We start from the raw sequence: 108,716 nt of genomic DNA on the forward strand, positions 1-108,716 counted from the left end.
CAGGGCAGAGAAGCTGCAATACTTCCAAAGGCTGCATTTAACTTCTCACCATCAGCAGAATCAGAAATGCTTTTTTCCCTGATATTAGGCTAAAAAGTCACCCGTGACTTCCAACAAAAAAAGCCACCTGTTTTATTGGGCTCAGGTTTTTTTAGCCTTGCTGCTTGTAAAACTAGAATTTAAGAGATCAGACAACACTTTGTTCTACAGTATTTTCAAACATCAAAAGATGACAAAACTTACTGAGCACTGCTCTGAAGTTAGGTATGAGCACAGTGGTGTTCACTGTGCCTCCAGTAGCATTCTGGCAAGTTCTTGCAATGCTTTGTGTTCACCTTCAAATCAGAAATTCTGGATTTTTGTTTCGTTTATTTCAAACCCAACAAAAAATGTCAACTGCTTTTGGAATAGGGACACTTAGGAGATTTATCTTGGAAATTATTTTTCCAAACATGCCTTTTTGTGTGTGTTTTTCTCTGTTTACTGGGTCTTCAGGGTATGCAATGTGGCTGTGCACAGCTGATGGAGCACAGGGGAGTGTGGGGAGATATCAGGAATGTAACTACAAAACCCGAATTTGTCCCCCAGGATGATTTCATGCACAGTCATGATATCTGGATCTCTTAATTCTCCTCTCAAGTTGATGTATCTAACAGCCTTTTTGCTAAAATGTCAGTGCTGGGAGTTTCCCTGGGAGAGCCTGTCTCCACATCATGACCTGGCACAAACTCCCTTAGCTTTTACAACTGTGTGGTGTTAAAGGGTTCTGTGGAAGGAAAAGAGATGCAGTGAGAGCTCTTATTGCATGGCTGGCTTCTGGCACTGCAGCAAAAGCCGACTGATTCAGCCGGTTTCAAAAAACGGGTTGAAGTCTGATTTTTATTTTTTTTTTTAATTTAAATTTTTTCTCCTTTTAAATCTGCTGAGGAAAGTATTAGATTGGCAGCCTTTCAGTTAAAAGTCTGCAGGTTTGCCATCCCCGCAGCCTCACGTGTGGAGGTATCGAACTGCAGAAACAGCAAGTGCCCGGGTTGCCGGCTGAGTCCTGCGGGTTCAGCCCCGGCTGGGGGCAAACTCCGGCTCAGCGGGGCAGAATTTTGCCCATGGGAGGCTGCACAAGGTCCGAGCGGAGCCGGGACCTGCGAGCCTCTCCCTCCTTCCCCGTGCACTTTGAAACCCCGAGGGAGGGACGGAGGGAGAGCGGCATGAGCAAGGCGCTGGCAGCAGATGTTGCACAGTAGCGGCGAAACAAATATTTTGTGTTTGTGCTTCCATTCGAGGGTAATGATAACACCGACGTGTCTGTGTTCACTTGCCCTTTTCTCGGCAGAATGTCTCTCGGCACACCATCGGGATTGGTTGCTAATAAAAGTCTGCTTGGAGCAGGGTGAGTGCTGGCTCCCTGAATATGTGCCTTTGGTTCCTAATTCTGCAAAGTGTGCTGCTTATTCCCTTGCTATGTGTCACTTCTTCCCCTGCCTGTCCTGTTTGCTCTCCCCCTGCTGCCAGTGGCAGTTTGCTTTGCATAAGGAGGGAAAGCACCACCCAGAAGAACTCCAATTTTTTCCCCCCCAGCTTTTATTTATTTATTTTTCCCAATGGAGTTTCTGAGTAAGAAGCAGATACCCTGGGGGTTTTGTTTCTCTTCTTTTTTATTTTTTTTCCCTGAAGAGACCTGCCTATTCCTCTCGAGGCTTTTTCATGTAGAAATGATGGGCTTGGGGTGCACAGCTGCCCCACCATCCCCTTGTTCTCAGCTCAGAAGGCTGGGAAGTGCCTGGCTCCCCAGCCCTGGAGGATATTATCCCTGTGGCAGCATCTGGCTCTTGGCAGACTCTGTGGGCAGCCACACTGGCAGGGTTTGGAGTTCCCTTTTAGTTTTGTCGTGTGGTAATCTGTCAGTTGGCTCTTCAGGCTCCCTTGTTCTCTTGTGTGCCTTTTCTTTTTGACAAACCTCTTAATTCAGAGTTTGTCAATGAGAGTTCTGAGAATGCTCCCTGGAATCTCTATCCACAAGGCATTTCTTTTATTTTGCTGCAAAGAGGGTCTTTTGGCAAATCTTTGTTTTATTATAACAATAGGGAGAGGGAAAAAAAGGTGATCAAGTTCCTGGTAGCTCGTGGAATCTCTTAGTGTCAGTGGACAGGGTAATTTGCTCAGCTGACTGATTATTTACAGTAACCCTAAAAGCATTGACTCCCTCCCCAGGAAGGAAGCACTGATGGTTTTAAACAGAAAGAAAAGCCTTTAAACAAAACAAGAGTTAAAGACAAAATGCCAGTTCTGCTGCTGCTCTTGAAAATGAGTGGTTTTGGGGGCAGACCTCAGCTGAAGTACATCCCACCTGTCCCTTGGGTTGTGTCACTGTGCACTGTTTCAAAACCGTCCCCCAAGGATATTGCTATTATTTTCTCCATGTATGAATAAGCCACTTACAAGGCATAGCTGCTATATTACAATTTCCTCAGAGGTGCTGGCATCTGGAGGGATTACATTCCACTGGCCCTTGGGATGGAAAGAATGAGTTCAAGAACAAAGAATGAAACTCTCACTTCTGCACTCAGAAACCCAATATCCACCGAAGGGCAGGGCCCAGCCAGCAGCCAGACCTCGCCATCGCCGCCGCTTGGTGCAACCTTCCCCTTCCCTGCCAAAAACTGGTCTGCACTGAAGTATTAAGCTTAAACTTAAGCTTAATACTACTCAGGCTGAACTTGTTGGTGTGGGGAGAGGAGGAATAAAAAAAAAAAGCCTCCTCTGTGTTGAACTTTGCAATGCTGCAGCGTGTAGGATTAGCAGCTCCGCGCTGCCGCGTCTATTTGCAGGACTGGCACGGTTGGCGCCGTGGAATTGGCAGGCGCAGCCCCGGCACCTTGCTCTGCACAGACACCTGGGGGGGTGGGAGGAGGAGGAGGAGGATGGCGAGCGCCTGGCTGCCCGCCAGCCCAGCCCAGCCCAAGGCACGCTGCAGCACAGGAGCTGCACAGGAACGGAGATCGCCCACTCCGCAGTCTGTGCCATCGGCTGTCTGGCAGGATTGATGGTTGTCACTACCGAACGCTGCTGAGCCAGAGCCAAAATCAAATGAGTGGATGTCCTTGTGAGCCTGCTTGGGGGAGAGAGAGAGAAAAAAAAAAAGGCAACTTAAACTAAGAACTTCTTTTCAGTTTAGAAAATGAGCTAAAGAGGGTTGTTCCACTTTGTGATAGCTTAGCTGAGAAGAAGGGCTGGGAAATGCTCCTGCTGCATGAAGAATTGGAAGGCCACAGGTTTTTGTCTTCCTTGGTACTGGTTTGTAGCAGAAGAGACTGTCAGGAAGGAGGGAGCATCTCATGTTAAACTGTCCATGGGGCACAGAGCAATGTTTAACCATGGCCAGCCCTGATCTTGACAGGTGTGGTGTAACACCTGATGGTGGCAACAGAGGATGGGCTGATGTCCTTTAATGGTTTTCCCTCTTCCCACATGGACAACCAGCCCTGGGCATGATCACAGCCATGGCTGATGCACCATGATAGTGAAGCCACTGGAAAATCATGGAACAGTTTGTGTTGGAAGGTAACTTTAAAGATTATTCAGTCCAACCCTCCAGCAATGAGCAGGGACATTGTCATAGACTGAGAGAATGGTTGGGGTTGGAAGGGACATTAAAGATCATCGAGTTCCAACCCCACTGCCATGGGCAGGGACACCTTCTGCCAGACCAGGTTATTCAGAACCCATCTAACCTGCCCTTGAACACTCCCAGGGATGGGGCAGCCTCAGCTTCTCTGGGCAGCCTGTGCCAGTGCCTCACTGCCCTCACAGTAAAGAATTTCTTCCCAATATCTAATCTAAACCTGTCCTCTGTCAGCTTAAAACCACACCTCCTGTTTTTCCTATTGCTATGTGCCTTTTTATCTGATCTTCAACTAGGTAAGATTGATCAGAGCCCCATCCCAAATGACCTTCAATGTTTCCCAGACAAAAAGAGGGGACTTGGTTTGCTGGATCTGACTGAGAGGTGTTACCAAAAGAATTTTACAAAATCACAGTAGAAACACAGTGTTAGAGCCTGGTTTGTCTGTAATGGCTGAATTGGGCCAGATTTACACCAGCAAAGCAGAGATGAGGCCCTTACCCCTGGCATGGGGCTGGCTCACCTTTCAGTCTCCAAATTGTTCACAAAATGGACAAGAATTATCTGGACCAACATATCCTGAGGGACAAGAACAACTTGGAAAATGGAATGCATTTATCTGTGCTCCTTCACCTCTTGAGAGAGGGACAAAAGGAAGGAAAGCAAGCCAGAAAGGAAAGAGGTGTACTTCCTTTTCTCCTCTATGTTGGGGAAAAAAAAGCTTACTCATCTGCCTGCCTCCACTTTCCTTCCCTCATGTCCTTAGTGTGGTAAGGTACACAAAATAAAGTGTTTTTCTCGACCATGTGTATCAAGTCCCTCTCCTGGCATGGAGGTGCTGTGGTGCTGCTGCTCACTGGGCTGAGGAGTGCTGGCTCTGGTCCTGCCTCTCCCATTGTTCCTACTGACACTGGTAATCTATTTTTTGGGGGTAGATCTGAACTACCCAAATTAAATCCACGGGCCTTGCTAGAAAAATGGTGCCATGCATTCTTGAATTACATCAAGAGATGTGATGCCAAAGGTATCTTTGAGCCTGCCTGAGCTGAGGGAAAGCCTCCTGCCTGGTGATGTGACCTCTCCAGGATGCATCCTTTTGTTTTCTTCTGGTGTGACTTGAAGGGACTGATTCTGGCAGGGAGTTACTGCTGCGGGGACATGCCTGTGCCTGAGGTGGGGAGCGGGCAGAGGACAGGGCACGCTTTGTTTGTGGCATTAGCAGTGCCTACATTGCTCATTCCTAGAGGGATCCAAGCTGTAGAGCTAAAGTGCATGGTAAACACTGGCTTGGCACATGGCAAGGCTGTGGCTACAGTGAGGTAAGGACCATGGCCCCTGCCCTGCAGCCCAGCGCTTCTTTGAGGTTGTATCCTTTGAGAGATGATCCCTCCTTGTTGTCCAGGCACTGAGGTGAACCTCTTCTTTTCCTCAGAGCTCCTGCCCTGATGGCCAGGAAACTCCACTCTTCCCATGGGTTATAAATATTTAAAGGAGGAAGTACAGGAGCCTGGCCATGCCAGGCCATCACTTCTGTGACTTACAAACCTAAACTACTCCTGTAAGCTGAATTTTTGCTTTGGAGGGTACCTAAACAGCATGTTCAAACACTTCTCAGCTCCCTGAGCAGGCACTCCCTCTCTCTGTTGGCTTCAGGAAGGATGCTCACCCCAAGACACCTCCTTCCCGACTCTGGTCCAGCCTGGCTTTACAACCCACAGACACCTTCAGCCTGAGGGATCCTTCCACCACTTCCCTGCTTCAGAGAAAACCATGTCCAAGTGCTGTGTCTATCCCTAGGCAGGCCTGTGGAGGATAAACTGGTTGCCTGTTAGAGTCTGGTCAAAGGTGTTACTTGGTTTGGTTCCTTCTCCCTCCCTTTTCCCTGTTAGCCCAACGGTATCTTTACATTAAGCAGCACAAGAGAAGAATAAAGATTTAAGCTCATTTAACCTTGAACACAGCCATTAGTTAAGCAATTAAAATTAAAGGGTGAGTTAATGGGCAGTGTCAAACATTCGGAGAAACATCTGTTGTAATAGAAGTCTGCCTTTTAGTTGATGAATAATTGATCCTCTGTTTGTCAGCACCTAAGCCCAGGCAGGGCAGGAGCGCTGGCACTGCCAGAGCATCTCCAGTGCCCCTCCCAGCCACAGGCTCCAGGAGAGCAGGAGGACCCAGCCACCACCACCTGGAGGTGCATTAGGAAACCACCTGCACTGCACCCCCTGGCTGAGGTGGCCCCTGCTGGGTGTCTTGCTTAGCTGGGGCCAGACGTGTTACTCCAGGTCTGGAGGAATCCGTGGTCTAGTTTTAAGTCTTTATTGATGCATGTGTGGCTGGGTGTCTGGACACCCATAGCCAGGGATGAAGATGATTCAAACTGCTTTGAATTGAATCACGGAGTTAAATTTACTTGCTTTTTGGCAAGCAGTGGATGTGAGGGAACGTCTTTGCTAGTGCATTGAGGGCAGCACTGTAAATATTATCCAGAGTTCGAGGGGTAAAGAGCACAAAGGGTTTGTCTCTTGGCTGTGGTAGAGCTAGTATTGCTGGAGTCACTTCTGCAGCATTGCCATCTCTCCCTAGAGAAATCCCTCTCTCCCTAGAGCAGAGAACAAAAGATATTTGGGTGAAATCTTGTGTCCTGTGAGATGGAGGAGAGCTCTGCTATTGCCAGCAGCAGGGTGCCCTTGGAAAGCACTTCCCAGCCCAGCCATGTGGGGCTGGAGAGCCTTTGCAGGGTGGGTGATGGAGCAGGGTCTGGTTCCTGCTGAGCTCCTCGTGGTTGGGGCTGGGAGAGGCGCCAGAGCGACCCAGAAAGCGAATCGAGGATATGAAACATTTGCAGCGTGGGATGTGGGAGAGGAAACCTGGGTCACAGAGGATTCTTGACGTGTTGTTTCCCATATTACCTCTCAATCCCTTAAAAAAAAAATCAAACTCAGCCTGTTGTGCAATTTTCCATCATTTGAGCATGCTAAACTGTGCAACAAACTGCACTAAATCAAAGTCACTGTCGCAGTCCAGCACAGAAGGCACAGAGGGTTTTTAGCAAGCCCAGGTGAGCCCCTCCACCCCCATAAGGGGGATGCCATGAGTACAGACCCCTTTATAGAAGGCAGTTGGGAAAAAGCAGTGGGAAGACAACAGAAAAAAGCAGAAGGAAATGATTTTGAAGGTACCTCAGAGATGAATGTTGTCAGAATGTGGGTTCTACCCCTGCCTCAAGCTTTGCCAAGCCAAGCTTTTGTCCTTCGAGGTAAAATATAATATCCATCTGGCTCTTTGTTAGAGAGAAACACAACAAAATCACCTCCACCCTCCTAAAGAAACCAATTGTATAAATATTTTGGTTTCATACCCTTGTCTTTATTTTTCCCCTCCAAACTATCTGTAGAAGTTGAATTTATGCAAGAGTTCAGGATTTGTTTAAAATGGTGTTAATCAGTATGTGCATCATAAATATAAAGAAAGGGAAATAAACTGGGATGTGAAAATTATCTGTGTGTCTTCTGCTGGTTTTAGCTGACAACAAACAGAACCTGTAGCTCAGTTTCTTCCCCCATCTCCCCCTCTGCACACAGAGGCTGCCTTAGCATTTCTCTGCACTTTTGCTGCTCCTTCCACTTCCTTCTCTGCTTCTTTGGAGTAGAGCAGCTCCTTTTCAATTTTAAATTGAAACTTCTATTTCAACGTAAAATTGTCCCTGCATCATTGTCAAGTGTTTGAAGCTTTTTTCCACTTGTACCTTTCATTAATTTGTCAATATTGCCTTTAATGACATGTGAATGCAAACAGACCTAGCTCTGAGGCCTGGGTACAGCAGGCAACAAATGTGGCTGTTCCAGAGTTCTGTAGACAAATTGTTTTTAAGCAAAATGTTAACTGCTGAGGTGATGAACACACAAACTAGCCCATCCAACTGTGTAGGATGTGCACAGAAGAGATGTTCATGCTGAACTTAGTGTGGAAGCTTTTTTAAAGCAGAGATGACTGTGAGGATGGATAAAGCAAATGGTGGGGGTTTTTTTATCCTAGATGAATTTTGTTTGAAGAAATCAGACCAGTTATTAAGGAGATTGTATTCAAAACTGTAATTCAACAATTTTCAAACAGGAATAGCAAAAAACCCCTCCAAAACTTAAAAAAACCCTCAGAACTTTGACTTTTCAAATTTACTTATTCCTATGTTTGGCTATATTGTAGAGCCAAATGTGTATTTTCTAGCTTTTCCCCAAAATTGCATATTCATATCTCTGCCTCAACCCCAACTTTGAGATTGTCCCCTTGGTGATACAAGTGACACTATTTCCACTCTAATAACCTGGTTGCATTTCTTGGCCACAAAACTACAAAAATAATCATAACCATACTTTCTTTCACTCAAATATTTTGAAAGAAGGATCTATGAAGAAATCTCTCCTAAGTAGTTTAGCTGAAATTCACGTTTATTGATTTAAATGGAAGAAGATTTGAGCCTTAGGCAGGCTGCTGCCCTTCAGAAAACATCCCCAAACACCACTTTTTCGTGTGTTTTCTGAGTCAGATATTTTCTGAGATGACTTCTCTCCAGCCCTCTGTCTACATCTACAGACAATAAAAAAGGGATTTACCCCAGAGCTTTCTTGCCTCTGATGAGCATTTGCCCCCTGCACACCACATCTTCTCAGAGAAGGGAGCAAAGCAGTGCTGATTTATCTGAGGATGCAGGAACAGCTGTTTTTTAAAAGTGGAGTTTATGCACATGGATAGGGGACAGCTGAGAGCTGCCAACTAACCTGCTGTAAGCTTGCCCTATACATTGTTACAGCAAAGGATTTGGGTGGTAATGCTTAATTTTTAATTGCAACTTCATTAGGATTATCAGCTAGTTATTTCATCCCTGTTGGGAGTGGCTGGGCTGCAAGGGAGGTACAAGGGCATCCTCAGCCTGGTCCAGCCAAACCTGTGTCCTCTCCCAGCAGGGCCAAATTCAGTGCCTCTGAATACAGAACCCCTCATGCAAAGGCAGGAAACTTTCCAGGAGCCCTGCAGATGCTCTGGAGGACAAAGTGAAGTTGGGGATGAAGGAGGAAACCTCTTGATGTCACCAAGACATCCCAGAGCCATAGAACCATCAAGGGTGGAAAAGACCTCCAGGGTCGTGGAGTCCAGCCTTTGAGCCAGCACCACCTTGTAGCCAAACCATGGCACTGAGGCATTTCAGGGATGGTGACTTCCCCACCTCCCTGGGCAGCCCACTGCAATGCTTAACCACCCCTCCAGTGAAAAGCTTCTTCCTGATGCCCAACCTGAGCCTCCCCTGGCTCAGCCTCAGGCCAATTCTTCTCATCCTGTCACTGTCTGCCTGGGAGAAAAGGCTGACCCTCACCTGAGTCCTTTCAGAAAGTTGTAGAGAGTGGTAAGTTCTCCCCTGAGCATCTTTTCATCCAGGCTAAACACTCCCAGCTCTCTCAGCAGCTCTTCATAAAACTTACTCTGAAACGAGCATCTCCCTCCCCAGAGATGCTGCTCAGGCAAGCCACAATAACTACTACTTTGTTTCAAAGTAATAGAGGATTGATTTGGCATTTTCTTCCAAAAAGCTGCTTGCAATGTTAGCAACTACCCAGGCAAAACAGAGGAGAAAGGTACAACTTCCCAAGCCCTGGATGTTCTCCCCCTGCCTGTGACTGACAGCTCTGCTCTGCTTGTCATCTGCAAATGAGCTGAATTCCTCACCATAACAACAGTTGGAAGAATCTGTTTTTCTAGCCTAGAAATAGGGATTTGGCCTTGGCCTTTTTGGGTAATCTGTTTGGAATTTGGTGGTGGTGGTGATGATCAGCAGTTGTTCAAAGCTGCTGGCAGCCCACTGGCCTTCACGCATCGACTCGGTGGTCTTGGGCTCTTTCCAGCCCTGTGCATTAAACATTGCTTTCCCATGATGCAAGAAAAAGGGTGCAGTCGATGCTAAAAGGCAGAAAATTTAAATCTGATGAAAGGAAATGCTTTTCCACACAATTAGCCTTTGGGATTTGTTACCACATGGAGCTGCTTAGGCCAAACATTTCACATGTCTTTGGGGGGAGGAAAGGGTGTCTGGGGATTTATATGGAAAGCAGATTTTCCAAGGAAAAAGGTTCAAATTTGAATGAGGGGTCTGAAGTTCAGAGCAGGAATTTTAGCTTCAATTTGAATGATTTAGATGCTCTCTGGACTGCAGCAAGGTCTCGAATTGCAACCTGCAGTCAGTCCCAAGTGAGCATCACAACTACCAGTTACACTGCTAACCTGCTTTCGTAATTGTTTCTCCCACCCACCACCAGTTCACCCAGCAGCACAAACTTCCCCACCAGAGGAGTTTCAGCAGTGGTACAGGTTGTTACCTTCCTCCTTGGGGCCACACCAGCACTCTGGGTCTGGATGATTTCATATGTGGGCAGCAAATACATCAGTGGCTTTCCTCATCACTCCAGCTGATGGGTGACTTTGTGCTGTGGGAGAGGTCAAAATGTGCCTTCCCTTCAGACAGGAGCAAACCACAGGCAGTTTTGTGTATGAAATAAACTCTGCTGGATGGGCTGGCAAGGCTGAAGGCTGGAGGAAGCCTTCTTCCTGGGAAAGGTTTCTCCTGGCTGAAGCCTTGCAGGTGCTGGGCCCCTGAAGAGCCACCTGAGCTGGAGTTTCAGTATAGTTTTGATGGGCACAGCCTCCTGTAGTCACACTGTGTTGAAATTAATGTGCTTTTTAATGGTTGGGTTTTCTCTCACTTTTGTTTTGAGAATGCCAGGACCATTTCTAGAAACCAAAAAAATCCCCCCTGGGTTTTCCAACTTCCCCTGAAATATCAAGCTTTTCATTTAAAATCCATTTTTATTATTAGTTTGGATCTCACTGGACAGTCTCAACATGCATCCAGGTGTTTTGTTAGACTAGATCTGTTCCCGTGTGCCACAATGAGTTTCAATCTGAAAAATGAGGCAGTTTGCAGAAAAGGGGGATTTTAGAGGAAGTCTATCAAACCAGAAAATAAAACCATGGCAAAGCAAGAGACTATTGCCATTATAAACAAGTGTTTGGTACAAACACAAACATCTGCAGAAGTTCCCTTGTTCCAGTGGGAGGGGCTGAAATTCAGAATATTCACTGAGCCTTGGGAACTCCTGCCTGTTGGGAGATGGGTGCTGTGGTGGGGTGGGTGCACCTGCACAGTGCTGGGGAAATGCACAACAACCCCAAATTTCCTCATTTCCTTCTTTGTTGTCCACAATAAAGGGACACAAGGATTTATAAGTGTCCTTTAATTTGCCCCTTATTTGCTGTAAAAATCATAGAAGCACAGAATGGTTTGGGTTGGAAGGGACTTTAAACATCATCCAGTTCCAACTCCCTCCATGGGCAGGGACACTTTCCACTATCCCAGCTTGCTCAGAGCCCCATCCAGTCTGGCCTGGGGTGCTCCCAGGGATGGGGCAGCCACAGCTGCTCTGGGCAACCTGTCCCAGTGTCTCACCACTCCCACAGTGACAATTTTCTTCCTAATATCTCATCTACACCTGCTGTCTTTCAGTCTAAAGCCATTCCCCTTGTCCAGTCACTACTTGCCCATGGGAAAAGCCCCTCTCCAGCTCCCCTGTATTCCCCTTTTAGGTGCTGGAGGGTCTCCCTGGAGCCTTCTCTTATGTCCCACATAATGTATCACAAATAGGTGACTGAAAAAAAAAACAAACCCAGCAAACAACTATTGGCCTTATCAAAGTCCCTGCCGGCCTCCGTGCTGGTTTTAAATTGAGCAGTAATAGCATTACAAAAGCAAGGTAAGTAGTTATTGTCACTCCTTTGTCACTTGCATTACACTTCTGTACGTATGAACGTTTTCTTCTTATCTTTTTAAGCCTTGAAACGCCGTCTAAGCCCTGGCTGAGCCTTGGAATACTCCGAGAGCCTCGAAGCTGTGCGGATCGAGAAGGGAATGAGGCGTTCGCCTCTCACCGCTGACCCAAGAGCATCCTCTAGTGTGGATGGAAGGGAATACTCACACCTCGCCTCCAAAAACTGCGCTGCACCGGCGGAGCAGAGCAGCAAAACCGCAGCTCCAAGCTGGTGGTGAGAGGCAGCAGGAGGGAGGGAATGCAAACACAGGCAGGGGGTGCTTGGTCCCCCTGCAGCAGGAGGCGACAGCACCGAAACCCCATGGGCTGAGCCTGTGAGGTGGTTGGGCAGCTCTCATCTGGTAATCCTGAGAGAAACCAAGTGCCAACCATTTCATCCTGTTAAATGTGGCCAGGTATATCAAAAATGAAAAACTTGCTGTAGGCAGACACCTTAAAATAATTTAGAATGTGTATTATGCACTTATAGATTACAGTAGTTTCTGTAAGGGCGTGTTTTGAGTATAAATGTATTTTTCTTAAAAAGGTAAGTGAAACCACCTTTGAGGCTCTGGGTTTTTTTTTCTTTTTCTGTGAAAACCTACTTTATATTTTTGGTAACAGTAAGCAATTTTTGTGCACTGAGCAACCAAAACCACATTTTGATTTTCCCTGCACTGTAAAAAGTGTGCTTCCATTGACAGCAGGAGGACTGAGATCCAGCAGCTGCCCTGGTCCACTCCTAGGGTGTAAGGGGATGCATCTCCAGTAGATAGAAGGCTGGATAAATAATGAAGGGTGTGAGTAAAGATTTTAAAATAATCATTACATGGCTATTATGTGGATTTATGCTATTATGGTATTATATGACACAGATCTAGTCCCCTGGTGCCTTATTTTTTGTTCTGTAAAATGGAAAAAACAAGTTTAATTTCACTGCCTCAGGAGGGGATAAACTAATTACGCTGAGAGTGCATCTAAAAGATGATGGGGAGCTGTATAATTACTGCAGGTGGGTGGACACATGGCCAATGACAGAGTGTTACCTTCCAAAGCCTGAACAGGAGAAATGAGGCCATGCTTGCCTTCCCCACCTTGCTGCACCTCAGAATCACAGGATCACAGATTGGTTTGGGTTGGAAGGGACCTTAAAGATCATCCAGTTCCAAACCCCTTGCCATGGGCAGGGACCCTTCCACCAGACCAAGTTGTCCAGTCTGGCTTTGAACAGTCCCAGGGATGGGGCACTCACAACCTTTCTGAGCAACCTGTGCCAGGGCCTCAGCACCCTCACAGTAAAGAATTTCTTCCTGATATCGAATCTAAATCTCCCTTTCCTTCAGTTTAAAAGTGCTAGCCCTTGTGGTGTCCCTACACTCCCTGATCCCTCATCTTTCCTCTCCTTCTTGAAGTGCTGGAATCATCCTGCTATAGGATGTTTGGGTTGTTTCTGGTTGTTGCTGTTTGCTAAAAGCTTGCAGTGAAACATTCTGCAGGAAGGAAGACAGCACACATGCTCTGACCTGGAGAAGCTCACACAGTAGGGCAAGTAACACACTCCATCTGTGCACAAATTTGGAAATAGAGAGGAAGGGTGAGATCAGGACAGACACAGGTTGGAGTAATCTCACCTCAGTGGGATGAAAGGCTTTGGAAGAAGCTTTGAAGGGATAAGTACTTATCCAACATGGGAGCAAACAGAAAATGAGATAAGATCCAAGAGAGCTTACCCAAAGTCCACCATGCCAGCCTAACCTGTTAGCTTCCTTTGATAAGAGAACTGATCTTCCAGATAAGATCTACTACATCCATACACTCACTACTTGCCTGGCCCTGCAGAGCAATTGATAAAGTACCATTTGGGAAATTATGCCCTCAGATGGGAAGTGGTAGAAATGTTGTGGTGAGGCAAGAAACTGGCCAGGGCAATGTGAGTAGCAGGGAAAGCCTTGGGGGAAGCTGCTGGAGACATTCCACAAGAAGACTGGAAAATCACTGCCAGTACAGGGGAGATAGGGTGTCCCAGTAGAGCACACATGGAAAAAGTAGGAGAAAGGGAGGAAATTCAGTTGCTGTGAGCATGAGCTCATGAAGAGCTTCTGCCATCAAACAGGTGCTCAAGACTGGGGAATGACTGGGAAGGAGAACACATCAGTGCCTCCACTGAGAGCAGCAGGACTGAGATCCAGCAGCTGCCATGGCCTTGACAGGGGTGTGTCTACTCCTAGGGTGGAACAGGTGGGCATGGATTTCCAGCAGACAGAAGGCAGGACAAAGGGCATAGAACAGAGGTGAGTGAGACTTCACCTGGGAAGTTCTGCTCAGTCTGGTCCTCTGTGGGAGGTACTGGGCATATCTACCAGACAGGGCAGGTGGCTTTGGGGAGAACAGGCACAGATTTTCACAGGTAAATATTGATGCTGGACAGGGTGATCACTGCAGATCCCTTCCAACTGGAACTATCCTATTCTATTCTAACACCTTAAAGAGAACTGCTTGGCACACCCCAAAATTTTGAGCTTACTTCTTTTGCTGACTTGTGATTTAATCAGATCATAGAACTAAACACAAGATAAACAAGTTCAAGCAACACAGATCTTGAAAATCAAACCAGCAATGTTAATGCCACCAAGGATTTTACCCATTCAAGGGGCTGAATTGCAGGTTGACAAGTTTTGCTGAGTGACGCCCTCCCTTCTGCAGCTGGGGTGGTTGGAATGTCTGTGTGGACATCTGCCCATGGGCTCGCAGGGCTGATTGCTCACTTCCTGCCCTGCCTTGCTCCTGTGTCCTCTGAGTAACCCACTGCAATCCCACCTTGAGAGCACACCAGCAACATCCAGTCTATGCTGGCAGTGCCTTCAGAGGATTGGTATGGACAGTACAAGCACTGCAACAAAAGACAGCATGAACAGACACAGGTGGGGCCAAATGGTGTGTCATTTGGTGCATAAAAACCCTCTTAATAATGCTCTGGATAGTGGAACTGCTGCATAGCAGTGGTGAGGGGAGGTGTTGCTGAAATGATGCAAAGCCTTGCACCCCCTTTCCCTGTTCCACCATGCCCTGCTGAAAAGAGCAGCAGCTTAGCTCCTGATTGGAATGAGCATTGGATTGGGTGCTGAGGAATTCTGAGCATTCTTCCACTCTCTGTTTTGTGTGGCAATGCCAGCTGGAGCACTGACTGCCAGGTTCTCCCCTAGACCCCAGTGATGGTGCCTCTGGTGTCTAATGGTATCTCTCTGCCTTCTCTTCTGTCTTTCTAACCAGGCTTTTACTCATTCACCCAGCCTATACTATTTGCCCCATGCCTGCTGCAGGAAGATAGGCTCTGGAGTCAATTCTGTGTTGCTTTTTGGCTCTTTGGCTTCTGTCAGTTTTAGGACATCCATCCTACCCTCCCAACACCCAGTCCTGTTTCCCAAAACCAGCCTTCTAGCCATGCCAGCTCCCTTCAAGCCCAGAAGCTGCTTTTCTCCAGCAACTGAGCCAAGATCGATTGGTAAAGTCTATGGTTCTGATCAGTGCAGGCAATTACTTAATCTCTTTTAAGTCTCCCCCCTACCCTAGAAGGCTTAGCAGTTGCAAGATCCCTTGTATTCAGCTGATGGACTTGCTGAGCACACCAGTTGTGGTGGGAAGCCCTCCAGAGCCACACTGCCTTGTGCCTCCACTCAGGTGAATGACTAAAGCTCAGTGCCAAGAAATCACAGTAATTGCAGAGGGGCCTGAAGAAAAACCCTGTGCAAGCTGATCTCTAACTCGGTGCAGCTTCCAAATGCACTGAGCCCTTCCAATACAATGTCCCAAATCCCCTCTGCCTCTGCCAGTGTCAGGGAGCCTGCTGTGCCCTGGTGAAGGAAGGCAGGACATGACCCCATGTGCCTTATATCCCTTTGGTGCAATTGATATTGCAGTGATAAAAACGACTGTGAGTTTAAGGAGAGGCTGGGCAGATTCACAAAAGGCTGTTTAGAAGAGGGAAACCACACACACTTCAGGGAGGCTCTGGCAGCCAGGCTGCACCCAGGGCAAGTAGGGATTTTTGCATTTTCCTCCAGGAATTCACTATGACTGTGGCCAGGGAGGCACAGGATACAGCCATTAACAGGAAAGCCATCACTTTCCAGAGCACCTGTGAGCTCCTGGGTCTCATCACACCAAGGCTCTGCCTGCCCATGGCTGCCCTCAGTGGGAACAGGTCCCTGAGCTTCTGTGGTCTGGACCTTCCTGCTTCACATCTGGAGCAAAGTGAAAGTGCTGCCTGAACTGCAGTTGGCAGTGCTTACTCTGGGTCAAGAACTTTCCGTTTTTCTTCAAATAAGAGAAACTGCAGTTTAAACCTTTCCCTGAGTAGAGAGTGATGTGTGTTCCTGACAGACAAGGACACAGCCTGTGAAAGCTTTTCTTGCTGAACTCATCAGGAATTTGCCCCTGCAGATGGATGAGGGGCTTTTCTGGCCATCCCCCACCTTCCCATTGCAAAGGAATAGAGAGATGTGGTCCCACCCAGCAGTCTCCAGTCAGCAAATCCTCCCATTGGGAGCAGTGAGTTTATGAATTTTCATGATATCCATTAGTAGTAAGCAAAAGTTGCCTTGAGACAGACTTTTTATTAATTAACTTTCTGAACACGCACTTTTGTTTCTAGCTGGTGAATGAATTTGGTGTTCAAAGTCTCTCTCACATGCCCAGGCTTTTGTCTTTTTCTCTTCCAGGTTAATGACTTTATAATTCTTCATGGATAGTAAAATAATCACCAAAAGGCAAGAGCAATAATTACACAGAGCTGAATAAATGGACGTGGTCACAGCCTCAGCTAACGTACAGAGATTTTGAGGGATCTGCTCCTACTAGATGAGGGTGTTCAGAGATTTTCCTGCCCTTCTTCCTCCTCAGAAGAGGAATTTGGAGTGTGTGTTCTCAAGGATGTGAAATTGTGTTGTGTAAAGCTGTCAGCATCTTCAGGTTTACTTCTCAGCTTTTTAATTTTACGCTGTCTAAGAAAAGCATTCAGAGCACAGATGAAACACTCATATTGTAAATGCACGGCCACTGATGAAGGAAGGAATGATGAGGAAGACTCCATGCTATCAGAAGGCTTATTTATTACTTTATTATACTATATTATACTAAAGAATACTATACCATACTATACTAAAGAATACAGAAAAGATACTGAATGCTAAAAAGATAATAATGAGAACTCATGACTCTTTCCAGAGTCTTGACACAGCTTGGCCCAATTGGGCAGTGAGTCAAAACAACTCACACTGGAGTCCAATCAAACAATCACCTGTGAGTGAATAATCTCCAAACACATTCCACATGAGCACAACACAGGAGAAGCAAATGAGATAAGAATTATTTTTCTTTTCTCTGAGGCCTCTCACTGCCTTTCAGCTTCCCAGGAGAAAAACCCGGGGCAAAGGAATGATGTTCAGAGAATGTGAATGCCACACACTCAGATGTGCTAAATAACTGAAAACCAGAATCCCAGGTGCTGAGCCTCTTGCACTCTGGTGGGTCCATGAAGAGGCACGGTGGCACAGGGGGCTGGGAAGTTTCCAGGAGCAATGCACAGGAGGACATGGCCCAAATCCAGCCAGAGAGGGATTTCCTGAGCTGAGAGGGTTGGAGGGATATCTGGGGGCTCTGCATGGGGACAAGAGTGGAGCAGTTCAGATCAGCTTGCTTCTCTGTCTGGCCAGCTCTCATCCCTTCTGCCACAGCCCAGAGAGAGGCCCCAGGGTGGAGCTCCTGTCCTGCATCACTCTGGATTTCCTAAACCCTGAGGGACCAGCTGCAGCCCAGCTATACAATGATTTTTTTTTAATAGCCAGTAGCAGGGAAGGCAGTGGTACAAAACTGGCTTCAGCTGGCACCCCTACAAACCAAGACATCCCCATGTTTTTAGCAGGAGTCAGTTTTACACAAACCACACACCTTAGAAGAAGCAGCAGAGTGATGCTGGCTGCAGTATCCAAACCTGGTTCATTCTGCTTCTTGCCAAGTCTTTACCAAGGCCTGTATTTCACTTAAGACTTGCCAATTTGTCACTTCTTAATTCACCTGCCTTAATGCTATTACTTGCTGTGATAATTATTGCAAACAATAAAGCAGTCTGCAGAGGCAACTATCTTATATCAGTTTAGAAGCTGTTATCAACCAGGCAAATAATTTATGGAAAAGACAAAATCAAGCTTCTTTCACAAGTATTTTTTCCTGTAAATTGTGTTGAGCCCTGTTATATCCACTGACATTCTTTATTGCTGACTTCTATACTAATATTTCATTACTTTGCCCAGAATGGCTGGCTGGATGACTTAGAATTACTTACATTGCCCTAGTGATTTTTTTAATAATTTACCCAAAATGCAGCATTCCACCAGTCCTCCAAAGCATTTGCAGTCCTCCAAGATTAAGTGGGAGTGGGTCAAAGATCCTTTGAGCCAAATTCATTTCAGTTCTGAAGATGACAGTTGTCTGGATCTGTTAAGGTAATAATGTTTATCTCTAGCAATGCTGTTTAATAGCTTCCTTGGTTACTAATGGGATGGAAAGTGCATTGTCCTCATGACGCTTGTGCATGATTCTTCTTGTTTCCAAATTCAGAACAAAAATATTTATTGAACACCTCAGTCCTTTTCACATCATCATCAAAATTTTACCATTTCCACCACGTGGTTCAAGTGTTTTTGAAGTGAGCATCATCTTAAATGTAAACCAGAGCCAAATGCCAGCTTATTGCCCTGTTCTATTTAATGCACTTGTGACCGATTTAGGACTTGATTATTCAAGACTGCACAATATGAAAATCCCACTAAAATCCTAGAGGATCTTCAGGGGTGAACTCAACCCCCCAGGTGCTATTGGCTGCCAAAATTACTTAAAAGATTAAAATAGGCAATGACTGACACAGCATACCAATTGGCCTTATTGATTTTGTTAAAGCTAAAAATGGCTACAATTCAAGTTTTAAATTAGTCTGAAAGGCAGCACAGTACTTTTATTAAGCCAATGGCATTCTTAAATTTATTTTCCCACATCAAGCATCTTTCATATAATGTTTTTAAAAGCTGGTCTCTATGCATAATCCTTTCTAAGTGTTTCTAATGTTAAAAAAAATTAACCAGCTGTAGCTCAGAGAGGAAAGAAGATTGCTTAACTGTGATAGCACAGCACAGAAATGGCAGAGAGCTCCAAAAGTGCACTGTAAGAAGTGCTCAATGGCCAGTGACATCACTGCTGCCACTGTTGTAACCCACAGTCTGTGACCTAACCTGTGGCTAAGGGCTGTGCAGGGACTGAAACACCTTCCTGTGGGTAATGTTACATCAGGGAGACTTCTCTCCTCCTGGGCACTCCTGGGCTCAAGCTCCTGCTGCTGTGGGAGCTCCCCACCAGCACAAAACCTCTCCTGCTATTCCCTGTGCAAAGGGTTCAGTGGGCACTAGGACTGATACAGTCCCTCTGGTCCTCCAACTGCATCCCCCTTTTCTGTAAGGAAATATAAAATGTTTTAAACTATAGCTATTTGGGAGGGTTGGTTGGGGTTTGGGTATTTTGGTAGGGTTTGTTTTTTTGGTTGGATGGTTGGTTGGTTTGAAGAGTTGTTTTTTGGTTTTTTTGTTTGTTTTTTTTTTTTTATTTAAAGCAGGAAATGCCATCTCTTGTGCCCATTTCTGTTTGCAAAGGCAGATCTGTAGGGGCAAGGAAGTCTAAGCCACACTTCTGCATGATCCTTTATGCTGCAGGGTGGAACAAAGTAAGCTGGCAAATTATTGGCCAACACTCTAGGCAGAGTTCAAAATGCTTTCAAGTATTAACTGGAAGTTTCGAAAGTCCTTTTGTGTCACAGTACAGTATTGTATTGCTTATTTTCCTCCCTTGAAAGACTTGCAAAAGACATTTGCATAGGGTTTGCTGAGCTCACTGTCAGAGGGCACTGTCAGAGCTCTCTGCAGAGTGTGTTAACCTCAGCTCCTCTCCTTGTCCAGACGTGTCCCCAGCAATCAGCTTATGGCTCAACAACAGATCACAGGACCAGTCAAACCACACACTGGAGGATTTCCTTTTCATCTTCTTGCACTAATAAGATGACTTGTTATAAACGTGATCATTTTTCTCAGCTATTACCAGTCCAACAAAGAAAGAAATTATAGACCATGTCATGAACCTTAATGAAATTATAGACTATGTCATTAACCTTAACTATTTTCACCAATTCTCTCCCCTCCTCAGTTCATTGTCTTAGATAAATTCCTGTAAGACATTATCTCTGGTTTACCTTGGCTCTTAACAGGATCTGATTTACAGCCTTGCCAGGTATACATCAGATTCCGTTGAATGATTATTTGTACTAGAGGAGTGCTGAGAAGCTCAATGCATAGCACAAAAACATTATTTAAGACAGTGCCTGATTAAAAATGGTTGCAGTCTACTTGGCAAAGAAGCAAAGCTGTAAAGAGGGACAATTCTTATTTGTCCCACCCATTCTTGCTGCCTCTCAATCTCATACAAGACCTGTGTGTACTGTCCTCAGGATTTTTCTTGCTCTCCTTGCATTTTTTTTTGCACTTGAGTTTTGCTGACCACTCTGTCTCAACCACACCACTTGGAGAACCTCTTCATGGCATCTCTCTGCCATGCTGGCTCCTCTGTTCTCCATCATGTGTTTGACCTCATGCATATGCAGACCCAGCTACTGAGAAATGTCCCTTGTAGAGTGGGGAAAGTAACCCTTGGGAATGAATGAGAAATTAAGATAAAATACAGTGCTAATGAATGTTTCTGCATTCAAAGTTAACTCATGGTGTGGGGGGGAAAGCTCTAGGATGTTTCCTCAAGATCCCAAGAGCAGAAATTCGACCTGTAGCCGCGAGTGGCAAAGGCAGGATGAGGGTAGGCATGACTGAGATGGGGATGTGCTGTGTTGAGCCCACTGATGTGATGAAGAACCTATTTTGCATGTCCCAGGACCAAAAAAAAAAAAAAAAAAGGCTAAAATCCTTTAGTGAGATTTAGTAGTATAATCTGTTCTTATCTCTAAGCATCCAGCCTGTGGGCAGGTGTGACCAGCATTGGCTGGTGTGGCAGTCACTGTTTTTTCCTGGAGAAAAACCTTGCTTGCTGGTGTTATCTACCTCCTTTTCTCTCTGGAACCACTGCCAGGGTCTTTGAAAAAAGGAGAAACCTGCACAAATCTGCTCTGCCATGGGGAAAGGAGAGGCATCAGTCAAAGCTGGTGACTGGACCCTCCTGTGAGAGCTCCTGCAGCCCCTGATATTAGATCTGGCCAGAAAGCTACAACATGGTCCTTCTGCCTGCAGTGGCCAGATGAGGCCAGTTCAGAGGTGTTTCTGCTAAAGCTTTTCCTGCAGAAAATGCAATTCAACCCCCAACACTGAAGCTGATTATTAACAAAGGGAGTTGTATGGTGCCATTATCCCCCAGCAAGCACCATCCTATAGGCAGAGGTATTGAAAGGGCCCAGAATATTATTAATCTCGAAAAAATTGTGCAAGGTGATGAAACTGAGTAGAGGTGAGAGGCATTCTGAGTCTCTTCTGGACAATTTAAACAAAGCAGCCCGTGTGTGTAGGAAGCGAACAGTTGCTTCATGCTTGGCAGATAATCAAGACCGTGGTACCTCTCTTTTTTGTTCAAATGAAACTTAGCCTTCCTCAATCAACTCTCTCAACCTCCCACAACTCATTTTTGGGAATTAATTTCACCAGCATGGAAATACCCAGGAACCTGAGTCTTGCCAGGAGCGTTGCAATGACACAGAGATCTGCGCCCAGCTTACCTGCAAGCTTGTTTCAGTCATGATCACTCTGTTCACCTGAAATGAATGGAGCCTCTACTCACAAGCTCTGCAGTGAGGACAGCCACGAGCTATGTGTATGCAGTCAGAAAAGTGCATTTTTTTCAGGGTTTTGAGACGGTTTAATGAATGTGGAACATATGGCAGTTCATGCACCTGCTGACTAAAGAAGATTATTCTAAAGTATCCTGAAGCTTTTAAGAACCAGCATGTAGTGAAGCCACTACTACATCTCAAAAATGCTGCTCTGTTTGTCTCCTGCTCGTGGCTTTTATTCTCCAGTGGTGCTGGTAATACAACTGGTTTCCCCAAAGAAATAAATATTATTCTGATGAGCTCTCATACAATGCCTAACAAGCATATAAATCTCCAGCTGATGGTTTGTATGCTATAAATTACTACAGCTGCCCCTACAGTTGACCCCATCAAAGTGGGCTGGCTCCTCCTGACACTGCTGACCTTTTCTTCCACATTCACAGCATTCTTCCGCCATTCTCAAGTGAAGAAAGAGCATCACTAAAGATCAACACAGTGGAGTATGGTTTTAACTTCAGAGGGCAGAAAACATGTGAATCTCCAAGTGATCCAATAAATTATTCCCTGCAGGGCAGCAAATTATGAACCTTCTCTTCCTGAAAGGCCTTTGCCACTACACTGGATATTCTTCAGACATATTCTTCAATTTAAAGGGAACTATATTTTTTTTACATATACCTATTAAATATTTCATCAAAGCTTTTCATCTTGCAGGCAAAAATGATAATGCAAGAAACCAAGAAGATAGTTTCAAGCAGAACTGACATTTTCATTAAACCAGATGATCTAGTGTCAGCCAGCAGAGCAAGCACTTGTTTACAGAGGCAATAATAATGATTGCTTTAGAGATGAAACTTTACTGTTACCTAAAATGTTCTTTATAACATCAGCAAAATAAATTTATTGGTCTTGGATTTCCAGTAAAATGCATGAATTTGCTCAAATCATACAGGGATGACTTCTTTTCCAGAAATTCTCATTTACCCATTGCTGAGTCTCTAAGTCTTGTCTTAACAAGTCTCTTAGGCAAGGAGCAACCTTGAATAGTTCATAAATCAGGGAGATCCTGTTGAATGACAATGTTGGTTTTCTTTGGTGTAAACTGATGTTTCATTTTGAACTAGGATTTTTATAATCCTCATGAATTTTAATCAAACAGCTCCACTGAACTAAATATGAAGAGGATTTTCCTAAAAATGCAGAAAATTGAACCAATGGGAGAAATTTTATTAAGAATCTCCTGACTAAGTGGACCCTTGGGAAAGGGTAGCAAAGGATCCCCGGCATAGAACAGAGTCTGCAATGAATGTACTTGCAAAATAAAGCTTGAGCCAGGCCTGAAAATGTGCAAGTGCATGACTGGAGTACTAGGGAAGAGGAAGGAAAATAAATAGAGGAGGTTACTGTAGCAAAACTGCTCAAGGAAATCCTGCATTTCTGGCATTCAACCAAATATTCCTGCTTAGCATTATAACAACAACCACAGAGGAAGAGAAGAAAGAATTTGTTCATGGTTGGGAGGGCAAAGTACAGCCCTCTGGCCATGTGTGTTGTGTTGGGCTCTCCAGGCCATGCAAAATCATTTTTCTGTTCAAGTAGGCTTGCAACCTTTCTCTTAAGAAATACACACATATATGAAAATTAATTGAACGAATAAGAGGGAAAAAAACCCTGAAATAGAGACAATCTCAAGCTGCCTGTTGTTCCCATTCTCCCACACAGGAGGCCTCAAAACCCTGCTGCTTCTCTTATGAAACCAATCAACTTTCCCTGAGAAGCTATTTCTTTAAATGTGATATTGAAATGGCTCTGACTTGCCATAAGGTGATTCCCATTTCAGATGCCACACCACACAACTATGTATAATCTGACCTAATCTCATCAGACAGCACGACATCATCATTGCCAAGCTTTTACTAATTAAACCCCCCTAAAACGAGCTCACTTAAGCGTATGTTTTAATTCTTTCAGCAAAGTTTTATACCACACAGATCCTAGATGAGACATTGTGACAATGTTCACACTAAACCAGCTCCATTCTTTTATTGCACTGATAATTCTTCCTGCTCCCCTGCCACAAGTTATGAGGGTCATAAATTAAAAATAGTTGTATAAATTCCTCTCCGTAATAAAAATAAGATATTTTTTGTGGGTTAGCTGGGGAATAAAAGAGGATCACTGGAGAAGGCCATACTGCACATTCTGAAAAGAAGTGTTAACACAAATGGGGTTTTATTTTAGTAAATTCCATAGTAGTAAAATTAAATTTCATGTTGGTATGTAGGACTATGCTGTGGGTAAAAAAAAACTACAAGTAAAATTCTCCAGTTGGTGTAAAACAAAGATGCCAAACTAAAGCTGTTTTGGGCAATGCTACCACCTTCCAGCTAAGAATCTGTCCCTATAGCTGGTTAATAAACAGGTTAAAACCACAAGTATTGCAAAAAAACATCTTGTAGAACCATCCAAATGACAGGAGCCTGCCCCAGTCAGACTGTATCTCTGCAAACATTTATGCCAGGGAATAACCATGCACATGAATGGTCTTATTGTTTTCCAGTTGACTGGGCAGGGTTGGGGCCTGTTCCTGGCTACACAGGAGAGGAGAATGTTGGCAACCAGCACAACTGAGGTACTGGGCAGAGCGAAGGATTGGTGCTTAGACAGAGAGGAGGGGCAGATTGCTTTTGTTGGTCCAAACTCAGTTCAGCAAGGTTCCTACACCAAGCTAACTAAAATTAAGATAAACATCCATTTAAAAATAATTCTTTTTAGTCATTTAAAAATCATCAATCAGCAAGAAACGAACAAAAAAAAAATCAAGGGGAATATTTTCGAAATGACACTTAGAAGGTGTATATTCAGAAGGGGGATTATTTGCATTTTATGCTGATCCAGCTCATGCTGATCCTCAGAACCAGTGATGAAAAGCTTTGGTCTCAGGCTCCATAGGAAAGGGCTCAGTGCTGCCCTTTCTGCTGGCAGCCAACAGCACCATTAGCTGCGTGAAGTACACAGGTCCAGACCTGCAGCATTCTCTTGTGAGAGCCCACAGATCTTTCCTGGTTACAGTAAAAATCCAGGTAGAAATCCTGACCTGAAGTGAGAATGCTGCAGGCACACATATCCCTGCAGCAGGGCTCAAAGAGCTGGCATGTGTCCAATTTTGGTCTTCTGGGAAAGAAAGTAATCACTGAGGAGTGGAAACCATTTGAATGAAGAAGTGGTTAAGAAACCCTGCGTGACCTACTTGTGAACCTCTCCTGATGCTTCTCAAAGTGAGTTAACAAAGAACAAATGAAATAATCTCGGGAAACAGTGACTGACAACTACTTCTACAGCCCTTGGATGCAAAGCAGTCAGGAATTCACGAGCTGCACTTGTACTCATGAATGTGTGTGCATACAGCTGTGCACAGTGGATTTCAGCCAGCCTGCAAAGAGTTAATCAGGCCATGTTCACTTAGCAGTCCTGCACACCTTCATTTATAAGGTACCCAGCATGATGATATCTAGCTCATGGAGAGGGAAAACTGTTCTTTAGAAGGGAGGCCAAACAGGACATCTGGATCAGGCTGGGATCGCTCTGGAACAGAAGCCTCCTCTGCAGCAAGATGCAGCTCTTGTTTGGCAACTCTGTCAAAAATCTCCTTCACATCAGAGCCTGCCAGCGAGAATTTGATTTAGCTCAGCTCCTTTGGGGATGGTGGGATCTTTGTTTTGAAGCAGGGATCTGAGGTGGTTCTGCTCCAAGCTGTGGGTTCAGGATGTCAGACAAAGTATTTCAGTGGAGCAGAGGACCTGATTCAACAGCTCTGGATACAGATTGCCCTGTGACCTGTTATTCTTTTGCCTGGACATTTCACCTTGCCCTTAATGTCCTTGTTTAGTGGGAATATGAGTGCTCTGGGACAGGGACTGGTCATTACTCTGCATCTGCACAACATACAGAGCAGTGAACCTCCTGCCACCTGGGCCATGCAGCTGTGAGCATGTTCCCCTGTAGCTGAAGGTGACAACGCTGTAGACAAATGTAGAGATATTTACATGATAAACACATGCCCCAAATTTAGTGTGAGCCACATTGTGCTGCTGCTACACCCAAGTTTGTGAGGTCTTTCCCTGGCCTTTGCTCCTCCCAGCAGGAAGAAGTGCTTTTATGTCATTTTTATGGGGTTGTATTTTCCAAGACAGTTGTGTGTTTGGCTAGCCTGGGGGGTTGAGCAGCCCAAGGGCCACACTGCCTGCCAAAAGGGATTGTTTCAATATGAAAAAAAAAATGTAAAACTCAAAGTACTGCAGTGCAACAGCTTGTTTTCCCCACAGACACATGCTCTGAGTGTGATTTAAAGATGACAGTGTAGCACCAGGATATGCTGCCCACACACGCTTTTTGGAGGGGTGAGGAGTGAGGAGAGAGGACAAGGAAAGACACCACTTATTATCTTTTTTATTCCTCTTAGATCACTGGAGTAAAATAAAGAGGTTGCAATGCAGCATTCAGCCAGGCCCAGGGTATTGGCCCAAACTTCATCTTCAGCCAGGTCAGAAGACATGTGGTGGGAACAGGGACTTTTTTTCTTCCCTATAAACACTGAAGTACTGACTGACTGCTCAAATAAATACTCATGGATAAATGCATGGTAAAACTGGGCTTAAAGAGAGACTAAAGCAAACACTAACCTTTTTATAGCAACTTGTAACAAAGATTTGCCTAGATGGCAGGCTTGTATAAAGAAGTAAATTATCCTACTTCCTTTGAGGAGTTTAGAGATGCTCTACAGATCAGTTCATAGAGCAGCCTCTCCAGTAAATAGACGTAGTTCAGAAACAAGCGAATAATATATATAAAAGCTTAAGCTATAGGTCAGTTAAATCAATAATAAAAAATGATTCAATGACAGGATGAGCCGGCAAAATAGGGCAGAAACCCATTTTTATTTATAAAGGATTTCTATAACTTCATGGCAGCACTCGATATAAAAGCCTTCAAAGTGCCCTGGAAGTGGCAGCTGCTCCCTCCATCCTCCTGCCTGGTGTCTGAGGGACATGGCATGCTGCAAGGGTGTGGTGCTCTGCTCCAAGCAGAGACCAAGAGCACTTCAATAAAACACAGATGCTGCAGCTCAGCCAGCTTCCAAGACTTTGAAGATAATGATACCCTGAAATCACTCTGGGGCATGATGTATCTGCCAAGAGAGAAGTCAAATGTTGATTTAAAGAAGGCAATAATACCATTAATTAAATAATAACAAAGTCCTACTGCTCTTCAGAAAGAGGAGGAAAAGGAAGAAATGCTGTTTTCCTTCCCTCCCTACAGTCCTGCTCCAGGTCACTTTGCCCTTCCTGGCTCCTCATCCTTTCAGCAAAAGTATAAATCAGGAGTAAGCCCACAAAGTGATGTGGCTAAAGGGTCACCCCCTGTAAGTGGTGTGCCAGACCTGTGGTTTCCATGCCATCAGACTTTATTAAGATTACATCCTGAGCCAAAATTCCAATGTACACAACACTGAATAGACCAAGAAAAGTTCTTGCAGGTGACTGAGAAACAATACTCAAACCCAACTGTACAGTGTATAAAAGCAAAGCTGTCTTTCCAGCTGGAATATGAGCCTGGGGAAACATCACTATGAACTTGGGGTCTTCCTATAGTCTTCCCTTAGCAGCCTGTGTCAGCTGGAGCCAGAGAACCAGTGTTCAGCTGCTGCTCTTTGCAGCTCCACTGACATCTGCAGGAGCTGGGGCTCTCTTGAAAAAGCTTTGCCATGATATTCAATGCTTCCCACAAAGGGAGAAAAAGTTGTCATCGCTTGCTGCACTTACTGTTCTTCAGAATTTTCAAGTTACCTACAACTGAAAAGAACTCATAAAACGGCATGTCCTTTCACAGCACCCATTTTAGGCTCTTATTCCCTGGTTAGATGCTCAAGATTAACTCAGTCCTGCCAACTGCATTTAGGTACTGCCCTGCAAGAGGACAAGGAGGATATGTGGAGATGGATGCCAACCTGCAGCCTGCTGGAGAGCGGGAGAGACTGGTGCTGAGGCTCACTTGGGTGGCTGGAGAGGCTGTGCTGGGATTTGGGCTGGAGAAGCAGCTGGTGCTGGGACTTGAATGGGAGAAGAGGCTGGTGTTGGTCCCGGTGTCTCGCAGAGGCAGCATCTCCAGTCCCATGGCATCAAGCTTGCATGTTGGACCTTCCCAGGTCAAGGATGGCTGCCCTGGTTAGAGAGGCGCCAGAGGCTCTGCTGGCATTCACTGAGCCCCTCTGAGAGTGAGGGATGCTGAAGCAGGGCACGGCACTGCCACAGGCTTCCTGGAGAAGCTGTGGATGCCCCATCCCTGGCGGTGCTCAACACCAGGCTGGATACACCTTTGGGTCGGCATCCCTGCCCATGGTGGCAGGGTAATGACCTTTAAAGTAGATGACCTTTAAGGTAGGTGACCTTTAGGGCCCCTTCCAACCCAACCCACGCCACGGTTGTGTCCCTGCAGCGATGACACGACCCAAAGTCAGGCCAGCACCTGCCGCCCAGGTGCCTCTCGAGCCGGGTGCGGGACCCGCCACGGCACCGCCGCCTCCCCCGGCCGGGCCCGGCAGGGCTGGAGCCGCCTCCTGACGTCGGGAACCTGCGGCGCGGGGGCGGAGCGGGGCGGGCGCCGGGAGCGGCCCGCGGGGCAGGCAGAGCCGGCTGGCGGGGCGCGGTGCCCGGCTGCCACCGCGCCGAGGGCCGCAGCAGGTAGGACGGGCGGGCGGGGGGCCGGGGGCCGCGGGGCCGGCACACAAAGGGCTGTGCCGGCGGCTCCCGGCTCCCCTTCCCGGGCGCTTTGTCGGGGCCGCGGTGTGTGGGGCCGCTCGTATGTCGTGACACGGGCGCGGCAGCGCGGAGCGGCGGCTCCCGGGGCGGCGGGGAGGCGGCGGGGAGGCGGCGGGGGCCGTGCGGGCTGTGCCCGGCCCCCACGGAGGGCACTCATCCCCACCTGCGCGCCCGAGGCCGCTGAGGCGGCGGTCGGGCCGGGGAGCGCCGTGCAGCCCGGGGAAAATGGAGATCTCCTTCCCCCGGTGCGCTTAGGAATGCAGCTGGGAGCCCGGGAGGTGGGTGAGGGGAAGGCGAGAGCCTGGTGTGTGCCGTGAATCCTCCTTCCTTCAGCCAGGCAGGCGAAAATGGGATGTTGTGGGAGAGGCCGCAGAAGCAGGCTGCCCGCAGCCGGGCTGTAGCAGCGACAACAAACAGGTGTGGCCGGGAGAGCGCCCGGTGAGTGCCGCACGCCGGGCACCGCTGCCGCCCCTCCGCCCGCTGGGCACCGAGCCCCGCTGGGAATCAATCGCAGCCTGGGCTTCCTGACCTGGGGTCGCAGACAGGTTCGGTGTTCGGACCGGCCGTGCAGCGGGGGAGGAAGGAAGGAAGGAAGGATTTGTGGGCTCCCAACTTACATCAGTGTGGAAGTGGGATGAGCAATGGGGAGGTTGGTCTCCTCCCTCCTAGCGCTGGTGTAAGCGCTCCTGGGAATGCAGTGGGAAAGGTTAGAGGAGCCACGTTATGTCATCTCACTGATGTGCTGGTCCACATCTCTGGTGATGGGGGAGGCTCAAGCCGTGTAGCGCTGTGGTAGTGGTTCTGGAAAATGTTCTGGAAATATTCTGGAAAGGAGATCTTTGTGGTTTTCTCTTTTTTCCCCTCCACCGTATTTCATAATTTCATTCATTGGATTCAGTTGGATGCTTCAATTTTTTAAACAATCCTTTCTGCAGATCCTTAGTCTTACTTTGCCATGGGAATATTTCCAGGGCTGCAGAGCTCGTACACATGGGCAGCAGGTCCTGGCAGACACTTCACAACTGCTTGTTGTCACCAGAGATTTAAGATAAGAACACAAGTGCATGAGGCAACATTGGGTCCCATGGTAGAGGGAAATTTGGGAACGGTGGCTACATGCTCTTGTACTTGCACACTTCATTAATAGCTAACTGTGTCTTGTGGGTTTTTTTGTGTTTAGGATGTATAAAGGTTAAGTGCCAAGCGCCAAAATGAGCGTGACTTCGTGGTTCTTGGTGAGCAGCACTGGCATTCGCCATCGGCTCCCTCGGGAGATGATATTTGTTGGGAGAGATGACTGTGAACTGATGCTCCAGGTAACATGGCTTTTTTTTTTTTGTAATTATTTCTTCTGAAGATGCAGTAGATGTGTATGTAATGCTGAGGATCTGTAGAGATGTTTGATGCTTTCAAGTGACACCTTTTAAAAGGAACTTCCTGTTTTTATCCTGAATCTGTGTTTCCCCTGAAGACTTCATGTTTGTGACAGCACAAGTGAGGTTTTCAAATTGCCATGTCATCAGATGGATAGGATCTGTAGTGGTGGGAGATTAATCAAATAGATTAACTGTCTTGATGCTACTAGAAGCAGTAAACAAAGACATTCCATTCTGTCCTGATCTGTGATTATGCTGCTGGTTTTTTTTAGCTTTTAACACATGTGCTGTTTACATGTGATTTGAATGCAGGCAGAGTTTTTTGTTTACCTGTTTTTCCCTTTAGGTTTGATTAAATTATTTATGCTGGTATTTCTCAGGTGTTTTTATCATGGTAGAAAATGCTGATGTTTAGCAGAGGAAGTCTATTTTGGTAGGCTGAGTAGGCTGGTGACCTCTTCCCAAAGTAATTGTGTTACTTGGGCAAACTTTCAGCTTCTGTTAGTACTTTCCATACCAGCATGTGTCTCTGCTGGACCTAATCCAGCATGTCTGAAGTGTTGACTGTGGTCTGATGTTTGACAGCATAATGTAGTAGATGTCACTCCAGACAAATGGGGCTGGAATCTTGCAAAGAGCTTTTGACAGGAGCAGTTTAGCTCAGGAATTTGTAGAAGCTCAGAACTAAATTAGTGATTCTGCTAAATCCATGCTATGAGTACTTAAGTGCACAAAAAATGTTCTATTGCACCTGCCCATCCCCCTTTTGCCCCTTTGTGAAGGTGGCAAATGTTCCTGTTGGTGGCAAAATTAGGAAGCTGCCTGCACAATAGAGACTCCCTCCTCATAATTTCCACTGCTGACCTGATCACAGGTATGTCCTAAATGCTGTGCTGATGTAGGAGGCTGTGTTTGTAGTTGCTGCAGGGATTTTGTATGATATGTTAGTAGGAGGCCTGTTTAGAGAGGTAGAAGTTCTTGTACAAGGTGTAGTTGAAGGACAAGGTGCTGTCTAGCTGTAATAAAATGTCAGTGTCCACAAGAGGAGAGCTTGCAGTGTTTGTCCTGCTCTGCATGCTGGCAGCGGGTGGCACAGCTGTGTTGCAGTGGTAGAGTTGGGACTCCTGTTCCACAGCAGATCATTTGTTTGGGTTCCCCCATGAATCACACTATCTCTTATTTCATGTTTCTACATGTCTGGCTGCTGAGGCATGTAAAGGTGAGACATTAAAAATGTCCTAATATTTGCTGTACATCTGCATTTGGCTGCTCAGAAACCTGATTGGCATCTTCTCTCATGACTTGGAGGGAGAAAACACATAGTGAAATAGTGGCCCCGGTTTCCAGAAATGGTCTGAGTTTTAGGCTGCCCATCTTAGTATCTTATGAAGAAACTTGAGGGTTGTTGTGCATTTTTCTTACTGTCAGCTTTCAGTACTCTGACAGTCATGTCTCAAGCTGTGCACCCTAAAATAAAAGTACCCAAATACCTGTTATGCTTAAAATGCCCAGCTTGTTTCTCTGGTTGTTTATGGGGTTAACTGGATGTCATGGATTGTGAGCCACTCCATACCAACCAGAGTATTTCATGCTTCTTTGCAAGCCTGTGCTGGCTTGTCAGTGTTGCTTGTGGAGTACCCAGCCTTGTGAAGGGTCTTCATTTGCCGTGCACTTTCCTACAAGGTAAATGAATTGAGATTCTTGGAGGAGCCAGGAATATCTATGAAATGGTTGTATTTGGAGGCTCATAGGTGGTGGGTGGTATTAAAAGAGGTTTCAATTATTTCAATCCAGAGTGAAGGCTCTGGATTGTCTATAAAAGCCAGCAGCTTGTGTTCATGGGGTGAGCTACATGTGATATTCTTTATAAACATACTGGTCTGCTATCTCCAGTAATAAAGCTTTTTCTAGGCTCACATGTAAGGTCTTGTTTTGAACAGCACAGCACATTCTTTTCCTAGCCATTTGCTTATGAAGATGTTTTCCAGAGCTACCTGAGGCTCCAAATGAGATGTTTATAGTGAGACTGAGTGCAGAAGAGAAACTGTGAGCAGAGAGATTTCAAATCCAAGCAGAATTGTATGTGAGCAGATGGAGGATGAGATCTAAAAATAGACTTTTTCCCTACTGTGACTGTCCATGTCACAAAATCATTGTGCAGACTGGCACAATCATTTGTCTTGAGGGAAGCTTAAGAAGCAGGGCAGTTATCAGAGCAGATGGACAGAGCTCTTGTGGCAGTTGTTTGCACCTTGTAGTATTTCTGTGGTACTGACACTGAAACTGTATATTCACTGCATGGATATTTTCCATATATATTTCAAGATATTGGCATTTAATCCTTTGAAGTGCACAGCTGGGAGCAGACTGGCAGTGACTGGGTGACATGGTCAGTGTTTTTTCATCTCTAAGGCTGTTACTGCTTATTGATTTCATTGTGATATGGTTTGTGGTTTCCTGTTGAGACCACATGTAACACGGTGCTCAAACATACAACACAGAGATAATTCTTGTCCTGGACACCTGCAGTCTTGCCTTTCTCATTTTACTGTTTTAGGAGAGTATTGTCTATTGATATTTTCTTGGAATGTGCTGTTTCAAGGTATCAGATCTCTGAACAGCAAAAAAGGATGGATTTGTCACCAAGCAATTAAGCTTTAGTTTTGTCTGGTTTTCTTATTTCATAATACAAGTAGTGGATTTACTTTCTGATTAACAAAGAGGTGAAGAAACCCAAAGTCTTTAATCTTAAAGTAGGTCTGATAGTGGAGAAACATAATCTACCTTGATATCTTCTATACCTACTAAGAGGATTAGAAATATTTTAAATGTTTTTGCAGCTCTCTAAAGCTTCTAGTACAAGTAAACGCGAGATTTACACTGGGTTTGAATATTAATGCATGGGTGAAAATGCTGTGAAGTGGAGCTGTAGCTTGGCATCCAGTGTTGCTGCCAGAGCCAAGAACTCAATTCTGCCCTTTTTCTAAGAAAAATGCTTGATTTCTTCAACAGCCCTGCTGCTTCCTTCAGGTAACAGTCAACAAACTGCAGGAGTGTGGAAATCTGGGCCTTCACTAACTTGCACTGGTGTGGGTTTTTCATGTGAAACTTGGGGGTGGTAGGAAGTAATGCTCTGAAAAGATCTACTTTTTAAAAATCAAAAATAAAAGAATTTGGGGACCATCCTGAAGAAAATAATTTTTCCCTCCCCCTAACATCCTTCTTTTGGGAAATGCAGCTGCCATTTTTATCAGCTTTGATAACTTGCTTAATGTGATGGGTACTCAGGGGACAAACATTTTGCAAACTCAAAAATTTCACTTAACCATTAAAACATTCCCCGCTGCACGTAAACAAAACAGTTTTTTGCATTTTTGCTAAATGTAAATATTTACAGAATGGAAAACAGTGTCATGATTTCCCTGTTTTTGTTTGAGAGTGGTGTTTAGTGGAAAATTTGGGGAATAGAAATGTTTAACCAATGCTCCTGTGATTATTTCCCTTCAGAGTGATGCTCTGGGCTCGTGAGTTTGTACACGAGTGTGAGTTACAGCAGGAGTAGGTGCAGGCAGCATGGTGCTTTCTGTTTTATGCCTTTATCCTGTATGTCTTTGAGACAGCCTGACATTTCCTATCAGGAGACACTGTTTGCAATTGCTTATAACTCTGCTAAACTTTGTAGCTGTTTGGGATAAGAGTTTATTTTCCAGGCATCTGTTTTATGCAGTGTGTTCTGGATGCAGTAATTTATCTCCCTTCTTTGGTCTTTGCTGTGAGCAACTCTGAGAAAAATGCTGTTTTCTTCAGGTCAATTATTTAAAAGTATATTTAGCCTGTTCTTTGAAGTTCTGGCATTGTAGTAGAGCTGGGTCAGTGAAGATTTTCAAGAGTGAATGACTAGGTTGGAAGTGGTGGGTTTTGGTTTTTTTGCCCACACCGAGCGGCTTTGACTAAGTTCCAAACCTTTAAATAAAATCTGGAGTTTGAATGTGGTCAGCAGGGACTTATTTGATAGTATTGCCTTAAGTAATTCCATCTGGGAGTGAGGTTGGCCAGGGGATGGAGTGGAGAAGTGTCACAGGTTGGGTAAAGAGGAACTGGGTGCAGGTATCCACTGGGCTGGGGTGTGGATGTAACAGCAGCTGTGCTGGATTAGATCAGGGTACACCTAACCTGGCATCCCGACTCAGTGGTCAAAGCAGCTGTCAAGGAAAGGGCAAGAAGAAGCCAAGAGTGCAATGATACTTCTAGAATGCTTGTTCAACCTCTTCACCTGTGTTTCAGGAAGCTACAGGTCAGATCTTTGCATGTAGTGGTTGGATTTCTACTCTATAGAGCTTCACCAAGTGATGAAGATTTGGCCAAGTGAGGAAGTACAACAAGTACAAGTGAGGATTCTGTTTGTGCAGAGTGAGAGGAGGAGCAGCAGGACCTGGAGAAGTGGAGAGGGTGGTGCACATAGGGCAGAAGCCTCTCAGTGTGGGCAAAACGGGCATTACAGGATGTGGCTGCTGAGCAGCATCGCCCTTAGGCCTGACATGGGTCAAGACTTGCTATTTATTATTCTGGTGTCAGAAGAGAGCTGTGAAAGCTCCTAGCCAAGCATCTGTCACTGGTCCAGATGGGACCAGTGCTGCTTATGATACCAATTAGTCAGTTCAAGTGGTAGGGCCTTGTGAGCTGGACACACAAGTTCATTGTGGTGAATCACACAAAGGTAACAATACTGCGTTTCCATCTTTTTAGCTTGCTTTGTTAAAAAGACAGGGAATTACAAGCATTCTGGGCACTGAAGGAGTATTCTTAAGGCTGCTAAGTCAAGTGTTTATAACTGCAGAGCAGTTAGAACACACTAGTGTGAAGGCTGTCTGTGTAATCGTGCCTCTGCCCCTGTGTACACAGGCATGAAGATGCAATCTGTTATTGTGCCGTTCCCGGGTATTTTTCCCCGCAGGATCTGTTCTGTGTCTGGTATGCAGGGTGCACGGCGTGCTCCACAAATAATAGAGTGCAAAGATGAACCCTGCCTGTGTGTGACATCTGGTCAAATTAAGGTTTCATTGACCTGATGTATCCTGCCTTCCCTGGGCCGTACTTGATAATACCATGTCTCTCCTGTGTAGTTTAGTAAGTGCATACATAAATAAGTGTGAATAGGTGTGGTTGTCTACAGTGTTATGCTGGGAAGAAGCAGATGGTGAGAACTTGGTAGATGATCTTTTTCCTGGTCCTTCTAGGTGGATTCACTACAATGCAGAAGTTGTATCCCTCCATTGCTCATGTATTTCCAGCACTGGGAGCTCCCAGAAGAAGCCATGAGGAGTCTCTGCTGGTTGTTGTGTCTGGACCTCCTTCCCCATGGCAGTGTAGGGTGGGAGGCTGTAGTCAGGATGGGGAGATGCCCCACCTGTGCTATTTGACTGCAGTTATCCAGAGGGTATGAACAAGCACCTGAGTTAGTCCCTGGGTGTTGGGAATTGCCAAGAGTAATTCATTAGGTGTTACAAAGGAAGTGTATTACAGAAGGGAATGGGTCTAGCCTTGGGAAGGTGCTGCTTTTTGACAGGTAGTGTTTCCAGGTGCTGGGACAGCAGTTGTGGGAGGAAGGATGCACATCCTGTATTTCCAGGCCTAGAGTTGTTGTTTTGGCTCTTCCTTGTCCCATTGTGTTCTGTTAATGTGCCGTTGATGGGAGGAGGTTGTGATGCCTGATGGCACTTGGGTGTAGGAGGCTGGAGGCATATCAAGACTGGCAGACCTGGGAGGGGAGTTCATCGCTGGAGGCAGGGTAGGGAGAGAGGTGATGGTGGCACTGAGGGCAGGTGTTTATTAGGGTTGAGAGGGCTTCATGCACCTGGCAAGGTGCTGGAAGCCTGGATTGCCAAGAGAGGGTTTGTCCCTCTCTGGAGTGGGCAGAGAAAAAAGGGAGATATATCTTCCTTGTATGAGATCCTGATCCAGGCCGTAGCAGCTCAGCTGCACTATAAAAATTCAGGCTTGTGTCCCACCTAAAATGATGCTTTTCCATTCCTCCTGGGTGGCCATGTAAAACAAAGGAAAAGCCAGTGCATCTGTGGGCAGTGTGCTCCCTACCTGAGGTCAGGATCTGACCCTGGGTCACTTGAACCACTTTACTTTGGGAATGGGGAGCCAGTGAGCAAAAACCCATTTTACCCCAAAATAACGGGTTAAGTTTTTATGGGAACCGTGCCAGCCTCCAAATCCCTTTGCCAAGCTGTGGGGATTACAGTTTCATTTTCCTGGGGGATTTCTCTCTTTTGTTCAGTGCCTTATTTTTCGCTTGAATACTCAGGCCCTGGTTCAGCCACAGGCCTGCAAAGCCCATGATCTTGGCTGCAGCAGAGCTGAGGGCAGGAGCCTCTGCAGCCTGGGAGCTGTAAAGAGAGTCCAGCCCCAGGATGAGGTGGCTGCACTTGCTGAAGAGATTTGTCTGCTTAGGCAGAGTCATTAGAAGCTGGCAGCACCTGCCCCTGGGAGCCATCAGGCTGCCACAGGGGTGACACACTTGCAACCAGCCTGGGGCAGGATGGAGCATTCACTGATATTCTGGAAAAGTACTGGAGGGGCCAATGCACACAACGCTGTGAGATGCTTTGTGGTGAAAGAGGAGGACCCATCTGTGACCCAGTACCCCTCCTGAAAGAGGTGTTCACATCTGTCATTAAATGTTATCCAGCATATGTTTACTTTTGAGGAGCAAAATTCACATTTTAGGCCAGAATGCCTGGAAACGGGTTTTTGTTGTTATTGTTGTTGTTTTGTTGGGAGTTTTTTTGTTGTTGTTGTTGGGGGTTTTTGTTTTGTTTTTTGTTTGTTTGCTTGTTTGTTTTGGGGTTTTGTTTTGTTTTGTTTTTAATTTGGTTTTGTCTGTCTCCATTCTAAAGTGGGACACCAGCAGAGGTTTGTATTTCCTTACTGGGACGCTTGTGCAGAGCACAGTATTGGCAGAAATGTAACCTGTTCACTATGGAAAGTATTTGAGTAACTGTTTTATTGCATGCTGCCACCAGAACGCTGCAGTTATTTTGTGCCAGAAGTGCACAGCAGACTGCAGTGAGGAACAGGGAAACTGCTCATGTTTGTTTATTTTATCTCCAGTGCCACGATGCCTCGCGGCACTGGCAGGGCTGAGGTCCAAATCTCAGCCCCAACCGGTAGGTTTTCACCCATGGTAATTCTCCTGAGAAAAAAAGTAGCATCTGTATCTGCACAGACAGCTGAGCTGTGTCTGCTCCCTGGCCCTGTGGGGAAACACAGGCTGTCTGGCTGTATTTCTCCTCCTGCCTTCCTAAGCAGGTCTTTTTGCCTTGTGGATTTTGCTTGGCATCTCTGCAGCTGATGCTTCCATCCCAAGATCCCTGTTCTCTGGATCAGACCCCTCCCCAAACACAAAGCTGTAGGGTGTGTGCAGCACACGTAGCCACAGTGTGATTTGTGCCTCTGTGGAGATTCCTGCAAGCTTTTGAAGCTGATTTTGCTGTTTTGATGATGTATGCAGTTTTGAGAATCAAAGTGAGCTGCCTGGTTGCATGGCTGATTGGAAACTGGTGATCCAAGGTGTTGGTACCACTGTGAGACTGGCAGACCCCCAGGTACCATTCCTGTGTTTTGTACCATCTGCTTAACATGACTGTGGAAGAAAGAAGAGCTATGTATAAAGTACCTCCATCCTCAGTTATATGCTGTGTGTGCATTTTGTCTACTAGGTATTTAAAACATGATGCATGGTAGGTAGTATGACAGAAAAGCAACACAACCTTATATTAGGAAGTGATTTGAATGTCTGGAAATTCCAGCCCTGGATGAGGGCTGAGTGTAGTAACAAATCAGTGCCCATGTTTTCCCTGCAGAGAAGTGTAAATATTCTTAATCAGAAAAGCACACGTGTTTTCCTGAGAGTTGTTTTCATTTGATAACAGGTCCAGTGTTGGGACATGGTGAGAATGCTATGTGCTTCCTTCATTTCCAGTCTCTTGGACTGTAGCCTTGTTTCTTGCCTGAAGATCACCACTGCTTACCTCCCTTCCTTCTTTTCCCCTTCTCAACCTCCCCTGAGGTGCTCCAGCTCTGGTTTGGTTGTTTGGATCTCTTACCCATAGCTCAGGACTGCTGCTCTCCCCATCACAAGTGCTTTTCTGGTGAAACAGATTAACTGCAAGGATGTACTGGTTATTTTTTGCTTTTGACATCTGGATATAGGTAATTGAGGTTTCTTAGTAGCACTTTATTGGAAATTCTGTTGTTTTTGGTTTTTTTTTTTGGACCCCTGTGTCTACTCCTGACGGACCAGTCTTGCCTTTGGTTGTGGAGGTCGTGGCTGATCATTAAGCAAGACTCAGTATTTGGTACATGTGTGCATTTAGGCTAGAAGTCCTCTTATGTTAGTGATTCAGTCAACTTAATTGCAGGTTTTCAATTTATAGATGCCTAAAATCTTTCCAGTGAAGTTGCAGATGGCTGGGAGCTCTGCACCCATGGGCAGCTCTGTAATGTGTTGACTCAGGCTTCTTAAATCACTTTCTGTGATTCAGCAGGTCACTCCTTAGAAACCACTGGCCTGCTGGGCTGAAGTGACTGTCCCTGGGCTCTCAGCTGTTGCCAGCATGGAAACTGGTTTGTCTCCTCTTGGGCAGTGGGATTGAGGGAGCCTGCTCCTCTCTGCAAGAGACAAAAGCACCGTCAGCCGCTGGGTTGCTGCTGGCACTGCGCACAAGAGCAGTTTATGTTAAATGTGACTGATGTTGAAATAAACCACACCTCAGTTCTCAAGTAAGAGTGACCTTTGGCAAGTCTGCATCAAAATAAATAAGGTGTGATTTTAGTTACTTTAAGTTGAGTTTCCTTGGAGACAGGCCCCTAGGAACTCCTGCCGCCAGTTCCTGTGATGTTTGCTGGCTTAACGTAAACAAAACTAAGAAAATTCCTCTCTTCTCCACAAAAGCATGAAATTTCACAGAAGTGCAGTCTGCATAACAGTTTGCCTTGTTCCTGATGTGCTCTTAAAGAGATGCTGAGAGGTTGGATGAAGACGGTGGGTCAGATTTTGCATGTTGTTTTGACTCTTTTTGCCATGGGCTTTCTTGGACGCAGCTGAAACTTCCTTGGAAAACAGGGTGGCATAAATTGGTTCCTTTGGTGACCTCTTTCTCCATTTATGGAGGGGAATATCATGTTGCAGGAAGACATGTCTGTTTCCCTGAGATGACCCCCATCTGACTGGGGACCCCTGAGTGGCTGAAGTCAGCTGTTGTAGAACACAGCAGACCAAGGGCTGTGCTCAGTTACATCAGGGTCAGATGCAGGGCAAATTGAATTTTTCTGAGACAGCTGGTTCCCAGAAATAAACTTCTTTTTAAGTGACCTGTGATCCATTTAAAATCAGATACCAGATCTGCCCCAATTTTTTGTCTGGGTTAACTTTTTGGGCTGGAAACCTTTCTGCTGTTGGAAAGGAGCTAAATGCTTTGCTCTGCCTCTAGAATCTGTTAATCTTTAAATGAGCCTCCATGATGTGCTGTAAAAAGCTAAAGCAAACACTGCTGCAGCAGTTTATCAGCATTCCCTTGTATCTCATTGGGAACAGTGGCATCCACAATTTTGAGTAGCAGGGGGAATCACAGGGATGACAGATCACGTCTGTGCTGGGCAGGCTTTGCATGGTTGCCTGTGCGTGGTTGTCTTTGACTCCAGTGCCATGAAGCACAGCACATAAATTCCCATGGACAGGGAGAGGGATGGTCATTCCCCTCTGCTGTGTAGGTGAGGTGTGGTGATCCCTCCAGGAGCCCTGTCCAGAGCAGTGCTCAAACATCCAGATTGTTGTGGGGACAGGCTCTGGGCTCACATCCCTCCAAAGGTTGTGAGGCACCATGTGGCAGATCAGGAACAACCCCAGCTTGTGGATCAGCTGCTGTGGTACCTGAGGCTGGAGACACTCCTGTCCTCAGGGCCATATGCTGAGGTGCAGGGCATGGGCAGTGTCCCTCAGCTGTGCTTACCTGGACCATCCTCACCTTGCACTGCTCACACCTGCCACAGCCACTTGGGTCACTGAAAATGGACTCAGGAGCTGCACCTGGTGTGGATAGTAGGAGAGAGAAGCAGTAACTTCACTGCAAATGTTTGCCCTGCCTTGAGGTCAGGGGTCAAACACCAAGTGTGGGGATGGCATGGGGGTGAGGGGTTTGTGTGTGCCCCCCCAGGAGGGCTTTGCTCTGTGTTGCTTCTCCTGTTTAGTGCTCAGCATAGCAGGAGGCACAGGTGGGGTGTCCCCAGCCACATTGTCTCTGCCTGTCCCACCTGTGTTTGCATCTTTGGGGGGTGATTGCTGTCCAAGCAGCATCAGTTGGGCAGCAAAGCCAGAAGTGCTTCCTTGGAAGTCCTGCAGCATGTGGAAAACTGTATTAGTGAGGAAGCTGGAGGCAGGGGATCACTTGCCCCTGTCCTCACTGCCTCTGCTTGGGGTGACATGTCATGAATAGTGTGAGGGACATTGCAAGGTGGAGGGGTAATCTTGTTGTCATCTTATTGCAGGGGTTCCATACTGTTGTCTCCTTATCACAAAAGTTTCATACCTTCTTGGTACTTCTCATGGGCAACTCCTCAGAGCACTGACTCTTCTTCTTCACAAAGTACCAAACTGGCTCCAGTTCCCTTCTCAACCAACCAGCCATTCCACTCTTTTGTAGCACTCTTCTTCTCATTGGTTACAGCTGTGGCCTGTTAAAAGTCAGGCCTGTTCATAATCTTTGATAATTGGCCCAGCTGCAACTCCTTAGGGGTGAGATTACTTTCTACACTATCTTTATTTTTTTATATTCTGTCCCCCTGCATATTCTGGCCAAGTATGTGCTTGCTTCATATTGGTACTTCAGGGTTATTCTGGAGGATGTGTGTCCTGGGCTGATGGGTGCTCTGCAGGGGAAGGAGATGCATTTCTCAGGTGTTGTGATACTTCCCATGTGCTTGACATTGGCAGGGCAGAAGAAATTCCTGCAAATAGTAGCAGTTTGTGTGAAAAAAGCCTCTTTTGTTTTCACCAAGGAATTGCCTGAAACAATCCTTGCCTCTGCATGCTTGCAAGAAGCCAGATAATGGCTTGCTGAGAGCGGTGCTGTGGAAACCAGTGTGTCTATGTGTCTGTACTTGGCAAAAGGAAAAGACTTGCAGCAAGAACTTGTTGGTTGGTGCCCAGGAGGATGAGGATTAGCTGATTTGGAGCCTGGCTGGTCTCCCTGCTCTCCCCTCCCCTGGCCTGAGGTACCAGGGAGGTCTCAGTGCTGTGTGTACGTGCTGATGGGGTGACTGCTTCCAGTGTCTGCCTGAGGTCAACTGCAGCAAGCATTCAAGTTATGAGAGGCAGCAGGTCTAAAAACAGACAGTCTGGTGTCTTTATAGCTGTAACACACCATATTTCAAAATTATTCATAGATCTTGTCCTAGCACTTCTTTCAGAAGTCTGACATGATGCCTGCTCAAGTGTCACTCTGTTTTGAAGATAAGGTGCATTACTTGTGCATTGTGACAAAGCCAGTGGCAACAGAGCACTGTTAAGTTCAGTGTACACAAATCCAGTTTATAATTTAAACTTTCTTGGAGTTGCTTTCTTTCTCATTCCAGGTTTACTAACGTCTCTCTAGCTTGGAACACATCCTAAAATCTAAATCCATTCCAGGACATAATCCTGGGAACAGTATAAAATTTTGGGAACAAATTTGGTTTGTAACTCAAGAAAATGATTTTTTTTCTCTTTGAAAAATAGGAAGAAATGATTCCAAATAGGAGCATCCCTAGTGTTGAGGCCATTGGCCTCAGCAGTTGAAAAATGGAGATCTTCTAGCTCATGCTGGCTCAAATCCTGGCCCCCAGGCTTTCAATTTGACTGATTTTGTTCAGTGTGTATTGATATAATTTATTGAAATTGTGGCATAGTCTTGACAGCCTTCAACGATTTTTTAAAAACTTTTTCTTTTCCCTTCTCCATGAAAACAGCATATTGTCTTCAAACTCTGCAAACAACCATGGAAGCATTTACTGCTTATCCTTCCATTATTTATAGCAGTAAATAGTTATTTAATCCTCCCTGCTGTCCCCCTACCCCCATGAAGGCAGTTTAATGTCTCAGTGTTGCTCTGGTGACCAGTGTCCCTGTGCCTGATGCTCATTTTGTGCTTCCATTGCCAGTCCCGCAGTGTGGATAAGCAGCACGCCGTCATCAACTATGACAAGGACAAGGACGAGCACTGGGTGAAGGATCTCGGCAGCTTAAACGGGGTAAGTACCAAACCTCCCAGCTGGCAGGGGTGGCCTGGTGCTGTGCTGAGTCTGCAAGCACTCATGTGCTGGCTGAATCCTGCTCTCAGACCCTTTTGGGTCACTGCAGCTGTTGGCACGAGTTAAGCCAAACATGCATCATTATTTGCAAGGCCTGAGGTGGAGGTCGTGTAGCATCTCATCTTGGGAGGAGAAAGCTTTGGTGAATATTGTATTGCTTTTTCCCTCTCTGCTGGTGTCCTTGCAGAATGCTTCAGGGCTCACAAAATTATAAAGCCTCTTGCAAAAGGGGAGGAAATAAATTCAGTTTTATGTTGGGGATGTTAACTGTAAACTGGTAGAAATTCTGGAGCAGCTGTTCAGCATGAGCAGGGTGATCTTTTGGTGGTTTCATTGTCAGTGCATGGAGTGATTTATGAGGTGGTGAGACATTTAATTTCATTGGGGAGAAACTACTTAAAACCACCTGTTTTTTTTTTTAATAATAAAAATTGCTTTTTTGCCTGCCTTGAGCCTGGTTTGCATGAAGACCGAGGAATACTGTGAGCACAGAAGAAGGAAGTGAGCCTGACTGATTTTAACCCTTGCTCTGGTTCAACTGATGCAGTGGTGTTAGACACCTGAATTCTGTGATATTTAAATACACCATTGTTAAAAATGTCCAAATGTCATAGCATGCCTCTGTTTTGGTAGTTTCTTCATACAAGTGGAGCTGTTCCTCTGCTGGAGCAGGCCTAAGCTAGATTCACATAATTGTCTTCCCAGTGGGGGTTTTACTGCAGCCATTGTTTCATTGTTTTGGACATAGAAGCCCTCCACCATCACAGCCACAAAACCACAAGATGAGCCCAGAAACTTGTACAAAAACAGTGGCTAAAGCAGCCCTCAACCATTCTGCCTCCTCTGGCATCTGAACACAGCAAGAATGAGTGCTAATCCTTCTCAGCCTAATAGCTGAAGGCACAGAGCCCTGCTGAAATGGGAATATTTCCAGTAACTGGTCTGGACTCTAGCTGGATCCCTGGTTCAAAAGCGATGGTATTTAACTCATGATGGCAAAATAGCAGCTAAAGATTCTGCTAGCAAGGGAGGGAAGACTTGCACCACTAATTATTTTCTATCTTCACATGCTAAAGCATAAGTACTTACATCATTTTAATAGTAGACTTATACGTAGAGAGGCAGTGGAGTAAAAAAGAGTTACAGCAGTGCCTGTTTCTGCAGCTGATCAAACACTTCTGTTGAAAAAGACTGTTGTGGCCAAACAAAATTTTGCATGCAAGAAACATACCTTTATTTGAAAATTGTCAAAAAAAATTGTTTTCCCCCCTGAAACTAAAGAAATCACTTTTGAGCACCTTGATTTCAAATCCGTTTTCAGAATTTCTTTTTATTTTGTATTTGAGTAGTCAGGAATGCATTTATGGCTTTGCTGGATAATCTGGTTCATATTAATTGTCAAAGTGTTTTATATTGTTTTATTATAGTGTTCAGGTAATTCTGCTGTCTCTATTCAGAGGTTTTTGTTTTTAAGTGTAGCATTTCTATCCAGATTAAGAATTTTAGTGAAGTTACTTTATCTCAGTAAACATGGACAAATAGGTAACTATCAAAAGGGGTTCTTTCAGACTTTTTTGGAGAAAATTCAGCAAACAATTATTCCTGTTCCAGATGCAACTGTTGTGGGTTTTTTAAATATTAAAAACTTCAATGCAAATTGGAATTCTTTGCCTTTTAACTAGCTTCACTGTTTTTATTCTGAAATTACAGGCCTGTTTCCCAGCTCTTCTGTAAATTGCCAAGAAACTGGGGGCTGTTGTCTGCTGAGATTCTAGTTTCCTGCTCTACCATGTATTTTTCCTCTGTGGTTAATACTAGGTCTTATCATGCATGTTTTGCTTGGCTGAGGTGAGAAGACAGAAGGAAAAGACTGTGCTGCAGTCATGAAAACATGTAAATTCATTTTCTAGTTCAATTTTGTTTCCTCAGCTGCATTTGCATTAATGGCACAATGCCCCAGCAGCAGGTTCCTGGTCTGAGAGGCTGGGTGAATCCCACCTTGCCAAGTAGGGTAACTCCTGGTGTCTGGCTGCCTCAAATCCAGCTGTGGGAGAGGCTAATCCCCATCAGCACTCTGGGGTTTCTTCAGCCCCTTCTTATTTTTGTTTGGCCCAGGTCATTGCAAAGGCACATGAGTTTTATTTATGAAAGATGTCCATGCACGCTTGATTTGATCCTCGGTTGGTCTGGGAGAATTTTTTCATAGTGGGTCCCCTCAGGAAGCACAGAGATCAAAGACATTTATTCACAGCTGTGAAATACATGTCTTGCACCTTTAGAAGGATGTTAGTTCTTTCAGCCTCAGTTAACTGCCTGGAGCATGGGAAAAAGGGGTGGGTGAAGTTTTAGCACAAGGGGTTTGGTTATCTCGGACAGTGTGGCCTCAGGTGTCATGGTGATGCTGCTTCAAATTTTTTTCCCATTTCTCTGTGCATTTTCATTTCCCCTTCCTCTGTGATAGGCTTTGCTTGTTAAATTATCAGGCCTTGGGGCTGACACCAGTCTTGTTTGGCATCCAGCAGAAAGCTGATTCCTAGCTCAGTAATTAAGGGCATGAGTTGCAACCGTTTGCTGGTTGAGATGGGTGTAGGAGAACCAAGAGCATTTGAAGTTCCTAACTTCAGGCGCCTCATTTACCTGCTCAAGTCAGGGACTAAAATTGCATTTGCAGCTGGTGCAAAGGAAATCTCCCTACAGGTCCCTTCACAGCACCTTGCTTTGAAGCATAATTGGGGTGCTCTGACTTGCCCATGGGAGCTACTTGCTGGTGTTGGTTTTTCCAGGGAACTTAGCTCCTAGCTCCTGCCTTGGTGCTGGCACACTCTGAGTACGTGCAGTGCCATCAGCAGATGGCCATGGGTGCCCTCCAGGAGCACCATCCCTCTGAGATCCATCACCCTGGTACCCTCAGTCCAAACCCATTCCTGTGCTTGTGTCCTGCAGACGTTTGTCAATGATGTGAGGATTCCTGACCAGAAGTACATCACCCTGAAACTGAACGATGTCATTCGCTTCGGCTACGATATCCTTTGTGGAGAGGATGGGGACTCAGGCTCTGTTGGGGTTTTTTGCTGCTGGCTGCATGGAGAGGAACCAGGGCAAATTGTGTCTACTGAGTAAGGTGTTTGTTTTACCTCTTGGAGCTTTTGGATGGCTCATGAGCTTGTGTTTCTCCACCATCAACCTGATTCAGAGCACATTAATCATGATGCCTGCTTTTTCAGATGCCTGGGCTTTAGATCAGGCTCTGCACTGGCAGTACTGTGGAAGTGCCTCTTCAGTCTCCTCCGAAGGAAGGGTTGTGGTTTTTTCTTTTTATTTGGGTGGCAACTGTAGCTGGTACCAGCTGGGAGCAAACATAGTTCATATATTTTTGTATGAACTAACATCTTCCTATTTTTTTTCATTCAATTTGCCTTGTTTTATTAGTTATTTCACCCAGATGCTTTCTTTCAGACAATCTTCAGCCTTCAACATTTAGCTGTGGAGCTTGTGGCCAGACCTTGACTCTGTACTGATTAAAGTTTGCCTGGGCAAATTGGTTCTGCCATAAAATGCAAGAGTAAATCTTTAGCAATAGCACATTTCACCTCTAGCAAGGGAAGATAGGTTGCAGTTATTGCTTTATTTACAGACCACAAATCCTGCCAGTGTCTGCTAAAACACCTTTGCTTTCATCCATTTGCTTTTTTACCCTGATGTGACAGTATGGCTGGCTATAAGAATAGATGCTGACATGCCTTTCTGAGCCTGAAGAGCAATAGTGATAAATAGAGGCTCCTATTGCTGTCTTTTCATGTAATCTGATATTTTTTTCACTTTTTTTTTCACTTTCTTCTATCTGCCAAACTTTGCCCACTCAAGCTGAATTTAGAAGTAGCAAGTGTCTTCTCCAGTTTTGTTTTTTTTTCTTTTCTGGGGAGATGTCAATTAAAACAGTCCAGACATTTCTGAGAATAGGGGCAGAGACTAAGTTTTACCATTTGGTGGGGGAAAATGTTTGGCTGGAAAACTCTTGTGCATCCTTGACCCCAAGGCCACATTCTTCCGCCTTTTGCTGTCCCCATGATAATCCATTTGTGCTTGGCCATGCTTTAGCCCTTGAAATACTCCAAACCTTTAGCCTTGCTGGTCTCCCAGGGATCTGGTACTTCAGCTCTCAGCAGTGACAGTGCAAGAGCACTCACTTGCCACCAGGATTGCTTAAACTTGCGTGTGCCATCCTGGATCTGCAGGAAAAGAGTTTTCTGGGCCATGGATCATAATTTGGGTCTTGGTCACTCTCCTCTGGGATCCTGTCATTAAAGGTGGTGTCTTGCTGTGCATGTGAAATCTGTTGAAATCTGTTACAAGCAACGTCAGCTGAAACTTTTCTTGACTTTGCAAGTGTTTTGGGGTTTGTTTTTTGTTTGTTTGTTTGTTTGTTTTTTAATGTAGCTCCTTGTGTTTGTTCTGGTCTCTTGCTGTGTGAGGAAGTGCACAAAAGACTTGCTGTGAACTCCAGTCCTGGAAAGGCAAAAATCAGTGCCTGGAGCATGGGTGGGTTTTAATGGCTGCAATACCAGTTTAAACTTCTTACAGAAAACAATTCTCAGCAATGAGCAGCTGAGTTTAAGTATTTGGTCCTGCAGCCCTTTCATGGATATTCAAGTGAAATGAATGATTATACTTATGACTTGTAGAATTTAATGCCCTCAACAGGAAAATTTTAAAGAATGTAGGTTTTAGAGTAATCTTTTTAAGATGTACGGTACCTATGGCAGCTATAAGGTCTTTCTCTGCTTTGCTGTTTTGGTGCCACTCTGTTTAGCAGAGCTTTCTGTGCACACTGCAGTCAGCCTGGTGTGGATGGCAGCATCTCCTGAGGTCTTGGAGTCACTGTGTCCCATTGCACGAGAGCATTTCTCTTTTCCATTTACAGTTTCACTTACTGGCTGTGCAGAGTTTCCCTGCTAGGCCAGTATCACTGGGTTTATTTTTAGTCTAACATTTTCCATCTTTCCTTTTTCCTCCACTTTGCTTTCTGCTGTGCTGATTGGGTTGTTCATGATGACATTCCAGATGCCAGCTTTTTTCTTTTTTTTTTTTTTTTTTTAATACAGCATTGCTGAGGATTATTGCCTGGGCTCAACCATGTGAATGCCTCCCTCCCTAAGAGGTCACAGCAGCTCATGACCTGATTTACTTTTCATCTAGAAAACTGCAGTGACTGAAAGGCCTTGCCAGGGCAAGAGAGCACCATAGTCCCAAGGATTTGGGCAAGGAGCTGAACTCTGCTGCTCCCTTATCCAGCATGTGAGACTGGCCCATCTTGGCTAGGATGCTCAGTGATCTGTCTGAAGCCACCAGCCAGGTGGAGAGGATCAGGGTGTGAGCTGAGCTGGGGCTCTGGGTGCTCCCCCAGGTCCTGCACAGAGTTGTTGGTGCTCCTTCAGGCTTCTCCTGCTCGGATCCCCATGTCTGCTGCCCCTCAGCTCTCCTGGATCTGCCCAGCAAATGTTATTGTGCACAGCAAAGACCGTGCTGGACTGCAGCACAATCAACTTTTACTACCCTGTGTATTTTCAGACTTTCTGGTTTTATGATCCTGTTTTCTTTCTGAGACAAAATGTTGAATTTCTTTGTCTGTTCAATTCCTTTGCATTTTCCTTAATGAATTTTCTGTACATTCGAATATGTATGTCCTGGAACAAATTCAACACAAAGTCCCAGAAGAAGCATTAAAGGTAAGAGTGGCTGGATGCAGTGCACTTAAAAAAAAAACAACTTTTAAGTACTCTAGTGATGGTCAAGCAGACTGAAATATTGTAATACTCTTGATGGCAGTGAAATGTTTCAAAATGTGCGGCTCTCCTTGGATTTGGACTTAATGAAACCCTCCTTTGAGGAGAGAGACACATTTCCCAGTTATCTCAACTCTGATCTCCTATCCCTGTGCTAGCATGTAGATCAAGTTCTATATGTTCATGACTGCCAAGAAAAAAAAGGTTACTTAAAGCTGCAACATGTTAAAGAATAACCAGCACATGAACTTGTGGGTGAAGCACAGCAGAACTTTTTTCTTCCCAGAAGTGGAGCACAGATGTCTTTTTCTGAGCATGGTGACTTATGCCAGCTCCACCACACCTCCTCAATCAGGCTGAAGTTTGCTTAATTTATTCATGGGTATCATCTCATTTTTGCCTTCAAGCTCCCAATTTTTACTTACTGAGCAATCAGTCCTCTTAGGAGTGAGGTGTTTTTTAAACATTGTTCAGTAGCAGGTAAGAAATATTCAAGCATCCCCTTATCTAAGGCAGAAAAGCAACCCCCTCTGGGCAAGAAAGCTGTAATGTTCAGCTGTGGGACTGGGCTCTCAGTGCCATACATCAGCTCTTGGCTAGCAGATACTGCCTTCCTAGCCCTGGTTCCATGTTTAGGACTTGGCAAGAATAGGAAATTTAACAGCTAGAATGGGGCAAATGATTCATTGAACTTACTCAGGGATGATCTGGATGGGTTCACCCTTTTATTAATTTACTTGTAATAAACCAGCTTCTAAATAGCCCATTTACTGTGTTATTATGGGACCTGTTTTAAGGTAGAATCACTTTCCTAGCTGGGGAGGGGGTTTGGAGAATATAATTAAAATAGATTCCAATTGCCTTTGCTGAAAAACAGAGATAATGCAGATGGGAGCCCTGAAATAATTTATAATGTTCCTTTAAGAACAAAGGGGATTTCAGGATTTGAATCCTGAGTGGAGAATGGCCTAAGCTCTGATTCTTCTCAGTCTATTTTTTAAAGGATTTTCTAATTAGTTGTTTTGCAGAGCTAAGTCACAGTGACCTTCTTGTGTGCTAGAATTGTCACTTAATGGCTTCCAAATGGGGTACTTCTGTTCTGTAGCTTCTTCTCAGGTGTGCATGCTTTTTGTTGAAGGAGTTTTGGGTGATCTGTTGGTGGGGAAGAGGGGTTCACTGCTGTTGGTGTCTCTGCAGCATGAGAAGTACACCAGCCAACTGCAGATGAACTACAAAGGCCCGGCCATGAAGAGGGTGGAGCAGCCCATGGAGCACAGCGTCTACACAGAGTCCCCACAAGCAAAGCTGGAGAAAGGAGAGAGGAAAGCAATTACAGGTACCTGCTTGGGAACCAGTTCATCTGGATTCTGAGCAAAGTGCAGCTTGAGCCCTGTGCTGGGTTATGATTCTGACAGTAGAGCCATGTGGGTTGCATTTGGGAGCAGTTCTGGAAGGATCATCTTCCTGAACTCCTGGATTATTCCAGGCTCTGGGTTTTTGGAGATTCAGTCTCAAAAAAAAATTCAGCTGGTGTGATGGCTCCTACATGCCTTGTCGCTGTGTGTGTTCTGGAAAACCTGTGGGCAGAGCAGGTTTGGTAAGTTCTCTGGCAACTGTCTGGTTTATTTTTAATTTCCTAATCATGAGCTGGTGTTTGAACAGAGGGTGACTCAGAGTAGAAAATGTATAGCTGCTGTGGCATGGTGCTGGCAGGCAAAGAAGCAGCAAGCCATTTCTTTCACAAAGCCCTGGATGGTTTTAAATGGCTGTATTTCCTAATGTGTCAACATGTGGGATTGAAGCTGACTGCCAAACCGGAGATGTTTGCTTCAGGTTTGCTGTTCCCCAACTTCAAACCTTTTCTATTTAAGAAATTCCTTCTCTTCTCCATTTTGTTAACAACTGCTGCCTGCCTTTAAAGATCCTTTGTCAAACTTGGTTCTTCTGTGTTCCCCATTATGGTTTGCCAGGACCTTGCCTTCTCTCACCCATTTCACCCAAATTCCTGCCTCCTGTGTGTGCTGTCCTGACAGGTCTCTCCCCAGTTCTGGTCAGGTATCAGTTCATGGCTTTCTGGAGCTTGCTGGTGTATGGGAGGAACAAAAGTGGTTTTAAAGCCTACTGGTGACATGACTGCCAGTGGTGGTCTTGTGGCTTCAGGATGGCAGAGCAATTGGAAAGCTTTAGGGCTTAGCAGGGGGAGTTGCCCACTCTGTTGGATGAAGAATCAGGCAGGAGGGGGATGAGCAAGTAAAAGAGTGAGGTAAACATCTTGGGTGAGTTTGCCTAGAGACAGGTATGGCAGCTTTCTAGAAACGAGTACAACTTTGGGTAAATCTGTAAGGCTTCATGATAACTAATTGGAGTGGGTTGATTGACCATAATCTCCCATGTATTGTCCTTATGAAAATCCCCCTAAGCTGGCACAGTGCACTAAAACAGGGATATGTTCCTCCCTGGTCTCCTTGCTGTCTCCAGCTGTGTGGGAAGCACTCCCATTTTCTGCACCAGAAAACCTTTCTTTGTGTTGCTTTGGCTGTGTCTGTGTGGCTGTGTTTGGGACTGAGCTTTAAAAGTGTGAATGTAAAGGGATGGAATTGTGGATGAGTAAGTGTGACACTGGTGAGGGTGAGAAGAGGTGAATCCCACCAGAGGAAGAGCTCTCCACTGCTTTTCAAGGGGCAGGAGGCTCTTGGAAAGCTTTGCCAGTAACTGGAACCACTTTGTGTTTGCTACTGCCTGGTTCCATGACAACTCAGTTTTTTATTCTTGCCACCTTCCAAAATACACTCTCATTGATTTTAACCTACATAGCATAAGCAGTGGATATTTGGAACACCTTCAAAGCCAGGACGTTGAGTGACTCTTCAGCAAGGTGACCCGTTTCTCTGGCCTGTGATTTGCAGACCTGCATTTTGTTTCTGTCATCTTCAGTGGGCACAGACCAGAGGTCTGAGGCAAAACGGGCTCTGTGTTCTTGCTGGGGACCAGCACTGAAGTATGTCACATGCAGTGGGACTGATGGGCAGAGCTAAAAAAATCTGTAGAGTGCTGCTAACCCCACTGAACTATAGAGGAAATCAGGACTTTTTGTTTGAAGTATTTTGCTGGATTGGACTGAAGCCTGTGGAAACAAGAGCCTGAGCATTAAATCAGTCCCTGGCTCTCCCAAAAGCATCTCCATCACGTGAGCAGAATGATCAGTGGATCCCTTTCTCATCTGCGAGGTGGCTAATTCACCTTGTCCTCAGCTGCACACATGCACTGTTTCTGCTCGGCTGCTGGGAGCAGTGGCAGCAATTTGAAATGATTAGTGAAAAGAAGAGTGTAGTGTTCTTAAGGGGAGTGGGCTTGCTTAGTGGCAGCAGAAAGAGGCTTTAGGGAAAGAGCTGTTTTGCTAAGCCTGTAGGTATTTAGCAATTTGCATTGACTAATTAAAGCAAGGTCTGGGCTGACAAAAGCCTTTAGAAGGATCGGTTCCCAGGGCCCGGGTGGAAAAGAGGCAGAGGGAATGCAAGCTTTCAGGGAAGAGGTTTAACAAAACAATGTGAACAATTAGAGCTGCTTAGAAATGGGAGGAGGTGAGGGGCTGAGGATAAAGAGATCCAGGGGAGTGAATGGGAAACAGTCAGTTTAGTCTTTATGCTGTTGAATTTGCAGTTTCTGGGTGTATGTTGCCTGTAAGCAGAAAATCGTCAGTCTGTGAAATGTTTGAAGCAAGGACCTTGGTTAATTCTATAGCTTGGAGATGGATATGAATAAAAGTGTCCACAGCTCAGCTAGTTAATGCTAAAAATAGCTATTAGCTCTCACGTCTAAAGCCTTAAGTTATCAGGAAGCCAGGTAGAGCCTTGAACTGAGTAGATTTCAAGACAGTCACAATCCTTATTCCCATCTGTTGCTACCTGAGTTGAGGTACTTGATGAGATAAGCTGCTTTGTGGTCTTCTGTTCTAGGCACCTGGTTAAATCCTCAGGCTGAACTTAATTTTTTGTTTTTTCAAAGCTGCCACAGCCTGATGGGACTGGGTAATCCTGAGTCTGATGACTAACCTCTGAAAAACTGCTGCAGGCCTGAGTTTCCAGGGGTGGAGGCTGCTTGCAGGGAAATGGGCATCATCTCTTGCAGGAGTAGGACCAATTGCAGGAGCTTCTCCCGGGATCTGTGAAATAGGTTTGCTCACCAGGTCAGCGTCCATGTCATTAGCTAAGTCCTCTCAGCAGAGTGGACAACTTGAAAGTCTTGCTGATGTCCAGGGCTGAGGTCAGCCGGCAGCATGGATGGAGGCAGTGGGAGCTGTGCCCAGCTGTGAAGTGGTTTCCATGGTCTTTGGCTGCTTTCCCCATGAGATCATGGCAATAGCTATTTAGACACACAGCTCTGCCCTAGCCTTTAATTTAAGGGAGTGGTGTTATATCTGCTTTTTTGCCTGAACTAGAGTGGTGGTAACTGCAGCATGTTTAAGGTTTGACCATGTGATTGATACACGTACATTTGTGATCATCAGCCTGATTTGAAAGTCCCTGGCATCTGTGTATGTTCACAGCAGGTACAAAAGACCAGGGCCCAGATTAACCATGCACATAGGAAATAAATTGTGTAGCAAAGAGTCAGAGAACTGCTTTATGATTATTCCTGCTAGGTCTGAATCCTCTATTTTGGAGAGTGAAAAAGCAGAGATGTAAGGAATTAATTTTAAAATGCTGTAGCTAGATCATCTTTTTTTTTCCCCAAGGCCTCTGCTGTAAGAAACCTACTCTGCATCTTCTAGAGATGGACATTATTGTTATTAATAATGAATCAAAAACAGTTTGACTTAAAGGAAGCTGGATTTCTCATGCTTTTGTTATGACTTGCAGTAGCGAGCTTCAAAGCTGTGTGTGCTTCTGTGAGCAAAGAAATTTGCTGTTGCTGACTGTCTCTCCCTCATGATTGTGTGAAGCTTTGTGAAGATTCAGGCACAGCACAGTGGTCAGTCCTGTCCTGACCACAGGGGACACCTTCAAGGGAAATCAGACCCCTCTGTTTAGTGGGAGCTGTGTGCTTGTCTTGAAAGCTCTTCCTCCTGCTTGATGATGGAAAGCAGCTTTAACACAGTCTTTCTTCTTTGCCTTTCATCACCTGGAGTGCATTTCTGGTTGTGGCCTTGTGTTCTTCGTGATTCACTTCTCCATAAATACACCCTTTGTATTGGCATGTCTCTCTCTTTTGGTGCCTCTCCTTCAGATGATCAATAGTTCTGTTTTAATTTAACAGGCCACATTTTTTCAGACTGTTAAGCAAATGAACTTCCCTTGTTCTGTGCTAAAACAGCCTTCATTTTTCCTTTTGAGTGACTGCCCCAAGGACTGAAATCCAGGAGCAGAACACGTGTATGTCAGTGGTCTTCCCTGTATTACAGCATCACTGGTAGCTCAGTATTTATCTGGCTGAATGCTTGTGCTGACCTCAATTCAGTTATCTAAAAGGATGGTTTTCGGGCTGCCTGCCTGAATTGATGAGCCAAGAAATATGTCTAAATGAATTGGCACCATCTGGGCAGCCTGGCACAGAGTGGAGAGAGGTGGTAACGAGCTGCCATCAATTGGAGGAAGTCTCATGTCATTAAAATGAGTGAGCAGTTCATTTTCATTGGTGTTCCTCCCTTCACTGCTGACTTGAGCAAGCCCCGAGTTTCTCTGCTCTGGCAAGAGCATCCATCTTACACTAAAACAGAGCAGACAGGAGGTGGCTTCAGGGTGCTTTGCACGTCTCAGGACACAGGCAAACATGCTGCTCTGGATGCTGCAGGTCCAGGTTGAGGTTGCTACCTAAAATGGATCCCAGCTGGTGAAGAGCAAAGCCCGCTGGCACAACTGCATGTGTAGCTGCTCCCTGGCCCACTTCTGTCACAGCCATCTGTTTATCTGCCTGCCTCTCGTGCTCTTCCCCCTTCCCCTCCCCTTTTTCTACAATATTGTTGTGTTAGAGCTGGAGCTGGGAGAGGTGTCAGTTGTGCTGGCAAATTAGAAGGGACAGAAGCTTCTGACATGAGCAGGGCAGCAAATTCATGCAGCTCTTTGTGCTGGTTTTGGCTGGGGTAGAGTTAATTTTCTTCCCAGTGCCTGGTATGGAGCTGTGTTTTGGATTTTTGCAGAACACAGAGTTGTTAATACAGAGATGTTTTTGTTATTGCTGAGCAGGGCTTACACAGAGCCAAGGCCTTTTCTGCTCTCTGTACTGCCACACTGGTGAGGAGATTGGGGCTGCCTGGGAGGGGACACAGCCAGGACAGGTGACCCAAAGGGACCACAGGAATATTCCAGACCATATCACATGCTCAGTATATAATGTATAGAAGAAAGAGGAAGTGGGAGAGGATGTTTGGAGTGATGATGTTTGTCTTCCCAAGTCACTGTTATCTGTAAGGGAGTCCTGATTTCCTGGAGATGGCTGAACTACCTGCCTGCCTGTGGGAAGTGCTGAATGAGTTTCTTGTTTGGCTTTGTTTCTGTGCATGGCTTTTGCTTTCCTTAGTAAACTCTCTATATCTCAACCAATGACTATTCTACCTTTTACCCTTCTGATTCTTTCCCTGATCCCACTGGTGGGGGAGTGAGTGAGTGGCTGTGTGGGGCTTGGCTGCTGGCTGGGGTTAAACCTCAACACTCTTCTGAAGTCAGAGAAATTTTACTCTGGTTCAGGATCTGTCTGCTTTCAGCAACAGCCAGGAATGACACTGACTGTGTCATTTGACAGTATTACTCAAAATGCAAATTAATATGAATGCTCAGGGGAAATATTAATTGCTCTTAAAATATCAAAACTGTCCCTGAATAGCAAGATACTGACTCCTCAGCTTTCCACCTGTACTTTTTGCAGTTTTAAAATGAAGTTCCTGTTCATTGTGCAGGTTGGGAGAGGAAAGGAGTGAAATGCCACACACACACAAATGTGCAGTTTTGTCACAGATGCTGTGACAGGCGTTGCAGGTGGGGCCATGTGAGCTCTGTGTCATTGGGCATGAGGAACCTTCTGCTGCTGTGCAGTGAGTGCAGTGCAGTGTCTTCCACCTGAGGGCCCCAGATCTGTGCACTCTGGCCACCTGGTGCACTCTTTTTAGGTGCTCCTGGACCTGCCCTGGGGTTTTGACTTTGTGCTAGCTTTTGTCAGAGGGGCAGTTAGGGTAATTCCCAAGTACCTAGGGGCCAGGGGAATTTGAGACAGCAGAGCTGAATCATCATTCTTTATAAATCCTTTCTTTTCTCCCTTCAGCTTCAGTTGTAATCCCAAAGTTCCTCATCAACAGAAGAGGTCTGACCAAAAGTCTGACTTACTCCCCTGGCTGCCTTTTCCTTGGAGTAGAAAAGCTCCTGGCCAACAAAGGCAGAAGCTCCTGTGTTTGTACTCAGATAGGACACAGATCTTAGGGCAGTTTCTGGGAAGACTTCTGTCCTGCAGGATGGGTGTGAGCTCTCTTAGCTCTCTTCTGCCCCTCTGGACACAGAATTGTCTTGGAATAGATCACTGGGATCTTCTAGACCAGGGGGCCTTTGGGATCCCTTTGGGGCTGGGGTGTGCTGGAGACATGAGTTGTTAATGAGCTGCAGCTCCTTGCAAGATGCAAGCAGTAACAGCACCGTCCTTGGGCAAGGTACTGCCTGTGCAACAGTGGAGTGCAGGTGGTCTTTGCATTTCATCTATAGGGTAGTTGATCCCTTTAGGCACAAATTACCTCAGACATCAGCGGCTTTTGCTAATGGATTTGTGTTAAAGTGCTGATCTCCCTCCCCTGGCTTCCCCCAGATAGCTGCCTCTTGGCCATCAACCCTAACGTCTGTACTACAAGCCAGAGGGTAATAATCCATGGTGTGCCCAAGGTGCCTGACACTGGTGGAGCAGATCCTGCATGGGTGGGGTGGGGTCTAGTGGGCAAGTTACAGCATGAAAAGAGGATGGTAGGTTTCTGCTAGGCTGTGGGACGGAAGCTCTCAGTCTAGGAGAAACCAAACCCTGCACTGGAGTAGGGTTCACTGACAACCTTGTGAATAGGTTTTTTATTATTTTCCCCCCCTCTCCCATGAGTGGTTTACCCATCAGTTATGAAACATATTGCTTGGCAATTCCAATTTATCATGGTGAGAAATGCTTCCTCCTTTGAACTTTCAAAGGCCGCCCACATAATAGGAACATGGTTTATCTTCCATGCACTCCAGGCAGGGAGGAGAGCAATACTTTCAGCCTCTTTTGATCCTCAGTGAGAAGGGAGGCTGTGTGGTTATCTTTGAAACACGAAGAAGATCTCTAGAAAAGGGCCTGTGGGCTGCATCCGTAAAGCAAAATTTTTGCCTGTGGACTGTCAGTGTATGAGCTTATATGTCTGGAATGATCCTAGGACAAAAATATCTGAAGTGGCCACTGGGTCTGTGTAGCTTTAGAAACAGCAGCATAAAATCAGGCTGCTTCTTTAATTTGAGTTATTTAATTCCCCTTCCTTTCCTGACTTCCTTTATGCAAACAACTGCTTTCTGTCATGTCCCTACTAAAGCAGGGAATGCAAAATTGCAGGGCTGTTTGAGAGCTGCTTTGCACAGAGCAGTGTGTGGCTTGAAAACCACGAGCTGAGCAGCAGCTGGCAGTAGAAGCCCAGCTATGGCTCTGGAGCTGGAGCCAGGGTTTCAAGACGTGGCCAGCTACAGCTGCTGTGAGCAGAGGCAGAAACAGCCTAACCAAGCTGGATCTTAACCTCAGCCCCTGACCTATCCTGGTGTTTCTATCACCTCTACATGAAAGAACAAAAACGACCTTTATTTGCTTCTCTTGAACTATCAAAAAACTGTAGTATTAACTCTGCCACAGGCAAATTGGGTGTATTCTGTTTGTTTGTTGCATAAACAGCAGCAGCCCAAGGCACTGCCATAGCACAGCCTTGTTTTGTGGGATACAAAACGAGGAGCAGTGGATCAGCTCCGCTGAGTGGGTGTCAGTTGTTGCAGTGAAGCCCTGATCTTGCAGTGAGTGCTCACTGAACAGAGAAATAATGTAAGCCTGGCTCTTCTAGAGGAAATTCTCCATGAGAAAAACCTCTGTCCTGTAATGACTATGCAAATCATTTGGTTTACTATAAATAAGCTTTAGAGGACAAGAGTTTACTGCTTCTTTATGAAAGTGTTAGGAGATGGTTTTACTATTTTTCCTAAGTTTGTAATGCTTCAAGAATTTCCTGTTGGGGAATGTGTGTCACTTACAGTGGGAGTGGTAAATAGTGCAAAAAATCCCTAGCCTGGACACATCCAAGGACATGATGGATCAAAAAAGGGTAGAGCTAAAGTCTTCCCAGTTAAGGTGAGGAAAAAAGATTTTCACCTGAATTGCAGGTGAGATGAAGACAGTTTTGTGGTTAATGTTTTGTAGTCTGTCCTGCCAAAAATCTTCTACTTTTTGTGTATAATAAGGCAAGAAAGGGACAGAAGCCAGTATCTGGGAAACACAGCTGTGAAAGACAATGAAAGGAGGTGAAGTTAGTATCTTGCAATAGAATGTAAAAAGGAAAAAAATGGGTGAAACAAAGAAAAGCCTGAACATATTATTATGTATAATTTGCTGTTGTTATAGCTGTGGTGTAGCAGGTTCATGGTCTCCTCTGGACCTGCTGTTTTTCCCCTTTTGCTATGCAGTTGAACCTGGTAAATTAGTATTTTCTGTGTTAAAGTATTTGCTTATCCTCTTCCTAGAAACGAATACTTACCGCACCCCTCTGTATGGGCAGCCCTCCTGGTGGGGGGAAGATGATGCAAATAACAAGGAAGAGAGAAGGCAAGAGGAACATTACTCAGGTAATGGAGGGGACATGGGGTGGGAGAAGATACAGGACACAAAATTTTGGCACACTTTTGATATTTACTGTTTGAAGCTATCCTGTTTCAAGACTTGTAATTACTACTTCTTTTTTGTGCTTGTATTTGCATGTTCCTGTGTATAGGTTGCTGCTGCTGAAACTGGAATAAGGGGGAATTAAAATGTTTTCCCTAAAACATTTGACCATTAGAAACAGCAGTTGTGGAGTAAATCACTAAGTTTGTTTTAGAGTTAGTTGTGTACATGTATCTATTTCTCACCTCATCATCTTTGGGAGCCATTTGGTCTTAACACTCATGTTGTCAATCTGTGTGTATGGAAGAGGCATCTTGTTTTCACTTGTGCAGTAAATGTGATGTTTCCATCAAGCATGTGCTCTACTGCACAAAGAAGTGTTTTATTTCAGTTCCCACACAGTGTATCTATTCTCTAGCAGAGAGGGGTTGTGATTAGTAGCCCTTCCAAGAAGTTGAAACAAGTGAATTAAGTAGTACTGAAAAAATGTTATTTTATCCTTTTTTTCCCACTTTTGTAGAGAGATCAAAAGAGATAACCCAACATGAAGAGGAACTGAATGGGAATATTTCTACTTATAGAGATGCCCAAGAACAATCTGTGTTTGCCTTCCGGAGAGAGCCAAGTTATTTTGAGATTCCAACTAAAGAATTTCAGCAGCCATCAAAATCTCTGGAAACACAGGTCCATGAGATCCCAACAAAAGATGTTGATGCTGTGGTAGCCCCTGTGGTACAGAGTCATGCCTCTTTCACCATTGAATTTGATGATGGTACCCCTGGTAAAATAAAGATAAAAGACCATGTAACAAAATTTTCACTCAGACAGAGAAGACCCTACAGTAAGGAACCAGCTCATACAGAAGTGATGTCAGCAGAGAGCAAAGTGGCTGACTGGCTTGTCCAGAATGACCCAAGCCTAATGAGAAGGCAGTCTGCAGGAGATGATGTTTACAGTACCAAGAGTGACCTGCCAGTTCATGTAAGGACGCTCAAAGGTGAGTGAATGTCTTGTCATGTGGACATAGCTCTCTGTTGGCCATGCAAAATGCAGCCTTTCATAATAAAATATGAAAACCCTTCTCCTATCAAGGAGAACTGGACTTAATTATCTCTGCTCTAAATTTGCAAGATGAAGAATATTACTTTAATGACTGTTGATATTTTGAATGCATCCAGCATGCTCTTCACGTGGCCCTGAATTCATGTGTGATGTTGGCTTGGGGACACTAATGTGACTCCTCTGCATCTATAATGCCAGCTTAGCAGTAATTGGTTGAAAAAAATATTTTGGTTTTTAAATGTCTGAAATAATTTCCATATGGTCAGGCAGACTGATAAACACAGATATTTCAATGAATTTGGTTCTCTTGGCTTCTCCTAGCTGATGGAATGGCTTTTCTTTTTACCTGTAGTCCATGGGAGTCTAAGCATGATCATCCTGCTGCCTTAAGTGTGATCATCTGGTAATGACCAGAGCCAGTTGGTTGGATGACAGAAAGTGCTGACAGAGACAATACTGGCAGAGTTGAGATACACATGATCCCTAGTAGAGGAGATTGTTGTGCTTGTAGGAAAAGGTTTCTTCTAATCCAGAGCTTCTCTGAAATCCTGCTCTGTTCAAAAACGTCAGGTTTAGTGAATCTGTGTCTTGTTAAGTGTGTCTCTTGTGAGGAATTCTTTGGGGATTTTCAAAGGTCTGAAGTGAAGTTTGGAGCCCAGTTCTTAGAGCAGCTTGTGGGACTTAAATGATTCTGATGCAACTTGGAATACGTTCTGCAAGATTTATGGTTGCTTGGGTGTCTCTCTTGGGCCATCTACTGAACAGCTTGGAGGAGACCAGTGATTCCTGCATTCTCACTGCCTTGCTTCTGGAAAAGCTATTGTTTTGAACTGCAGCTTGAGCTGATGAAGTCAAATTGAAGGCTACCACGCCTGCTTGTGCTTGAGGTCCTACTTAAATAAGAGCTATGCCTTGTTTTCTCTTAAGGAATATTTGCTTTGACCTTCTTGTGAAAAAAACCCCAAAACTCGTCATAATGTGAAGAGTTTTATGTATTACACCTCCAAATTACTGGTTTGGGTGCATATTTTTGGGAACCCTTTAGGATCATAAAGGATCATATATTCAGCCATAGAGTTTCACATGGCATGGAAATTGAACTACTTTGTTGGCCATTGCTTGGTTCTAGTTCTTCCCAATAAGGGACAGCATTGAGGTACCCTGTTTTATTATTTAGGGTCTTATTTTCAGTGTACTGTGACTGTGTGATGAAAGGGTTTGTGCTGGGATTTTTTATGTTATTGTCATACTGGATTTTGTTAACTTACTGGAGAACATTTTCAGGGATAGAAATGTGCTTCAGTGGTTTTGCTCTTTCCTCTTGGAGAAAACTAGAGAGCTGGGCAGCTGTTGCTGTTGTGATGCTTAGGCAAATACTGCCTGTATTTGCCTCTCTACAGTCCATAAGGCATGGAAAGAAGCTGAGGTAATTCAGGGTGCAATTTGCATATCAAGAAATCAACACTGGACATTTGATTAAAACATAGAGTGTTGATGGCCTGAGGAATTGATCCTCCTCTGCTTTGGCAGGTGTCATTTATCTACGATAGCTGTGCAACGTGTTCTTCTGGCAGGGCTAATGTTGAAGATGTCTTGGAGGCTGCTGCTGGCTGCCTACCAGGTTTGGGTCTCCAGGATCAGAAATGCCCTCCACTGGGGCTACCTAAGTAACATTTATTCACTTCCAGCAGCAATGTGGTGAATATAAAGCCCAGTATCAAGACTACAGGGTGTTCAGGTCTTAGCAGCTTGAAGGGATGTGCATGATGTTCTGCTGGGGCATCCGTGAGCATGGTGCATGTTTTCCTTGTGTCCTCACCATTTTGCATTCATCAGAGCTCTTAGTCAAGACCTTTAATTTAAGAACTTTCCCTTCCAAGGGTGAAGCTTATCAGCCCTCAGGGCACAATGCAAAGTTTGCTGGCTTTCTTCATCAGTGTATTAGCAAACTCTTCACAGAATTGACTCCTGGGTTGAATGGACCTTGCATTAAATTCTAATCTTTTGCAGTTAACTTGATGTAATAAATGGTCTTCACCCATGAGTCTGGAGAACTTGCCAAGTTGGTTTGAGCAGTTTTCCTTCAAACACGTGGTGTTTTAGCCAGTATATCTTGCTACATATTACAGTCTAGAGCGCAGAGACCTCTTTCCCCGTTCTCCCGATGACAGGTTCCTGGTCGTTGACTGAATCGTGTTGTGTGCCTTCACACCTGTTTCCTTCTCCAAAAAAAGGTTTGTTTTTTGTTTTACTTTTAACTTTTTGTTTTAATTTTGACTTTTTGTTTTATTTCAGCTTACTTTCTGAGAGTCCTGAGCTAAGGTGCTGAGAGGCAGGCAGTCACTGATCCATAGAGAGAGACAGTTGTAAAGACGGTTGTTGCTAACATAAGTGAAAATAATGATAAACTTAGTTTAAGCTTAGTGAACTCTTAAGTAATGATTTAACCTTTGCTTGGCTGGTGATAGGATGGTGATAGGATCACTCATGGGGGTGTCATGGTGTGATTCTTTAATCTCCAGGAAGAGTAAAGAATCCTGCAAATCCACTTTCCTGTTAGCCTCTGGTTTATTTCCCCTTGTAGAGAAGGGTGACATGGGTGCTCAGAGATGCATGTACTTGTAATGCAGTGATCTGTCTGGTCTTTCATCGTGGGGATTTGGTTTCATGGTATGCAGTGTGAGGGTTTTATTTCCTGATCCTGCAGAGATATTTCTGCTCTGTAAAAGGGAAAACCCAGTGAGGTGGTCTTGGACTACAGTAATTGGATAGAAAGGCAAAATAATCTCATAATTTTTATTTGAATTGAAAAAGTATAGGAACAAAATATTAGGTATGTAAACCAATCACTGCCAGAATCAGAAAAAATCAGAAATCCATGAGGTTGAAAGTACTTCTTGAATTCTTTTTAAATAAATAATTAACTTGGTAGCCAACTAGTGGTGAAAAGTGGGATCAGGAGAGAGCTGCCTTCTCTTTATTTCTTGTGCTGGGGTATAATCCCTGTACCACACAGATGTCTTTGGAGTTTTTTAATCTTACAGAATGCTTTTCTTGTAACTGGAATTATAAATTTCATCTGGGAGGTAATGACAAGCCCACAACAACTGAGAGTATGAAGGTCAAATCCACGTACCTTGTTTCCAGGCAACAGGCACGAGGACGGGACGCAGAGCGACACCGAAGACCCCAAGGCGGAGAAGGAGACGCCGACGGCGGGCGGGGAACGTCCCACGGAGCAGACGAGGCTGCAGCGCCAGATGAGGCGCGACCCCCACGAGATGCTGCACAACAAGCAGGCCTTCGTCATCGAGTTCTTCGAGGACACGCCGCGCAAGAAGCGGTCCCAGTCCTTCACGCACAGCGCTCACTCATCCCAGAGCGACACGGATCCAGGGATGAAGAGCAAGGTGGAAAAGCGCAAGAACGCGCTGCCGGCGGAGAAGCCGGGAAATTCAGTGCCGCCGTCCCACCTCACAGCCCAGGCAGGCAAAGCCAGCAACAGCTCCTGCGGGACCCAAAGAACCAGCTCCTTCAAGAGGGACAAGACGGAGGATCGGATCAACTCTTCGTCCTCCTCTGCTCCCAGAGCCAAAAGTTATGGGAGTGTTGGGAGGAAGTCAAAAATGGCTCAGGATTTTATGGCTGAGTACTTGCGTGAGACTGCTCAGTCTGGGAAGCCAAACGCCGAGAAAGCAGCCCCCGTGCCCATGCCCGCAGCTCCACGCGTGGTTATATCCTCAGAACCGGAGCCTGCCTCTGCTCCATCTCCAGAGATGAAGTCTGCCCAGGGCAGGAGGAATGATGAGGAGGACAGCGTGAGTGAGACGGGCACGTACACCATTGAGACAGAGTCACAGGACAAAGAGGTGGAGGAAGCCCGAAAAATGATAGATCAGGTAAAATGCTGCTTTTCTGGGCTTGGCCGGTGAGTTGAGGCCTGAAGGCTTGGAGGGCTTAAATTAACTGTTGCCATGAAGGGATGCAGTTGGGTGCAGCAGAGCATAATAGTTGGGGGTGGAAAATCATCCTGGGTGACGTGTGCTAAGGACAGGCCCCAACAAACTGTGATGCTTGTCTTTTAAAAATCCCATCAAAACAACAAAATTACAAAGAAACAAAAAACCACAAAGTCAAAGAAGGCAAAATATGCCCATGGCAAAGAGCTGCTTGCTTAAAAAATGGAATTTGGAAGCAAAAGGGAAAGACTGTATTTGCCATCTGTTTAGAGGAAAGGCAACACCTGAATAAAGATCAGGCTGATCCTGCTGACAGCTGTGGCTGGGAGCAGCTCTGCTCTCTAGGACTGCTCCCAAGCCTCTGCTTTGGCATTGCATCACCTCCTGCCCACTGTTACGGAGATGGGAGCTGCAGCCCATCACAGATGCATCATCCCATGGTAGGCCACAGGAAATGCCAAGGGCTGGTGCTTACAAGCCTTAGTGGCAGATGTTTCTGTATTTGGCTGTGCCTGATTAGAAAGGCAGTGCTTGCTGTCAGGGCAAGCGGCAGCTGGCTGCAATAGCAAAGGGTCTGATCTAGGGCAGAGGCAATCCCAAATGGATCTGTACTTGTTTGGATTTTGCAGTGAATGATTGCATAAAAAATAAACTCCAGAGATGAGGAAGGCTTAAGAAGAACCCACCCAACTAACCAACCGCAGGGCAAACGAAAGTTTGGCTGATTTTCAGGTTTAACTCTCATCTGTGGTCTATTATGAAAACAAAACTGGCAAGTTGTTATGAAGATTTAGTGAAATATAGTCAGGAGGATGGCAAGGTTTAAAGGAAGCCTTAATTGAACCTGGCTTTAGAGCTTTGTATACAGTGTTTACAAGCCTGGATCTAGCTTCTCTCTTTAGTTTTTGATTACATTTGTTCCTTCCATCTTGTTTGAAATGTGATTGGAAGCTTTCAGGGCATGGCATTTAGGTCACAGCAAGGTCCTAGTCTTGACAATAGCTGACTAATTGTTCTGGTGGGGAAATATGAGGGAAAATGCCACAAAAATGCAAATATTTCTGGGGAGTAGTCTTGGCAGCCATGTGACTGGCAGACAAACTGGCCAGCTTCTGGCCCAGCTGTGCCATAGACTTGGTGCAGTGCAGACCAGCCACTTGTGAAACAGCTGATAACTGAACCTCAGTGCTTCTGTCCAGGAAGAAAGAAAATGAATTCTAGACTAGGTTCTAAAGCGTTTCTGTTCTTTATTCCTCCACCATTGCAAGCACATTTTTTCAACAGTAGTGAGAGTGTAGATCTTTATGGCTGTCTCTGCACAGCCAAAGCACCCTCTGTGGTGTATCTTCCTCTGAACTTCTTGCAGTCAAATGAGAGGGACAAGCCCTTTTGAGGCATGAGTCTTGGTCACCCCCATAGAAGGCCTGTTTATCTTCAGGGGGAATCTGTGCAGCAAGCTCAAACACTCACCCATCTCAGAGGTGCATCCTGTCCCAGTTCTCTGTGCTAGTGCAAGGCTGCTTTGCTCAGCCCACTCACAGCTACAGTCTATGAAAGGCACTGGGGATGGAGCTTTCCCATTTTCTCTGTCTAAATCTTCATGAATGGGCTGGTAAATAGCTTTCCCAACATTCATCCTAAATTTCTCTGGGCTGAAAAGGGACTCCTTTTCAGTGAAAGTCACTGCTGTTAAAGGCAACACCCCTAAATAATGAGGGAGAGAGGAAAGGTGGGTGTGAGTGCAATTCTATGATTATGTATATTTAAAGCTGCTACTGTGGAGAAGAAAATCATTTACATAGTTTGCATGGAAGCATTGGCAAGTGTTTCTGGCCCCTTGGGATCATAGTTTATGTGTGACTAATGTTTCACAGATTTTTCACAGATTTTGGCTAATGTTTTTCTGTTTCTTTGCATTTTTATATTCCCATGCAAACATCTTTTCAGGTTTTTGGCGTTCTCGAATCACCTGAATTTTCCAGAATCTCTTCAACCTTTAGACCAGTAATTAAAGGTGAAAAAGATGACTCCAGTTCTCAGCATCTAATCAGTGAAAACGGCACTAGTCAGAAGTCACCCTTGCTCCAGGCTTTTTCCTCAAAAGCTGTAAATGGGTCTCAGGCTGAAGCACAGGTAAGGGCAGTCCAGGTGGATTTCCTGGGTTGGTGGAGGTGTAGATGGGTTTTCTGTCTGCACGTAAATGTGATGTGTAGCTTGATTTCTATTTTAAACACACTGAGTGATGTCAGTGAGAGAGGAGAGATTTTGTGTCCAAACCCTCTTTCTGACCTCATCTTCCCCACCTTGTTGTAGATGTCTGCAGCATCTCAAGGGAGTCAGAAGTGGGTGTCAAGGTGGGCGAGCCTTGCGGACAGTTACTCTGACTCTGGATCTGCCTCTGGGCAGGGTGATGGAAATGCAGGTAAGTCTCATCCAGCACTGTGGTTTGAGGATATCTGAATCTAAACCAGGATGATAGGAAAAGCAGAAATTAAGGACATTTCTGCATCTGGCTGTAGCTTATTTTCTGTTTTAGCTGCAGTAGTTGGGAAGCACAGAGTGAATAGTTCCCAGTGGACTGAAGATAGAGACAGCCTCTGGTTTGCATTTTGGAGTTATTCAAGAGGTTCTTAAATGTTAGGTTTGACATGACTAAGGGGAACCTGGGAAGGAGAAAGCTTGTAAGGACTTTGGTGTTAACCAGCCCCAAGCTGTCATTCCTTAGACTGCCTTATGATGCCAGTTGATAACTCTTTGCACATAGCCTTGGAATTACTTCCTGACTTGCATATTTTTTGTGTGCTTCTCCTGTGTCTGGCTGTGCTGCAAATTTAGGCTATTCTGGGATTTGCTGTTGAGTGGCAACTTTAAAGGGTGTGGAGATCAGGATAGGAAACTAGATATGGTGGAGGAGAAATGGTGGGAGTCTGATATCCTCCAACTTCCTAACTTGGAAAACACCTTACGGACCCTGTGGTCCTCTTGGTGTGTGAGAAAAGGAGAAGAGCACTTTGTTGGCTTTGGCAAATGTTTTCAACTTTTTTTGGTTGGGATTACTTGTCATACCTTCTTGCCATCAATGGCTATAGATAGATCCACTAAAGATTAGAAGGAATCTTTGTTTCAGAGATCATTGCTGCTATTTTCACACCATGTAGGAGACCTAACTCCTGGAGTGCTTATAACATTACCATAGCCAAATAACCAGTTATCCTGGTACTTAAAGGTGTTATCAGATAGGGAGGCCTGGCCAGAAGCATGGGAGAAATAGGAGCAGTCTTTCTTTGGAGTGTTAGTGTTCCTGCTGATAAGCCCACACATGCTGGGGCAGCAAGCTCTAATTCAGAGCCTCTTGATTACCACAGGGTCTTTCTCCTGGGACTTTGCTCTGGGATATGAGTGTAGGAGAACTTGTACTGTGAAAAACACAATCTATTTAGTCAAATGGGCAATGTTGTTTAGAATGGCACTTAGAACATTGCATCACTGATGTCTGAAGGCTTTTCATCTCATTCCTGTCGCCTGATTGATGCTAGATGCCAGCAAGGTCATTATACTCCATAGTGCTTGTACTGAGAGGTATATTATGGGAAATGAATCCGACATGCTACCTTGAGAAGGGAAGGTGTTGGGCAGTGTGATTCAGCAAAGGAATTAAGTTTAATGTCTGTATTGATAAACCTGAAGGAGCAGGCACCAACCAGGCCCTGCTGATGTTCATATTACATAAAACCTTAGTTATAAGCACATCTTGTGAGTGCTTTTGTGGACTTGCACTTTGCAGGATCAAGCTCTTCCTAAACAAATAAATAAATAAGTGGCACAATTCTACAGTAATTGATTCTTTTCCACTTAACTCTTTTCAGAAAGTGGGGTACCCCCAAAACCTGGGGAACCAGAAAACTCTGTGCCCTCGAGAACAAGGCGCCTTCTTCCCCAGCTCCCTCCAAGTGATAAATCAGACAGCCCCACTCCCACGGTCCTGGTGTGCCAGGAGTCCTATTCAGAGGTTACCAAGAGAACCATTGTGAAGGACCACTGTGTGGAAGCCTATGGTGATTCCAGCAGCCACCTCTTCATCCAGGAGGACCTGGATCCGGATAGCCTCAGCGATGCCAGCAGATCTGACGATGGCTTCAGCACGGAAAAGGGCAAGAAATACAAAGAGAACAGCAAAATGCTAGAGCAGATGAGGGAAGACAATAGATCAGAGAGTCGGCAGCCAGGAGCCACCCGGATCTCTCACGTGAGAGCTGTGAGTGAGCCAGTTTCTACTTCCTTCTACATTGGTGATGACAGCAATGATGCAGAGGTTCCCTCCAAGCTCTCTATGAGTGTATCCCATGCTCGAGCAGACAAGGACAGCAAGGATCCGGAGTTTTCCTTCAAGTGTGCTGGCACACCAGTTTCTGGAAAGCCACCGGTCAAAGATGTTAGTGCTTATATAAACACGGCTGGAAAAGTTGTCATTTCCCTTCATCAGAGTCTTCCTCAAGATCAAGAAAATATGTCAGGAAAGGAAACGGCATCTTTTGTTAGACAGGAAAGTTTTACCAAAGATAAATCAAGCAGTGGTGTTCCTCAGAATAAACTCCCACATATTTCAAGTCACCCTCTGCTTAAAGATTTAGAGGCTGTTCGGTCAACTCGTATGGACTTTGGTCAGGACACTCATCTTCTGCTTAAGGACACTGAAACTGCCTTGGCAGCACTGGAAGCCAAACTGCTTGGTCAAAGCCAACAGCTGGAGCCGTCAGAAACTGCTGGTCAGCTGGAGGACTCCTTGTCAGGGGACTCAGATGTAGACACGGCCAGCACAGTCAGCTTGGTGAGTGGCAAAAACGTCCCAGCAAGTGCCCCGAAACGCAAAGCAGTTGTGAGCTTGCAGAAGGAGAAATCTTCCTCCACGCCATCCATCCAGGACCAGTGTGGGCAGCCCAGCGCTCGGGACAGGCTGACGGAGAAGAGGAAGACACAAGCACCAGAGGCCCCCAACCGAGCAGAGGCCGCCAAATGCTTCCAGATGAAGCGGAGCACTGGGACTCGAGGGTCACTTGACTTCACAGATGACGAGAGAAGTTCAAACTCACCCTACCTGCCAGTCCCAGATGCGGTTGTGTCTGACCACGAGCACTCGGTAACCCGGCCTGTGCCCAGGAGGAAACCTTTCACTCAGCCCACCAAGGAGGACCAGAGTAAAACGACCTCGAACGTGCAGAAAATCCAGCAGGTTCTCACCCGCTCCAACAGTTTATCCACCCCACGGCCCACGAGGGCCTCAAAGCTACGCCGCGCCCGGCTGGGAGATGCTTCAGACAACGAATGCGTGGATGCTGACAAAGCAGCCTCCAACTCGGATGCCGCTGCTCAGGGCACCAAGCAGCCCACGGAGACGAAGAAGCTGTCCCGGCTGGACATCCTGGCCATGCCCAGGAAACGGGCAGGATCATTTACAGTGCCCAGTGACTCGGAGACGGCGCAGGCGAGGACGGGGTTTTCGGGCCGCAGCGCAGAGTCCTATCGCAAGACAGGCGTGTCGGAGGTGAGAGCTGCAGCCAGGAAAACAGCAGCTGCTGCCTCTGCCAAGCAGCCTTTCAGCAGGACTCGTTCAAGCAGTGTCAAGTATTCCTCCTCATCATCCTGTAAGTGGTCCTGCTTTATGTTTCTCCCCTCTTCCCCTGTTTCTGACATACAGGCTGCACCATGGTTGCCAGGGATTAGTATCACAGTAGTAGAGGTACTGCCTTGGTGAGTACAAAAGTCAGCACAGATGTTGAGATTTCATGTGGATTTGGAGACAGCAGAGCACTCTCACACTCAGTGAGATGGTATTGTGGTTATGTCTGTGAGGATATTCCAAATAGCTACTCCAGTGGTTTGTTTTTTGAACAACCAGTTGCCATTTGACAGTTGGCCATATTTTTTTAATATAGAATTTAATGCCTTTCTAGTGCTACAAAAAATTCTGATCTGTTTTACTTGTAAGATTCAAAGTTTTCTCCCAGAGAGTTTATAATGATGTTGGTGGCAGCTGATGTCCAAGGTGGCAGGTTTGAAGGCATCTGAAACTGAAGAACAAAAAATACATGACCTTGTGTTGTGAAAGCTGTTCCCTTGTTGTTCCTGCAAATATAAATACAGAGCTAGACACTGCACATTGATTACCCCAAGAGATTGACACTTCTGTGTATTCTCACTGACTTTTGCCACAGCTAAGGCAGGTTCACAGTTGGGGTTCCCATGAGGCAGAGGTGTGGAGACTACATTGCCCTGTAGTTGAGCCCTCAATAGACCCTTGAAATATCAGCATTTTTCATACTGGAACCAGCCTTTAATTAAGAGGTGGGGACAATTCAGATGACAACTTTGGGATGGTAATTGGTAATGGGAGATTGTTCCTGAAACCTTTGGTCTAGGTTGAGGTCTATGCCTGTAGTCCCTGACCTGCCACAGATGTGGCAAAGCAGGTGTGTTTGCTTAGGATTTTAGGAATGATTGGCAGCCAGAGGGACAGGAAGAACCCCTTTGGCTGGATTTCTCAGTCCTCTTGAGTAGAATGCTATTTTCAGCAGTTTCATGATTTTGTAAGGGGTCTTGGAGTTCTGGATGTTTCCTGTAATATACTTTCATACAGCTGAGTATTTATCCCCTTTGCAGTATTCATTTTTATTGCATGCTAAAAATGTTATTTGCTGCTTGTTTTGGATTGTTTTAGTACATTCAGCTTCACATTTAATTTTAGTGATTTTTTTTTCTTACACACTTGTATATGCATGTAAATCAGAATGTGATTAAGCTAAAAGAGTATGTACAGTCTCTGCTCTTGCCTTTTTTTGAGATGATGCTATTATTAACTTCTTGTTAATGCTGATAAACAAATTTAAAGCAAGATAATGTGGTCAGTTTTCCAAACAGGAGGTGCTCTTTGCACTCCCTCTGCCTTTGGACCACAGGCTTCAAATCATTTGGAGAAAAATGATAAGTGTTGGCCAGTTCTTTATTTAAATGAATTGGTTTTTGATTTCCACACCTCTGTAGCTGCATGCTAACACCTCTCCTTGTCCATAGTTGCAGCAGATGATGCTAATCCTTCCTCTGAACTAGTCACTCTTAAAATACTAACCTCCTAATTCTTTGATAGGATTGTGAACCTTGTGCAAGCTCTAAGTACATGCTGGTGTGTTCTGAGCTTCATTGTGCTTGCTGTTGTGTGATCCATGCTCCTGTACTAATGCTGTTATAGACATAGCAAATCAGCAGCTAGAACTCCCTTCCTGCAACAAGAGTGACATGTTGTTAAACTGGACTATTGCACTGTGCCATCAAGACTTTTTTTAGCACGATGCAACAACCCTTGAAAGCTTTGAGTTCAAGCCTAGGGGATAAGGAGGCAGATGTGGCTGATTTATTCCAGGAGTTCTTAGTGTTTAGCTAACCACAGGAGTTCCCAACTCTCCCAGTGGGAGAAAGTTAATCTCACTAGTGGAGGAACAGCATGAACTGTCTGCCCATGAGACAAGAAATGCCAGTATATTGTTGGGCCATCTGAAGTAGCTTTCTGTGAAAGTCACAGATAACATCAGAATTATCCAAGTTACCAGTTCTGAGAGCTAAAGGCCTGTCTCCCATGCTCCTCTGTGTACACAATTTGTTTACTCAGGGTAATTTAAATGATACTGAGGGAGCTGATTCTGATTTCCCTTGGCGTACAGACATAGAAAATGAGTCTCATAATTTTAAAATTGCTGTTCAGTGACAGGGTGACCTCTTGATTCTAAAACTGCATTTAAAAAAGAGATATAACTCTGTGAATTGAATATAAGCAAATTTATTTTTATTATATATATAAATATCCTAAGCTAAGGCATTATTGTAGCTATGGGTGAGATAGCAATGTCTAGGAATTCTTCTTTCACTATACAGTAATTATCTATAGTTTCTACCTGCATCTTACACGCCAAATTAGTTGGTTTTGTTTGTGTGGTGTATGATGCTGACTTAATTCACAGAGTGTTTCAGTGTTAGGATTGTCTTGGTAACACAGTGTAGTTTTTTGGTGTTGTAATTCTAAATAACTCGTCTGGTTCTGTGTTTGGTGGGTCTTCATTCTCCAGGGGTGGACAGAAGGGAATGAAGTAGTACCTGTAGAGAGTATAGTGAGGCAGCAAACATTGGGAGCCCAGTTTTCAAACAAGGACACTTTGGCATTTCCCATGCAAGGAAGACCTGGGTGTCTACAGATCTGCAGAACAAGTTGGGATAAGTGAGCAGCTTCCACTTGGCTCCAGGGCTTGGAGCCAGTCCTGACTGTGAACACTTTCTTGTAGAGTGTCATTAATGGTGAATTGTGAGGCAGGAGGTGAACACAGGGTGTGGACTCTTGCAAATAACACCAAGCACCAACAGTCTACTCTTCACTCCTTCTGCTTGTACTTGAATCTAATTAGAAAGGTATCTGCAGGCTTGAAAATTGGGCTCTCTTTAGAAAAGGACTTCTGTGGGACTATGAGGAGTCTGAAATTTGTGCTACTTATACACAGAGCTTCTGTGCATGGAAAGCCAAGCCTGTGGTAGTAATTTACTACAGTGGAGGCGTTAACACAGTCATTATGATTTTCCATTGGAATTTTCCACTCCAAATTTGTACAGTGAATGGGAGCCAAAGAGGGGCTCAACTTTGAAATAAGCTCAGAGAATGTGGTGTTTTAACTTAAGATCTGCACAGAAACTCTCCTTTCCTTGTGCTCTTGGGCTAGTTTTGTGTTACCTTTCAGCCTTTTGTAGTTACTCTTGACTACTGTCCTCAGTCTGAAACCAATTCATTTTTTATAAGCATCAAGGCGGAGACCACAGGGTTCAGATTACACTTCCACTTCGGAGGAGGAATATGGCTCAAATCACAGCTCCCCTAAACACAAACGCTCCCATACTTCAACAGCCACACAAACACCAAGGATACGTGGCTCTGGGCTGGGCAAGCAGAAGCACAACGGCAGAGAAACAGACGAGGATGAGGATTTTGATGACAACCCTGACCCCTACAACTTCATGGCGCAAACAGCAGAGATAGCAGAAATAGCCAGGTGAGGTGGGGCTTTATCTGTTAACCCACGAGTTGAAAATGGGTTGTTTTTTCCCTGGTGTTCAAATCAAGCCCAGGCGTGGGGGTAGAAGGAGAGGCTCTCTCCTGTTGTGTGCCCACATATCCTTTGTATATGAACATTGACTTGGAAGGGTTTCATGAACCTTTACAGCCTGGATGTGCTGGTTGTACCTTGTATCTACAAAAGGCCATGGTGCAGGGCATTGTCTCTTGCTTTGTTTCTTGTTCAAGCTGTGGGAAGTCTAATTGTTTATACCTGCATAACTCTGCTCTCTGCTGGAAGTCACAGTGTGTGGGTGTATGGTGTGGTTGGTGTGAACTCTCTTAATTCTCTGCAGAGGAAGTCAAATGGATTAGCAAAGACTGAATATGTAAACTCTTGAAGCTGCTTTGCCTGAAGCTGGTCAGGGAGCTGTAAGAAATAGCTGCAGGGCAGAAACCTCTTTGCTTGGCACAACTGAATCTGAACCTGTCTAGACCTTGTATATAAATGAATCGTTGCTTAGCTTGATGTCCCTGGATACGGTGCTTGCTGTGTACTGGTGGTCTGATGGTTGCCTGGAGGACTTCAGCAATAAAGCAAAATAGATTCTTTTTTTAAACAGTGGCATTTGAGGTTTGTCATCTCTCTAATATGCAACTGTGTTATGCCAGCTTTCCAGAAATACTGGTCTTCCATTGTACTGGCCATACTTGAAATACTTTTGTGTGAGGAAGCTGCCTTGTGTCTGCTTTTGGCCACATTGCCCTCGCCACTGCTGTGCTCATCTCGAAAGGGCTTTTCTTGCTGAAAGTTGCTGTCAGGCTGCTAGAAAGTGTGTCAGGCTTCAAACCAGGCTGCTCTACCTGTGCAGCACAAAGTGTGTGTGTGTGTGTGTGTGTGTGTGTGTGAGATGCCAGCTTCCCTCCCAGCAGCATTCCCAGCACGGGGAGCTCGGGCTCTCAGCAGCTATAAATAAAGGGTTGCGTCAGCCTCGTCTGGCGCTGCACCGTGCAGGGCTCTGTCACAGAGTCTGCCTGGCAATTGCAGCTCTGATTTCCCTTGCTGCTCCCGAATTAACTGGGAGGGGTTTAGAGGAGTCAGGGAGAGTTAAAAGGGAAAATGCCACTTGTTTAAAGTAGTGAGTCACATAATGGAGGTGTTTGGTGACAGCTCTATCCAAACCAGCACAGAGAGGGGTTACCTTATGCAGGCAGCTCAGCCTGCATTTTATTACTTCAACTGTGCATTTTCTTTCCAAGGAAATGTTTTGATGAACTGACAGTTTTATCACATTGCTTGTTTTCCTTGTGAGTGCCTTCCAACTTGGAATATTCCATAATAACATGGGGTTTTTTGTTGGGTGGGGTGTTTTGGGGGGTTTTTTTGGTAGGTTGTTTTGGGTTTTTTTATTAAAAGAAGACCGTTGTTTCAAATGAATCTGACTAGCTGTAAGATTATCTTTTCTCATGGAAGTTTTCCTTTAAAACTACCACAGCAGCCACTTCTGGTCTGAAGGGGTTTTTTAAAGCTCTACTACCAACATCCAGAGACTTAGGAACTGTTTTTGAGCTCTAGAGCAGATAGAGCAAGGTCCTGCCAGCACTGAGTGTTAACTGGACACCTGTCAAGGGGCTTGAAGTTTCAAGATTTGTTCTCTGAGAACCAGATCCCTCTAATGTATGCTATGCTTATCCTCATAATCCCTTAGCTCTTGTGGAGAATGTGGAGGCATATTGTGATTTTCAGTCTACAGACCACAAGGAAAATGCAAGAGGAATTGATTTTTTTTTCTTTTATTAAAAAAAAAAAATAATTTTTCCCCTGTACGTACTTTTTAATGGAAAACAAGACCCAGGAAGAAAAATTAACTGTACTGTATTAAGAAAACAAAAAATCAAGAGAAAGAAGTAGAGTGAATGGGTGGGGGAGCAAGAGCATAATTTTTTTTATGGATTGTCTCTACTTTCTGGCAGTGTGTAGTCACTAGAACTTGCTTTCTATCAATTCTCCACTTTGAAGCTGGATTCAGCAGGGAAGGGGATTTATTTTTTATGCAGCCAGAACATTCCTCAGCACCCTGCCAAGGCAGCCCAAAAAACCCTGCTTGCCCTGGCCTCTGCAGAGGTTATAATTCCCACAAACCTTTTATGGCTCCTCTTTTTATATGTTATGAACGTGAGGCATGTTGTATTTATTCTGTGTCCTGATGGTTCTGCTTCATTGCCTGTGCTTTAGGCTCAGCCAGACCTTGGTGAAGGATGTGGCCATCCTTGCTCGGGAGATCCACGACGTTGCTGGAGATGGGGACTCACAGAGCTCCTCGGGGACAGGACCCAGCCCCTGCCTCAGCTCTGTGCCCAACACTCCGGCTTCCACCATATCTGCCAGAGAAGAGGTACGGTGGGATCACTGACATCTCTGCCCCTTGGTGCTAGTGAGTGCCTGGGGCATGGCTGGGGTGGGAGACCAGGGCAGCATCCCCAGTTGCTGCAGCACTGAAGAAACCTTCATTCCTTGTCCTCCTAAAAAGCACCACTAGAAAGACCAACTGCAGCCTATTTAGGGTGCTCTTTATTTTCTCCTCTCTGCCGCGGCCAGAATCATATAATTTCCTAAGGCTTCTGTTTGGATGCTGATCCCTGAAATTTGCATCTGAGGAAAAGGATGGAGAAGATGTGTTGTGCTGCTGTGCCAGGGAGCCAGAGCCTTCCTCTTTGTTTCACACAAGGCACTGACCGTGTGTGCTGGGTGCACTCTCTGTGTCAGCTGTGTTTTGTGCTTCTGCTGTGTCCTTTCTGCCAGGACTGTTGAAATGCTGTGCAGGTGTTGCTTGAATCCCTTCCCTCCATCTGAGTATTGATGGAGGAGGGCAGGGACTCTGGGAGCTGGGCAGGGAGGCAGGCAGGTAGCTTGGGGAATGCTGTTCCCCAGCCCTTCAGTGAAGCTGTGGCTTCCTCCCAAACTGTGTAGCACAGTTTGTCTGCACTAGGTTGGGAAGGAGAGAGGCAATTTCTTAATTTGTTTCACCAGTGCTGCAGCACAGGGACCAGCTCAGCTCAAATTTGGCTGCAAGGTCACCAGGAGGCTTCAGATGCTGAAGCAAAATTGCCTTTGCTATTGTTTAAATCCAGATTCCCTCATGTGTACCACCAGTGTGGGTTTAAAAAATACACAGCTCTCTGCTGCTCAGATGGTTCCCCTGGCCCCCTGTTGTCTTTGTTGTGAGAATTGCAGACCCATCCTAGGCAGGGTTCAAAGCTGAGACCCAGCCTGTTGCCCTGCCAAGAGGATCCTTGGAGGCCCAGTGATCCTGTTGTGATCAGCACTAGAGGTGCAAAGCAGAAGTTTAGGGAGATACCCAGAAGATCAGGCAAGTGTGGCTGTGGTTGTGCTAAACTGAGACCAGCTGCAGCCTGCTCAGGGATGGGTTTGTCCTGGGGCCTTTTGGAGCCAAAGTGCACAAGTGTTTCACAATAACTGCAGGCTCTGAGATAAAGTGTTTTATTGCTGTGTTTCCTTGCAAGTGCCACACCTGCCAAGCTGCCTTTTGTACTATTCTTTTCAAGCAGTAAAGGTGACATGCCTACTGTACTTCTGACTTGCAAATGAAACATTTTACAGGGCTCCCGCTTGCTTACAAAAAAGCAGGGGAGGAAGAGCAGCATCCCTGCTTTTTTTTTGGAGTGCCACTGAAGGGTTCAACCGTATCTCATACAGAGGGATGTTTCCAGCTGCTAGAGGGGGACCCCTGGAAAACAGTGTTTCTGCTCTGTGCAAAATGACAGGCTCCAAAGTGTGGTGATGAATAGCAGAATCACAAACCCAGGATTGCTCAGACCTGGATGAGGGTTTCTCTGTGGGTTTGCAGTGCTGCTGTGTGGGACATGCCAGTCAGTCCCTCACAACAGTCAGGAGAGCAAATTCAGGACTGTCACACTGTACGGAGTGCTCCTGGCAGTGGCCGCTGCCAGAGCAGTTTTGAGATCTTACAGTGGTGTGAAGGACGAAGCCCTGATATTAATCAGTGAAGACAGATCAGGAGCCATAACCTTTGGTGTGTTCAGGTAGTGGCTGAAAACACTCTAAAGGCTTCAAATGAGGCTTCCTCTGAGCAGGAGTGGGATATCAGCATGATTTCAGCAGGGCCAGCATCGGGCAGGCCATTTGAGTATGCCCAAAATGCCAAAGTGCATCGGTGTTGCTGCCTGACGTGATCGATAGCCAGGAACAGGTTCCATCAGCAGGGCTTTCTGCTGGCAGTGCTGAGATGTGGGGCCAGATCCCAGCTTGGGATCCTAAACAATGCAGCATGGGGCTCTTGTTACAAATGCCAACAGTATAAACTGATGTGAGTTTAATAAACAGACACCTCATCTTTGGTGCTGGACCAGATTCAGCACCAGTTCACTGCCATGCCTGCTTCCCCCAGTCTGAGTGTTGTTGAAACTGTGCTGAATTAATAATTTTGGCTTAATGCAGAGAAGCTGCTGGGAAATGTCTGAAGATCAGTGTGTGTGATGCTAAGCACTGTGAATTTTGTGTGTGTTTATCAAACAACTTTATATTAAATATTCTAGGAAAGGAAATAGTGATGAGAAATAGCTACCATGGTTATAATAGTAATATATTGAAAGATCTGATAGAAGGAATTATGTGAGTGAGAAAAGTTTTCTCTGTGTGGGTGTCTCTTATGCTGCAATGGTTTATGCAGTGTTGTATGCCATTCTGCATTCTAGTACTAAATATTTATATCTATTCCAAAAAAGTGGGGGAAAATGCAGGAAAAATAAGTACTGATACTGGAATCACTTTTGAGTGTTTAATGCTGTACCAGAAACATCATCTGGGACCAGTGTGTGGTTGGCATTTCTCAGCCTCAAATGAACTGCTTTTTAAATTAGTTTCATTAAGAAGCTTGGTTAAAGTTTTAATGAGGAGTATCCTCTTATAAGTTAAGGTGGAGCCTTAGATTTAAACCTTATTCTTCAGTTTCTGTTCTTTCAGATTCAGTGCTGGCTTGGATGTTTGCCAAGGAAGCTTTCCATTTCCCCAGTGTATATTTGGGGTGGTTTTGTTTTTCTAGCCTCAGCTGTATAGTTTATGATAAGATAGACTCTTGGCATACAGAGCTGAGTACTGCTACAAATTAAGCAAATTTTAAGGGGAAAAAAACCCCAACAAAACAACAGAACAAAAGAAACAGTTCAGCAAGGGTGAAACCCTAGTGATTCCTGTTTACCAAAGCCTTGGGTTGTTTGGGATGCTTTGCTTTGGGGGTGTGTAGGTTTTGCAGGACCCAGCTTTTTGCAGAGCTCAGCCATCAAACTTAAACCTCAGCTGCTGCAAACACAGTCAGGTTGGATCATCCCAAATCATTGGCTACTTCTGCAAATCTTATCCCTGTATAACATTCTTTTGGCAGGTCTTTTTCAAAAACGTTGATAACGATGTAACAAAAACTAAAGAGCCTGATTAATTTGTTAAGTTGTTGTGTAACATACTCAGTATGAGTGTTGGTACAGCAAGAGGAAATGCTTATGGGTGTGATGGAACAGAAAATGTGAGAACAGAGCAGGTCATGTACAGAATCTCCTGGGATGGTGGAGCAGGTGCTGTCCTTACCTTGTTTTCAGCTGGTTGTGCTGAGACCTGCTCACTGTAGGAATATCTCATTCCCTTCTGACACTTCTACTGCTGCAGTCAGCCTAACTTACTGTTTCTGGCCTTGATGAAAGGAAGCTTATTAGCTAAATATTTTGGCTGTTCTGCCCCTGTGCTATAATATCTCACGCCTGCTGTCTGTGTATAACCCAAGTGCTGCTGCTTAGTGTGGGGAACCTGGACCTTGGATGGCACAGAGTTTCCTCACAAGGAGCTGTGTGCTTTGCCAACCAAAGAGCCTCTTGGGCTGGGTGTTCATCCCTTTCCCAGAGCACTGTGGATTTCACTCAGCAAGTCCAGTTTGGAGTAACTGGGGATCTGCCCAAGGCCACCTCAGCACAACTGACTGCTGACCAGGATCTCCGTGGGCTTCAGTGCATGATGGAGGGTGGGCACCAAGTGCTGGTCCTCAGGAATGTGCTTTTGGGAATGTCAACCCCAAATAACCCCAAACCCCGTGTTCTCTTTGATACTTGCTGTCACAGTCATTCACTAGCATTGATCTCTTTGTTTCTGTTTTAACACAGATTGCTCGTAGATCTTTTCGGCTGGCATATCCATCTCAGGTGCACTTTCCATCCCATTATTTTTGTATCTCTGTCTTGTCACTGTTATTTTCTTCCCCTTCTTTTAAAGTTTTTGTCAGTAAACCCAACAGGAGTAACTGTCTTGTCATTTCTGTTCTTCTTGTTAATTATTTGCTTTTTTAGTGGTTTTGTATTGCTTTTTCATCTCTTTCATGTGTTACTAAATGGTTTCTGATTAATTTGAGTGTGTCTTTAATGTTGCGTTGATATATTAAGACATAAGATATGGGAAAACAGGGTCCTTTAGAGTTTTAGTTAAATTCAGAAAAGACAAAGATGTACATTTCCATACATGCTCAGGACTCAAAATTTTAAAGTAGAATAGCCCCACAGAGTTTTGTGGTATGACTCCAGTGGGTAGGCACTTGCAGGATTGGGGTCTAGTAATTTGCTTACGAGCCCATACCTGTCTGAACAAGACTTAAGTAAATCAGTGTTCCTCTAAATCTGCAATACCTGCAGTGAGTGCCTGTGAGCCTGCTTTCCCTACTAATTTTTAATGACTCATTACTCATTATTTCCAAGTTGGTGCAGCACATTCCAGAAGCAAGTCTGAACTACCAGAAAGTGCCTCCGGGATCAGTAGAACTGAAGGATTTTGACCAAAATATGAATGACAACAGAGAAGAGGATCCCTCAAGAAAAACAAGGACAAGAAACCGTGAGGAGGCAGGCCACCTTTTTCTTTACTTTATATATGACATGGTTTTAAGCTGCTGTATGTCTTCTTGTTCTTTGTAAGCTGCCAAAGGAGGCTGCTCAAAAAATCCCCAAACCCACACTTCATCAGCAGCCCTGATGTGTGGGTATAAAACAGTGTTTAAAAAGAAAAAAGAGGAAAAGAACCACCCCTCTTGCCAGTAGTGACTGGAACTTTCCTCTCTTGTGTAAAATGCCAGGCTTCATCACCTGTTTTTGGGAGCACACATTCAGTGTCAGAGCCTTCTTAGGCTGCTTCACTGCTGTCTTAGAGAAGAACTCAAACATCTCAACTTTGAAATCTGAAGCACTGATAGTTTAATGGCACCTTACACTGTTCTGCAGCTGGCATCCTGGTTAGAGCTGCTCATGGAGCAGCAGTGGCAGGATCTGGACCTTAGGAGGGGGTGTGTGACTAGTGGCACAGCTGGCTTGCTGTGCCCTGCAGTCTGTGAGCATTGCTCCCTCCAATGTTATGTGCAGGGTGACCAAAAAAAATCACTGGGGTGATGCTAAAGGCTGGGAAAGCCTGGCCTGCACTGGAAGCTGGGGATGGTGTTGGGATGAGGGGTGTAGTGGGGTGATGGTGCCAGGAGGAGGAGGGGAAAGCTGCTGATCCAGCACTGGCTGTTGCTCCTGCCAGCTGTGGTGGGAAGGAGGAGCTGGGCAGAGGCTTCAGGGAGGCAGGGGGGCAGAGCTGGCTCCAGCAGAGCCACTCTGGAGGTGGAGTGTGACTCACACAGGCACATACAGGGGACTGTGGGCTGAGCCACGGGAGCTGATCCTGTCCTGTGACTGCTTTGAAGCAGTCCCTTCCTCTCCTGTAGAGAAGTGCATAAAAGGTGCAGCTTCAGAGTGCCCCCAGCATGATGTGGGCTTTCCTGGCAGAAGCCTGGAGGCTCTGCTAAGCCACAGGACTTGAATATTTGGGGTTTGATAGTATTTTAATAAAGCAGAATGTAGCATGGTGGGATACCTGGCTGTGAGGGTGGTTTGAACTCATATGTGTCACATTAGATAGTTTCAGCAAGACTGCTTGTGGGGCTTCTTGCATTGTGAGTTGACTTTTTGGGTTTTTTTTTTTCTGAGGTGTGGAAAGTCCTAAGTGCTGTTCTTTCAGAAATGCTTATGTTACTGCAAACAGCTCTGTCTCTAGAAAAAGTCTGAACAAATTAGTATTAACTTTTTTGCCAAAGTGCTGTAATAAAGCCACATGTCATCTTAATCTCCCTTGAACTTCAAGTATCATCCACACAAACAGTGGAGATGATTTACTGTACAAAAAAGTCCTGTTTCGTAATATGCTGCTTTTGCTAAAAGTTTTCCAATCTGTCCTCGTATTTTAGGTAATCTTTGACAATCTGATGTTGAACCCAGTGTCCCAGTTATCACATACAATCCGTGAAAATACAGAAAACCTCGCTGAAAAAATGAAGTAAGTAACTTCTTGTCCCTGGCCTGAAATATTGACTTGCTGGTGAGTTTATTGACTTGCTGCTTGTGGAAGATACTGTACTGTTGTCTTGGAAAGTTCTGTAATCAAGATGCAGGGAATCTACATGTAGGAAATTGTGTGTGTGTAGTGAACCAGAGGTAATACGATTATTTGCTATCACTTTTCCTCATATCTTTGGCCTTTGGAATTTTAATGTTGGATTTGCCTGTTGGTGCCTTGACTTTGAAATGCTGCCTATGCAGGAGATACAGCAGAAAACTGGTGGTTTGTCTCTTTTTACAAGGCTCTTGTAAATATGCAGTATGTTACCAAGCTTGTGAAATCTTTTCAAAGTTTGTTGTTGCTCTAGAGACATCAGAGGGAAGGACTTTGGATTGGATTGTTCCTAAATCAGCTGAAAGGAGCTTTATCCAGCTGCTAATCCACTAATCTCTTTTGTTGCCACATCTTGTGATAATTAAGTCTTTTAAAGAAGCAGTTTTTTGATGGCAATTTTAAGATCTGCTCTACTTTTTGTATTACAGGATTCTGTTTCAAAACTCAGAAAGGACCTGGGAGGAAATGGAGGCCAAAATCAATTCAGAAAATGAAGTGCCAATTCTGAAAACATCAAACAAAGTAAGTCCATGCAAACAAGTGAAATACTAAAGACTCGATCCATGAAAGCTTTGTAAGAAACCAAACCAACAATCTCTGACCCTTCTCAAATCCATTTCTGGAATTTCTGGTCCATGTTCATGTGTTGAACTGCTGGATTTCGTTACTGTTGGAAGTGTCACAGAGTGAGTTCCTTCTGTGGTTGTGTTTCACCAAACTCTTTCCCAGTTCCTTTGCAAATGATCTTCAAAGACTGGGTTTCTGAACAGATGTTGAAGTTCAGGGTCATTAGGCCTCATTTAAACATTTACCAAAGGATCACCTGCCATGTGGTTGCCACAGCTTCAGTTGCAGACAGGTGTTTCTCATGAATGTTTGTTTTCTTCAGCTGGAACTGTTTGATATTAGGGCAGTAAAAATCCACCTCAGGCTGCCTTCACTCAGGTGATTCAGCCTCAAGATGGTGCTTGTGCTCTCATAGCCTTTCATTGTCCTTGAAGGGGATTGTCAGTAAGGATTTAAGTGCAGTACCCAGTGAATATGATTAATGCTAAACAACCTCGTGCTAGACCTGTGCAGCTTGGTGCTGCAGCAGTATAAATGTGGCCAAATACCCTGTCTGGTCTAGGAGTTGAGTTTATAAATATCTTTGTGTATTTCATATTAAGGAGGAGTCTTTGTACAGGTGTAGCATTTCATAAAAGCCACTGTGGCTGTGAATGGGGTGCTGCAGTAGCACTTGGTGGCACAGTGCAGAGCAGGCTCCCTGTGCACTGACCAAATGCCCCTCAATGCAGCTTCTCTGGTTAATGAGAAGGTTGGGCCTGACATTGAATCTTCTTGATCAGATAATGCAGAAGCAGTAACACTAGATTCCTGTGTCAGTCGAGTACTTTGTTGCTTAATTTTCCTTTCTGATGCTTTTGTTTCTAGGAAATCAGTTCTATCCTGAAGGAGCTCAGGCGAGTTCAAAAACAGCTTGAAGGTTGGTCATCTAAAATGTTCCTGTTGTCTCTCAAATGCCAGTAGAGTTGCACAAAATAAAGTATTGTTGGCCTGATCTGTCAGTGAAAGCTGGGAAAGGATGCAGAAGTTGAGGCTGTTACCACAGTGCTGTCTGATGAATGCATAGGGAATTAACAGTAGATTTATCTTATATTGCCTATTTTTAGGAAAATTTTTTACTATTGAAATGTAGAAGCTGTTGCTATGGAAATGCTTTGTTTGTGGTAGTTAGCATATTCCCATAAGATAAAATGGTGCAGGACTGTTCTGATGAAATAATATTTAGCAGCTCTTTCAGCCAGTAAGCTGTGCTGTGCTTTTTGGACTTGAATTTTCCATGTGGTTCTCTGCACTAGGAAAAGCAAGACAAGCTCTTGCATCATCTAAAAGCATAATAAAAACATGTAAAAACACCTAGGCATCATTTTGGGCTCCTGCTAAAAGCTTGCCACTTGGCTGCTGTATTTGTCTTTTCCAATTTAACCAGAAAGTTGAGAGTCCACATCTCTTCAGTCTGGGAGAGGTTTTGCTTGGTAAAGCTGTTTAGACCTGAAGGTACTAATGAAGAAAATAACCTGACTAAAATGAACAAAAGTACTTTTTACAGTTCTACTGCCTTCAAAATGAAGGCAGCAAACTTTTGTTCGGAAGCTTTGCTGACTGCTGCTAATGTGTTTATGTCTCTTTTTTTCTCCCCTAGTCATAAACGCTATCATTGACCCTACTGGAAACTTGGATATAGTTGCCAGTAACAAAGCATCTTCTGCTGCTAAACAATCTACAGCCACTAAAGTCAGGACTGCTAACAATTCTGGGTCCACACTGGAGACTTTGTCCCTAGCACAGATGAGAAACTACGCTCAGAAATCGAACTGTGGGTCTTCTAGCTTGCAAGATTCGAATTTCATTCCGGATGGAGAGAAATATGTGATCTGATACAATATTTTGTATTGCTGTTATACTGTAATCTACTGTTGCATTAGTATTGTGTATGAGTGGTTTGTGGACAGTTTGTGTGGAGCAGTTCTTTAGATTGCTAACACGTTGCACAAAAAAGAAAAATCTATGCTGTGAGGGTGAATGGAAAGTCTGTGTATGCCTTTTAAACAAGACTAGCACTGTGGAGCAGCACATACTCAGCACAGAGGCAAACTGATTTTTACTAAATTACTCATTTATTCTTCCAGTGTGCCATAAGAAAACAGGCTTTGCATATTTTCCATTCAATACTGCTGAGGCTAAAGTGCTCTTGCATTGGCCTGTTTATAACTATTCAGTTGTAATAAGGCTCAATTTGAAAAAAAAAGACACCTTTTTGGTACTATATTTGTTTGGGTTTTATTTGGTTGAATTTTTTTGAAGTGTACAAGTGAAGCATTACAACTCTGTTGGAATCAACTTGCAAATCCAACAGAACAATTGTGCAATATCATGGGTTTCTGAGAGAAACCCTTACTTGCAGTTGTGTAAGATTTCCTTTCAGCAGTCATAAAAAAGAAGCCACACTGAAGTTGTGCATCTGTTTTTCAGTCTAAAACCCAAAACAAGACAGAATAAACCCTTTTGTTTTTTCTCTTGGGAAAGTATAAAAGTTAATAATGGTATGAATGTAAGGACTACTGATACACCTACTATTTTTGATTATTTTTCAGACCCAAAGTTTGGGGTAGGTGCAAAAAGTTATATTTTACAATTCAGCTTGCCAAATTTTCATGATTTTGGTACAAATGCTGTCTTTAAGCTGCTTTTATTTTTTAATTTAAATATACAGTCTTTTCGTAATGAGCTACAAATGCTCTTGGCTGGGCCAAAGACTAAGATGTTTGCAATTACCCAATTGCAAAGAAAACCATCTGTTCCAATGGCTCGTGGAATAAACTCAATTACACAGTTGCTGTGAACTAGTGCAATCACTTGACAGCACTGAAAAAATAATGGCTTCAATGTAGCTCCACCTTTATGGCTAGTTCTGTTATGAGTTTATTTTCAATGCAAAAGTGCTTGTGAAGGCCACCATTGTGGTGTTCCTCAGAAACTATTCAACAGTGTCAAGCACTTGTATAGGTACGTTGGGATTTTTGTCTCTGGATTTAATTTTTGGTCCATTATAATTCTAGAAACACTAAAGATAGTGTACAGTTGTTTGAGCAATTTCTTATTTAACAAAAGTTGGGGTTTATATTCCGTCTTTGTGTTAAAATGCAAAACACTAAGCAATTTTTGTTGCTTTAAGAGCAAAAATTTTGGTTTTGAGGGGATCTCTTCCAGATGTGTTTGCTCCCAGTTTTTTCTGTCTTGTATCGATTCCTTTTTCATTCTTCCAGGTCAACAAATAGTAATCAGGTAAAGAAATTCTTTTGTAGCTGTGGAGGATACATTTACTGGGAAAGGTGAGCAGATGAGTTCCACTTTGCCCTCATACAGTATGTAGTTTAACCAGTGAAAATGGTTTCCCAAGCTTGACTGCTTCTTGTGTGCTGACTCTATATTTTGGGGTGAATAGTGGATTCCTTAGTTAGCTTCAGTAGTTACCTGAGCTTTCCTGCTAGGATGTTGTAACTGTGGGAGCCTGTTAAAATAATTTACATAAATAGGGATGCTCACAAAGTGTTTAACCTTACTAGTGAAGAAGGTGATTGCTTTCCTGGTGGAGCCAGGAAATTTAATCAATTTCAGCAGAGACAGGATCGGTCCCAAAATGGGAGTATGTCAACACACCATTAGTTTATTTTTGAGCCTGCAAGATGCTGGCTGGTAAATAGTAGGTGCAGATATCCTTCCAAGATTTCCAGTAGGCTATAAGCTCATCTGCTTGTGTGGAGATGCCCTTCCATGAAGAAATCTGCTGGATTTCACATAGATGAATGCAGAATAAAAAGAATTTGCCCTTGATGTTGTTCTGCCTGTAATATACGCACTATCTGAATGTGTTAATTCAGTCGTTGATTCTGATCTGTCTTTTCTTGAAATACCTGACTGTGTCCTTGGTGAATATCATAAGTGGTGGTATCATTCCTGACATATGAAACACAATTTTTCAAGCCCTTCTTAGTCAGGGTTTGAACTGACCAGGTGCTACCCCAACTCACTAGTAGTCAAAGGACCTTCACAGATAAGGTGTTGCTGTTAGTTTCAGTTTTGCTCTAGAACAAGTGAATTATTAAGGCATAAATCTGACTTCTCTGATTATTTGTTATTTTCACATCTTCATGGCTATGCGCAAGTGGATTCTGTTTCTCTGCAATGTGTCCTTGATGGGACTTCTGTTTACTTTCACTTGAAAATTGCTTGATTCTTCTTTGATTCTTGAACACATCAGGGAGGGATTTTTCTCCCTTGGTTGCTCTGTTCTGAACTAGAAGAGAGCAAGCCCACAGACACCTTGCATCAATTAAATCAACCTGCAAAATACAGTACCTCTTCAAGTGACTAATGAGGATACAACAATCAGTGTCTCTTGATAATTTGGAAATGAGTGTGTGAAGGCAGGGAGGATGCACAGCTTGATTTGTTTTATTTGTGACTCAGCCAAACTGTAAAATGCTTCTGTGTCCTGACACAATGCTCATTCTTGGATCTTTGCATTTGAAAAGGTTTTGCTAGTCAACAATGAAATGCATCGTTTTTTCTTGTGTTCACTGCTTCTGAAGTACTGTGGTTTGCACTTGTCTGCTCCAGATAAGCCAAAGAGCTATCCACTCCTTTGCTGATTGTTGGTTCTTACAAGCAGTACTGTATGCAACCATGGAACCATGCCTGTGTGACTCCAGTGTAACCTGCCCCATGTGTAGTGGTGTATCTGGGGGGCCCAGGATCAGTGCATGAGATTCCTGCTGCTCCTGTGAGCTGTGGATGGGCCCTGCATTGAGCTTGGCAGGGCTGGCACTGCCCTGTGTGTCACTCCTGGGCCACTGCTTTTGTGTGTTTTGTGTTTGACTAAAGCAATGTAACCAGGGCTGGGATTTTTGAAGTCTTGGGGAAGCAAGTGCTCAGGTCCTTTTGGGGTTTCCATACGCTTTGGGTGCTTGATGCCCTGAGCAGCTTCCAAAATCCCAGCCCTCAGCTCTTCCACTATACTTGAAAACTTTGCAGTTCAATGCTTTCAGATGTAAAATTCTGTTACTCTGTTCTGATGGGGTGAATGTAAATTCCTGTGAGGGTGTGTAGGAGCTTTGGGAGTGAGGACCCAGCTGGATCTGTGGTGGTGTCATGTTGTGGTCATGCTCCAGGAGGAAAGAACCTCTGCATCATCTTTGAGTATTTTAGTAAAGGTACAATTAGTGGAATGTTTACATACAGCCTACTGACAAAAAAGGAGACAAAAAGAAAAAGATAAAAAGGTGTAAAGTATTTAAGTGCAAGACTCTACTAGTTTTTTCTTGTTTTGCAGATCACACTAGCTATTTTTGAAGTTGGTAAATGTGTATAACTTTTGCAAAGACCAGACAGAACTACCTGTTCACTTTCAATGTGCCCCGTGCTGAATTGTGCCTATTTTGCTCTCTGCTGTTGTTATGCTGCTGATTCTGCTGTTCTGAACTGTTCACTGGATCATTCCATTTGCATGCAACACAAATGCAAGCTGAGCTGTCTGAGAGTAAAGCTGAAACACGTTTGTATAACTTGAATCGATTAATGACTTTCTCTTTTCCACGCCCTCTTGAAATGCTGTGTATAATTTTGATTTGTTTCTTCTGCCCTGATTTCTTTCCACTTTTGGTTTGTTGTGTTTTTTTTGAACGGTAATTTATTTTTGTTTGGATTATAGGCAGTATCTGTACATTTTGTTTCAAGGTGATATTGTGGATGTCTTTAAAAAACCAAATTGTTATTTTATATAATTTTATCATAAAGTTGCTCTAATAAATCATTCTTTTATCATGTGACAGTGATGCTGCATTTTGTGCATTAATTTGGAGGAGGATGTGTGTTTGATGGATGGATTGTTTCAACTGCTTGTTCTCACTGGTGTTAATTGCAGTAAAATAACAGAATTGTCAGCAACTGGAGACTCAGAGCATGACTGGATCAGTCCTGTGACACCTATGGCTGGGCAGATCCCTTTCCAAAGAGCAGGAGTCCCCTTATTCCCCCAGAACCTCTGGGGTTTAAGTCCCAAGTCCCTTTAACATGAAAGTAGCACTTCTCAGTATTGTATGATGATACTTTATTTAATTTTTAGTGCTGTTATGTGTCATTGCCATGATTAAATTAACATGGTGGTTGAATCCAGCCTGGAAGTGATCATTCCCCAGGAGTTACGTGATTGCAGAATTGCAGATACATTATTAGGCTTATTTTTTTTTTTTAGAGATATATATATATAGCTTATGTGTCTGTGAAATAGTTTTTTATGTTTTCCTTATTCCACCAGTGTCCTCCTTTCCTCCTGCAGTTCTGTCTGAGCTTTGCATCCTTCCTGGCACTTCAGAAATAATGTTAATTCCTCCTTCTCTGCACTGCCTTCAGCCTCCCCCAGCCTGCCTGGTGCCACGTGGGACTCTGCATTAGCACAGCTCCTGTAGGAAGCAGAACACATGCAGCTGATGAAAACATGGCACTGCTTGCCAGCAATAACTAAAACAGAAAGAGGAAGAAAATATTAGTCCCTAACTAGAATCGCTGGGAGAGTTTCCATCTCCTGGTTACCTTTCCATTAGATACTTGTATATAGAAATCTTTTACATTGAAAAGTTTTAGGGAGGGATTTTGTGTTTAAAAAAACAATAAATCTTACGTCTCTCTTAAAAAGCCTTCTGAAGCTCTGTGTGCTGTGTCTGCAGAGGTTTCTGTATTGCCTACAATGCAGGGCTGCATTACACACTGACAATATTGCCTCTCCCCAGGCTTCCCCGACAGTATGGAGCAGTGTTTGAGTTGGGATGCTGTGCAAAGGGCCCTCTTGAAATCAATAGTGCACCCACTTCATTAATTTTTAACTGTTTGACTGAATAAACATAAGAGGCGGTGGAACTGTAGCCAAAACTATTTGCAACATAATGAAAGCTGCTAGAATTGAAAAATAAAGGATAGATGGGAAAAGTAATGATCTCCTCTGTGCATCTTCCTGCTGAGCCTTCAGCTGCAAGCCTGGCTCTCCAACATCCTCAGCTGCTTTGGGAAATAGAGCCTGATTTTCCACATGTGCACAGCAGGGAACACCAGAATGCTTTGCCTTGAGCAGGGCTTCAGGATCCTTTCTCAGAACAAAACTTTTCATTCTTTGGAGGAGACAGGTTCTTTTTTTTTGAATGTTGTGTGAAGATCCAGCAGTAGACCCTCAGCTGCTGGGTTCTGCCCATGTGATGGTGGAGAGCCAGGACAGCAAGGCCATCCTTGGGCCTTGAAGAGCAAAGCCCTGCTGGTCTCAGCTGGTGAGATGGGGCTGCTGTGGGGCAGCAGTTTGCCTGCAGGGGTGCTGCTTTCCTCAGTGGGGTGCAGCCATTTGGATGTAGCCCTGCAAAGACTCTGAGCAGCAGCACACACCTGCACACTCCCCTGTGCGGCTACCTAGAAAAGGTGTTAATGCAGTGGGTTGGCTGCTGAGCTCTGTGAGTGATGTGGGCTGAGCAAGAGAAGCCAAGAACAATGAGTATAACATAGTAGCACTCATTAGGACTCGACCCTGATTAAGCCTTTTCTCCTCTGAGCAGAAAATACTGGAAATACTGAACTTGCCAAAAGACTTGGTGCCAGAAAGGGTTTGTTCAACACTAAATGCTTCTGTCAACATTCAAATCACAGGAAGGAAAAAAAACCACCAAAACCCACAAAATACAGCATCCACCTGGCACCTGCAGACACTTCCCAAACAGGAGATCCAGAGGTCTGGGTGAGTTTTGTTTCAGCAACAGCAATAACCACAGAGACAAGAGGAGTATAATTTTTATAATAGAAAATGCATTAAACACAGCATACATTGAAGTATTTTCCTAATACTTCAAGTCATCTTTCCCAGGTGTGACTGGAGGGTGAGTGCTACAAAAGATGAGTGACAAGACTGAGACAGCAAAAGACTCTGCAATCTCTTGTACTATATGAATCACAGCTTTACTTGTTTTCCCCTGAAATATTTTTCTAAATAAAACATGGCTGGCAGGTATAGATTATTTCATTTTAGGCTGAATAAAATTATTCCAAATAAGTTATATATTTCAAGTTAAATGTTTCAAGTCCATGATCAGATACCTTGGTGAACTTACTGAATATTTTAAAAAGTGAAAACTGAGTAAATCTTCATAAATACTTCCAAACAAATAACGATTTTATTTAGACTTTGAAATTTTCCCATGGCTTGTCAGCTGAATCACTTCCCAGTTCTAAACCTGAAATAATTTCTTTTGGTTCCCCACCCCCCTTCCCCAGCTAATTTAAGCATACAGTGTTTTGGCACAAAGTATAAATAGAGCACTTTTCAGACCTTGACTACTCCTGCCTCCCATCCTTCTGTCAGCTGTTGGTATTTGGAGCCCAGCCTCATTCTCATGAAACAGAAACTGTGGTTTTCTAGTAATCTCTGCAGTGGTACTGATGTTTTTGTCTATAATTAGCTCTCAGAGATGAGGATGCATTAAACTGGCAGTTTCTTCTTAGCAAACCTCCCACACGGGCAGAAGAAGCTCCTCCACTGTATCTTTTAATGCACCCTGTAACAAACTGGAAGTCCAGGCATGATTTTTAGAGGGATTATGTTAACCACAGAGTGCCACCCAACCATACAGCAAGAGGTGCACTTATTCTGTGTGGGATGGTGGCAAGTCAGCCAGAGCAACTGGTAGAAGGAGCCTTGTCTGAGAGAAGGGGAAGAGGAAGAAGAAATAAAATTTCCTGTTTGCTCTAAAACTTGCTATTCTTTTTTTCTTTCCTCCCCCCAGCTGCATGAATTGGTCAAACAGAACCATATTCTACCCATAAACCCTCTTCCATCCTGAAGCTGTCATAGCTACAACACTGCTAGCAAGATCAGAAATGCAGAATGGGTGGGCTGGTATGTGAGGTCAGATGAGAAGGAAACCAGGATTTTGCAAGCTGGAGTGGAGGAGGACAGTGGAATTTATCAGTGCTGCAAGTGGTTAGAGAGCTGACAAAGAGGAGAAATACAGAGCATTCCTTTTCCTGCAGTAAAAATGTTCCTTTTTCCTCTTCCTCTGATACAACCCTCTTAAACTGAACTTGTGATATTGGAGAGATTAATGATAAATCCTGAACTTTGTAAAAAGGTGCTGCTGCTTGTGTGGTTTGATCCCGAATTCAGTGGGAGCTTTTGTGACTTATCTGACACAGTTCATGCCAGGATTTCAGTCCTGCACACAAGCAGGAGCTTAGCTGAAATATTTAGTTGGAATGCTCAGCCTCTGAAGTCATCTGAGGGCCAGGGACACTTCCTGGGGGTGATGTGGACCTTTAGCAGGTGTGGCTTTCTGGAGCTCTTTTCATTGGCTGCAGATCCTGCCTCCAGCTTTCTGGTAACTCAGATCTACAGGGACAGCAGCAGCCTTTGCTTTGTTTTTAAGTCCTGTTGTAAACCCAGAGATTTGGGATGGCTCCCATGATAAGTGATCTGTGCACAGCAGTAAATTCAGGAGTGAGGTGGCTGGGCAGAGAGGTGTCCTATCTGCTCCAGTAATCACTTTTTGGGCTTCTTTGAGTTCATACTTGCGTTTTGGTCTTGAGGGAAGCAGAGGACTCATGGCACTTGCAGTTTTCCATGGAAAGCCCTCTTTCCGTTGTACCAGACATCCTCTGGCTCCTGACTTTTTCCATCTTCAGCAGCTTAGTACAAGGTGTGCTACAGCCTCGTGTTCCAAGCTGTCTCCATTCACTCCTTACAGCATCCTTCCTCTGGACCTGCACTAGGGAACTGCATCCTTGGGTTCAGCAGGAACAAGAGGCTGCCTGGAGGGAAACAGCAGCATTCCCAGAAGGATTTGTGTTGGCTGAGGTGCAGCCTTTGGATTTTTATAGAAGGCATAATATCTTAGAAGCTGCCCCAAACTCAATGTCAGATATAACCCTTGAACAGCATCACTGCAAATTCCAAATGCCACATGTTCAAGATGAGGGCTGCATTGTTTCAAAGGAGCTGCCTTGCTTCCTTGTGTTTGTCCAAGCACGACTGTGCTTTCAAAAAAAAAAAAACTTTGTAGAGAGGTTGTTTTGGAGGGTTTGTTTGTCTGCTTAAAATGAAGCTTCTGGTTAAGAATAGTGCAGTAAAAATATAGTTATGTTTGGGCTGCTAACAGCCCCAAAGCAGAGCAGCCCTTCCAAGCAGTGTCTTCTCATGCTGATGTGGACTCTGACTTTCCACCACTGAGTGGGAGCTTTGCCATCCAACAGAGCAAGTTATGGCAAACATGTGAAGATCAGGACCCAGAGTTTAAGTACTGCTCACAACAACTGGAGGATAACTCAGTACCCTGTCAGTACACATTGTGAAACTCCGTGTCGAGGAGGAAGTGATCTACAGCAGGGGGGGAGAAAAACAGAAGAACCCTAAACAAATGCGCTGACAGAGAATGAACATTGCCTTTTGTACACAAGGCTGGGAGTAACATCAGAGTACAGGGGGGCATCCACACAGGGGGAGACCTTCCAGGATGGTAAGTACCTTTGTCCTCATCTTGAGAGAGCTGGGGGGTGGCCATGGAGAGATGAATGCACCTTGTTCATCTGAGGAGCTTCAGACAGCTCCTGGGGAGGATTTGGTACAGTGAAAAATCACATTCTTGTGTTTGAAATTCAAAGGCTGACACAATTTGTTGCTGGTGGAGAAAAGAAGTACCAAGAGGTATTTTGGAGGCAAGGAGAAAGCAACCTTAATGTTACAAACAGCAGTGTCCTGTGGGTACTCAGCAGAGTGGCATTAACTGGTGCCCCAGCCTGTGCAGCAATGCTAAGTAGTGCTTATATTTATTGCTCTTATTTTTATATTTATTATATAAATATGAAAATATATTTATTGCTCTCGGATGAACTTCATTCAGTCATTGAAACTGGCGGCTGGTAGAGCCCTGAAAGCTTCAAGGGAGCTGTAGTTAATTGCTGACCTGCTACATTATTATTCTTACAAATTCTGGATGTGTCTGTGATGTTTCCCTTCTTGAAAATTAAACAGTTTTAGAGCAGTTCTCACAACTTCTGTACAGCAGGTGGGACTTCAACCCATCACCACCCAAAAACATCAGGAAGGGCTTTGTTTGAACAAAATGGTAGATGATTCTACCACAGCGCATACAAAATCTGTTCGCCTTCATATTTTAAGAAAAACACTGCTTTTGGAAGACATTTTGTAACTGTTGCTGAAAAAGAGAAGCGAAACAAGTTGTTTCTGGTAAGCTTCATCCATCGAGGCCATCACGTGGCTCTCATAGCGCTGACACCTGCAGTTTCTTACCAAGATACTGCCTGGGTCACCAGATGGGGCTTCGGGAGACAGAGGGACAAGGGAGACAGAGGGACAAGGGAGACAGAGGGACAAGGGAGACAGAGGGACACCGCTCAGCTCCAGTTCTGTGATGAGAAGCACTCGTGGTGGCTGTTTGTTCCTGGCCAGCCCAGCTGACTGGGACCGCTGTGCCAAAGGCACAAGCTGTGCAGTGTGACCTGCAGCCTCAGCGGGCTCTCCTGGCCCAGCCTGGAGGGCTGCTGCTGTCTGTCAGATGCTTTTCATCTCCTCCTTTAAAATACCTCTGCCTCTCTTTCTACTCAACTCTTTCACATCTTCACTCTTGCTCTCTCTTCCTTTTCCTCCCACTAAGATTTCGGGGTTGGAATTAGACCACTTCCTCTCATGTGTGTTGCTGTCACACACCTTTCTCTGTGTGGTGGGTTATATCCCCCATCTGCTTGTGCTGTCAGCTCTTTGGGGTAAGACAGTGGGTCTTTATTTTGTGCTGAAAACATGAACTGGGATTTCAGAGCTATGGGAATGGCCAACTGTCCTCCACTGCTGGCAGCCGCTCCATTTCTCCAGGGCTGGGAGAATGGATGTTTACCTGCCAGCATTTGTAACTATTTCTAGTGGGAGGGCTTGCAGCTGAGCCTGGGGCAGCAAAAGGAAGTGACAGTGAAAAGTGTGAGTAAAACTGCTTTGGGAAGTGGGCCCTGCTACAGTGATTGCAGCTGATAGCAACAAACACGTCCTGAAATGCAAACAGGGCTTTCTTCTATGCAGTTCCAGCATGCTTTTAAGCAGGAGTGTTTGTACCTTGTCATCCCTCCCCACCTTTTCCATCTTTGTCATTCTCTCTGTTTGCTGTTTGATCCCAGGCCCCCCTTTCCACATCCCTCTCTGCATTCCCCAAGTCTGTTTCAGACCCTCCTCCCTTGTCTTCCTGTCCATCCTCCACCTCTTTGGTTCAGCCCCACCAGTTCCTGTGGCCTGAGGAAGCCTTTGGGGCTGTGTCCAACCCCTGCCTGTTCCCTGCAGCCACAGCATCCATACAGAAAGGAGGAGTGGGCAGGAGCTGGAGGCAGCAGGGAATCTGTAGGGCCGTGCTGCTTTGCTGCTGGGGGAGGGCAGACACTGTGAGCCCACCCAGTTCAGGTGACAGCAGCTGTGAACACAGGGCAAGATGGATGGGACAAGTCTGGCAGGAACCTTCCTGCATAAACCTTGTTTGAGTGTGGCCACCCACAGAAAGCTCCACATCCAGAACCACTGCAGTAGGTTCCTCCTCCAGGCCACAAAAGCTCAGGGGTCAGGAGCAGGCATTCAGGGACTGGACAGGTGGAGGTATCATCTGATGGCACCTTCTGAGATCTGCTCCATCCACCCCAGGATCTGCTTCTTGCTTCTGAGAATGAAAAGTGTCATCAGGCTCCCGTGGGGTAAATTCACCTCTGCCAATGCAGGGATGATTCATGACCCACTGGGCATGTGTCAGGTTTTTGAGGAGGTAAAACAGGAAAGTGCCAACTCCCCCTGTCTGGCCATCTGCTGTCATATTGGCATATTTTAGTATTTGCTCTTATGGTTGCCTCTGCTGGTGGTAACAAAAGATTGGAGAAATACTGCCTGAGAAGGAAAAGAAGATAATTTATTTTCTACAGTCATGACTGCAACAAGGGAGTTTGTATTTCAGCCTTGTCCATGTCCCCTTAACAGAGCCACTTCTGGAACAGACACTGGCATTGAAGACAAGAGGCACAGGAAGAGAGCAGAAGCCTGACAGAGTCACATGCAGGATGAGGCTGATGCTCTGCACACTATCACCCACTGCTTCTGCATTTAATTACTGCTTGTTGGCAAATAGGTTTGCTTGCAACAGGATGGAAGTGGGTGTTGAAGGATGGCTGGAAGAGGCAGTGATGCAGTTGTTTACACATTAATTACTGCAGGGATTTTTGTGTGTAGAGAGCACTGGGGGGAAACAGTGGGGACACATCTCTCTGTCACTTTGGAATCTGTTAATGTCACTCAAGACCCATAATACAGGAGGATGATGCACAGACCCATACTCAAATCTCAGAGCACTGTGTAAAGCAGTGGCAGTAAGCTGCACTTTTTGTCTGTAATTGGCTGTACACAAATGTCGTCATAAAGCTTTATTTTTCCCCTTGCATACATTTCTGTTTTTCAGATTGTGAAAAAAGCATTAAAAACATCCCTGATGTTTGATGAGTCCTCCAACATGAAATTAGGCGTGAACAATGAAAAAGACGTCAAAACGGTAATTATTGGGATGCACCACATTTGCTTACAAGGGCTGAGATTGTGCTGACATTTTTGAAAAGGAATAACAAGTTGAGAATTATTTTATTGGCCATTTTAGAAAACTGTGTAGGTTTCAATCCCATTTGTAAACAAATGAGTGACAAAACCCTCATTGATTTATCCGGTAGACTGATCAAACCTTGCCCAGAGGGAGTAATGTGGAGATAAATCCTGCAGCTCTCTCTGGCTCAGGGCAAGGAAACCACACTCATACAAACAGCCTCACTTCCACCCCGGCACAGCATTTATTCACATATTCATTTGTTCATTTATTCAGATGTCCAGAGTACCTGGACATCACAGTGTGTAGCATGGTGACAGCCATGATGTGACTTCAACATAGATTTCTTACCTTAGAAATGTCTTCTAAAACCTAAGTCTTGCTAATGTGTTCATGTGATAAAATGTGGAACTGTTGAAAATAGGTGAGTTTTTTTTTTGTGGTAAGGTGGAGAACAAGCCAGAGGGCAAAAAATTAAGTAGGTATCCTAAAGATGATTATTTTATTCAAATCACTGCCTGAAATCTATGTCAGCACTGTAGATTTTGAGAAAAGCAGAGAAGGATAAAAGCAAGAAGCTTTATCCACACAGAAACTGAAACAGAAACTTTCAGAGGCAAGTGGTTTCTGTGTGGTTTTCCCATGTGCCCTTTTGGGAGCTCAGATTTATGGCTGCAGCCTCACGACCACCCCCAGACTCAATTCTCCTGCCTGGGAGCTCAGAAGCTCAGCTCTGAAGTCCATGGTGCCTATCACAGGCTGGTGGATGGTTCCAACTCCCACACATTGCCATGGGGAGCCAGCCATGACAATTACTGGGGGGAAATAGATCAGCATGTGTGGCTGGTTGTCTTTTCCTGCTCGGTAAGAGCAGCATTCAGAGCCTGGTGCTAAAATTTTCAGCACGTGAGTGGCTGGACTGCAGATCTGAAGCTACCATGTAGCCAGGCTACTTTTCTTTTTCCATCTACGTTCAGGAAAAAAATTGAAAGTGCAGCAAAAGGGAAATGAAACTAACTCACCACACTAAAATGACATGGGAATACTGTGCACATGGATAAATGAGATTTGTGTAGTTTCAATTAAGGGAGGTTTAAGACAAAACGGAACGTGTTCAGAAACCACAAAATGTCTTTTTGCCTCTGACACTTTCTGAACTGTTTTTTCTCCCCTGACAACACAAACTTCCTTTCTATGGTAATGCTTGGCTTAATCCCACAGCTAATCTTGTGTTAGAAATTTCCCTATTTTGATATTGGTATAAATTTTGTTGAACATCCATTGGTCCTGTGCTAAAATAAAGCTAATCAATGTCAAATTAACCACAAAATTTGGGAAAAAACCAAGGGATTGATATGTTGGCACAAAAAAATTAAACCAATAAATGAAACTAAAATCACAGTCTTCATGTAAACCAACACAAATCCATTTCCAAATTTTCTTTTTTCCCCCCCAGTTGCACTTTATTTGATCATATCTCCTTCCCAGAGTGTTTGTTCCACTTGATCCTCTGATTTCAAGTTATTCCTCACTTTCAGTGCCTGCTCCCAAGAACACTCTCTGGCAGTAGCTGCAAGCACATCTCCCATTCAAAGACTGTGATTTATTCACCTGCACAGGTAGTCATCCATTAGCTGGTGCATCAATGCCTTGGTGATCACTTAAATCTTCTCCTCTGTGGGTTCTGTTCTAGTTTCAAATCTTAGGGGCCATTCTGGCTCTTGGTCTTGTCCTGATGGCTTTTTACTTCCTGAGTATGGACAGCACAGTTGGTGGTAACGGAGAAGAAGCAGCAGTTGTCAGCATTTACAGAAATGTGGAGGAGGAAGGACTGTACAGGGATGTCCCAGAGGAAGAAGGGCTCTATGGAGATCTCCCAAGAGCCACAATAACTGAGGAGGGCACCAACAGATGCAATGACTCCTGCAGGTGAGTCAGGTTAGATGGCACATGGAGAAGTCATCACCAGAGGGAGAAATAGTTACAGGACTGATTACATCAGCCTGGGTTTTATTCTCTTCCCACTGTATCATAAGTGATGAAGCACCACTAATTTGTGAGGAGTGCTAATTTGGGGGTGCTGTTTAGGCACTGGGTAATTGGCAGCTGCCTGCTGTGAGGGGCAGTAGGGGCAGTGTCACAGCTCTGCTCCCAGTCCTGAGCTTGTATGTTCATCCCACATCTTAGGCAGGGCAAAATAAAAAGCTCAGAATGGCTACTGAGAAACCATTCTGCTGAATTTGGGAGGTCACTGTACAACAATATAAGCCTGGCTATAAAAACGAGGGGTAGAGAGCACTGCCAGCCTGTTTGTCCAGCTCATCTTGTTTGCTGTGGAGGTTGACACCCAGCATGGCCAAGTGTGCAGCCTGACAGGTGCTTGGTGTCCTGTTGGGGTCACAGTCACCTGCTTCACAACACAAAATTGCCATTGCAGCTTTGAACTTGTGGAAAATGTTCCTTACGACTTACCCTTCGAGATAAACAGCACTGCAGCCAAACCCTTGTACCAAGCCTGGACAAGACTGCTTGATCTAGCCCAGGAAAAAGTGCACGTGGCTTCTTACTATTGGTCTCTCACTGGGAAGGATATTGGTGTCAATGACTCCTCTTCCAAGCAGGTAAGGTAAAATCAGCAGCAAGCACGTCTGTGGTTGTTTTTCCTCGTGTCCATGTGGGAGAGGACAGGCTGGCAGTGTGGTCTGTCTCCCAGAGATATTGCTTAACTCCTCCTGCAAATCTGGGAGGGTTTTCATGCTGTTCTGAAGCAACACTCCAGCTTTCCTTCTTTAGTCAAGTTAGGCTGAAATAAGTGAAATTTCTGACCTTCCTTGTGCTGGGGTTCTTCAAAGGAAGTACCCATTAGTAACACTGCCCTTGCCTATCTCTTACTACACCTTCTGTAACAAAATATAAAAAATAACAATTCACCACACAGGGTGAAGATATTCTGCAGAGGTTTGAGAGGTTACTGGCAGAGAATGTCTCTTTGTATATTGCAGCAAGCTCACCAACTCTGGCTACAAAATCAAGGGACCTTGAGCTTTTAGAGGAAAAAGGTAATCATTTCCCTTCAGTGATCCACTCACAGCTTCTGTATTGCAAAAAGGCATCTGTGGGAAACCTGGTCTTCAAGGCCTGTTCTGATGTAGTGCTTAAATGGATTCACAGGACAAGCACCATCTGCTCACTAGTTCATGCTTTCTCTCTGTGTTGCCATGCTCTTTAGGATCTTCTGAAAGTTCACATTTTGCATATTGTTTTTTCAAGTTACTGTGTTCCCAGGAATGAGCGCTTGTGAATTTTGGTAGTTGTTACTGCCTGCAAGAGTCAGACATGCAGATGTGTTCTGGCTGTTGAGGAACCATCTCCATGCTGTACGTAAACTCTTTTTTGCCCTCTCCATCTTTCTTCAGGGGCTCATGTGAAAAAGATTGACTTTGGACGTTTGACAAGAGGAGTGTTGCATAGCAAATTCTGGATAGTAGACATGAAACACATATATATTGGTAGTGCAAACATGGACTGGAGATCTTTATCTCAGGTAATTTCTGCTGCTGCGTATTCAGAAATCTGGAGAAAATTCACATCCTAGCAGATAACAGAGAAAAATCATAATGATGTAAAATATTTGCAGAGCAGAAGAAACAGCAAAGAAACCTGATGGCATTACATTGAAAAAGTTCCTTATTGTTGTCTCCTTAATGCAAGGATTTCACACATCCTGGATGTTTCTCATAGGCAGCTCCTCCAAGCACTGACTCTTCCTTCTCCTCACAGCAGCCAACTGACTCCAGTTCCCCTCTCAACCAACCAATCCACTCTTTTATAACACTCTTATTGGCTACAGCTGTGGCCTGTTAAAGTCAGGCCTGCTCCTAATCTTTAATAATTAACCCAGCTGCAATTCTTTAGGGGTAAGATTACTTTCTAGACTACCTTTATTTTCTTATATTCTATTCCCCTACAGAAACCCCTGGAGGTGGCTCCTTCTGGGGCTGTGACACAGCTTGCTCTCTTTGCAGGTGAAAGAGTTTGGTGCTGTGATGTATAACTGCAGCTGCTTGGCCCAAGACCTCTGGAAAACATTTAGTACTTATTGGGATGTTGGATATCCTAATGCTACCATTCCAGTCCCTTGGCCTCTTAATTACTCAACCCACATTAACAAACATCATCCTCTGGAAGTAGAATTTAATGGAATATTGACAAAAACCTATTTTTCTGTAAGTATATTTGAAAATAGCATGACAGGGTGTAAAGTGTTTAAGGATTGAGCAGGAAAGTTTCTTCAGCAGTCCTGCTCAGTTGCTTGTGCTCCAGGTGGATAATAATTTGTTCCTTAGGTTTCTCTGGGATGTTCAAAGGATAGGGATAAACCCAGCATAAGCTGTCAAGTTGTATGGCAGGAACAGTGTGCAGGTCTCTTTTAATCACCTGTAGGCTCAATATATAAATAAGTATCTGACCCAGCAGTGTATGGAAGGCATGAGGAAAGATGGCGATCCATCTCAAGTGCTTTGTGATATTTTAATGAAAAGTAGACAGATCTAAACACAAAGGAGTCTGAGATTTAAAAAAACCAAAAAACCAAAAAACAACAAAAAAAACCCCCCACTGATCTACATGTTTTCTTCTTCTTTTTTTTACAGGCTTCCCCTCCAGCATTTTGTCCAGAAGGTCGCACCCATGACCTCTATGCCATACTCAGTATCATCAGTCAGGCACAGAAGTTTGTCTATGTTTCTGTTATGGAATATTTCCCTACCAGCCGTTTTATTCAACCAAAAAGGTACAGTTTCAATCCTGAACAAATCAGCTACTTGTACTATTTAAAGAAAAAAAAAATATATGATTCCCCTCCTTCTGCAATGAAAATATTCAGAATGGAGAGAGGCTTTGAGACAGTGCCTCTCTGGTACCAAGGGACAGGATGAGAGGAAACAGCCTCAAGTTGTGCCAGGGATTGGATATTAGGAAAAAGAAATTCATGGAAAGGGTTGTCAGGTATTGGAACAGACTACCCAGGGAAGTGGTGGAGCCACCATCCCTGGAAGTGTTTAAAAATTCTGTGGCTATGGCGCTTGAGTACATGGTTTAGTGGTGAACATGGTGCTGCTGCTGGGCTGAGAGTTGCACTTGATGATCTTAAAGGTCTTTTCCAGAACCTGACAATTCCAGGATTCTGTGATTCCAGTCCTGATGCTGCAGGAAGGATGATTACCAATACCTGTGTGCTTTGCTGGTGTTTTGGAACACCCTCCTGTGCTCTACACACAGCAGACAAGCTGTGACATGCCACACTAGGGACAGTCAGATCCAGCGTTCTCCAAAATTCAACACAGCAGCTTTATGAATTGAGAGAGGAAAGGGAACACCAGACATTTATCTGATATCAGATTTTTCAGAGAAAACATTGCTGTGCTCTCCTTTCTTGCTCCCATTTTTCTTTCTTGCTGTCCTTTACTTCTGAAGAGTCTTGACTTCCTGCTCTATTTTCTTGCTTGATGCATTTGACCAATAGTTTAGAGGGTGGTTCTCAACTCTCCTGACCTTCGCAGTGAGAGCTGAAACAGCCTCTAAAAGAAACTTCTGGGTTTTTTGTTTGTTTGGGGGTTGGTGGTTTTTTTGTTGCGGTTGTTGAGGGGTTTTTTTGGTTGGTGTTTGGGGTTTTTGTTTTGTTTTTAATAATTCCATCTAAGTTCCAGCAGCAGCTTCAGAGATAAGGTGATAGTGGTGATCTGGAGTAATCACAGCATCATAGAATGGTTTGGGCTACAGACCAAATCTCATTCCTCCCCTCCTGTGCCATGGGCAGGGACCCCTTTCACTAGGCCAGGCTGCTCAAAGCCCCATCCAGCCTGGCCTTGAGCCTGAGTGTGGTGAACACTGCCCTGGTCCAGAGACTGCCCAAGGCTCAGCAGAACCGTGCAGCCTCTGCACATGAACCCAAACCAGAGCAGCACAGAAAGTTACACAGTCATGGGGCAGCACTAAGACCCCAAAATCCTCTTAGATATGCTTGAATTGGGATGTCTATGTGCAACCAAGTGCTCTGAATTATCTGTTTACAACATTTCTGAGTTTTCCAACCAGCTAAATAATCTGAGAAAGAAGTTCAAGTGAAAGAATTATGTACAACATCTTGTTGAATAGGGTAACTCTAGGCTGCCATTTAGCCAGAATGATACCATGCATCATGTCCCTCTGCCACAACTGTGTAAAGCCTCTGTTGTTCAGCTGAGGCATAGGTGTGTTAGGGGAAGATTTTAGGATAATAGAGAGATGCAGATAATTCTACTGTCCAAGAAACAAAATTGAGACTAGCCTCTACTTGGAGGATATCTTTAATAAATCCAACACCTCAGAGGATTTTCAGTTTATATGTAATACAATTGAGTCTCTGGGTTTCTCATCTTCTGAGAATCCACTCATCTTTCTGGGAATAAGTTCCCAGAAAGTTTCTTTTCCCCTTTAGGATTGAGTGCATTAATGCTCCTTATTCTTCATCTGAAGGCTTAATCCACAGTTCATGACATCTTGGGCTGATCAGATGCAAACAAGGGTTTGAAAGGCCCAAGGAAAGTGGCACAGGGCCTCGGGCTATCTCCACAGCAACCAGCTGTAGTGCCATGAATTGAAGCTGATTAGTTCAGGTTAGGTTCCTCCAGCAGCTGAGGCAGAAGAAATAAAGCTGCTGTCTAATGCCCGAGTGTTAATCAACTAGAAACTGATATATTTTAAAAATTGAAACCATTCAAAAATTGCATTTCAAATAGCATGATTTTCCAAGCTTTTCAGGATCTGTAAGTCAAGCCTGAGCCTCAGAGCACGTGGCCAGGCCATTGATCGCAATAGGACGATGCACGGGGGAGGATCAGAGAATTCAGGCCTTTGTACACAAGACCAAAAGGATTAAGTTAGGCAAATTAATTCATCATTGCTCATGGGACTGTGAGCAAATGCTGGACCTCTCTCTATCAGCCCTCTAGACTAAACATGCCCCTCTCCCTCCGTGCAGCATTTGTTAGGATACACGCAATGAAAGTGCCACATGGGTGTTTGGAGTTACCAGCCCTGGGATGCACATTGTCCAGCTCTTAGGGTTGTGTAGCTGGGTGAAGGATGTTAAAAATGTCCCCCATAGCTACAGCCAACACAAGTGTCAGGAAAATGGATTTGCACAGCTGTGTCCATTACCTTGGGCACACACAATGAGAACAGGGAGGGATGGAGTCTGCCCATGCTGGCTGATGGCACAGGACCACTGCAGACACTAGAAACAGTCTCCAGGGGCCTGAAAAAGCCATATTCTGCAAAATGGTTCTTAGACTTTCCTCTGGGCTCTGCACTGCCCTTTGTACTGTATGAACTGGCTTTACCCTGGAGTTGCTATTGTTATCTTTAGTTTCCTAAGGAGATAAGCATGGTGGCACCACGCTGTGTGTCTATCTGGGTAGGTGCACTTTACTAAGCTTTAAACTTTTGGATGAATTTCAGCCCAATTTGGCAGGGTCTGGAGGTCTCAAATCATGTTCTGTGAGAAGAACAGACTTGGTAGAAGGCAGAAACCTTGTTTGTACCTCCAGGGAAGCCACAAGTGCTTCACTTACCAGACATCAGAAACCCCATCTGTGCATCATCACTCCCAGTCTCAGTTTAACTTCACAGCTTTCTAGTGAACTGCTTTAAAAAAACATCCCTTTTTGCACACACCTCCCTTTCTGCAGGTACTGGCCAGCCATTGACAATGCCCTGAGACGTGCAGCTTTCAACCACCAAGCGCAGGTCCGGCTCCTGGTCAGCTGCTGGGCCTACACTGACCCAGCCATGCTCCACTACCTGAGGTCCCTGCGCGCCCTCAACAACCCACACGCCCACATCAGTGTCGACGTGGTATGAAAAAGAACCCTGATTTTGGACAGGCAGCTTGAGGATATGGCCCCACACTGATTTCTGAGAATGAGCTGCTGTTTGTGCGTACAAATGTTAGCTTTTAGAGAAGCTGGTTGACTGGTTTTGCAGTGACTGCTTCCCGTTTTTGTGAAAATAAGGCCCAATATATAAAGTTTGAGAAAGTAGCTATTTCAAGCTACTAGTGATTTCAGGTATGTGCCTGGCTGTGGCACGTGAGCCATTATCCAGGCAGCTGCTTTTGCTGAGCAATGTGACAGTAAGAGTTTATATGATAACTTAGTGCTCCTCTCAGAGACCTTTTCCTGCATGGAATATGTTAAATTGGCCTAATTGGTAACAGTTTTATTAAATTGAGAGCTCTGCTGTCTGCCTGTACAGAAAGATCTGTTCTTGAACACTAAATATTGCACACAGGCCATAGGCATTAGGCTGGAATGCATCAGGTGGACTGGGGATGGTGTGGATGCTCCCAAATTGATGCAGTAATCACAACAGAGAAATACCACAGAATGAGGAGTTGGTTTCAGAAAAAAAAAATGAAAAGGGAAATGTAGATTTTGGTAAGAGTTAACACAAAAAGTTAGGCATTATATTTGCCTACAGTACCCCTTGTGTCTGTGATCAGCCCATTCTCACACAAAATAAGAGCAGCAATCAGTGGTAAATGCAATCTATTAAACAGCTGCCTAAAACTGCATTTAATTGTCTGCCCTGTAATGATAATAGCTGTGCCACTAATGGAACATTGTGAGGCAAACATTTTCTGTATCTGATCTTAATTGCTTATCCAGTTTTATGTATAGTGGAAGTATTATTTGCTAGTTTTCTTGGATAGGAGTAAAATCTCTTCTATGGTCTATTCAATGACAGAGTGCAGTATGTTCTCTTTTGTTCTTCCCACACTCTTCTATTCTTTGAAACTATAGAAAACATGCACTGTCCAATCAGGACGTCTGTTCCTCACTCTAGTGTTTGTGTTAATATTTTTAATTCCTCTCCCCCCAGAAACTCTTCATTGTTCCTGTTCTCAATCACACAAACATTCCTCATGGGAGAGTGAATCACAACAAGTACATGGTCACTGATAAAGTAGCCTACATCGGTACGTATTCCATTATTCCAAATATTTACAGTATCCCCAGATCTACTGGACTGAGGCTGAGATAGGATCAGCTGCAATACCAAAAATACCTCATTTTGCCATATAAAGCAAAGTCTGTCCTAGGTAAAGAAGTACAGATGTGAAGGGGAGAAAGTAATGTAGGTCAAGTTCAGTAAGAGATTATTTCATATGATTGTGAGCCATTAGGAGCAGAGTGTGACAAGGCTGAGTGCACAGCCGGTGACAAGCACAGCGGGGATTTCACAGCCTGTGTGCTCACAGTGACACAGGGGTAGCTGGTGCTCCAGTACATAACATTACAGTGCTTTAATAAAGAGGAACTGCTGGGAGGAATTAATTCCATGCACTGTTTGTTGAACAGAATTCTAGGAAAGGAAATGAGAAAACAGTAATGTCAACTGTGTGCTGTTCCTGAAAGCCAGGATAGTGTTTACATTTCATTCTTTTATTAGGAACCCTCAAAAAAGGAGATGTGAAAGTGCTCTGTCACTGCAGCCAGCTCATCCTCCCAGCAATACACACCAGCAAATAGCCTGATCTTCCAGCTGGCTTGCGGTTTACAGCCCCAGTTGCCTTCAGTACTTTAATAATTTGTTTTATACTTGAAGGCAGATATGCAGATGATTTGTTTTCATGCCTAAGCACCTTCTGGAATTGGTAGATTTTTCTGGCTAAGGCGATCACGAGGGGAAGTGCGTAAGTGATAAAATGTGCATTGTTCACAGTGCTTGATTGTCTGAATTGAGGTCGCTTTGGAGAGAGCCCTAGACATGTCTGCAGCTGGATTTCCAGCTTTGCCTGGTTTAGACGCAGGCTTTGCGTGTCAAGCTCAGAACAGCTCCCGAGGGTTTATTGATCAGGAGTCCAGTTTCTCCTTTTGTTTTCCTTTAACAAGTGAAGAGAATTAAGTAAATTAAAGACTTTTCTTTAAACACTGAAACCCATGTCAAACACTGGCTTTTACTTCTCTTAATACTCAAATATTGCACTTTATTGCCATGTTTATGAGTAGATTTGTGCATTCTGTCACAGGCTGTAATGAATCAGAAGGTTATGAACCTTCAGGGTTGCAGTTAATAGCAAGATTTCAAAACCTGAGGTCTGGCATAAGAAGGAGGTGACCTGATTTTTGCTGCCTCGTTGGTCCTAATGAGATTTGCAGTCATAGAGCAAATCAACAAAGCCCAGAGATCAAACAGAGCACTGGGAAATGAATGTTTTCTAATCAGCTGCTTTTCCATTGCATAGGGACTTCCAATTGGTCAGAAAACTACTTCACTGATACAGCTGGCGTGGGACTAATTATCAAACAGAATTCGACCAACCTGCAAAGAAGGCAACAACCTGTCCAGGAGCAGCTGAAAGATCTTTTTGAGCGAGACTGGAATTCCAAATATGCGGTGAATCTGGAAGATGTGCAGGGACAGAAAGACTGTAACTGGGATTAGACCTGAAGTGAATTGAAATGTGCACTTAAAATAGAAACAAAAAAATGTATCTGAATCTTGTTCATGTGCAAATCAAGGAACTCTCTTCTTTTTGTCTTTGTCAGAGAAATCACTTCCTCGTGGCATCCACATTGGTGACATGAGAATTTCTGATAGTTCACTCTACCTGCACAACCACTAGTCAGTGTGTGATTGATTTTTTTGTGTGATTACCTCACTGCAGAGTTAATGAAATGCATACAATGTTGTGTGACAAGCTGTCTGACATTAAAGCAAACATCAGAGACACAGATCATTATTGCCCTGCTATTTTATATTTAGAAACTATATATTTCAACCTAAAAGTTCCATTAACAGTGTTTGCTTACAAGTATTTAAACATTTTAAAAAAACTCCTGGCCACCTTAACTTTTTAGCCATATATATGATCACCTACAATAGCAAGGGCAGATTTTTAGAAGCGTTTAGAAATAAGAGATACATGTTGGTTGAAGAAATTAGAGATACCTCTTTCTAAGTGTTGAGGCTAGCTGCTGGAGACAAATGCCTGGGATTTAAACTTTGGGGCCAGTTTCCAGCTTAGCTGCCCTGGAACCTTGAGTGTCTGGGGGTGTTTGGATGTCTGTGTGTCGGTCTTGTGCAGCAAACGGGATGGGGAGCAGGGCAAAGCTGCTACCTGGGTGCTGTTGTGGCTGGGGCGTCCCACCTGCACTGTGGGCAGTGCTTGGAGAGGCTCCTTGCTCCTTCTGGGCTGCCCTGGTGCTGGCCCTAAGCAGTGCTGAGTCTCTGGGCTGCCCTTCCTCCTGCAGTCACTCAGGGGCCACAGCCCTGAGCCACCTGGTGCCTGATACCCGCATCCACCACAGCTCTGCCCGGGGTGACTTCAGAGATAACCCCCATCAGTGTTCCATCTTTTTGTTTCCAGGCTGCTCCATAGCTATCTCTTCAGACATTTCCTTGGAGTATCTTATCCATCATTACAAATACATGTTCTTGTTACTGTGGCAGATTTTCTAAGACATGTAGTTACATGTACAGATATCACTGAAATTTAGGGAGTATTCACATACATGTCAAAATACTGAGGAACATGCAGGTTCTTTTTGTGCTCTCACCCCCTATTTCCTTACTAGAGCTAGCTTGAAAATCTTCCTGAGATGTTACATCTCCAACCAACAAAACAGTTTTCTGTAGAGGAGTGCACTCCTCTAGATGGCACTCCAAGCTCTGTTTTCTGTTTGGGCAGGGATAGCTATTGCAGGAGGAGGAAGAAAACTTCCTTCTCTTCTGTTTGGGAGCTTAAATCTGACAGTGCTGGATTAGATGTTCAGTGGGACAGAGTTTCTGGACAAGGTGGCAGAATTGTTCTTATGGTCATATAAACCTCAGGTGGGTTAAGGTTTGGCTTATAAAAGAAAAATTGAGTCTTAGGAGAGTGCTCTTCTATTTTCTCTACTGACTTCACTGTTGGTTTTCCTCTACATATGGGAAGGGGTGGGGGTTTACAATTAATACAATGAACTAGATCTAAAAGGAACTTGGGAGTATTTCCCTGCTTTCTTGTGAGACTTTTGAAGCCCATTTATACCTTGATTCTTATTTATTTGTTTTTTATACCTTGATTCTTATTTATTTGTTTTCTATTAGACATGTAAGTTATAACCAGGTTTTAAGTCTCAATTCTTTTCTATTTATGACACAGGGTTATTAATAGTCCATATCCATTCATCTCTCACTTATCTCTTTCATTTAGATTGTGATTTCTCCAAGCTAAGGACTGTACCAAATGTATCCTGGGCCCTCCAGTGGCATTTATTAGCATCATCCTTGGGCAGATTGGCTATTAGAAAAAGGTTCTTCACCCAGAGGGTGGTTGGGCAGTGGAAAGGCTCCCCAGGAAAGCTGTCACATCAAGAAGCATTTGAACTGCACTCTTGGAGATGTGGTATGACTCTTGGGGTTGTACTGTGTAGAGCCAGGAGCTGGACCTTGTGAGTCCCTTCTGACTCAGGATACTCTGTACTTTTCTAGTCTGACTGTAGGCTGTTCAGATTTTTGCCAGTATTGGTTCATTCATGTGTAGAAAAAGTCACTGTTTTGGCTCTTGAGTATGCATACTCTCCTCTGATCAGCTCATCTCAGGTATCTTTGTGATGAGGGAGCACAAGGTGTGAGAACTGGCTCTGCTTTACTGCAGTGGCTTTCAGGAGGAGCTGCTGCACTGCTTGCCCCTCTGGAAGCTCTTGGTTTGGTGCAGTGCCTTGTGGCTACAGTGCACAGCAATGCAGGTGACAGCAAGACAGAACCCAGCTGGCTTCAGGTGTTATGAGTATTGACATGACCAAAAAGTCACCTTGGACACCAGCTTGTTCCAAAAGCTTTAGTATTATCTGTTCACATTTTTTCCTGCCATTACCCAGGATTTTCCTTTTCCAGTTGTTACAGATGAAAGATACCTTTGCTGCTTTAATCCAGGTACTGAGAAAACATTTCATCTACCATTTATGCCATATCAGGGTACACTTAATTTCTTGACAGTCATGATATTTCCATGATCCTTAGAGGATAGCTCTTAGGCCATGGGCACTGACTCACAGACCTCTGCCCTTTAGTTGCAGGGTGGATTGTGGTGGTGCAGCTTCCTGAAGAGGGGAAGTGGAGGGAGGTGCCAGGTCCTTCTTCTTGGTATCCAGTGTTAGGATGTGTGGGAATAGTTCAAAGTTGCATCAGTGAAGGTTCAAACTTGACAGTAGGAAACATTTCCTTACAAGAGAGAGGTCAAACACTAAATCAGACTTGTCCTGAGAAATGTTCAATGCCACAAGCCTGTCAGTGTTCACGAGGCATTTGGACAATGCCCTTAATAACCTCAATGTTTTTTCGATGTTTTGCTCATCCCGTAAGTGGTCAAGCAATTGGACTGAATGATCATTGTGGGCCCCTTTCAATTAACTATTCTATTATGTTCTGTTCTAGTCTAAATATCTTTAAAGTGAAACAGGATTTGATCAGATATAAGGAAAAACTCTTTACTGTGATGCTGCTGAGGCCCTGGCACAGGTTGCCCAGAGCAGCTGTGGCTGCCCCATCCCTGGCAGTGTTCAAGGCCAGGCTGGATGGGGCTCTGAGCAAGCTGGGCCAGTGGAAGGTGTCCCTGCCCATTGCAGGGGGTTAGATGGATGATCTTTAAAGTTCCTTCTGTCCCCTTAACATTCTGTGATTCTGTGATAAGAAGAAGAGAAGAAATGAAGAACATCTTAATCTACAGATGGTTAGACAGCAAAGTGCACTTCACTTACAAGCCATTTCCTAAGTGTTTTGCGGTGTCTGCTTTCCTGTACTAAGAAGAACATGGAGAAATATGAGAAAACTACTATAATGAAGCATGTCTGCACTTGTCATTCTGGAGAGAGGATCTTGTGAGTGAAGTGGTGATCGCAGCCATCTTGGCTAAAGAAGCCACAAAGAAATTGAGTTTAAAATCTCGACAGGAGGAAAAGGGACAGCAAAACTTCAACTCTGGACAGGAGGAGAGCTGACTTCAGGTTGCTCAGGAAACTAGTGAGTAAAGTCTCCTGGGAAAATGTTTTTGTATTTGAGGGGATTGTCCTGCTCTGCTCTGTGCTGGGGCAGCCTTGCCTGGAGTCCCGTGAGCAGTTTTGGGTGCCACAATAAAAAAAAAGGACATTAGAGAGCATCCAAAGGAGGCCACAGGGATGATGAAGGGTCTGGAGGGGAAACTGTATGAGGAGTGGCTGAAGTCACTTGGTCTGTCCAGCCTGGAGGAGACTGAGGGGACAGCTCAGTGTGGCCTTCAAATCCTCATGAGGGGAAGCAGAGGGACAGGTGCCAACCTCTTCATTTTTGTGGCCAGTGAAAA

General features: G+C 44.7%; 2 protein-coding genes across 8 annotated transcripts; both read left to right on the forward strand.

Annotated features, from left to right (window-relative positions):
- Positions 1-27,993: 27,993 nt before the first annotated feature.
- CEP170B (centrosomal protein 170B) lies at positions 27,994-86,518 on the forward strand. 7 transcript variants are annotated; one of them, XM_030949192.1, is made up of 21 exons: positions 27,994-28,077; positions 29,336-29,471; positions 41,736-41,825; positions 44,829-44,907; positions 47,553-47,611; positions 48,866-49,004; positions 57,382-57,483; positions 58,041-58,517; positions 60,754-60,816; positions 61,730-62,481; positions 64,489-64,674; positions 64,855-64,963; positions 66,408-68,183; positions 71,375-71,624; positions 73,863-74,022; positions 77,816-77,854; positions 78,401-78,544; positions 79,921-80,009; positions 80,555-80,648; positions 81,561-81,612; positions 82,333-86,518. In XM_030949192.1, exons 2-21 carry the CDS (start codon positions 29,367-29,369, stop codon positions 82,566-82,568), a joined length of 5,001 nt encoding a protein of 1,666 aa, XP_030805052.1. In that variant the 5' UTR covers positions 27,994-28,077; positions 29,336-29,366; the 3' UTR covers positions 82,569-86,518. The 7 variants fall into 7 exon arrangements, with proteins under 7 accessions (XP_030805052.1, XP_030805056.1, XP_030805054.1 ...); XM_030949196.1 differs by having other exon boundaries at positions 71,480-71,624; XM_030949194.1 differs by lacking the exon at positions 77,816-77,854.
- A 4,630-nt stretch (positions 86,519-91,148) lies between these two features.
- PLD4 (phospholipase D family member 4) lies at positions 91,149-105,244 on the forward strand. The gene is made up of 11 exons (XM_030949569.1): positions 91,149-91,231; positions 94,214-94,303; positions 96,042-96,277; positions 96,786-96,969; positions 97,287-97,407; positions 97,765-97,892; positions 98,374-98,574; positions 99,001-99,140; positions 102,079-102,244; positions 103,271-103,367; positions 104,637-105,244. Exons 1-11 carry the CDS (start codon positions 91,229-91,231, stop codon positions 104,834-104,836), a joined length of 1,566 nt encoding a protein of 521 aa, XP_030805429.1. The 5' UTR covers positions 91,149-91,228; the 3' UTR covers positions 104,837-105,244.
- The last annotated feature ends 3,472 nt before the right edge of the window (positions 105,245-108,716 follow it).

Source organism: Camarhynchus parvulus, chromosome 5, assembly GCF_901933205.1.
Source record: "Camarhynchus parvulus chromosome 5, STF_HiC, whole genome shotgun sequence".
Taxonomy (NCBI): Eukaryota; Metazoa; Chordata; class Aves; order Passeriformes; family Thraupidae; genus Camarhynchus; species Camarhynchus parvulus.

Bases quoted from the DNA above. Each gene is read 5' to 3' on its own strand.
- PLD4 (XM_030949569.1), top strand. The intron at 102,245-103,270 runs GTATGAAAAAGA...CTCTCCCCCCAG, and splicing joins CCCACATCAGTGTCGACGTG to AAACTCTTCATTGTTCCTGT. The intron at 103,368-104,636 runs GTACGTATTCCA...TCCATTGCATAG, and splicing joins TGATAAAGTAGCCTACATCG to GGACTTCCAATTGGTCAGAA.
- CEP170B (XM_030949192.1), top strand. From the start codon at position 29,367: ATGAGCGTGACTTCGTGGTTCTTGGTGAGCAGCACTGGCATTCGCCAT. The intron at 47,612-48,865 runs GTAAGAGTGGCT...GTGTCTCTGCAG, and splicing joins TCCCAGAAGAAGCATTAAAG to CATGAGAAGTACACCAGCCA. The intron at 64,675-64,854 runs GTAAGGGCAGTC...ACCTTGTTGTAG, and splicing joins GGTCTCAGGCTGAAGCACAG to ATGTCTGCAGCATCTCAAGG.